This window comes from Acipenser ruthenus, chromosome 20, assembly GCF_902713425.1.
Source record: "Acipenser ruthenus chromosome 20, fAciRut3.2 maternal haplotype, whole genome shotgun sequence".
NCBI lineage: Eukaryota > Metazoa > Chordata > Actinopteri > Acipenseriformes > Acipenseridae > Acipenser > Acipenser ruthenus.
The window spans coordinates 22,665,179-22,781,895 of record NC_081208.1 but is presented as its reverse complement, the minus strand read 5'-3'; the positions used below and the strand labels follow the sequence as shown (position 1 = coordinate 22,781,895).

General features: G+C 37.6%; 7 protein-coding genes across 15 annotated transcripts; 2 read left to right on the top strand and 5 right to left on the bottom strand.

The window, feature by feature from the left end:
- The first annotated feature begins 7,166 nt into the window (after positions 1-7,166).
- LOC117425517 (forkhead box protein F1-A-like) lies at positions 7,167-11,510 on the top strand. The gene is made up of 2 exons (XM_058993694.1): positions 7,167-8,517; positions 10,707-11,510. Exons 1-2 carry the CDS (start codon positions 7,533-7,535, stop codon positions 10,865-10,867), a joined length of 1,146 nt encoding a protein of 381 aa, XP_058849677.1. The 5' UTR covers positions 7,167-7,532; the 3' UTR covers positions 10,868-11,510.
- Positions 11,511-18,945: 7,435 nt separating this feature from the next.
- On the bottom strand, positions 18,946-31,919 carry LOC117425302 (fatty acyl-CoA hydrolase precursor, medium chain-like). 2 transcript variants are annotated; one of them, XM_034042126.3, is made up of 13 exons: positions 31,390-31,919; positions 29,454-29,646; positions 28,839-28,977; positions 28,530-28,663; positions 28,036-28,189; positions 25,147-25,248; positions 24,768-24,872; positions 23,603-23,743; positions 22,267-22,347; positions 21,307-21,454; positions 20,932-21,081; positions 20,321-20,393; positions 18,946-19,544 (listed from the first exon to the last, which is right to left on the bottom strand). In XM_034042126.3, exons 1-13 carry the CDS (start codon positions 31,466-31,468, stop codon positions 19,361-19,363), a joined length of 1,683 nt encoding a protein of 560 aa, XP_033898017.1. In that variant the 5' UTR covers positions 31,469-31,919; the 3' UTR covers positions 18,946-19,360. The 2 variants fall into 2 exon arrangements, with proteins under 2 accessions (XP_033898017.1, XP_033898016.1); XM_034042125.3 differs by lacking the exon at positions 31,390-31,919 and adding an exon at positions 30,841-31,288.
- A 1,482-nt stretch (positions 31,920-33,401) lies between these two features.
- Positions 33,402-40,002, bottom strand: LOC117425303 (dynein regulatory complex subunit 4-like). Of its 2 annotated transcripts, none has more exons than XM_034042127.3 (11): positions 39,836-40,002; positions 39,253-39,351; positions 38,717-38,914; positions 38,419-38,625; positions 38,224-38,278; positions 37,407-37,612; positions 36,588-36,755; positions 34,618-34,704; positions 34,169-34,378; positions 33,936-34,001; positions 33,402-33,842 (listed from the first exon to the last, which is right to left on the bottom strand). In XM_034042127.3, the coding sequence occupies exons 1-11, from the start codon at positions 39,836-39,838 to the stop codon at positions 33,693-33,695; spliced, it is 1,449 nt and encodes a 482-aa protein (XP_033898018.1). In that variant the 5' UTR covers positions 39,839-40,002; the 3' UTR covers positions 33,402-33,692. The 2 variants fall into 2 exon arrangements, with proteins under 2 accessions (XP_033898018.1, XP_058849676.1); XM_058993693.1 differs by having other exon boundaries at positions 39,917-39,991.
- Positions 40,003-43,457: 3,455 nt separating this feature from the next.
- Positions 43,458-67,979, top strand: LOC117425098 (dysbindin domain-containing protein 1-like). Of its 3 annotated transcripts, none has more exons than XM_034904416.2 (4): positions 43,458-43,743; positions 51,554-51,697; positions 56,320-56,457; positions 62,263-67,979. In XM_034904416.2, the coding sequence occupies exons 1-4, from the start codon at positions 43,713-43,715 to the stop codon at positions 62,406-62,408; spliced, it is 459 nt and encodes a 152-aa protein (XP_034760307.1). In that variant the 5' UTR covers positions 43,458-43,712; the 3' UTR covers positions 62,409-67,979. The 3 variants fall into 3 exon arrangements, with proteins under 3 accessions (XP_034760307.1, XP_034760308.2, XP_034760309.1); XM_034904417.2 differs by lacking the exon at positions 43,458-43,743 and adding an exon at positions 45,521-46,442; XM_034904418.2 differs by lacking the exon at positions 43,458-43,743 and adding an exon at positions 50,284-50,501.
- Positions 67,980-69,555: 1,576 nt separating this feature from the next.
- Positions 69,556-84,579, bottom strand: LOC117425097 (AFG3-like protein 1). The gene is given in 18 exon segments (XM_034041764.3): positions 69,556-70,631; positions 71,518-71,712; positions 72,131-72,331; positions 73,199-73,314; positions 73,840-73,950; positions 74,486-74,508; positions 74,510-74,609; positions 76,311-76,418; positions 77,748-77,901; positions 78,047-78,184; positions 79,380-79,650; positions 80,123-80,247; positions 80,999-81,073; positions 81,657-81,806; positions 82,418-82,575; positions 83,382-83,450; positions 83,724-83,811; positions 84,301-84,579. Coding segments are annotated over 18 exon segments (2,451 nt in total). The 5' UTR covers positions 84,439-84,579; the 3' UTR covers positions 69,556-70,400.
- Positions 84,580-87,628: 3,049 nt separating this feature from the next.
- LOC117425626 (differentially expressed in FDCP 8-like) lies at positions 87,629-101,641 on the bottom strand. Of its 5 annotated transcripts, none has more exons than XM_058993685.1 (13): positions 101,411-101,641; positions 99,758-99,874; positions 97,124-97,221; positions 95,447-95,596; positions 94,965-95,106; positions 93,069-93,233; positions 92,412-92,539; positions 91,643-91,756; positions 90,571-90,651; positions 89,563-89,703; positions 89,002-89,111; positions 88,292-88,431; positions 87,869-87,981 (listed from the first exon to the last, which is right to left on the bottom strand). In XM_058993685.1, exons 2-12 carry the CDS (start codon positions 99,858-99,860, stop codon positions 88,332-88,334), a joined length of 1,332 nt encoding a protein of 443 aa, XP_058849668.1. In that variant the 5' UTR covers positions 99,861-99,874; positions 101,411-101,641; the 3' UTR covers positions 87,869-87,981; positions 88,292-88,331. The 5 variants fall into 5 exon arrangements, with proteins under 5 accessions (XP_058849670.1, XP_058849673.1, XP_058849668.1 ...); XM_058993686.1 differs by lacking the exon at positions 101,411-101,641 and adding an exon at positions 101,367-101,385; XM_058993687.1 differs by lacking the exon at positions 88,292-88,431 and having other exon boundaries at positions 87,629-87,981.
- A 4,536-nt stretch (positions 101,642-106,177) lies between these two features.
- Positions 106,178-112,250, bottom strand: LOC117425625 (tubulin beta-3 chain). Its single transcript, XM_034042711.3, has 4 exons — positions 112,080-112,250; positions 108,701-108,809; positions 108,303-108,413; positions 106,178-107,618 (listed from the first exon to the last, which is right to left on the bottom strand). Exons 1-4 carry the CDS (start codon positions 112,134-112,136, stop codon positions 106,549-106,551), a joined length of 1,347 nt encoding a protein of 448 aa, XP_033898602.1. The 5' UTR covers positions 112,137-112,250; the 3' UTR covers positions 106,178-106,548.
- Positions 112,251-116,717: the final 4,467 nt, after the last annotated feature.

The window sequence follows — 116,717 nt, the reverse complement described above, 5'->3', positions numbered from 1 at the left end:
TCATACCTACAATTTTGTTATAGCGCACACGTTGTTTAATGCAAAGATTGCCAACCTAATAAAATATTTAAGTAAGATTTTGTATAGGAAATGTTTCATTGCATTCACATCGCTGGTCGAGATTAAAGGACAATTCAATGTTCATATTAAGAGAACGCTTTTTGTATTTAACACATGTGAGAATCTCTTGCTTAGATATTGGATAAAGTGTCAGCAAACTTGGGAAGAATATAAATACAATATATAATTAATGCAAAAAGAGAACACTTTCTAAAACTCAACGAGATAAGAGCTGGAAGATGAGTTCTATTTTCAATTTTAGAAGGCATAAAGTGACATTACAATTAGTCTAACCCCAATTTTGTACAATTAAGCTATTTTTCCTGAACCACTTTGGTCTGGCAAAGTATACCATTAAATTATAGCCCCGAGTATAACTTGACAGACACAACTCCCCCTGCTGCGATTATAAAGGATAAACATGAGTTAACTTCCTTACAACGACAACAGCTCCTCGTTTTAATTTTAAAACCTCTTATTTTGTGAACAATCTACTAGAATTAAACCCATTGTCAGGAATGTACGGATCCCTGTAGGCTTACGGCCATATTATAGAAGTTTAAAAATATCCGTAAATTATATGAGATTCAGATTTCATATCAACGACTGCTGTTAGGACGGTATGGCTACAGTGGTGTGCTACATGCACTTGTGCCTTTGTTCATTTGTAATCAATTTCTGTTTCATAAAAGAAAATTGATAAAAGCTGATACAATTCAGCCGAAAAGAAAACGTCTTTACATGAACCATTGTCATTTGTTTTGTAAACATGTATAGTGTTATTTATGTAAGTATTGCATTTTGGGTGTAAAGATATTGATAAACCTGTAAATACTCTATTAAAAGGGAACGTCCTAAAAAGATAAAGTGATCAGTTTTTGGTCACCTTGGAAAAACCGTGCAGCATTCACATGCATTGATCAATTTTTAAAATAAATTGGATTTCTATGCCTGAAACTTCTTTAAATCCATTCATATATTACACAAATAGATGACAGACTACACAACGTCTGACAAAAAAGACATGGGAATGCAATGCATTTTGTTTAGTAAAAGCTCCGATTAGTAATTAGGTGTTGATAGATCAAATATGGATCACGTCGAGTAACACACACACACACACACACACACACACACACACACACACACACACACACACACACACACACAGATAGATAGATAGATAGATAGATAGATAGATAGATAGATAGATAGATAGATAGATAGATAGATAGATATTCAAATCGATGTTTCTGGCTGTGTATGAATCGACAGTGAAAACACATGACTCCACAGTGAATACACGATTAAACACAATGGTCGTTTCGTTACATGTTACAAGATATATATAAGGCATCGAAGCAGTCAGGTCTTTAAATCTTATTTAAATATATCTGTAATATTTCTAGCAATTGGCCAAACACTATACAAAGTAAAATCAGCAATTTCCCTTTGAATATTTAAATATTTAAATATAGGCAACATAGGTTTTGGTAAATTTGAAATAAGGTGGACATTCTTTATTTCGACCAACAAAAGGAACATTTTCTTGTATCTGGTCCCGTTCAGAGATGCATCCAAATTAAAACATAATCTAGTAGTTAATGGGCAGCAGTGTGGAGTAGTGGTTAGGGCTTTGGACTCTTGACCGGAGGGTCGTGGGTTCAATCCCTGGTAGGGGACACTGCTGCTCTACCCTTGAGCAAGGTACTTTACCTAGATTGCTCCAGTAAAAACCCAACTGTATAAATGGGTAATTGTATGTAAAAATAATGTGATATCTTGTAACAATTGTAAGTCGCCCTGGATAAGGGCGTCTGCTAAGAAATAAATAATAATAATAATAATAATAATAATAATGTGATACTTAAATACGCAGATAAACATACATGCACGTGTTTTGTAGGGTTTGTTGTTTTTTTCTCCACAAAATAATATATGTTATTGGTTTCCTAACAGAGGATGTCGCTAAAAGTAAGCTGTTGTTTATCTGAGTTATAAAAGGCGCACAGGTTACTGTATCGAAATGGTTAAATCGTGTGTGTATCCGAACTATTACAATGTTTTGGGTTTCAGACTCGTTTTGCTTATTGAGATATCAAATATAACAGTATTTAAAAAATAGATCAATATAACTCACAAAAACACACACAATATGTAGCCTATACCGATAAATAGCGTAGTAATAAAATCTAAATAAAAAATATAAACTAACAAGATTATTCTGGATATAAAACGTTGCTACACTGTCAAAAATGTTTAAAAAATGAAAACGAATCGTGTGCAACAGGTTTGAAATACGCTTTTATTCTAATTGTTTGAGAATGTGCTTTAGATGGAACAAAGAAACACAGGTGTTACCAAAAAAAAGTGTATATAAATGCAAATGCGTTGCCTAAAGAATTGTGTTTAATTCTCGGACATTTGGTTTACAGTGTATGTACAATATCTTTATGTTATCGTTAACCCTTAAAGATACCTCTATAGAGCAGCTTATTTCACAAGAATTACATTTTAATTATGAGACCGTGTCCTTTACAGGAGGGTTTTAAAAACACCAGCTACCAGAAATAATACCCTTTGTGCAATTGGCTATCAGAACATAATAAAAACAGAATCTTTATTAAAGTTGTTTTTATTTTAAACGTCACTCCAAGGACAGAAGCGCCACAATTAAAATGTAACCCTGGGGTTATACCATTCATGGGACGTAAAACCGAGGTCCTAGTGACTCTGCAGCAGCAGTTGTGATGCATAGCTCACTCCCTAGTCTCTGTAAGTCGCTTTGGATATAAGCGTCTGCTAAATGACTAAATAATAATAATAATAATAATAATAATAATAATAATAATAATAATAATAATAATATGTATAGGCCTACGTAATTTCTATTTACGTTTGTATTTGTTTGTTTTGTATATTTCAACATAGCCATATATTAGTAGTAGTAGTAGTAGTAGTAGTAGTAGTAGTACTAGTAGTAGTAGTAGTAGTATTAATATTATTAGGCTATTACTGTCAGATAAAAAATAGTGCAATTTCAGAAAATGTTTCAAAAGCTTTTATAAGAACATTTGCAATCGCTCTGTATTTAAAGATTACTAAAGAAAGAACCACAAAAGGCAACAATTGTTGGAATCCTGTAAGGTTAATAACGTTAGTTGGAAGCCATGGCTGTTTTATGGCTAGTCTCTGTGCTGTTAATGCCAAAGACTGAAAAAAGCTCTCAGCGAAGCGGCTGTAAATTCCAAGGGATGCAATGTTGTCAAATATTTCACCGAACAACGTCATGGAAAATGTGTGCTTTTGGATAAAAGGCCAAGGGGAAGAGGGCAACCTCGAGACTCTGGCAGAACAAAATAACTTAGCGATGACCAAAAAATGATTTTAAACTATATAGACTGGCTTGCATAAGGGTGGGCTAGAAATTTCGTATATATATATATATATGCTCAAAACGTGTCTTTAAATTAGCATAAACTGTGTTTGATTTTGGATCATATCGCATTTAACTACAGCACTCAATGCAACAATATAAAGCGAACGTTGATAAACGCTTCTAAAGACATTTTGGCTGTTCTGCATTTTAAATATCTCATAAATGTATCAACAACTGCTTTTCAAACTCCAGACATTAAACACAAAGCACACAAAGCAAGTATACAGAGCAACTGGAAGTAACGCAATACTTAATAAGTGTGTGTGTGTGTGTGTATATATATATATATATATATATATATATATATATATATATATATATATATATATATATATATATATATATATATATATATATATATATATTGCATGAACCTCATGATCAGTTATATACTTAATATATAAATATAAATGGTTAAAACTGCTTGCAAAGGAATGCGTTAGGTGGGCTATGGGCATTTATTTTTGCACCGCTCCGATAATGCCAAGGAACTGACCAAAGTGGCCATAAAATACTGCTTCATTCCTGTCGACACCTTTTAGTTTGAGCATTTACAAGTTAACAAAATGCCCATCTTCTTTTTGTAAGTCCCGTCACTCCCCCTTCTGGCTTATGTACACGTTTAGGGGTCCGTTTGCAACAGACAGCAGACTTCGGTGTGTAGGCAGAGGTACCGAGATAGCGGGAGGGGGAAGCGGTTGGGGTTGTCGGCGCAGGAGCGTCTGTCGAAGGAAGGGTATTCTCAGTGAAGTCATCAGCGTTAATTAAAAGCAGAGGAGAGGAGAGGGGCGCGCGACTGCCCCTGCCCTCGCGCTGGGTGGTCTGCGCTTTTGATAAATGCATGAGCCCCTATCCAACCGGGGCACCCACACTACCGCATGGTTAAAACAATACTACCTATATATATATATATATATATTTGTATACGCAGGTTACAAGCTTAGCTGCTGCAGAGTGGAGTTCACTTAGGTAATTGCCTAATAAATATATATTTTATAAGCCATGGATACGTGCTATCTGATGCAAGTTTGTTTGTTTCTCTGTGTTATTTTCTTTTACCGATAGCATTGGCCCACTCTAAGGTATAGTATAAAAGGAAAAGGAAATCGAGCAATAACGCATACTCAAAGCTATCATAAACGAACTGTAATCGTCACACAAAGTCATATATTATGTTCCTTTCATACAGTTTAAATTATTATTTTGTAAAATATGAATGATAAAAATGAAATTGATATGTAATACAAATCGTACTCATATTGGTAATGCAAGGTGCATTTCTTTATCATTTCTTTATTTATTATTTTAAATTTCGACGTGTATGAATATATATATATATATATATATATATATATATATATATATATATATATATATATATATATATATATATATATATATATTCTATCTGGTTTGTTGTTACTGTTGTTGTGCAATTTTTTATATTTTATGTTCACTTCATCATGACCTTTAGTATAGCTTTTTCAAACTTTTAAAATCGTATAGCAGAATGTTTAAGTAGACGCCCATGCTTGATTTTTGCCAGATGCTAATTTAACCTTTTGAAGGAAATGGGGAAAAAGCCACTTAATTGAAAACACTAAATTAATGTTTCAAAATAACACAAACTGTTCTGTGATATGATCACTTAATCGATACAACTTTACAATGCATACATGAACTGGCCTTATTAGATAACATTTTAAAAAGTGGTCAAATAAATCAATATAACACAATACAATAAAGAATATGCACAATGAGCCCAAATAAATTCCATATTAAGAAATAAATAATTTAATCTAGCATTACAAATAATTATGCAAATTGTATTAGACATGCTACTTACTACAACCGAGATGCATGTTATAAAAAACATTCTACTGCTAATAATTGGTTTGATAAAGACTGGTTTAAAAAGGCATTTTTAAGAAGTTTTTGGGGTTTGTTTTTTTTTTACACAAAATACATCGCAAGACTGAAACTTTTTTGTAATTGACTCAACTATTTTTTAAAAAAAATGAAATTTTCTGGTGTCGATAGAAACTTTGACCTGAGGCAAACCGGGGCTCAGTCGTCCCATCGTTCAGGTCTAAGGTCAATGCACAGCAGACGCTGTCTTGAAAAATCTTTAGAGGTCCCTGTGTTTAAGACCATTGCTTGGGAACAGCGTTTCCAATCTGGATTACAATTTTAGTTTCAACAGCAACTGTGTTTGTGTATATTAAATGAAAGGACCATTAAGATGATGCAATGATTCAGCCTTAATTTTTTCATTCCTAAAGGCCGATTTTTACAATACCTATTAAGTCTAAAAGTGGTTTTTCAATGTGCGTATGAACCCATTCCCAGGAAAAATATTATAGCGATATAGAAAACATATATACAAATATTTTCATTATTATTATTATCTACAAATACTGTATTGTCGGTTAAAAATGTAGATTTTTCATATAAAGAGGTATAAGACAATTATTATTATTATTATTATTATTATTATTATTATTATTATTATTATTATTCATTTATAAGGCGCTGTAAATGCGAGTCTAATGGAACCTCTCCTTCTCTAGTGACTAACTGGGGTGGCAAAACACAATTTGACACCTTGGTATTCATTGTGACTATCTTGTCACCTTAAAGACGGTGCCAAAAGTTGAAAGTGACTTACCTTGATTTTTGAATGACATCTGATGGAGAAAGAGGATGTCAGGCACCGAGGTGTAACCCCTTCACTTCAGTTCAGGGCTTGGTGTGTGGCAAGCCCGAGGGTGTTTTTTTTGTTTTTTTTTTTGTTTTGTTTTGTTTTTCTATCCTGGACGCAGAAGCCTGGCAAACTTTAAAAAAAATTAAATAGTATAAACCCTTCTGCACGTATTTTATTAAAAAAAATCTAAATAAACTGCACAGTTTCAAAGTATCAGAATGGGGTATTAGGAGATCTAGCGCGAGTTTTTGCTTGATTTTTTATTTAAAGAAGCCCAGCGAATATGTTTACATTTTGCTTGTATAAACATCCTGCCCATGTTCCTGTCTATCTTAAAAAGAAATCAGAAACTGGATTTTAAATGGATATGCCCATTTCTATTAAAGCACTCTTGAATTTACTATTACATTTTATTTTTACATTAAAATAATCTGTAACAAACTCTAAATATAATTTAGACAACATTTACACGAACAGTCAATGTACAACAAGAAACTGCATGAATCCATTTTGTACTTTAAAAATAAATGTCAGACGCAATTGAATTAAAATATGGGCTGTAACGGTATTTACATAACATTACATATGATTATAATGGAAAAATAAAAACAATACTAACTAGTGGCAGATTAGACATGTAAAACACTGAACAATAAATTATGCTAATACTGTGGGAAATGTAAGCTAATGTTATTTTATTTGGTCGTTTTAATTTAAATAACATATGTTTTTCACATCAAATCATGACTCGCTGTTCAGACTCGGTTTTAACTGTACACAACAAAGTGTGTTATGTGTCTTATTAAAAAGTAAAAAATAAAATCCTCACATTGAGAATAAAGGCGGGTATGGTGTGTTTTCTTCAGCCCACCCTATGTGTAGATGCTGGAGTGGGAGGGGGGCGGGGCGTGAATATCTTGCCTCATACGTCTCTGACTGTCAAGAGCCCGCAGGACGCTGATGACAAGAGATAAGTAAAAGGCGTTCTCCAGTGCAAAGGAAGAGAGCAGACCAACAACATCGAAAAGCGACTCCCTATGCATGCCACTAACTTTGGAAAGCAGCACAACTCGAGAGCTACACAGGGAACAGACCCTTACGCTTACATTTCAGAAAAAACGACTTGGACACGCAATTTCCTGAAACAACACTTTTACAACTGTTGTGTTTATGACACACTTTAAAGCGGTAACAGACAAATCGCTGTTTCAAGGGTTTCTGTTTTTTTATATTATTATTATTATTATTATTATTATTATTATTATTATTAACTAAAAGGAAGAGACCTGATTTTTAAAGTGTTTGACATTTTCCCTAAGGACTTTGCAAATGACGGCAGAAGTTCAACAACCATCTTCGCAGACCCCTGCCCAGAGCAGCCCTATGTCTGCAGCTACAGAAAAGCCGAACGGACAGACCTCAGTGATGGAAAGCGCCTCTTCTACCACCAAAACCAAGAAGACTAATGCTGGAATCAGACGGCCAGAGAAGCCTCCTTATTCCTATATCGCTCTGATAGTGATGGCAATACAGAGCTCTCCATCTAAAAGGCTCACGCTGAGTGAGATCTATCAGTTTCTCCAAAGCCGCTTTCCTTTTTTCAGGGGTTCATATCAAGGATGGAAGAATTCAGTGCGTCACAATTTGTCCCTTAACGAGTGCTTTATTAAGCTGCCGAAGGGTCTTGGCAGACCGGGGAAGGGTCACTACTGGACCATTGACCCCGCCAGCGAATTCATGTTTGAGGAAGGTTCATTCCGAAGAAGGCCACGTGGCTTCAGGCGAAAATGCCAAGCGCTCAAACCCATGTACAGCATGATGAATGGACTCGGGTTCAACCATATTCCAGAATCCTACAACTTCCAGGGTACCGGGGGCTCACTCTCCTGCGCGCCAAACAGCCTGTCTTTGGAAAGTGGCATTGGCATGATGAACGGGCATTTAGCAGGAAACGTGGACGGGATGGCTTTAGCAGGACATTCTTTGTCACATTTACCGTCCAACACTGGACATGGCTACATGGGAAGCTGTACAGGACCTTCGGGAGGAGATTACTCCCACCACGACAACTCGATGCCAGCCTCGCCTTTGCTCACCGGCGGGGGTGTGATGGACCCTCACTCGGTGTACTCAAGCTCGGCCTCAGCTTGGGCACCCACAGCTTCAGCCTTGAATAACGGGGCATCCTACATCAAACAGCAGTCCCTGTCACCTTGCAATCCCGGGGCAAACCCTTTGCAACCCAGCCTGCCGACACACTCCCTGGACCAATCTTATCTTCATCAAAACGGCCACAATACCACAGACTTACAAGGTATTATTATTATTATTATTATTATTATTATTATTATTATTTATTTATTTATTTATTTATTTATTTATTTATTTATTTATTTCTTAGCAGACGCCCTTACCCAGGCGACTTACAGTCGTAAACAAATAAAACATTTTATTTTATGTTTCTATAGTTACTTTTTAAGAATGTCTTTTCAAAAGCACGAGTTATATTATCACCATATGCATGTATTTATTTTGAAAAGAGAAAATGTAGGCCTTATTGCTTTTCTTACACAAACCCTGTTCCTTAAAGAAACTGTTCAGTTGCAGAACTAAACAACATTAAGTACAGGTACACGCTTAAATTGTTCTGATGATGTGTTTCTGTATTAAATTACTTTGAGTGTTACAGGTGCAAATATTTAATTGCTTAAAAAGGTTGATTTTACTTTAAATGTCTTAATATATGACAATGTAATATCACGGGTCAAAACAAAAATCTCGATCAACAAATGTTAAGGAATGACAAAATATGACACGATATATTTTTAACCGATTATGATACGCATTAGAGAATACTTAACATAACACCAAAAATAGAACCGACTAGTCCAATTAGCCTATACCAAGGAAGTCAAGTAGCTTCCTGTCCTCGTTTAACTGGGCACTTCACTGAATAGCAAACAGAGGCTTTAACTCTGACTGTGTTTTCCTAAGACATTCCTGGAGGTGGGTAACGAAAACACAGGGAGGGCATCTCTGCAGGCACTGTATTTAGGATGGTGCCAAGCCACCCTCAAGAACAGCAATCACCAGCCTAGGCATCACTGCTGCAGAGTCTACAGGGATTGCATTGCGTGCGGCGGTCCGCTGTCAATTAAGACAATCTCTGTCCTGCACTTATAGACTTGACATTATTTCCCTAACTTTCACCGCAGCCTCCAACTGCAGCCCCACATTTTTCTGTTTAGTTGCCAGTTTTCATGCATACCTAAAAGTAAATGTTATTTAAGTTATAGTTTCACACAACCCATGTACCAAAGTCCTAAATTATATCGATATCAAAAAGGGCCGTATCATGTTTTTTGTGTTTGTTTATCTTTTCTTTTTTTTTTGAAGACACATGCTTTATTAAATTACTAATCGCGTATTTTACTAACAGCTAACAGCATTTCACTTGCATGCTAGTACATATTTTGATGCTACATTTTGAGGTGCCCTTACATATTTCTCTTTATTTAGAGCTTATCATTTATTAGCATGGATAATATAGAGGATTAATAGAAATATTACGCGTGCAACGTATACTTTTCGTTTGGCAGACAGGCCAGCCTTTAATATATATATATATATATATCAGAGTATAAAGTTATTATTTTAAGGACAGTGGCAACATGAATATTTATGAAATCAAAATGGCGCAGTACATTTTAGAATGTGTCTTAAATCAAGATGATTAAAATACTTCAAAGATAAAATTAGCATAGTTCTTATTTTTTTGAGATTTTTACTAAATGTTCTTTATATGTGTGTGTGTGTGATAAATAGTGGATTATGCGATTACACGCGTGCATGCTCCAATTATGTTATAATACTGTATTCTAGCATATTCTTTCAAATACGATAAATCTATTTTAAATATACAATTTGCACAATCAAGTCGTGTAATTTATTTAACATCAAACGCTTTAAGAGTGGACCAACATTGAAAATAAATTGGTCCGTAAAAAAATCGCCTACAAATCGTTCTACAAACCTCGAATTCTGTAGAGGCCTTTCACGGTGACGCAGTTATTAAGCAATAAATATCCGAGCAGCCACAAATAGGACATTTAAAAATATTGGCTATTTTAAAAGCAAAACTACCCTTTAAAGTGTATTTTCAATACAATGTAGGCAATATTGTGCTTTTTACTGTTGTTTATCGTATATTGTATATTGTTTTTTTCTTTTTTTTTTTTTTTTTTTTTGCAAAATATGTTTTGTTCCAGTGTTTCCTAATGATAAGTAAACACGTATTATTATTATATAGCTGTACTGTTATCAATATGTTAGTCTTTCTTGTTTACTGGGTTGCAATTATACAAACTGAACACAGATTACTTTGTTGCCCATATCTATGATTGCTAATTTCCGATTGATTTAATATCCATTGCTGAATCCCAATGATAGGTCTGTATTCTCTATGTGTTCATTTGCTGACCATACTGTTTTTGTCGTTGACAGGCATCCCGCGGTATCATTCCCAGTCACCCAGTATGTGTGACAGGAAGGAGTTCGTCTTTTCTTTCAACGCTATGACTTCATCAGCAATGCATTCGGCTGGAAGTGGGTCATACTACCACCAGCAGGTCGCTTACCAGGACATCAAACCGTGCGTCATGTGATGGCGCGTTGGATGGCACAATAACACAAACACATTGTAACGTAGAGGAAGCCTTTAAAACTATCCTATAAAGGTGACAAACAAAAGGACGCATGGGCTCCCGAGAACTGCTTAATAAAAACACCCCCTGTCCAAGACAAAACAAAAATAATCCAGTTAAACAACGGGAAACCAGTTCAAAATCTAAGGAAGGTGAGAGAACCCTGTGCAGTACATTTGTACGAAATACTAACGTTTTCTCTCATGCATGTAAAAAATAAAAAATAAAAAATAAAAAAAGCATGCGTGTTTCTAAATGGTATTTTTCATTCCAAAATAAGCCGTTACAGACTATTAGACATGGACACGCTCCAAAAAAACAACATCATGAAGACTGAAAATCTTAGGCATCAAAATACCATGTAATCTTAGATGCTGCTGCGTGCTATCAAGTTTACCAAGAAGACTGGTAAGAGTGTATATTGCAATGCACCACTTACTGCGACCAGGTTTTGATGCTACTCAACTCTGCTGGCGGATAACTACCACGGTTGTACCTGTATTGTGCTACATGACCCGGTTTAATGGAGACACCTTTAACCCTTTTACCAGTGTAACTGTTCGAGTTTACAGAGACTCGGCGCAGAAGCTATTTCAAAGCTTACTATATATATATATATATATATATATATATATATATATATATATATATATATATATATATATATATATATATATATTAAAGGGCACGCTTGTGCCTCAAGAACAACGATTTCAATGTTTAAGGATAATTAAAGTGGTTTGAGATTATTTTTGTTATAAATGAGTAATTTGGTGCAGAATTAACGTTTTCAGAGAAATGAAGGCACTTGTATATCAAAGCGCAACCTCTTATTTATTCTGCATATTTGCTTTTAACCGTAAAGACACAGTAGCCTCCAAATATCAGTATTGAATGGTTTTTACTTTATTGTCAATATTTGCAATGAAGGACTTTTTTTAAAATCATGTAGGAAAACGTTTATAATGTGTAACTACATTTTGAAGTTACAAAGTTTATATATGATGTTTTTTTTTTCATGTGCGTTTATCTGTATTGTAACACCTATGTTATTTTTCTGCACTGTATAAATTGTAAATTGTGTAATGTCTTATGTTTTTATCTGACCTAATTTCTGTAAATACACAGTATTGCATTGTAAATAAAATGTTGGCATGCAGTTTGAGTGGAACTGTTAGAAACACCTATAAACAATTTATTCCGAAATAACTTTTGTGTTCATTTGTTTTTGTTGCTTATTGTTTGTTTTCTATATCGCTGTTTTGTTGTTGTTCTTTAAGCATCAACCGTAAATAACACATCCTTATCCTTAGTGTTAAAAATGTTTATACCCCTATCGATAACCCAAAAGAATATACTGTAAATGGTTTCAAAACGGTCTCTAAAAATAACCGAGATTTACACTGCAAACTTGCAAGCCATCTAAAACAAGTGTGTAGGATTCAAGGCCTGTTTAATTACGTTATTATTTTTTTTTTTAGACTCGACAAAAATATTTAAGAGCTAAACCCTGCTTTTGTATTTGAACCTTAATAAATATCTGATGTAATAACATTTTTCTAGCAGATCCTTACCTGCACATATTTATTTCGCCTATACACGTCCAACATTAACATCATGGAAAACTTTGCGCTAGCACACACACAACGAAAATTAGGCCCTCGGAGTTGTTTATGTGTTAGCTTATCATTCGCAGTTTGCTTTTCTCTTTAGGAAAATAATAATTAGTTAACCTACGGGAGGTCGAATCTTGGCAAATAGGCACCTCCATAAATAAAACTCCACTAGTAAGCCTAACACACTGTTTAAAATAAAAATGTGAAAAAATGTCTGTGGTTCATATTTAAGTTTTTAGACAAATACAGTATTTCAGTGACCAAAACCGTGTTGAAAAGAGTAAATGCAACATTGAAAACGAACCATAACCAAAGTAATCAGAAATAGACGCTGCTTTACACTCAAAGCTTGCAATTGTGTTAATTGGTAAAACAATATATTTTACTGAGGTAAAAAAAAAAAAAAAAAAAAAAAAAAAACCCAATGTAGCCGAAGATTTTAATAGGGGGTCATAAAACTTGGTTTGTAACTTTTAAAATGGACTGGTAGGTACCATAGCCTACCTAATTATTTGGTTTAACGTTTTAACATTTCGCAATGTCTGTTTATATGTTCATTAAGACCACCACAGTTGCTCCCTTCTCTCTAGCTGCTTCTTTTCAAATATGACACTTTAGTCACTGGGTATTATTATTATTATTTGTAAGGGTGGGGGTTGGAGGGGGGTATGTGATAACTTTAAACAAGTTACCGTTATGTGATTCTAAACAAGGGGTATGTGATTCTAAACAAGTTACCGTTAGGAGAAGAATGGAATACAAATAAATATCAATAGACAATGTAGGCCTACTTTATTTACCTGTGTATATCAGTCAGGGGTCTGCACAGTTTTTGCGTGTATATTAATGGCGAATAGGCCTGGGGTTAGTCTGGTTTTCTGTTCGTTGTTGTGCATTTCCAGTTAACTTTGCTTTACACTTTCACAAACTAAACAATTAGCTAAAATAATCACTGTACACAACACGGAGAATCCTATATATTTTAAAAGCTAATGGTTTGTTTGTGCAGTTTTCTGTCCATTCATTTTGCTTTAAACGTATTTGTGTTATTTATTCAGTACAAAAAGCAGGGCCGTTTTGCACACATCTGTTTTTAAAATTCTAGAAGATATTTTGATAACATGTTAAAAACAGTAGCCTACAAGTCGACTACGATGAATCGCATTATATTCGTTTGTTTAAAAGAGGGGGATTTACTTTGGTATTTTCTAGCACCCAATATGTTGGAAGGTTAGGAAGACCGCGTTTCCTCACGGCCACTGCGACAATACCCCCCACATAATTATGTCAATCTAGATAATTGGAAAAAAATCTAAACCAGAAGCGGATCGGTGCCATCTTTAATTCTATTTTAAATACATTTTCTGAATGGCAGCTTTAAAACGTTTCGTCAATTCGCTGGAACATGTAGTTTATTGACCTTTATGTTAAATGTTCCATTTACTTCACGATTTAAATAATTATAATACAAAATCTAGGCCAACTGTTGTTAAGAAAATGTACCTATACGTGACAATGTAGTAATGCAAATCTATTCTCCATAATTATAAAACTCAATTTAGAAGTACTAAAATAAACGTAATAAATTAAATCAGAAATGTTTTGACTAGAATTATTATTATTTTTTTTAATATATATCAATGTCTCTGATACTGTTAGTATTTCAAAATGTATTCTCCAACTGCAGAATTGAAGAGTTCCATCTAGTTATTAACATTCTAGTGCCACCTTGTGGTTACAACTTGACACAACAAGAGGCTGAGAAACCACGCTTACTTTATTGTAGTTTTCTATGACATATATAGCTTAGAATTAAATTGGTTCAGGTCAATTCTAAATAGAATCTTGTCCCCATTGACTCCCATTATTTTCATTAAGCAGGTTTTTCTGCATAGGCTTATGTTATTAAAACTCAATAACGGATACAGAACCTAAACCAGTAAAACGTGTTTGTTAATTCTATTTAATTGTGTGCTACATTTGCAAACAGACCATACTGTATTAAGAACATAACAACATAAGAAAGTTTACAAACGAGAGGATGCCATTCAGCCCATCGTGTGATCTAAGAGTGCGTTTTGGGAGATACGCGGTCAGTAGCTCCTGCAATTAGCTAGGTGCTGCTCCATTCAAGGCTTTATAGGTCAATAATAATATTTTAAAATCAATTCTATATTGTACAAGGAGCCAGTACAAGGAGGCTAAAACAGGGGTGGTATGCTCATTTTTTTTTGGTTTTAGTCAAAATTCTAGCGGCGGTATTCTGAACAAACTGTAGGTAGGACACGGCATGTTTTGGGATACCAGAGAGGAGTGCATTACAGTAATCAATTCTTGAAGAAACAAAGGCATGTGTTAATCTCTCAGCCTCAGTTAAGGAGATAATAGGTCTCAGTTTGGCTAAAAATTAAATGTTTTTATTTTAACTGATCATCATAAAATCTCTCTATTCATAGGGCTGGTTTCACAGACCCTGATTAGTACTAATCTTTAGGTAAGGTTGTCAAGATTAGTGCTAAATGGGGGTCTGTGAAACCAGTCAAAAGTAACATAAGAAAGTTATGAACAGCCTAATTCATAAGCTGCATCAACTCCATACACCCACCACACTGTGCACGTGTCACAAAGCACCTCCTACCCTCTGTCCTGAGTTTGTCTCCACTCAGCTTCTGAATGTGTCCTCTGGTCTCTGTCTGTCATTAAAATAGTGGCTGGGTTGACTTTGTTGACCTCTTTAAAGATTTTAAATACCCAGATCAAGTGTCCCATATTTTCTAGGCCAAGAAATGTAAAACACTGAAACATACTAAAAGGAGATATGGTGGTAATACAATTTACAAATCAATGAATTCCTGTCAAACATGCAATTCAATATAAATAAACAAAATCCTGAGTGAAGCTACAATTTTCTCTTTGTAACTGTCTCTCCAGGACTTCAGTGGTAATACAAAAATAAAAGTACTGCCAACAGTTAATATCTGTTGCTTTTTAAAATCCCCTTTTAACCAAAGTAACAAGATCAAGAGAGCAGTAAGCCAAAGCACTTCATTAGAAAAATATTTAGAAAGAGTGTGTGATTTCAATCCTAGCACAGCCATGCAGTACAGTAATGTCTGATTAGCATCATCACTACCGCTGCAGTCCAAACATCATGCAGTTTTAATAACACGGCCATTCCTACTCTGTAATTCAAATAAATAATAATATGTTTCTGCCAAATAATAAAAGTGTATATGACAGCAGATTATCTTGCTTTTCAAAATTACTGAGGATAAATAAATAAGGAACTTATTACACAAAACCTCCAAACAAAAAAACTCAAAATTTATATGACCTGTGCTGACAAAAGAGCTGATAAAAAATATTTCACAGCATTTCAGAACACACTGTAACGGCAATGTACTACATACTGATAAATACATCTACGAGAAATCTTATTTTACTGCACATTTTTTGTCTAAATGAAAGAATCTCTCAACAACAGCTATCATAAAGAAATAATCCTATTTTGACAAAAGCAGGCAGTACTGTGCCATCTAAATAGTAAACTATAGTGTTAGGGCAGTGGAATTGCTTCAGTCCCAGTTGATTAATGTACTTGTGTTTAAAACAATATCTAGCACACATACTCAGACTGGGGTGCTCTGTTAAGATTTAAGACCTTTTCTCTCATACCATCCCATCAGAACTCAAGTAGATGGGTTAATGTTAAAATGGAAATTTACTCCTATGATTTGGCAACAGAAGACCCAATTGTAAACATCTAGTACTTTTTAAGGGGTTTCTTTATGGTAAAGCATTTTCAATGGAGGGGTGAAAGGGATTATGAATCTCAGCTCTCTACACTGCACAAAATAAATATAAACCACAGCCCAACATGGCAGCTGGTTTATGAAAGGCTTTTCACTTCAGCGGTGCTTTCAGCTTCTGTTGATTTGGGTCTCCTGGGGGCTGGCCCACGGTTGCGCTGGCTTCTCTGACTCTTGGCAAGTTTGGCGCGGATGCTGCTCCCGGTAATGCTGAGCCCCTCGAGAGCGGCCAGGACGCTCTCCGCTGTACCCGGGTCCTTGTAGTCTGGGAAAGCCTGCCGCTTCACTACCTGCCAGTTCAGATGCAAAGGCACTGCATCGTGCTCCCGCAGAACAGTCTTGAACTCCCTCATGTTCAGATTCTGGGGGATATTGCCAATGTAAACGGTGGTGATCCCATCTGGCCTTGTGGTTTCTGTCTTTCTGACAGAGTGGAAGTCTTTGTTGTTGCCGCTCCCCACCAGATCTTGAGCTCCCTTGTCCTCTGCTGAGCTGGGGTTCTCAGTAGCACCTGGAAGCTCAGTCTTCAGCGTCACATCTTTCCCTGCCTCTTTTTCCATCTCGCGCAGTTTTTTAAGGATAGGTATCTTTCCCAACAAGTTTAAATCCATGTAGAAAAGCAAAATGGACAAGATGAACATCATAACATAAGGAACCCATAATGTATCATGGCTGGCCAAACAGGTCCAGTTAAGAAGTACCTACAGACTTCAAGATTCATGTTTCCATTGATGTAACCACCCTGATCTAGGGATGTGGGTAGAAAATATCCACATAGCCAGATTACCAATCTATATATATCTATATATATATATATATATATATAATTATTCATTATTCATTATTAACATAATATTCACCTACCGTATATAATTTATTTCTTCTATACTAATACTGAAAACATGCAAACGCTGGCAGAAAAACAAATACGATAAATACAAGAATAAAGATTTAGGTTAGTCCCAGAGATTTTTGCTGATGTATAATAATTGTGGAATACTCTGTGGAAGTCAGGATTGTATTCCCCTGCACAACATTGAACAGTACTAGAAACAGATTAACACATGCCCAAAAATACGAATTTTACATGTTCGAATCCCTAAATTATTATTGTAATAAATTAGTAGAAAAGGAAATCTAAGAAATTAAATACAAGCCGTCACAGTAATGGCCTCATCTAACCTTAGACCAAATAATCCCCTTTGGATTCGGGTGTTTGCATTCAGTTCGAATCACTTTACTTGGGGTGAGGATATAATCCAGTTAGATCATGGGTATCTACCAGCTCCTCAGGGATATCAACAACCTGCCATTGTGAGCAACAAGCCATGAAAACAAAAAAAAAAAAAACAACATACAGTACTACATTATACCGGTAACTTCCAATAATATAACTGTGGCAGAGCAGGGCTCTGCCCTTAGAAATACTGGCAGGGATAGAGTTAAATTCTCCTCCCTGCCCAGGTTGATTGCGTCAGGTGGGAGCAATCAACCAAATAATTATTCAATTAGTCACCAGCCACCTGACATAAAAGGAGGCCTCAGCCTCCCAGCAAGGCGGCGAGAGTTCTAGAAGAGGAAGCAAGAGTGGTTTTGTAAACCAGTGAAGGCAATGCCCAGCCTGGAAGCTATATTTTTGTAAGTTTTGTTTTGTGTTTATTGTCTGTGTATTTGAAACCTTTTTGTTTGGCCCTTGTGCCGGTTTATTTTGGTATTTTTGTATATTAAAAGCTTTATTTTTGAACAATATTATTACAATATTATATATGTTATATTTTACTGTGAAAAAAATTCCAAGCTTGTAGTCTATGATTCTCTCACTAAAGTTATGTTTGTGTGGGGAAAATGAACCATACAACCATATTTGTTTACACACAGAACATTGAGTCTGTAGGAGTCAAATCTAACCATTTTCCAGTGTACAAAAAGGTACACTTTTGAAAAAGTTACAAAAAATAACACTTTCATAGTGTGAAACATTTAACACTATGGGCGTTAAATTGACGTCTCTTTCAGTGTATAACTAGCACCCCTTTATTGTAAAATTAACTACTTAAGTGTTCGGAAATAACACTGCAGCACTGACAGAAGCGGCAGCATTACAGAAAACACCAACTATCCCGGATGTGTTGATATTATTACTGTGGATTAGTGTACTTTTTTTTTTTTTACACTGAAATATACTTTGGTTTAGATATGAACCAAGACCGCGTGGCATCAAATCTGAAAATGTAATACCTAAAATCAACACCAACGGTGAACACTGGAATTTCAACACTGGCTAATTTGCTGCGCATATTTCACATTTTTTCTTTTTATTTTCCCAAACCATTCCCATCTAAAACTGATTTGTAGAAAGATTTTTCATTTACCGTCTCACAGTTACTTAGTTGAAGTTGCACATCCTTTTGGTAATTTCTAAAACTAAAGTTTTAGGAGTCTATTCAGAAACAGTCCAGCTGGCTGAAAAGGGACATTAGTTAGTAAGCTTAGTATATAATAACACAAACAGGAACCACAACAGAGAATTAACAATTGTTGGGGGATAATAGTTTCCATAATTGTAATAGATACATTAAAATTTTTTTAAAAATGACACAGCAGAAGACATGTATAATTGATTTTAAGCCTCTCTTTTAATATATATGTAGACATATATGACATCAAAGTAACACACACTAAGCCAGCATTCCCATATAGTTTCTGCATTATAAAAGGCCAAAGAAAAAACACACAGAGTGATACCGTGAAGGGTTTCACTGCAGCATTACAAGTATTACCATTTAAATTCAGCTAGGCAGCTAGTATGTATCTCCATTTGTGCTGGTTACAACTATACATATTAAAACATGCTGGGTTTTTAATAATTTTCCCCACTGAGTTATATTGTCTAAATGTAAATGGTACACTATTCTTTTTTTTCTTCTTTTTAATGATTTTAATAGAGGCGCTTTTCATTATATACACTTGCAGCCGAGATATAATATTCCATTCCTTGCACCACTCCACCAAACAATTTAATACAAATATTACAGCTCAGCATGGACCATTGCATCATTCAATTTGGCCATTTTTTCAGGGAAAGTCTTTAGCCAAAACTTCACCCTGGAATCCCTTAATTTCCTTGCTGGCTTCACATTCAGATTGAGTCCCATATACACTTCATCCTCTTTGTAGAGCGGCCACTCTGTTAGGCCATCCCCATTTGGGTCCCTGCGGGGAGAACAGACAACCATGTGATCAGTTTTATGTTGCTGCTACTGCACAGGAATGCCTATCACCCTTTCACACAAGACACACAAGAATACCATTATAATACCAATGCATTGCAATTTAGACCGTTTTGATATGCTGCAAGAACATTCCACTAGAGGGCACTAGAATACAATCCACAAACAGCCCTAGCTCAGCATTTCACACAGGAAAACAAATCATTAAACCAATGCTACTGTTTATAGTCTTTATAAGTAATTTTATCCAGTTGGTAGTGTTCATTTTTTTTTTATTAAATTGTAATAATATCCACTTTTGAAATGGACAGTGTTTGGCTAATTCCTTGACATAGTTAAAGAAATACAGTAGACTACATATGTAATGTTACACACCTTGGTTTTTATTTCTGAATTTGATAAACAAGCAGCTTCAGAAAATTCATATTGCAGCAGTCTATGGTGGGAGCTAGTGTTCCCAGCACAGAAACTGATATAACCAGGGTAAGGCAACCAATGCACAGTGAAAGACTGGGGTGAAAACTTGGTACCTGTGTTTGCAGGAGGCCTCAGATGGGGCGTTAAAAGCCCTTAAAGAGGTTTAAAAGACTAAACAAAATGGACATTACAACAGTCTGTGTCTGTGCATATTAACATAGTTTAAATAAGGACGAAATTGAGTTGCCATATGACCATATATGGCCATATCACATAGTGATATCTCATCAAGCAGGTTTTATATTCCATTTTAGTGTGAAATTGCTGTTTTTCAAATCTTACCCATTCTTAGCAAAGTTGGTCCAATATGCCATCATCGTTTTGCTTAACTGCCTTTCTGCTTTAGTAGTATTAGCTGTAAACAGGAACATGAAATGAGGCAAACATGATTTTCAATCATTTCTAGTACAATAAAAAAAAGATTCATATAAATGTCAGTGATACCTGACAGAGCAGCTTGGAATGGGAGTTATCTTAACTAATGTATTCTTCTTATTGTTGACTTTATCTTATGTTTCAGTCATATTCTGTTGACCTGTTCATATTCTATGGCCTCAACTTTTAGAACCTTTAATTGTGCATGTGGTACACCAGTGTGTAACCATTAACCTGTTTCCATGCAACACTGCCCCTGTGTTAATGGCTGCACTGTTGTGTACCGCATGTACTTGTAGGTTGGGTATGGTTCTGAGAATGTTACAAAAGTCGAGTAGTGTTCACCAGCACTTCATAGTTACTCCTGCCCACTGAGAGTAACTGTGACAGTGTGACAAGCAGCAAGTCTTTATAAGCTAGCAAAAATGAGAAAACAGGTCTGGGACCTAATCAAATGTTGATGACAATATAACTGAAAAAAATGTGGGTAAAGAAAGAAGAAATCATCCAGATCATACCCAGCATGACAATATCTTCAGTCCAGAAGGGAGCTCCAAACACAAAGCCAACCTCATCAAAATGATCAGCTTTCACAAATTCAGGCCTGCTGTCCCCATACACACTGGGGCGGTGCTGAAACTCATAGAGGTACACTGGGAGGCCAGCATCTAAAGAAAAACAAAACATTCTGGAGTGTGTACAATGCTTACATATGTAAGCATTGTCAAGCCCAGAAAGGTATGGTAAAGCACATAAAAAAAGGCAAGTTATGTTTAACTATGCTAATTGCTATGGGGAAAATGGTAAACTTTTATAAAGGATAACAGAGTTGGAGTTCTGACAGTGCTAAATGCTACACAAGTAATGACGTTTTCTTTTAAAGCATGGTTCACCTCTATGATATCTTGCTGTTTTGACAGCTGGCATCACCATTAATAAATCTCCTAAGAGATCGAGAAGAGCGTCCCTTATTCCGACTGGATCCTCCATTTCACCCAAGTACTCCTCTGCAATAATCCCATTGGCTTCCTGGGGAACTGTCTGCAAGGGAAATGATTCCTCCATTACTAAAACAACCCCAAAACTATAAAGTTCACCCCAATAATGTTTAGTTACAATTTACTAAAGTAATATAACAGTTTTATATTTCATTTTATGGAATAATACATAAGTAAACAGCACTTTGATTGCTTGCACCAAACCATCCAAGGCAATTAACATACCACGGTATCCAGAAGTCATGCATAGAGAGCTTCTTATTGTTACCAAGCAATATTTAGAACTCAGAAAGAGCATTGCACCCAATTCTGCAAATGTCTTGCCTTGGGCCCATTCACACGCATATTAAAAGTAATATATTTCCGATTCCTGGTAATATGTTAGAGACGTGACTATCACAAATAACATAGTGTAAGTGGAACTTACTGATTTGCAAACAGTGTGCTTGCCTATTGATGATGTGTGTGTTTTTCTCTTCATTACTCTAATTTTGCACAGGCTTTCTTTATAGACATTACACTGTCTGGTAATTATTGTACCTCCTTCCCAAGTCTTTCCATCTGGGATTTCCTCCATTTCTCTTGATGGAGAAAGAAATCCAAGATGGCCTGTTTGGCACTACTGTAATGTCTGGAAAGCATGCCCATGTAAAACTGAGACACTGAACAACACTGGCAACTGGCTGATTTCAAAGATTCTTAACAAGCAAAGGCACTAATATTTTTTTTTATTTTTACACACTTTGGAATCTTGATGAATTAAGGCCAGAGTCATTATTTTTCAGTTTTAGATTCATACAATCCAACACACACACATTACAGAGTGAGCAGAGGAAATCGATAATGTTCATGTACCATTTTCTGTAGAAGTCCAGCCATCACCATTAGAAAAATATTCTTTGGAATTCCACTTTTCCAACCAGGTGGTAGTAAATACTGAAAAAATAATACAATTATCAAGAATACATACATTTCCTCAACTTAATATTTCAATGTGAAAAATATTAAACAAGGAAGTGAAAAGCAAACATTTACATCTACATTTTCATAATATTTGTAATATCTGTTCTGTGTGCCTCTATCATTCTTTATTGTTGCTTCTGCTTATATCATTGTTAACCAAGCTTACAAGGTATTGTACCACTTCTAAAAGCGGAATTTGTGGTTTAAACGATGGCCACGAAGGGTTTGCCTCTGTTATATTTAGTCCTCTCGAAAACTGATTTGGTATAAAGATTTACGATTTACTAAATTAAGTTTAAAACTCAGGTTCGTGAGGAAGGACTGCCCTCTACGCACATTATGCCATCCAATAATTCTGGCCTATTGGAAAAATATAAACTTATCTCTCTCTTCTGATTAATTCCCTCCACCTCCCCCATCTCCACCCTTGTAGCTACCCCTTGGTACTGTTATGGGGGGTCTATTGTCTCATAGTGGTGGATCCTTAAACCAAGCAGCTTTGAGGCAATTGTTCATTTCTGTACATTGCATAATCAATAATATGTACACACACGTTGTGTTGTGGGGGTTTGTCCTCATTTATTGATATCACAGATAGGGGCAGAAATTCAAGTTAAACATCGCTGGTCAGTTCTGAAACTATCACACTCCAGAAATTCAGCTACAGGGAGTCTTTTCAGAAGGAAATCCACTGGTGGAGTTTTTTTTTTTTTTTCTGGAACAGTAAGTAAGTTAATAACTGTATAAACAGAATCAACACATTAGGATATCAAACAAGTAAGAAATCAACATTAGGTACTGCATTCTAAATCTTTATTCATACTTTCCCCTTTGTACCTGAATACCAGCAGGTTAAGCACCCTAATGTTTTACGGTCACCTGAACTGCTTTTACCAACCAGTAAACCCATGGGGCAGCAGTGTGGAGTAGTGGTTAGGGCTCTTGACTGAAGGGCCGTGGGTTCAATCTCTGGTGGGGGACACTGCTGCTGTACCCTTGAGCAAGGTACTTTACCTAGAGATCTCCAGTAAAAACCCAACTGTATAAATGGGTAAGTGTATGTAAAAATAATGTGATATCTTGTAACAATTGTAAGTTGCCCTGGATAAGGGCGTCGGCTAAGAAATAAATAATAATTATGACAGGCATTTTGAGCAATGTTCTTTGGCGACTGGGTTCTGTAATCAGCACAGTTAAAACACTATTGTTTTTATATTGCAACACCTACATGAGCAATTAGCCAGCCGACTTCATGGTTGTTAATCCCCAGTAAATATGGTACACGGTTAAACTTCCTGGTTTGTAAGAGCTCTTCGGGTTCTTTGGGTAGAAATATTCCATCCAGCACAGGAGTCACTGCCATTTCTCCCTGGGGACAATCACACAATCTGTCAAAGCACTATAGCCAGCAGTGTGACAGGGGATTGAGTCTTCACCAAAGAGGAGACATGTGCTTAACAAACCGGTTTTAATACTTCCTCTTGCCATTTCTTTTGGCCATAGACATATGCATTCATTATTTGTTTGAAATAACATGTTCTGCTTCTTGAGCTATAACAGAGCTTATGGATGATATAAAAATGCCTGTCAGTGTTTGGCTTCTAAAGTTACAGAGTGGAAAGCAGGTTTCAAGTTTGTGTCCCTGCTTGTGTTGTTTGCGCAATGTAAACAAACTGGAATGTGAACAAGGCATGCACTCGCCTGATTAAAAATGGTGCATCGCAGAAGAATGGAATAATACAATAATATACTGAACATCCTATATGAAGATAAAATCTATGTAGTATAACATTTAAAAATGATTGTGGGACATTAGGAGGCTGTGTGGTCCAGTGGTTAAAGAAAAGGGCTTGTAAGCAGGAGGTCCCTGGTTCAAATCCCACCTCAGCCACTGACTCATTGTGTGACCCTGAGCAAGTCACTTAACCTCCTTGTGCTCTTTTGGGTGAGACGTAATTGTAAGTGACTCTGCAGCTGATGCATAGTTCACACACCCTAGTCTCTGTAAGTCGCCTTGGATAAAGGCGTCTGCCAAATAAACAAATAATAATAATAATAATAATAATAATAATTATAAAACATCTATACTTTATCAGAAATCTTAGTTAAGTTGCATTAATGGTTTTAACTACCTCTACCCTTTTCCAGTACAAGTGTAAGAATACAGTACAGCCTTTAGCACCTGTATGATATTGAAAATTAACCATTTTCTATGCCTTGTAATCTCTGGACCAATATGGCTTCCTTATATGATATACTAATGAAAGAGAAACAAACAAAATAAAAATCTGAATACTTAATTAGTAACACCGGGTAACATGACATTCAAGTAGTCAAAAATGCTTATATGAACAAATATATAACACAGCAAATGAATATGAATGTAAACCTACCATTCCTGGAGAAACACGTGCTATCTCCTCACTAGTTTTATTTCTGAAACACTCGACGACTGACACAGAATCAATTGCAGAACAGCCAGCAGACCTGGCAAGTCTCTGTAATAAAAAACAACAACCAGGTTACAAAAAACCAAGGGATTGTACTGGTACCTGCAACATACTGCACACACTGTTGTACAACTTGACGTCCCCTTACATGACTATTTACTCCTTGTTATAATGCAGAGTACAGTATATATGCATTCTGTAATATATAGAAGCTGCAACATTCTTCTATTTTTTTTTCTACCACATGCTTGTTGAAACTTGTGTCACTTTAGATTGATCATTAAGAAACTCAAGCATGATTAAATGTACTGTGATGTGTTACCTGTGCTTTTGGTTTGGGATCTCTTTCTAGGAGAGAAGAGAAAGCTACCCCACTTTCACTGATAGCCTTGTGGAACAAGCCTGATGACAAAGGAGACAGAACCTAAAGCAGGAAGAAAGCGAGGATTCACAGCTTTACTTGCTAAGGCATTTCTGAAAATGTTCATCTGCAAACCATTGGAGTGAAACGGAGTGCACAGGAAGTGATACATAACATACCAGGAAGCATCCATAGCTTGTATTACGTTAGCACTGTCATATTTATGTACAGGGATCACAGGAATCTGTTTGCTGCGTAATAACACGGAAAAAGACGAGGATTTTGTATGTTTTTGGCGATTTTTTAGTTTTACACCTGGCGAGGGGCAAAAAATATGCAAGGCTCTTTTTTGTTTGTTTGATAACCAATTCAATACATGTATAATATATAAAGATTAACACAGGCAACTTTGCTTTATATTTACGGAAACATTCCTGTCGAAAACTGCTTCCGGTATTCAAGTTCAATTTTTAAAAAATCACCCCTAAAGATCGGGTCAACTAGTTTGGCAAGCTCGAATTTCACGTCGATGGTAATGTGCTCGTAGCAGACCATTGTACAACACATGGGAAGCGCTAAACAAATTGAATACAAGGAAACGTAAACTACTTGAGGCCGAAGCAGCAGGGCCATCAAAAACACTGAAACAGACCACTGTGTGTTTGTATCATTTCAGCGCCTAACAACTGCCGAAGAACAGCGGTAAACTGTTGTTTCGGATGTTGTCAAAATGTGTGTAAAAGCTGTACAATTCCTTTGTACATTCCTCTGTACAAAGTGGATCAACCGGCAGTTCGAGATCTTTTCAGCAAATAAGGTCCATTCACACCGAGAGCCTCGCGTCAAAACAAAGTCCGGTGTATTTTTTTTTTTTTTTTTAGAATACAATACATCCAGCTCTCGCCCACTCGTCAACATGGCAATAAACAAACAGGTAGCCCGTCCTGTCTTTCATTAACACAGAGATTGGAAATGACCTAATGGAAATGACCGGTTTAAAACAGTAGACATTGCTGAAATGAAGTGTCCTTAAAGATAATGGAAACAAATAGAGCTACAGTAAAGAAAACAAGAAAACTTTAAAAGATTTTTAACACAAAATGAGACCCGACGTGTGTTAAAAAAAAAATACCTCCATCTGAATTAAATGAATACATGTATACATATAATGTATATAATCTTCATGTTTATGTATATTTTACATTATTTAATTTTAGGACAGACAGTAAATACATAAATGTCCAGTCATCAAAATGGTTACTACTGTAGTTATTTGTGGAGAACGGCATGAGTATAGATAGATCCCTGTGTTTCAAACACAATGTATCTTTAAAACGGGGATCTCCAACCCTGGTCCTGGAGAGCTATCCTGGCTACTGGTTTTCGTTTCAATCTCTCAGTTACTTAACTGAACCAATTATGGCTTAATTAGTCAAGATTAACAGGTGTTCCAGATCTTTAGCCACTGATGATGTAAGACACATGCAATACCTGCAGGACAGGGGCTCTCCAGGACCAGGGTGGGAGACCCCTGCCTTAAACTGAATACGTTGTATAAAGTTTTTTTTTTTTTTTAATATAAATAAGACTAAGCACTTCAGCCGTGGCCTACATATTAAAATATGCAACACATTAACGGTTCTGTTCTGGTTAAAGTGCTTTAGCGAACCACAAGTACTATACTGTTACTTGTTTTACTTATTTTGCAGGTCTTGTGACTCAGATGTAATTAAAAACCGATGGAAGAGCTTGCGGGACCAGTTTTCTGGAAAAAAAAGGAGTAAAAAACAGAGTGGGCAGGCAGAAGAAATGTAACACCACAATCAGCAGTAAGGTAATTATTATTATTATTATTATTATTATTATTATTATTATTATTCCGATATTTCTTATTTTGCGCTGTGCTCTTTTATTTATTTGTTTTAACTATAGCTGCTTGGGTTTTTATTTTAAGGGACAGTGCTCCATCATACACATGAACGAGTAGTAATTAATAAGTATATTATTTAATAATAATAATACATCTAGACTTGCTGTGCATAACAGGTTTGCCGTCTCTTGCGTTCTAATGATCTGGACGCCTTTGGTGTGAAAGCAACTTGACTGCGTCAATATAGGCGCGATGCTGATGCTACGCGCTCAGTGTGAAAATACCTTTTTAGGGCGGTGGTGCCATTCCAGTCAGACCTATCAGCTGGAGTGCTGCATCTCTAACAGTAACCGTCCGAATGACGAAGACTCGGCTTTTTTTATTTATTTATTTTACAAGGAACTATTTGTAATATTTTGAAGTGTAAAAAAATAAACAAAAGTTTGTTTGTTTTATTGATTAATGGCACCAGTAAGTTTAACTTGCTTAGAATTTGAAAATGTAACCATTTTTATTTTATTTATTTGGCAGACGCATTTACCCAAAGCGACTTAGAGGGTTACACTGTAATACAAGGTTACGGTTCAAGAATAATTAAAGTTATAAACTAAAATACAACATAGACGCAACAAGTGTAACAAGAACAACAATAAATACTTCCTGTGTTAACTGTTACCCAGTAGTACTGTTTGTGTGTCTTATGTGGCAGGGAAAACTCATTTACAGCCCTTTTATTTTACTCTGCAAATTTTTTTATTATTATTATTACTGTCGAAAACTATTATCCCTGTTTATGTATCCCCAAAATCATTCAAAAATTATTCAGCTGTTACACTTAGGCTGTACTATGAAACTCTATAATTGACATATTTGCACATTATTTTAAAGTGTTACAGATATCATGAACAAAGAATCTGACTGTGAACCAAACTTTTATGGCTGAAGTATTAATATCTGCCACTGTAATGGTTTTAACCTACATGCAAAGACACACAAGTGCTTCCAGCGGATTCCCCGAATAAAGTCACATCCTTGGGATCTCCTCCGAAGCTCTGGATATTCTCCTGCAACCACTGCAGAGCCGCCACCTGATCCAGGAGCCCCACATTCCCCGGGGCGTAGCTATCTCCAGTGCTGTGGAGTGAGGCAGGGAGGGATAACTATCGCAAAGAGGGCTCTTGCTGTGCTCAAGATTCGAATACTAACAGCCACAATGAAAATTGAGTCAGTCTTAAAATAGTAAGTAGTACTAAACACAGATGAAGGCTCTTGACAAAAAAGTTTGTACAGTTTCATATAATTTTTACCTTGCCAAAAAGGGTGGAGGAGAGAGTTTTTTTTATTTTTTTTTTATTATTTTTTTAAATTTTTTTAATATTTTTTTTGTCCATAAAGAAAACAATTAAATACACCATGTCTGTATCAGGAACAGGCATATCAATTTATCAAATTGATTATTTCAATATAGACTCACCTTAAAAACCCCAGTATACCGAGCCGGTATTGAATTAGAACAACCACCACGTTGCCAAAGGCTGCCAGAGAAGAACCGTCATAGAGAGAAGCCCCTCCGAGAACAAACCCCCCTCCGTGGATCCACACCATCACCTAGCAACAGGAGGATTAACAGACATGCAGTCAGTAATATACAGTAATTAGACACTCCGCAGGGCTTCTTCAAAAACTACATTCCTAACTGAATTTCATTTAAATAACACTTTTAATAATAACATTGAATCTCTGTTTTCTAAATTTCAGTAATTGACAGTAGTTGTTTACTTACAGGTAGTTGAACCTGTTCTGCAGGCTTCACAGGGGTGTATATATTCAGATACAAACAGTCCTCTGAGGTTGCCTGTGGAGGAAATCTCCCCAGATAGAAATCTGAAAGCTGCTTTCCGTGACTGAAGTTCTGTAAGCATCTTCAAGAGATTTACAGGAAAATTAGAAGCTAAAGTTAAGCTTAAAAGAGTGTTATTTCATTGGGTGTGTATATTAGTTGTCATTCAACAGCAGACATCCAATTAAATAAAATGTTTGCCCTGTTATAGCAACAAAATTGATTAGTGTCCTGAACTGGTCAACACACTGTTCTCTTGTTAGCTGTTATCAGCATGTTACCCATGTTGATCATACAAGCTACACTTCACATACACAAACACAGCACACTGACAAACAAGCTTACCATCTAACAGCACAGTAGTTTATCATTATCCATCTGTTTCAAAAAATGACTGAATTAACTAATCACTGTTGAAAATGTAACCACACTGCTATTTACAGTTCCAAGCTATTACTGGAAATTCCATAATAGGTTGAGAACCAGATTTAAGCAGAATAATGCTTACTATACCTACCCTACATTTAACAACTTTAAACAAATAAATCAATAATTTACAGTGGGGGGTATGCAGTAGCATTCCTCGTTCCATTCCATGCTTTGGGTGGCTGTGGTGGAGCAAATCTGAGTTTGTCCACTGGCGGTTCTGCAAAGGGAATCCCCAGATAAGCGTAGACAATCCTGTCCGATTCTTTCACTCTCACTTGCTTTCCCATCACTTTTCCATATTCTGTTACAATGTTTGGATTTCCTGAAAAAACAATCCAATTAGTAACTTTAAGGAAATTTCATATTTTCATATTGTAAATATATTTTAACTAACTGTTGTGTGTCTTGGTAAATTAAGAATGGGGTGCACCATGTACATTTAAATTGTATATCTCACAGGTAATAAAATACAAGTATTTCTCATTTATCGGACATGGGTCTAATAATGGGTATTTTTACGGAATCTTGACAACCTCTAATAAAACATTTACTGTGGAAATTGTTTGACCTTTAATGGAAATACCATATGTATATTTACAGAAATGAACTTGTTTATATGCTAAACAAAATTACACAAGGATACAATCTGGTTGTTCCTTTAAAGCTAAAACAATTTGATTGTAAATATGTACTTTTTGGCCGCAAAACTTCCCATTTTATATACCCTTCTCCTAACTCAAAGATGTAGTGCTATACACAGTTTTGAAGATCTAAGTTTTTTTTTTAATTTTATGCTTACAAATTTTAATTAACTTTACCTTGTCAAACCATGTAGAAACTATAGGCATTCCTGTCAAATGTTATCAGTAGAAATGCCATTATAATTTCTGTTTTGCTTATTGGACTACACCATATTTATAACTTCATACTGCAGCATATAGGAGAAGCGATTGACATACTTCATAAAAATATAATACACAGCCACCTAGGAATGCTATTTTACTGTAAATATGATGATGATCATTTTGGAAACTGTAGTTGTACAGATCTATAAGAAAGCAATCTATTGCAAAATGACAACATAAATAATACACAAGGCAATCGTGGCATGAAAGAGATTATAATAGACCATGCGCATGGTCTAACTTGAACATTCGGAACCTGATATCTGGCTAAACCGGTCTCTAATCAATTATCCATTGTAAATCCTGTTCCTGCACAATACAGAGTTGTTCATAATAGTCATTTTAAAAACGTAGAATTAAAGACGATAATCCTTTAAAGAACATACTTGTGATTGCACTGTAGAAATCTGAATATCTTATGTATTGGGTTCAGTTTATAATCAATCTCTTTCAGCACTTACACAAAGCAGTGCTTTTATTTGAAAACAAGTAATGCATTCATAAGCTTATCCTTAAAAAACAATACAAATCATGAAAACAATGAATCCTGTGTACTGCAAGTATATTTCTAGCTTGTTGATTACAAATCCTCATACTTAAAATATTCTTACCTGTTGGATGAGTTATATTCCAGAGCATTAAAACAAGAACACACACTTGAAAGAGCCTTGCTTTTACACCCCAAAAAGACATTGTACTGCAAAAATGATAAAGCTTGTTTCCTTAGTAACCTGTGCAAGACGTCACCACCAGAAGCTAAAAGTAGCTTCCCAATGTAGTATACCAAAAATGAGATGAAAACAACCCAGCTACATGGGGAATAGGGTCCTTATTACGCTTCACATTCAATTATAATACTCAACAATTAAGTCCAAATAATACAATTCCAGGCTTTACCTTGCTTGTGCAGCTGCACCCTTGCCTTCAGCTCGTCATAGCATATACAAACTTTTTGGCACTCTTCTCAGCAGCTAATTCTCAATAATTCTATGCATAAACCTCTTCAACTTCATCCAGAAATGCTCAACTACATTCCGAACTGCAGTTAGTCCAGGACCCACAACTTTACTGTTTCTAGCATGTTATATAAATGGTATATTTACTTTCGTTACAGGCTCATTTTCTACCAGTAAATAATTAATTAAAAAAAAAAGCCTTACCTGTTGCAAGAATGGTATTCCACAAAATTATTATAAGACACAACAAGAAAAGCTGAACTTTGTCCATGCCAAATAGCATGGTCCCAGAGGGAAGGTGTTTTTCAACAGCCCTGTATTTCCCTTTCTGGCTGATGTTAACCGTGTATAATCAGATCACAAATGAAGTGTAAACTGTAACCCAATGCAAATGCAAGTGATTTAGGCAAGATCCTACACGTTATAGAACTAATAAGATTTATAATCCCTGTGACAGGATGGCTGAGAGGGGTGTGTGGTATGATGCGAGCAAAGCAAACACAAACAAACACAAACAAGTACCTATACGTAGCACAATAAAGGTAGCAATCATCTTACTGTGTTTGTTTTTTTCCCTCCCTCCCTCAACTACTCCACCCCTACACAGGTGGAGCGGGGTCCTTATGTACCAGGTGGCTAGGAGTTAACTAGGCAACTAGGTTAACTCCTAACTACCTGCTACATTCTTCCCATGTTCAATTAGGATGGGGAGTTAACCCCATCCTTGCCAATTCACATAACAACAAATCAAAACAATAGTAACACTAATGGACACAAATACATACTTTACGTGGCCAGTGGCAGTGCCGGCAGCAGAGCAGAACCTTTCCAAAGCGGCTCGGCAACAAACAAGCTGCCAATGCCAGAACTGGCTTCCCTGGCGCAAACAGCTCTGACGGTGGTACAAGGACCTCCAGTAAGTCCTTGTGCAGTGGCAAACTAACAATCTTGGGCTGTGGCGAGCTGGTAACCCCAGGCAGTGGCAAACTGGCAAGACCGGGCGACGGCAGGCAGGCAACCCTGGGCGAAGTAGAGCTGGTGACCCTGGGCGAAGCAGAGCTGGTGACCCCGGGCAAAGCTGAGCTGACGACCCCAGGCAAAGCAGGATAGGCAGCAACCCCGGGCAATGATGCAGAGCAGGCAGCAACCCCGGGCGATGATGCAGAACAGGCAGCAACCCAGGGGTGGTGGCCCGTAGCCAACATCCCCGGGTGGTGGCAAACAGGCACTCCCAGGTGACGGCGAAGAGGTACCGCAGGCAACGGCAAGCAGGCCTCCCCACGCGATGATGACTCGGCAGCCCTAGACGTTGCAGGCTCATCAGCCCTAGGCGGTGCGGAACAGACAACTCCAGGCAGTGTGGGACAGGCAACCCCAAGCAGTGAACTGGCCTCCCCAGGCAATGGCGAGCAGGCTTCCCCAGGCGATGACATCTTGGCAGCCCTAGGCGATGCAGGCTCGGCAGACCTAGGCGATGCAGGCTCGGCAGCCCTAGGCGATGCAGGCTCGGCAGCCCTAGGCATTGCAGGCTCGGCAGCCCTAGGTGATGCAGGCTCGGCAGCCCTAGGTGTTGCGGAACAGACAACCCCAGGCAGTGACAGGTAGTTCTCCCCTGGCAGTGGAGGTGGGAGCGGCAGACAGTCCTCCCATGGCGGCAGAGGCGGGAGCGGCAAGTAGTCCTCCTATGGCGGTGGAGGTGGGAGCGGCAGGTAGTCTGCCTCTGATGGTGGAGACAAGAGTAGCAGCCTGTCTACTCCTGGTGACGGGAACATCAAAACGTCTTTCCCTGGAGGGCTCCCGAGTGGCGCATCCAGTAAAGGTGCTCCGCGTGGAGTGCAGGATGCGCTCTATAGTCTGGACATCGCGAGTTCGAGTCCAGGCTATTCCTTTGCCGACCGAGGACAGGAGCTTCCAGGGGGCGGCGTTCTAAAATGTATGTTTAATTCATAGTGTGATTCTTATGAAGACATCTTTAATTAACATAAAATTACACCCACCAGTAGTATATTATGAAGTTTGTTATAAATCCATATCGCTGGAAGAGATTTTTTTTTTTCTCCCAGGAATAACAGGGGTTTTATTATAGTTGTATTCCCATATCCATTTTTAAATATTACGAATACTAGTAATATAGAATTAATCTTACACACTACCTTGAGATTGATCTAAATTGTACCCTCTGGTACTCTATTTTGTCTTTAATGAAAAATACACAATTTACCTGACTATATTATTTTATTGAATCACCTTTTTGTTTGTGTGTTGGCATATGAAACCATTTAGTATTAAGAAAGACAAACTTGCTGGACACAATTATAGTACAACATGATACTCCAAAACAATGAGAATCTGAATTTATAATCAATATGCTGTGCAGCTGCTTTCAGTTTTGTCCCTTAAAATAGACAAAATAAATAGTTTTCATCTTCACATTTTTAAAACAGTATATGCAGACATCATACAAGGGAGGTTTAGTGTGTCTTTTTATCATTATTTGGGTGGCTCTTTTATGTTGGTGCAGAAACCAGTCCTGCAGGTCCCTGACCAAGTGTCTGTCCAGCCACTGTACTCTCCAAAGGTTTAAATCCCAGCTCATCTACTGGAATTCCAAAAGCACAAAGCTTAGTCTCATACGTCCGAAGCAAATCATTATGAGCCTGAAAATGCAAAAAGCAAATGTTTTACCAACCGGCTGTGAAATAGAGCATGTTTTATGAAGCAAAAATAAAACAATAAAACAGTAATCCCACCTTACAAACCCGGGCTAACTCATACTGCAAGTCTTTGATAGCATTGTTCTTAGAGTCCAAAATATCCTAGAAACAAAAGATATTTTAAGGGTTAATAAAATTATGCAAGTCAGCTGCTTGCCTTGGATAAAGGCATCTGCCAAATAAATAATAATAATAATAATAATAATAATAATAATAATAATAATAATAATAATAATAATACAACAACAGGATGAAGGGAAATTCATTACCTCAAGTTTGCGTGTTACAACAGTCAGAGCTGTGGGGTCGAGGTTGGAGGCAGAAAGCACCTCGTTCAACTGAACTTCTTTCTTCTCCAGTGTATCTGTAAGAGCATGCAGCTTCCGCTCCAACAGGAGGTTTTTAAATCCACTCTTCTGCTGCACCTCATGAATAGCTTTAATGAACTTCTGGTACAACTCGTCCCGCTCATCTTGAATCTATTACAAGGAGAAAGAGGACAACTCAAAAGGAATACTACCAACATACACAATATATTTATGAAGAGCTGCAATACCATGCTTGGCAAGAGATCCATTTTTGCGATGTGGTTAACGAAACCAGCACCACGGTCAATATTTATTAAATGTTTTTGTTCCAGAGTATGCAATCTGCACCATTTCTTGAAAGGAAAATAAAACTGGCAATGTTACAAAACAAATGAGAAACACCTTCTTACCTTAGTGAATCTCTGCTCTAATACTTCATGCTCCCATTTCAGGTCTTTCATTTCTTTATCTGCCACCTTCAATCGAGCTTTAGCACCCTGCCAAAAAATGTACATAAAAATGTTTTAATAAAATCTAAGACAACATTTATTTTCAGTGTTCTGTATATCCACTCCAGTGAGGGCATGGTTTTATGTTCTGATTTGCTGAGTTTTGATGGTGATGAAGCGAAGACCACAGTTAAGTGTACAGCCGGTACTCACCGGTACTCTGTACTGGGACTTATTTAGATGCCGGTACTAGGTACCGGGACTTATTTAATCTGCTTTTCATCCAACACAGATGAACTCCATCCACTAACACTGTCCACTAGTGCAATTTTTCTCAAATTTTTCTTTGCACTTTCATTCAGCACAGTTCGTGCTGCTTGCATTCTGTTTCCTTACACTGCTTATGTTTCTGTTAGCTGCTATTGGCCACCATTAACGTCAGTATAATCACTGCATGTTGATTGGCCAAGCTTTCATTCTGATCAGATTTCATTTTGGCATGCGTCACAAATCTCCACCCATTTCACATTGTGTCAGTGCTCATTTATTGATCAACGAGAGAAGACCTTAGCAGTGCAACATGAAAACAGCGGTGTGCAGTAATTATCATTATTATGAAGTAATAATTATTTTCTTTAGTGCGCCGGAGAAACTGAATAGTCGAATGACCATTGCTGCACATGAATTTGAAGGCAAAAATCCACGTCAGTGTTCACCATTAAAATACATGGTTGACAAATATTAGAAATAACTACCATAATGTGTTTTACCTTATACTGATTTACCACATTGCCAGAATTTTCTAAAAAATTTCTAAAATGGCAAGTAATGTGTGGGACAGTAGGGATTAACATTAAAAAAAACAGGATCAACAAACTGCTGCTTCAGATTTGCTAAACGAGTCAGAATAGGGATAAAGATGGAGGTGTGCTTCACGCTTTTCAAACACTGGCCCAACTTGCAAGGTACATGTTAAGCATAGCGATCAATGTTTGGTTTTGTTGTGATCCTAGTATTTTCTGTTATGAGGACTGTAATAAATGAAAACTAAAACTGTGTATTTTGCCACTTTGTTTCTTGTGCAGAAACCACAATACTAGGGATAAAATTTTTTAAAAAGTCTACATTTATACTGTTTCTGCCTGAAAAATCTTTTTCTGGAATAGATCATGGTAATTAATTTACAGAGAAACACAACAGAGAAGCACACATAACATATTATTGTAAGATAAGTAATAAGTACAAAATAAATAAAAGAAACAGGGATATATGTTCTAATCCAAGGCTATTATTGTAGCATGGCCAGGCCCTGTTGTAGGTGAGCACCCAGGGTCTGGAAAGAATGGGGATAATTTCAGAGAATACTATGGGGATTAAAATGGCCAAGTACATCATTAGTAGTAGCAGTGCCTGTTACATAAAAAATGGAGGGGTATTTTAGCCCCTATTGAGCATTGTTTGACTTAGACCTTTTTGTATAATTTGTTAATAGCACAGTTGTTTTTTAATACCATTTTTTATAACATCGTCCTTTTTTTGGATATCTAGAAACAAAAACCCCTCTACAGCAGTTATTGCAGAGTGTAATATTTCTTAATGCTTGTCATTTAAAGTTGAACTTAAGTTTCATATTACAGTACATGACTGAGTGATACATGCAGAGGATACAAAGTTTTCAGTATTTTCAGCTTCTCTGTTTATGGTGAATTTTTATAATTGATCAGTTATTTTTTAAGGCTTATTTTGTATTTATAAATGTATCGTGCACCAATATGTATACATTTTAAAAGTATTTATTCATTGCCACTGAAATTGTCTTCATTTTTAAATGTTTACACCCAGCTGTGCATATCAGTACCTGCACTTTTTTGTTGAGAATTTCACCCCTGCATCCCACAATACTTGCTTTGTCTGGATGGTCAGATACTTACCGCCAGGGAGACTTTATCCTTCTGGTAATTGGCCAGCTGCTTCTGTAGCTCAGTCACCTCCTCTTGTGCCTTCTGAAGAGGTTCAGTGAGGCGCTTGTTCTGGAGCTGGACCTCCGCCATCTCCTTTTCTAATCTCTCCTCTTTCCTCTTCATCTCCTCTACTTGCTCCTAAATGTTTACACAGAATGACAAAAAAGGATGAAGTAGCTCCACCTCTTACTTTTTTTTTTAATTATAGAGTGACCAATTATTATTTTTATTTATTTTACCAAAATTTGAAATGTCCAATTATGTTAGGTTTTTTTTTTTTCTCCTCACCGCAGCAGATCCCCACACAGCACAGATGTTTTGAGGGTGTATGAGCATCCTCCGATCTCACAGGCCTAAAGCCAGAATTGCTTTTACGCTGAGCAATCCAGAGCAGAGGTGGGCTGGCTACCGATCTCGGTGAACATAGATCAGCCCTGCTTTTTATCCACTCTGAATGTGCTCAGTGTCTGGCCAGTAGGGTTTGCTGTTGCGCAATGAGGAGAAGTAGTCCCTGCCGGTTTCGTATCCACCACCCCTGGAAGCGTCAGTGCCAATGTGTGATGCCCCCTTCAGAATCTCCAGCAAAGTTCTGCCTCTTTGCCTCTTTGCACATCTGTATGAATTATCCTGCGCTCCCAGCGGCAGCGCTTTAACTGGATGAACCACTCCACCTCTTACTTTAATGTCACTAGGTCAAGTTTATCAGAGATTCTGTGTTTTCATTCCATGGGGACTCGGTATATATAAAATAGCATCACACTGTTGTGAACCGTTGTGTTATCAACTTACCTTCAGAGAGTTAATAAGAGCCAGGTTATTGAGTGTGATGTCATTATAGTAGTTTTTGATATCACTGAATGCCTTTTCGTGGTTCTTCATCAGTGTGTTGATCTGGCTGTTCTTTCGCTCTTCGATTTCATGGATTTCAGTTTTGCGCTTCAGATCCAGCTCATCTCGTAGCACTCGCATCTTCTTCTCATACTTAGCTTCAATTTCTGGTTGGGTAAGAAAAATACCAAATAAATTTGGAAAAGCATAAAAACAAGTTTGCAAAAAAGATAATGCAATGTTTATAATGCAATTCCCAGTACATTTCAATCTTCTAATTAGAAATCTAAACTGATATATATATATTTTTTAATCTAAGTATTTTCGTGCTCCTTGAAAGTATTACAGGTCTTTAGAAGCCATTCAGACTACCAAACATATGACAGGCTCATATCCCATGTAATTAAATTAAATGGTAATGTAATCTCACCTCTTGAAAGATGACTGTCAGTTTATATTTAAACATAAATATATTAATGTCAAAGCAAATTGAAAGTTTTTGCATAATATGAATATCCAAGGTATTAAGCAGCTCAAAATGGCAGGTGGCATTAGCTATCCAGACTTCACCTTCAAGAGATGTAATAAAAAGGCTATGCATGTTAAACATTAAAAAAATGTATTGTGTAAGAACAAAATGAGAGGTCTAAAATATTTAACAAAAAAACTAAAAAGGATATAGCCAACTGTTGCACCTAAATAAGCTTTTTTTATGAAACCTATAGGCCTGTATTAGCCTCTAGCTCAAACAAGCTCACTGCACACTCAGAACGCTGACCTCGTACTTGTCTTTCAAAATCATTCCGCAGTTTAGTTATTTCTTCATCATGTTTCTGTTGAGATAAAAAAAAGAATTACTGCAAATATGGTTACAAATATACAAATGGAAGGGGGTAATAAACTTCATTTTCAGTATGAAAATAAAAAACATATATTTTTATAATCCTAAAATGTCTTAAATGAGTTGACATACCAGTTTGAGGTTTTTCACCAGATTCTCGTTGGAAAGCTCCTGCTCTTTTAAATCCACTTTCAGGGTGCGCACACCCTTACGTAAATCATCTTCCTGCATGCCCTGATCTTTCTGTGCAAGCTTCATAGCAACAACACCTTGAGCCTTGAGCTCTGTAATGTTGTTCTGGTGTTCGTACAGCAAGTGTTTCACCTTCTGCTTGTAAACCTGTACAAAAATGTCAGAAAAGATCACCAAAAAAACTAAACAAACCAGATTTATTTTTTTTGAAAGGGAGATAACTGCAGTGAGATTTTACCTTGATTTCTACTTGATGCCTCTCCTCAGAATCCTCCATTTCTCTGTCTTTGTTCCTCATCTCTGATTTTTTCTCCTCTAACTGCCTCTTGGTGATTTCCCAGAAGGTGTGGATTTTATCCCTCTCCAGCTGGAAATAATTCCGTTCCTCCCGTTCCCGGTCCAGTTCCTCACGTAGACGGACAATGTGCTCCTCCAGCTACATTTAAATATTTAACACAAGTATGCTTTCAAACCATGTGACCTATAGCATCTTAGCATTTTACTCTGTTGCATATTGTTAATACAATCTGAATAGCTGCAATCATGTAAAAGCAAGCAAAGAATCAAAAGTAAAATAACACAAATAAACCAAATAAATGAGATCCTCAACACAAGGGGGACCAGTTATAAGTGTTAAGAGAATAATAATAATAATAATAATAATAATAATAATAATAATAATAATAACATTTACCATTTTTAACAATTGCTTTGGTGATATATTTTACTAGGTAGTATTTGTTTTTATCTTATCGTTGAATTAATTAATATTACCTGCTCCTTAGACATTTCCACTGTAGAAAGTCCATCTACAACTGTTGGTGTTTTCTTTCCTTTACCAGACTTCTTAACCACTTTCTTCTTTTTTGGTGGCTAAAAAAATAATGTCGTTATTAGAGTACAGAGTATATATTCTGCACCCGACTGTGCAAATACAGTTAATTTGTGTTTCCCTTGCATTTAAATAGGACTTTTCTGAAATTCCTTTTGTACAGTTACAGTATCAACAGAGCTAACACAGAAAAGCCTTATCAAACAATAAACTTTTTACCAAGAGAGAGAGAGAAAAAAAAGCACTATTGTAACGTAACTTAAAATAACTTTTAAATTACATGTATACATGGAGGGTCTGAAAACGCAAGTAAAGTTGATCAATTTGTAAATGCATAAACTCCAAAAAACAAAATTGTTACTTTGACTGAAAGTCTCAATGATAAAGACTGAAATAATGAAAGATGTGCCTTTAGTTTGTGACGAATACATTGCTTTTAAAAACAATATATGTACAGTAAAGACTTTATTCCTACAGTAAGCTACTGCAAATACCAGCAACTCACATAAACAACACAAAACTTACCATTTTCGAGGGATTTTTAATGCGTGGATAAACAAGGAAATTAAAAATAAAATAAAAAACAAATGCAAAACTTGAACTGACCACTTCACAAGAAACCTAACATTCAGCAGCGACCGACAGAAACAGATCCGCGTCTCCAGGCAACAACGCCAAACAAACATCGCGAGAGCTTTTCATGCTACAAATGAAAATATAAAATCTCGCGGGATTATGACAAGGACCACTGAGATCAGTGCAAGGACCAGAAATATAGCAACGGATAAACAACACGGTTGTCGATTTAGCCTGTATTAAATGTTCTGGGAAATAATATCCACCCTTTTAGAGACTAGCATACCGTGTATGTTATGTAGATATTCCTGGAAGTTTTTTTTTTTTTCTTTTTCATTGTTGTTTTACATACTGAAGTTTATCCCCCTAGCTTACCCTGCAACAAAGGTTCTCGAACTTTTTTTGCTGGGCCCCCCTTTGGAAATGTCTCAGGTTGTGTCGTCTTCTCTTTCAGGGAACCGGGGTTACATCCGTAACCTATCGATATAGATGTATGGGTGTTCAAATATGAAAGTAACCAATAAATCCATTAGGTGGCACTGTTTCAATATTTGTGCAATAGTGTTTGTTGTACAATGCATTACATATTGGAAGTTACCAAACTGAAACATGTTTTTTTAAACCTTTTGAAATAAATATCAGTGGTGCCTGACTTAATTATTATTATTATTATTATTTATTTCTTAGCAGACGCCCTTATCCAGGGCGACTTACAATCGTAAGCAAATACATTTCAAGTGTTACAATACAAGTAATACAATAAGAGCAAGAATACAATAACTTTTGTTCAAGCAAGGTACAAGTGTGACAAACCACAATTCAATAATACAGCAGATAATAGTGATAGTTACATCAGGATATGATTAAATAGTGATAGTTACATCAGGATGTGATTAAATACAAAGTACTACAGGTTAAACACTTGGCAGATTACAGTATTCTGAAGTACAGGATTAAATGCAGTAAAATAGGGGGCAGATAAGAGCAAAATAAAGCACATTTACATGAAGGGTGATAGTGTCCCAGGATACAAACAGGAGTTCTACAGGTGCTCTTTGAAGAGGTGAGTCTTAAGGAGGCGCCGGAATGTGGTCAGGCACTGGGCAGTCCTGACATCTGTAGGAAGGTCATTCCACCACTGGGGAGCAAGGGTGGAGAAGGAGCGGGCTCTGGAGGCAGGGGAGTGTAACGGAGGTAGAGCTAGTCTTCTAGTGCAGGCGGAGCGGAGAGGTCGAGTGGGGGTGTAGGGAGAGATGAGGGTCTGGAGGTAGACTGGTCAAGGCATCTGTAGGCTAGTACAAGAATCTTGAACTGGATGCGAGCGGTGATCGGGAGCCAGTGGAGCGAGCGGAGTAGTGGAGTAGCGTGGGTGAAGCGAGGCAGAGAGAACACCAGGCGGGCATCAGAGTTCTGGATGAGCTGGAGCGGACGGGTGGCGGACGCAGGGAGGCCAGCCAGGAGGGAGTTGCAGTAGTCTAGGCGGGAGAGTACCAGGGCCTGGACCAGAAGCTGGGTAGCATAGTTGGTGAGGAAGGGTCGGATTCTTCGGATGTTGCTCAGGAAGAATCGGCAAGTGCGTGCCAGAGTGGAGATGTGCTGGGAATAAGAGAGGCAGGGGTCCAGGGTGACTCCAAGGTTCTTAGCGGAGGAAGAGGGAGAGAGTGTGGTAGATTCCAGAGGAACAGAGATAGAGAGATCAGAGGAGGGGGAGGAGGAGGGAAAGAAAAGGAGGTCAGATTTAGAGAGGTTGAGTTTGAGGTGATGCGAGTGCATCCAGGAGGAAATAGAGAGATATGGGAGGAGATAGTGGAGTCAGAGGTGGGGAAGGAGAGGAAAATCTGAGCATCATCAGCATAGAAATGGTATGAGAAACCATAGGATGCGATGAGGGGGCCCAGGGAGCGGGTGTAGAGAGAGAACAGGAGAGGACCCAAGACTGACCCTTGGGGGACTCCAGTTAAGAGAGGGTGAGGTGTGGAGGTTGCTCCACGCCAGGTTACCTGGTAAGTGCGGTTGGAGAGGTAGGAGGAGAACCAGGCCAGAGCAGTGCCAGAGATCCCCAGGTCAGCAAGAGATGATAGTAGAATAGAGTGATCAACAGTGTCAAAGACAGCAGAGAGGTCGAGGAGAATTAGGACAGAGGAGAGAGAGGCAGCTTGGGCACACTTAAGTGAGTTGGTGACAGACAGGAGGGCGGTTTCAGTGGAGTGAGCAGAGCGGAAGCCAGATTGGAGAGGGTCAAGCAGAGAGTGGTTGAATAAAGGGATGAATAAAGGGTCCACAGATTATAAAAGCATTTACATCAGGAAGATTTCAAATGATAAAGAATGGGCTTGATATTAGCATTATGACATTTAAATACATCCAATTCACTGTTTATGTATATTAAAATGGATATGGATACTGGAGAATTTGAATACAAAAATAGAAACAAGGTACAGAGAGATTGTATGCAGCTTTGCAATGCTGCAGTGAAACCCCATTCTCCACAGTGGGATGATGGAGTTGATACCTAGCCTTTATATTGCATCATCACAGCAGTATAGCAAGGTGTGCACAGACACTCAATACTTGAAGTGTGCCTTTGTTTCTTTCATCTAGCAATGTCTGATTTGTTTCAACTGTTCTCCAAGACGCTCATAAAACACACAGAACAGCCCATGGGCAATGTTGTATAAGTGCTAAGAATTAAATTACATCAAGTCTACAGAAGATTGCATTGTTGAAGGCGTTAGCCAAAACTGCTTCACTTACAGTTTTACATCATAAATGTAGCAAAGCCTTAACCCGTGTGGCATTGATTATATTAAATGTTGTGGTATTCTATTAATGATGATATTTGCTTTTTAATTTTAATTGCTTTTCAAGCAAAAACAAGTTTGTAATATATATATATATATATATATATATATATATATATATATATATATATATATATATATATATATATATATATATATATAATGTATGTTATACGTGTTAAATGAACATGCTTTTTTGTGATTTTTAATGCAATGGTGTATGATTGAATTGTGTTATAAAATAGGTAAATAACATTGGTCATATATAGTAGGACTGTATATCTGGTGTACATTTTGTTTTCCAGATTTAATTTTCACCTTGACTCAGGTGAACCCAACCTACAGTACTACTGTACTTGGTTTCCTCTCCCATTGACTTCCTGTATATTTTACATGTAATAGAACCCACTTGACTCTACATAGATTCCTATCTGCAGCATAGAACGTGAGTTTAAGGCTCAGGTGGTGTCCTTGTTGTGGAAATGCTGTTATGCTTACAAGATTAAATAAACTATTTTGGTTATTATCCCTTTCAATGATGTTGATCTATTACACTACTGTATATTAATAGCCAAAGCTTCAGAGTTGATACAGTTAATACATAGTTCACCCCAGACCCAACCCCCCCCCTCCTCCTTTCTCTTTCCCTCCCTCCTTCTGTCTGGGCTGTCTGCCAGTGTGTCTCACACTCTCTCTCTCTCTCTCTCTCTCTCTCTCTCTCTCTCTCTCTCTCTCTCTCTCTCTCTCTCTCTCTCTCTCTCTCGCTCTCTCTCCCTGACTCACTCTCTCTATCTGTCTTTCTCTGCAGTCTCCCTCCTGTGCTCATTTCCAATGCAATGCTTACAGTGCAGTGTGACTCTTCAATTCACACAGTGATCTCTGCTTGCATGGCAATGTATTTCTACTGGTGCAATGCCCAGCGCTGTGTTGTTGCAGGGATGCTCTGCCTGTGAGAGTAGCCTCCCTCACCTCTCTTTCTGATGCTGTTGCCTTAGCAAGCCGCCAAGCTGACTCAGGTTGACTGGATGGAGGCGCAAGGAGGGGCGTGTACCCCAGGTGAGTAAAATCAGACAGATTCAAATAGAATGAGATGAAGTAGAAATATTTACATTTAAAAAGTTTAAATGCTGTATGTTCCAAAAACTGAGGTGCAGTCTGAGCTATAGTCTTTATAAGCAGCAGGAATAACTCATTTTCTGGGGTTTTCTTTTAACACAAGCTTCTAATACTAAACTAATTGTTAAAGGCTTACTGTATGCACATAACTACTGTCTTTGAAATATGGTACTCGAGCACTACTACAGTATTAGACACCAGGTAAAATAATAACTATATGTTAAACAGTGTTAACTTGGTTTGCATTGTACGTTTTATTTCTTTGGGAATGTGTTCGGACTGGTGTGCCAGTTAAAGAATACAATTAAGGTAAAAGACAAATATTAACAGAGACTATTTAGATGCTGCAAGGGATTTTTAAAGTTCTAGCAAACCTGCAGGGCAATCATAGGCATACTTCAAATGAGGTTTTAGGGTTAGTTTATTTGAAGGATCTGCTAAGGTGCGTAGTCGGCCTCTAAGGTCAGGAAGTGAGCTTCACTTGCCTCCAAAAAAGGACCCCCGGCTCCCTGTAACTGCGCCACCAATGCAAAGAAGAGAGAAAATTGTTAGTTAGAAAAGAAAGTTAGTGATTAATTACAACTATTTGATTAATTACTATTATATATATATATATATATATATATATATATATATATATATATATATATATATATATATGAGGTTTTTTTTATATATTAACTAATCTAACTACTCGGCGGAGAAGAAAAACCCTGCCTTGTGGGAGGAAACCTCTGGTCCTGGCGGAGAGATGTCCCCCACTCTGGGCATGCTAGCAATATTTTGTTTAGTGGAATAATATCGAGGAGAGAAGAGTGAATGTAAGATTCCACTGCTGAGGAAGGACTGGTTGATTTTAAGGTTGGCTGATGTTGGCAGAATGTGATTGGGGAGGAAGAACAGCTTTAGAATGAGCTGAAGACAGACAATTGCAAAGGTACATTTTTGTTGAAAACCTGTTCTCTGGATGGAGGGATGGATAGAGGGAAAGGTTTGAGCTGAGGGAGCCAGGCGTCTGAATTGCGCGATCTGTAATCTAGAAAGAGCATCAGCAGTGTTATTAGCGATACCTGGAAGTTGTAGAGCTTTCAAAATAAGTTATTGATAACTTAAATCCAGACTAGCAGGTGAAGAAGTTGCATAATTAGAAGGGAAGAGGAACGGCCTTTATTAATAATATGAACAGTAGATTGATAATCACAAGAGATTAAGATATATATTTTTTTTCTGTGAAAATGGGCCCCAAAGATAGGCTACAACGACAATAGGGAATACTTCAAGCAAGGTTGTGGATTTATGATGAGAAAATATTTTTTTCTGGAGGCCAGACATCTGAGACGCCAACAAGAGAGACCTGAGTTCTAGGAGTGCTTCAGCTGGAGGGGCTGTCATTTAGATAGCGCAGATGGAATGTGAATGAGCATCGCCACTGAAACTGCACAAAAATGCATCCTTTGGAAATGCAGAATGAGGAATTGAAATTATTGCACAGTTGACTGGAAGCTGGTCTTCCATGAGAATCTTTGCTTGTTGAAAAAGCAGGCAGAGCTGAAGAATTTATAGGAGAAACTGCAGATGCATGATTCCTAAAAAAAAGAGTGTTGTCGAGAGCAGGGGGAATAGTTTGAGGCTGATGCGGAGACTGAAGATGAGGCTGCCTTTGAACACAGAGAGGTAGAATGGGCAGTGGAAGCACAAACTCTGCAAGCGTTAGCACGGAGACAACTGAAGAATCTATTTAAGAGATCATGATTGGGTTGAGACCAGTCAATCAGTGTATTGTCCAATGCTAAACAAGATGCTGCTTTGGCTGAAAAAGCTTTAAAAATGGTACCGCCATATCTGACCAAGAGATCAACAATGTTAAATGAGTCCAGTTCTTGTCGTCGGTGAACATAAACTTCACAAAGGACATCGCGAGAAACAGAAAATGCAAGCACAAATTCTCCAAGAGTGAGCCGAGGATCCTGAGATTTTAGAGTAACAGACAGATCTCCACCGTCAACTACCCTGTGATCCAGAAATTCTGAAGTTGCAATAAGTATTGAAACTAAATTAACGTCTTTACCATGACGATATTGTGTCTCAGTTGAGGAAAGATAGAGTGGCGGTGAACTACTGAAGCAGAGGAGGATCCTGAACTACAGGCAGTTGATAGAGTGAAGATTGGCAGCACGGGGGCAGGTGTGGGCATGGCTGAAGCAGCGGGAGAGGCGAGTGCTGCTGCTGGTGTCCCTGATGAGGATGAAATGGCTGCTGGTTCCAAGCGAGTGATTCTGTTATCAAGCACATCCAGGCGATCAGATACTGTAGAAATTATGGTGGAAAGAGGATGAATGAGTTGCTTGATATCGTTAAAAATCTGATAACGCAAATCGGAGGAAAGATCAGATGAAATTGAAAACTCTCTTCATAGACTTTTGAGGAGGAAAGACAGACTCGGCTGATATGGATTTGCAATATGAAACAAATAAAGCAGCCCGATCGCTTCCTGCTTCAAGGGCAATCCTTTTTTGAAAAGAGCTTTCACGAGTTTGCAAATTTCTTTGAAAGTTTTTCTGGTGGATTGTTGAAGGAAGACAACCAGAAGGAAAGAGAAATTCTTCATCTGAGTCAGATGAAGATGAAAGCTGCCCTGGGTGAGTAGTGATTTTTTAAACCGATTGAAAACAAGGTTTGTTTTAAGATTGGGTCTGCGTGGTAACCACACACTGAAAAGCAAGACAAGAATTAGAAAGCTGGCTACAGTTTAAATAGGGTGACTGACAGGTAATTAAAGGTTGACTGACAGATATTGTAGCGGGATGACTCAGGGGAGGAGTCCCGGCTCCAGCCCCCTGAAATACACCAAGGTTTTACTAATGCCATGTACAGATGAGCTTTTCATTATTAGTAACTCCCCATAACCATGCAAAAAATATATATACCTAAAATATGTTAAATTAATGTCATTATTTATTTATTTTTGTGTAGTTTGAATGTATTTGGTCCTGCTGCTGAAATATATTATTCACTGGTAAAGTCTGGAATGGTTAGGATTATCCAGACTAAAAATGGTTATTGTAGAATTAACTAGATAATCATAAAATGTCTAACCTTAAACATACATTTTGAAATATATTTTTAACAAATATCTGTGGTATAATTTGGCAATAGTTGTCCTTAGAATATATCTTAAATATATGAAAGTGGATACAAATATATTTGCTATACTTCAGAGTATTGCCATAAAAATGTTGCCATAAAAAACATTAACATAAAATGTAATTATTTTTCATTTTTAAAAGTGGATTCCCGTGATATTCATGAGATATTCACTTAACACAAGCCTAACTGTCATCCCTGAAACTCATTTTCTCCTCTAACTAGGGGTTTGCTTCCTTCTTGAAAGAAAGTGACACACAGAATGCAAATCATTCAGCTTTGAAGTCTTAAAACCCTGAGGTGCCGGCCTTTTTCCAAAGAAGTCAATAAATGAATACAAAATACATACTGAGGGGCATTTCAATATCCTCCATATAACAAGTTCATAGAATGCCATGCTATCATACAGCCCTGACATGTTCATTGAACACCATGCTATCATACAGCCCTATCATGTTCATAGAACACCATGCTATCATACAGAGGAAGAGGCAGCTTTTATACAGTTTATTACAGGGAGACCAAAAAACTTGAGTCATGTAAGAGACAACATATTTACAAAGGTGTTTGTAACTACTTTGTCTATAATATTTAACAGTGAAGAGTTCATGGGTAATGTAGTAAACAAGTTTGTATCCTTGGCTCGACTTGCCCATGACCATATGGCTCACAGCAGCTCTTAATAAATGTAAGCACAGCTTTGAATATAGGCTAGTCTGTGCTAATGACTGACTAATTCAGTACTTAGAACAGGCAGGATGCAGCCAGTGAGAAAGGTATCTGCCTTTGTCATGCTTTCAAGAAGGGCTTGGAGGCTATAAAACTTTGGTGTGCAGAATTATACCTAATACTACTGACGTAAACTGAAAACAGTCCTAGCAGAACCAATTGCCTTTATAGTATTGTCAGCAACACTGTGGATTTGGATCAAATATTGAACTGTGGTCCTGAAACTGCAGAATAGGGTTTGGTACCAAAATGTTTTTTCTTGTTCAAAGTACTAGTATAGATGACATTTCAGATAATGCTTTTGTGCAGTATACATAACTGAATAATAATAGAGAGCTGATGCTAGTGACTTACCGGCCACTGGAGGACAGAGGCCAGCCCTACAGATGTCTGCTCTCACCAGGTGCCTGGATAGTAGGGTACAGTGCGATGAGGAGAAACAGCCCCTGCCGGTTTTGCTTCCCTAACCCGCAAGAGCACAAGAAACAATGCTTCGCTACCTTTCAAATCCCCAGCAGACAGGTGACTTTGCACAGCGCTCCCCTGACTGTATGACTCACCATGCACTCCGCACGGCCGTGCTTTTACCAAGTGAGGCATGCAGGGACCTCTGTTGTAGGAAAAGAAAGAAAATCACAATTTATTTTACTCCTGTAAAAAGCAGGCTTGTACAGGGATAGCAAAGCAGAAATTCTTAGAAAGAGGTTCATTGCTCATCAGTCTATAAACATAACAAAACAGGATTACCGTTTTATATCACACGCACGTCCTTTGGCTCAAGGACTGTAAGCAGGATTTACGCCTTTGATATCTTGTCTTAAATCAAGTGCCCTTGTATGGCCCTATTGAATAAAGTTCCCAGACATAGGAGGAAACCCTCCAAACACACCACCACATAAGCAAAATAATAATGTTCATTTTTCCTTAATTTACAACATATATAAATATATTAAAGTTGTCTTTACTTTTATTAAAATGTACCACAGTTTTGCAGTTGTATTTACTATCCTTTTTGTGCTTTACCATACATATCTGTGACAATATGCTATTACCATGCTTTACTGTGCTTATACCATGATATGCCACAGTACATCTTTGAAAAGGAACAGGAATATTGTAGTTTAAACTGTACTGAAGTGGGTTATAGTCCACTAATAAGCCTTATAAACATATATAAATAGCTATATGTGATGCTCCAGGGTTGTTAGTCTAAATTAGCCTCTCAGTCATACATAACTGTAATTAAATAAAAGGGCTTCATCTTCATTTTTTAAAAGTTTAATTATGAAATATTCTATTAGGTGTATTATCATTATTTGCCATGTTTACTAACTACTCCAGCAAAATATGCTAGCTAAGAATAGTGTTGCACAGGCTTCAGAGTACTATGGTTCACCAATGGTCTTTAATGCTTTGCACAAAGCATTGCACTATATGATAATCTTAAAACAGTGTATCTTCCTGGATACAAATGCTGATCTAAATTATATGGTATTATGGTTGCCAATTTCTGCTTTTGATCAGGATAAAACATATGGTGGATGGTTGGTTGCCAATGTTTTCCATTCATTAGCTTTGGTTTCCCTAGAAACTGGAATTTGCTCTGAAATGAATCTGGATATAAGCCTTTTTGCTCTAAATAATAAAGGGTTGCACTCACTCAGCAGTAGAAAAGACTAACATCCCATATGAAAAATGAATATGTCTGACATAACAGCAGCTGTATGTGCTTACCAGTGTATATTTCAGAGTAAGGGCCTGATTCTGAAGAGCGAGCAGTTTGCCTCTAAGTATGAGATATAGCTAAACTACAAGGGGAGATAACAGTTTTCTTAACTTTCATTTTAAAACATAATATCTGGTACTACTTAAAGGATGCTCTCAGTTTATATACCTTATACTCAGGTACTATACTTCCTGGGTCATTTCACCTCAGTCAAAGGTGTCTTCTGGGTCAAAGCATGTTACTGGCTGAAAGTGTGCCAGTCAACAAGGGGAAGAAACTGGTTGGTTAATGACAGGAAAGAAAGGATGGGGACAGTTTTACTACCCAGATGAAATTACCAAGGAAATGCAACACTATCTGAAAGCAAACCTAGTGTAGTACCAGATATCATTTTTAAAATACAAATACATGTTTGCATGTGTTTCTTTTAATACTGGACATTCAAATAGCTACAATCAATTTAACCATCTATTTTATTTTTTACACACATAATTCACATTTATCATTTGCATGCCATATATATTTGATCAGTGTTCAACAAAACACTAAAATACTCTCCTTGCAATTTATCTGTTTGATGTACAAGCTCACCAGATGAATGCTTTATCTTTGGATTACAGTAACAGCCCTCTTAAACTTGCCATTTCATGGAATTATTCCAAGCCAGATCATTTCCAAAAGCACAGCTGCCCAAAATGAAATGTTCCATTTGTTATGCGTCTGCATTACTTCAGAAAGACTGAACGGAACATCTGAACCTGACTTTGGGAATGTGAGATTCTAGCCACATATTTTCACTGAAATCAGATCCCATTGTTTTTAGTCCGTGTTTGCTTTGCTAACAGTCATCAGTTGGCATACTGCCTCAGAGGACAGTAGTGGCTCAGCCAAATTGGCGTGGTTTGCATTTCAAGCGGTACTGGCTGTGAACAATATCAATTACTTGATTTCTTGAGAAGGCCTCACTTTCATGACAGAGCTGTTCCATCATTGGGTTCAGTGTAGAGGGATTACTACAGCTACCATGAACACAGTGTTTTCAGTTTTAAGTGTACGCTGTTGAGGTGCTAAAGTGATAGAATGCTGTCTAATCTGTTCAGTAAGTATTGTCATTTTTTGTAAGATAGTTATGTCTTGAAAAGGGCTTTACCAGTCCTTTTTTGTTGTCTGAGAGTAAGTGAAGACATGTTTTATTGTATTTTATAAATTCCTGATATTTATTCCATGCACTTTTGAATGAATAGCCTGGTGCACACCCATGTTCATATGAACTGATCTTTTTGTAATCATTTACTGCTTCATTTGGTTCCTTTTTCCACTTACTTAATTGTATTAGGCTGGATTTATTTTTTATTTATTTTGTATGTAAATGCAGAATGGTAGTTGATAAACAAAATAATTGCTGAGGTTCCGAGGATTTTAAAAAGAGCTTTCCTTCAAACAATTTTGAACTGTTGTGTAATGTCATCATGACTCTTTCAGAAGGATTATAGAAAATGCATGCTTTTAGTTGTATTTGATTTTGTTGTATAAATGTGGGGTTGGAAATAAGACTGGAAAGCAGTTTGAGTCCTTCTGGGTTATAGAGTGATGGGAAATGTAAAGGAAAGGCATGGTAAATTGTAAATTGACACTGCAGATTTACCATGGAAAACTTTTTATATGGGTAAATCACTTATACAAAAACATTTAGTGAAACAATATCATTATGCAGTAAATAGTTGTCACTTATACACCTAAACCAATTCAGCGAAAAACATATACATTGTTATTTAAATATTATTTAATGTCAATATAGTAATGTTTATTCTATATTGGCGATATGCTGTTCTCCGTTTGTTGTTTCAAAGTATTCCAATTTGGATAATTTGCCATTAGACCATGTTGAGGACACATGATGCATGTACTGTGCTAGTATAAGATCCCTTCATTTATTCACTGCTCTAAATATCTCACCAGGGAAAAATTAGGTCACAGTACTGTAGCTTTTAATTTTTATTCAGGCCCCAGTAATGCCTTCAGTCTTTAATGTAAGTGCTTACTTTAGCTTAAGATTCTTTTCTCAATATAAGTAGGCACACTTAAGTGAGCACTAAGGTGTAGTTATATTTCCAGTATTTTATGCTATAAATTATTTTATTGTATCGCTAGAACTGAACAAAGATGCTCTAAACCCACTGAAAGCTTCCGCCTCGGGTGACCTGAAAACAGACGTATCCCACAATCCTTTAGGAGAAGAGGAAGGCGGGATCCCCTTTCCCAACTCTGGTCTACTGCAGGTGGCAGAAAGAAGACGTAAGTGGACAACTCATTCCTTGTTAATCCAAAGGTTGTTTGGTAACATTATATATTTCAATAAACCGTTAATAAACAATCTCTAAATGTGTGAAGGATACTATACACACTATTAGCCCATTATTAATACTGTTATAATAATAGCAAGATATATCAATATTTACATGAACCAAAGGCATTTTTAGAAACCTTTCATAACTTTAATAACATTTACACTTTACAAATACTTTGAAGTCTTCAATAAAAGCGGCCCTCACTGTTCACTATTCATGCTGCAGGTCTCACAAGAATGATCCACTGTGCCCCAAGTCACTACTAATATAAAGCATGGTCACCTATCTCCATTATTATTAGTCCATGAAGGGAGTGGTTCATTAGTTTGCCTGCATATAAGGAACACAACCTGTTGAAACAGTTTATTTGTAAAATGAAATTATACATTTATGTTGCTTTATTTCTATTCTAAGTGGCTGTCATCTTGTTTTCGGGCCAGTGTGGTTATGTTTTATGTGGCTTTGTGACAATATAGTGAGCTTTCAGTTATTGACTTCACCAAGCCCCCTCCCTCCTTGAGATTTCTGGACCTTTTTGTCACTCTGTGAACTAAACAGCCATCCTTCCACAGCTGCAGTGCCTATGAATGCCATACAGTTTGTAAGCTCAGATTTAGAAGTCAAAGAATTTAGAACATATTAGATCTTGTATAGGGGACTGCATTGTAGTCATTAAAATATATTGCATTGACGTCCCTTTTAAACAGAAAATGTAATCCATATATATTGACCATTTGAAAGGTTTATTGATTTAACTTGTAAATGCACCTGCCTTCTGCTCCTTTTCCCAAAAAAAGCCTTTAATCTGACAGTCAGATAAAAGTGATTGAATCTAAGAAAATAGTTCCATAAATCTTACCTGTTTAGCACTTCCGTTAGCTACATAGGTCTCAAATGGGCAGTCTGTTATAGCTAGCATGTGTTTTCATTTTAAAACATGGCATCTTGTGCTACACTAGTTTAAAGAAAGTTCTCAGTTTCCACCTGTTACATTTGCACTTCCTTGGTCATTTCACTTTAGCAGTGTCTTCTGGGTCAAAGTGTGTTACAAGGTTAAAGCATGTCAGTAAATAGAAGAAGTAGCTGGTTACTTTATCACGGGAAAGAAGCTATGAAATGACCAACACTACCTGGAAGCATGACTTGCAAACAGATATATCTTTAACCTTGTGTAGCCATGTTTGCCATAACATATGTTATATAACAAGAGCACAACAGGGTTATGACATTATTTTGTTAAGTACAATCACTTTGACCAATTGGGACCGATTCCACTGAGTGTGCTGCGCTCGTCAGTGGGATATCAACCCAGATGTTGTTTTCCCAGGCAGGGCTATTCAGTCTCAGCTGTCAGGATACTGTGGCATGCTTTGTCCTCTGTGTGATGAGGAGGTTTGTTTGCACTGAAAACCTCTATTATATTTAACTTTGTGAAGAAGCAGTTATCTGTTCAGTACTTGCGGCTCGGGCACTATTGCTATTGAACCTCTTCCAAGTTTTTCAGCGGCTGGCAGCTAACAATAAATAAAGGATTGATTATATCTGAGGGTAAAATATGCAGCCAATAAATATACAGTGCGGTGTGGCAGTAGCTGTACTGATGTTGTGAAGAAACATCTGCCAGCACTGAAGTTCACCTGTTGCCAAACAAAACAAAAAGAAATTGGTCATATAGAGACTAACTGCACATTGCATCAAACCCCAGCCCAACAGCCTCTCTATCTATAACAATTCAAATTATTATTATTTATTTCTTAGCAGATGCCCTTATCCAGGGTGACTTACAATACCACATTATTTTTACATACAATTACCCATTTATACAGTTGGGTTTTTACTGGAGCAATCTAGGTAAAGTACCTTGCTCAAGGGTACAGCAGCAGTGTCCCCACCAGGGATTGAACCCACGACCCTCTGGTCAAGAGTCCAGAGCCCTAACCGCTACTCCACACTGCTACCCCAAATACAACTTTATTTTAAGGGGTATCACAGTGTGTGTGTGTGTATCTATATATATATATATATATATATATATATATATATATATATATATATATATATATATATATATATATATATATATGTGCGTGTGTGTATATTGCCTTTTTATCAGAACAAAGTGGCAACCTCAAACACTGCAACGTGCAGCACTCATTAAAACACATGAAAGAGCCTCGTCTCTCACTCAGTGGGACTCGTTACTCTTCCACTTGAACATCATATATCTGAGCTCACTCTAGTTTTCTCCTATATGAAAAAACAGTAGCTGGCCTCCTGTGCAGCAGTGATTAAAGTGCAGATGTCATTAAACTGGAGCTCAATGATCTTGTCACATGCAAGACAGGCTATTGTTTGACATTTGATAGCATTTAAGCTGTGAGAATATTGGATCTGCTTCAACAATAAAATAAATGCTAACTTTTGTATTACTGGGCTTGTTTTATTTTTAGATCTGACTAAATGGAAATGTAAACCACCATTGATTTTAATTATGTTCAGGTTACAGAGGATGTTACTTAACTACTAGATATCCCCTATTACTTATTACTTGGTGTTAATATGCAAGTAAGGGGTCACAAATGTACTTTAGGTTCCGTGGCACACACCTATACATTAACATGAATTGAAGCTGTGTCATAGGGCCTAATTATTAATGTATGTATTCTGTCAGCACTTAAAATTCATAGAATATGAATGTCAGTAAGCAGTTACTAAGCAATTTTAAAATAAATACCTACAGATTTCAGTATAATAACCTCATGTGATTAGACAGTAGTTTCCAAACAATTGCTAAAAACTATCAGTATGTAATATGTGCCCTTAGTACCCGAGTGTTACCATTGTTACCTTTAAAGTTCCTGTTTAAAACAAAAATAAATAGCTAAACTCTTACACAGAGAGTGGTGTTAACAGTTTCTTAAAGGGTACATAAGAACCTTTTTATTTTATTGTGTTACATGTTCCCATGTGTTGCTACAACGTAAGGTGTGTGTATTGTTTAAATTATTATTTTTTTAACATTTTGACCACTTTTTAAACTTTTAAATTGCATTCCCTGCCTCAAGATGGCTTCCCATGTACCTGCATGGATCTCTCAGAACTACATTTCCCATCATCCTCCTGCTCACTGGTAAATCCATCTCAAAATAAAAAAGGTCCTTATGTACCCTTTAATAGTTGTCATAACAACTGTGAGGCTTATTGTGTGTTGTCTATAAAATGGAAAACAAAACAAACCGTTAGCCTGATGTACAGAATCCTGTCGACAGAACCTCAGCGTCAGTCAGTATTTGTTGCATTTCTGTGCATTCAGAGATGCTAATATATCATTAAGAAGGTGTGAATGCCCCAAGTGATTGTATTCACACTTTCATTATAGTCCAGGGCAGTGAGGGGGGAACTGCAGATGAGTAGTTCCAGTGCCAATAAGCTTCTGCCCTCCGCAGAGCAGCTTTGGCTCTGTATTGATGCTGTGCAGCCAGCAATGGAATGATGAATGCTGTTATTTAGTATGCTACAGTATAGGATACTGGGTGGTATCAGTTAACCTATAAAGGTAGAATAAAAAGGCTGTTCAAAAGGAAATCTTTTTCTCACCCACTTACCATTCATGGTATTTGGTTTCCGATTCTTAATTTGTTTCCTTGGAAATTAGTTTTAATGTTTGAGCTCAACATTGTTCATAGCAATATTTTCTGTACTAAAGACCATGACAAGATGCTTCCAGTTAGTTCCCTACAAGGGCTTTTTGTATAATGAATGCCAGACTAAAGGTAAGATTATTAGTCTTACCTTCAACACTGTGGGAGCTTCCCTGTAATACAAAAATACAAAACGTCAAGCTCATTGCATCTCATTTGGAGCAGCAATTGAACTAGTATGTCATTATAATGCAATATATATATTCAGAAATATATAAAAAGCAACAATTGTTTGTATATTGTACCATAAATCTGTCCCATATATTTTACTACAGTGTATATACTGTATTTCATAATATACAGCTATGGCCAAAGGTTTTGCATTATCTAGAATTATAGGATTGAGAATTTTAAAGAAAAAACTACATGAACATAATTTAGAGCTTTTATTTAACATCATGTAATCAAAGAAACTAGAAAACGATATTGCAAAAGTCTGCCAGAAGCCATAATAGTAGTATAGTATTTCATGTTAGATTTTGAAATGTCACATTTATATGGAAAACTACAAGCAGTGTGTAATTCAATATATTTACGTAATATTTTTTTCATTCAACTTTATGAAGCAAAAAACTTTCTTAAACATGTAAATTTATCTTCGCATAAGCACACCCTTGTATATACAACAGGCGCATGAGCTTATATTCATGATAATATGGTCCTAAGAAAAAAAGAAAAGTAAAAATAGATTTGTTTTTCAAAGACCATATGCATATAGACATGGTACCAGTAAATGAGCTGCTGCTGAACCCCACAGAAAGTGTCCGGTGTTGGCTAACAAAGAGTTCAGTCACCAGCAGTCAAGCAATATTGTCACCACTCAGAAGTGGGCAGTGTGTTGATGTGTTGATGTTGCTGTGCTCCCCAGAGCCCCTGAGCAGCGTGTCCTCCCTGGAGGTGCACTTTGACCTGCTGGACCTCACCGAGCTCACGGACATGTCCGATCAGGAGCTGGCTGAAGTGTTTGCCGACTCTGATGAAGAAAACCAAAACGAATCTCCAGCAAGTAAGTTCTGTCTTTCTATCTGTCTGCCCACTATAACGAGTAAACTCAAAGATTTGTGTTCAGCACTGGAAATTATATTGTCACTAGCCTGGAAAAAAAAACAAAAAAACAAAACCTTAGTCATGATGCCATTACTATTGTATACCACACTTAAGAATTGGTTTTGATATTCTTGGACGTGATGCAGCTGACAATCCATAATCTGTCATCTGGTATTTTCCGACCCTCCCCAGCAGTTCCGCCACTTAATATCTGACCCAATCCCTTCAGATGCTTCACTAAACAATGGGGTGCCCAGTATTCTTGTTTCTATTGGTCTTATTAGTAGTTATAACATATTTTGGAATTTATGTGGTTAATTTGTCTGCATGGAATACAGTATTAATAAAGTGTTTTTACTGCTTGTTTTGCTTTTAAGATCGAATGTTGTTAGTTTCTTGAGAATAAGTATTGGATCAGTATTTTTATACTATAATAAACAAAAGGCTACAGCATACTTATGTACAAACAAACATCATGGAAATATATACTGCACTGCAGAGGATGTGTTCTGAGCATTACACAGAGATAACAATCATGCTAGTTTTATTAAATCCTCAGACTGGCAAGTGTCCAACTTTTTTTTTAAGCCTTTAGGCATAATCTAATTTTATAGATGAAAAAAAAAATCTAGAGTTTATACATTGTTTTTTTTATATATATTGACCCAGTCCAGACAGTTTAAAACTACATTTCTAATGTATTCCCCTGACTCAAATCATTAATTATTTAAATGAAGACATGTCAAGTAATTTGAGGGTAGGTCCTTTGCTTTGGAATACACATTCTCAAATGAGTAGGTACTATAGATACTGTGTACATCAACTACTGTCCTACACAAGGGAGCTTTACTGTCTACAGACCTGGCTGTGATTGATTACGGCAATGTTATTGTAACCTGAAGATCCTAAAAAAAGGTGTAATTTGCTTTGAAGCATGAGCTAGGTGTAAAAATATCTGTAGCCGTGGATCATGGCAGATGACAAATATGAAGAAATGTAAGAAAGAAACGTACGGTACTGTATTCCTGCCAGTGTTCCTACTACCAGAAAAAAAAGAAGAACGATTTAAACCTTTCTTATTATCTAGTCTGCTTTTTGCCCTACTAAAGTTAGTGATGTGAAACACTGTTTTATAGTTGCTTTAAGTATGACATAGTAGTAGGCAATTGTTTGTCTTCGAAAGCCATATGTATACAGTACATTTGCAATGGGGAACTTGTTCCCTTGAAGAGTCAGTAAAGTCTAAGCCAGCTGCCCTAACAAAAGTTAAAGGTTAAAGGTTAAAGCACAACAGTGTTTAATAAAGAAAAGAAAAAGCATATAATAATGGTAAATTACAGGCAACCATGGTAGATCACAAAGTACTGTAAAGCATGGTCAAAACTGTGGATCTACCACAATGAAGCTAAATAAATGCATAATATAAATTATATTTATTTTATGTTTAATAGTAGTTGTTGCTGAGAATAATGTATGGGGATTTACAATAAGTTGATACAGTATATTGTGTGTATGATGTCTCTTATTATAAGAGTGCAGTGCCAATTCAAGGGGCAGGTGTTAAAGGGGCAAGCCGGCCTGTTACTGTTACCTGTGGTTCCCCCAACAACTCATAACAAGCACCCTCAAAACACACACTTTATGAAGAGCAGACTATCAAAATCTTTGTCTCCTTCTTTAAAGCCGGGAAAGAAATTACAATACATGTGACATTTATAAACATTCTCCATTAAGCTGATAAACTAGGCAGTAGATAGATACCATTATTAAATAAGCCCTCGTCTGCTATGTTGATTTTACTCTGAAGATGCTTGACAGGCCTGTGAATAACAAGAAGTCGGCAGTTTCGCCTAAATGATTTACTCTTGCAGACTAATTTCCATTCCTTTCTTCTGCAAGCCTCAAGTCCCCTCAAAGGGTGAATGACTGGGGTGATTATGTGCCAAGCCTGTGTGTGGAGGCCACCCTTTAACCTAGGCTCCCCTAAGGGTACAGGATTACTGTGGCATGCTGTGCCTCCACCTGGCTGAGAGATCCACGCTAGAAATTTAATTTGCGTCTTCTTGATTTCTGATTGCGTACCGTGTCACCTCTGAATAAGGCTATTGTTGGGATTCAAACATTTTGTGTGTCATTCTTTACAAAATAATTCCATACAGAGTCCATGCCATGCACATCTGTTCAATGTATAGGTCTGAAATAGGTCATTTTAAAAGAAACCTATGGTTTAGCAAAACATGATATCTGGTATTACACTAGATCAATGCAGGCCACTTTCTTGGTCATTCGTTTTTATAGTAGACCCGCATTAATACAGCCATGCCTTCCTTCAGCGTTGTACTGTAGTTACTGGGCTGCTCATGCCCCTTTGGTTAGTCACAGCTTGCTCACAGCTTTTTAAAGTTACATGCAGTCAGTACATTTCTGATGGTTAAGCAGGAATCTAAATGCAAAGTTTGCTGAGTAAGAATGAAATAACAATGAGGAGAATCGTGTTTACAGAACAAACAAAAAAAACGATTACAAAGGACCTTTTATGAGCAAACTGATCTTATTGTAGAGTTTAAATAATACAACAGTTGTTTACAAAAAACAGCTGTTTTCCAATACTGCAAAATTAAAGTCAACAATGTCTCCTCCTGGCTGGCCTGTGCGCTGGGTTATGAATAATTCACAAGTAGGAGTAGTTGTAACTGTATTACTACATGTTTTTTTAATGCAACTGACAGACAAAGAACTAAGAACAAAGTACAATGATGAACAAGCACAAGTGAATAATGATAGTGCTTTGTATTTGAAAAGCCTTATCAGTAGAGATGTACCCATCTCTGTTCTGGAAAATGATTCACGATTGCAGTGCTGTATGACCAATTCTCTTTCGATCGAAAAAACCATCAAATGCATTATAAATACTTTTTTTCCTGCACCTATTATTAGTATGATAGATTATTCTGATACATTGCATGGCTTAGAAATATTATCAACCAAAAGCAAATGTTAAGTCTGATTTTGATTCACAGCAACGGAGTCATTAGAACATTTTATTTATTACATTTTTTAATTTAACCTTTATCTTACCGTATTTTACAAGATTATAACATATCTTTTACAAGAAAGAAAATAATAAAGACAAACACGCATTGTCACGCATCTCATCCAGATAAAATATTATGCCATCAAAGTTTGTAATACTACAATGTGCGTATATGATAGTAAAATGTTATATACAGACTACTGATATTCACTCCATCAAAGGTATTCACAAGAGGGCCTTGATAATCAGCTTGTATCTTACACAGCACCCTATACTAGAATGTGTATCATAGATAGTAAATAAGAATAATTAAACAGCATAGCTCATTTTAATGTCATTTCTGTCTGATACAAACAATCCGATAGAAGCTATCTAATACAGAAGACATTTCATGGAGCTGTGTCAGGGTCTGCTATATATTATAATGTGATATTATCTCAGTTCTAAGCTTTTGTACTTACAGGTCGAAAGTCACAGTGCTTTCTGATAGATTCAATTGATCTTACTGGCACTCTGGAAAGGTCAGATATAAATGTTGGTTGAATATGAATGATACTGGGAAAAGTTAATGAGTGACATTTATTCAACTTTTTAATGATTTTTGTTTCTGACAGTATGGTAAGCTGCAAAAATAACAAAACATGTTATAATTTAAACATGCAACCTATTCACAAAACTGTTTGATCAAAACAATAGCACCTTTTATTTATTTCTCAGGTGTTTTCCCACCTTATTTATTTATTGTCCCTCTGACCTAACAAACCAAGTATGTCAGTAATGTACATCCCCCACCATGGCTGTAAAGTATTTCAGAAGGATGTAATAATGTAAATGTTGATGACCTTGACATATACGTCAACGGCTACCAACGGTTACCAAGCTTCAGGACAGTTTGATAAGCAATTATCCAGAACTCAGGTTTAAGAGTTTTAGGATGCTGATATGTAGATCAGCTCATGTTTAAATCATTAAGATAAACCCAAGGTCTGATCTTCTCGAAGCCATCTTGACTGTTTCAGAAGCATTTTCTTGTAAACATTTAGGATCATTTTGGGAAAGGGTCCTCCAAGTGTCCAGTAGTTTTGAAGCCCACTGTACGGGACCACCACTCAAACAGCTTCGTTACTTGAGTCCCAAGGACAACAAAGTATAATAGAAATATAATAATTATCTGACATTGGGGATGTTTGACGTCTTGCTGCTGCCGGCAGAGTCACACACACACACACACACACACACACACACACACACACAGCATGTGGTCTGAAGCTCTCCCACTGTTCGGGCCCTGCATTGTGGCCCATGTCATGTACACTCATAAAAGTGTCTGTCAGGAAGGCTAAGCCTCCAGCCAGCCGTTTGACAGTAGTGCTGACTGGGACGGTGTTTCAAACTTGTTTAGCCAGGGGATTGAGCTCTCACAGTGGTCTAAATCAGGGATGACAGGAAAGGGCAGGCACCACTAATCCCCCCCAACAGACACACAAAGAATGCAGCAGGAATCCTTAAATCTGCTGAACAAGTTTTAAAGCAGAATCATTAAATTCTGCACTGGTGTGATCAATCTAATGGAGATAAATAATGCTGCTCAGAATGCACACAGAACTCTAATACAAAGGAATAGATTTTTTTAATTTAATTTAAAAACTAGACAAGATGACCAAGTTGAAAATCTGTGTTGAAGTATGAATTAATGTGATGCTAGCAGTGTTAATTCAACACTGATCTTTTTTGGCAATATAATCCATTATGATAAAGAGGTTTTTTTGAAAAGTGCCTTCTGTTATTATGCATTGTGGCAATACATGTAACACAGTGGCTATCCTTAACTGTCTTGTGAGAGTTTGTATGAGGTGATGCTTTTTGCCAATATATTCTGAGATTCCTCTAGGGTAAATCCTAACAAGCTCAAGTAACAGTCTGGTTTAAGTAACAGAGTTAAAACAGAGTGCATTTCCCAGGCCAATTAGATATGTGAATCCAGCTAGCTCAAGTAACTGTCACTCAGTCACAACCCAGTGCTTTGAGGCAAGGTTGCTGTTACAATTCTTGGGTTTGTGAGTGCAGACAAATCCAACATAGTACAATGTAAGTGTTGCGTAGCACTTACACCATATTAGAAAGCTACATGTAATAGTGCCTATACAGGTCTTTATGGGTTAAGAGTGATGGAGGAAACTTAGTAAGCAACTGCAACAGCAGGGCAGGCATTGGTACTTACAAGTCAAACAAAAGGGGATCAGGAGCAAAGCCTGCCCACTGTTAGGGTTCTGAGGAGGGGCTGCAGGGAGCTGACAAAGCCATGCAAATCACAGGTATGTTAAGAACAATCAGGTAATGTGGGCTGTAGAATTAATCTCGCATTGCCTGACTTGTGTGATTGACTGACCAGCTGATTTGTGTTGTTAGAAACATGCAGAGGTTAATTGGTTGAGTGAAAATTCCTGCAATTCAATGAATCAGTTATCATGTTTGGATGGTATAAAAAGCCAGTTCTGCCAAATTAATGGGCCTTTTTCTGCAAAGCCAGAGAGTGAAGAACTATGGGGAATGGTCTAGAAACTAAAACCTGAAAAACTGTAAACAAGTATCATGAGGGAAAAGATTTGTACTTGCTGTGTGGGGCGGTTATTTCGTTTTGGAAAAAGAAACGTCATACAGTATATGAATTGACAGATTGTTCCATTTTAAACAGCTCATTGGTTGTCACATGCATGATGTGTTTTTCAGCTCTGCACCAGCCCCCCCTCCCTCGCGGAGGATACCTGCGCTCGCCCTCGTGGACCAGAACCAAAGGAGAGCACAGGCGGGACCGGAAGAGCCTGACCAGTGAGTCTGAGCAGCTCCTGGATACCGACAGGCCCAAGAAGCCCTGAGCCACAGACACTCACCTGCCTGGACTCTGACACCAATACCAAGCGATAAATCTGTGGTGATAAAGAGAAATGGTAGATGGATGCTGTGCACTGTAATCTAAAGTAGGCAACTTATGAGTGAATACACCACTATTTTATTTTATTTAAAAAGCCTGTGGGAGGGGTTGAGTGGATGAATGTTTTGCCTTATTGCACATTAGGTATTGGCAGAAATCCAATTAAAATGAACATGCGTGGATATAATAATCCAGTCACAAGTGGAGGTTTACAGAGTCAAGATCATCCTCTCATGTGAGAACATTATAGAATTGAAAGCAACCCTTAGCTACATTTTTTAAGCACTTTTGCAGACATTGTTACATTTTCAGGAACTGCACTCATGACTGTGGTCTCACCAATGGCAGATGATCCATTGCACTCATTCACTGTAACATACTCTTAAAACCAAAAGCCTGTATTTGTCCTGCTTTGAAAATACTCCTACTTTCTAATGCTATCCTATGACCTGGTGGGGGGGGGGTGTCAATAGAATGAAACCGGAATGTCACTTCCATTTACTTTCTTTGCTTTTGTTGTGTGTTTGTACTGAGACACAACCAGTCTGGTTTTCGTAAATATTTACAAGGTGATTAGTAGTTTGTGCAACACCGTCAAAGCATCGCAGGGGTTGGAGGTCACGGGGGATGATATGTGCGGAAAAAAGGTCTGTGGTGGAGACACCAGATGGTTGTTCAGTAATGTCAACAATGAAGTGCAATTGAAGACAATGCAAAGTGACAAAATGTTGTGCCAACCCCCCTGTACAATAGCTGCCAATGGGATCAGCAGATAAAATAGCAATGCTTCACCAATAAAACATTAAACACTGTGAATTGTAAAGTCAATAACAAATTCAATAGATAGAAAATAAATGTTAAATACAGAGTGTAAATAAGAGTGTTTTTAGTTTAAAGGTTTGGGAGGCCAATGCTATAAGTTGAGTTTTCTGGGAGTAATGACCTAGACGTTCTGGGAGACTTTGAAGGTGTGGCAGTTTCTGGTACGAAAGACCACTATTGCTCCGCTTACAGAGACTGGCTCTAAGAGATTGGTAGTGAGTTGACATCCCATCCAAAACATTACTGTAGGTAACTAAGTAAAAGAGGAACCTCAGGGTCCTTGAATGGCTTACGTGGTAAATGCATGTCTGTGTGGCGTGCAGGGGGAGTCATATAGTCAGGGGAGCGCAGGTTCACGTCCCGTCTCAGGCAGACAGAGGCAGGTAGCTTGCAGACAACCACTCTCGAGTTCCTGGAGGTAAAGAAGCAGTTGCCTTGGTCGTGGTATCAAAGGACGCCCACAGACCTTCAGATTTCCTGAGCTGTTGTGGGGAATCTCTGCAGTGAGGGGAAAAAATGATTGGATGTTCCAAACTGGGGAGAAAATCAGGGGTAAAATAATTGGGCACTGTAAATGTATAGAAGAACATGAGAAATCTCATTATAAGTCGTAATAATTCAGTTCTCATTGATGTATGGTAATGGTGCACCCAGAGGTAATGAAAGAGAGCTGATTGAATGCAATTCAAGTGGGCCAGTAATAGTGTGCAAAGTCCCTTATTTTCAAAGAAATCAAAAAAGAATCCAAACTTTTAATTAATAGCATCCCTGAAATGATTCAAATAGTTTTGTTTTTTTTAACAGTCAAGCACTAGCTGTACTGCAGATGGTATTTGTATTCATTAGCTGAGCTTAAAGGAGGCAAAAACGGAGACATCTTTTCTTTTGCCTCAACTGGAATACTGCTTGATGAAGGCATTTTCACAAATGGCGTCAGAACACAAGGCTTTCAAGTACAAGCAAGCTTCAAAAACACAAGGGATCTCATAAAACTGAACCACAATACTATAGCGCTTCACAGAAACAGTGCTTCAGTACTGAACTTGCTCATGAGCTCCTCCAAGGGTAATAACATAAAGAAATTAGGGTTTAAATAAACTTTCACTATTGTCCATGGAATAAACCTACCAATAAACAGCTGAATCAAGCTGAATCAAGCTCTGAATTTGCTTTGCAATGCATTGTAATTTGAAACAGTTTGATTCAGACAGTAAGGAGGTTAATATTTTAAACAATATTCATGTAGAGGTGAATATGAAATAAATCATTCAATATTAAAACTCTTTAAACAGATATATGCCATATACAACCAAACCTGCCAACACTGTGTTGCTGTTAATATACAGGTAAGACAGTAGAGACAAAGGGCATGATTCTGCATAATTCCACTGCTCATGACATATGTAAATCGAATGACAAAATCTGCACATAGGTATGGTATTAACAGACAGCTCAGTGCTTCATTGAGAGAGAAAAAATTCAGAAGGCGGCCTGTAACTCCCTCGGGATTTGATCCCACATGAGTTCTTTGGCATTCCAGTCATTATCTCCATGGAAATGGACCAAATATGCACAATAACAGTTGTTTTGCCCGTATGGCCAAATCTTTCTTAATTAAAGGAATGATAACCAAGCATTTCAAATCAATTTTCTTACCTTTTGTAAGCACTTGCAACAGTATAACTGTTGTTTTTTTTTTTTGCTCTTTGTTTTGTTACACTTCCTTCTTCCTGCTACAATATCACTTCCTGTGGTAAAAGGTGGTCTGGCCAAAGGGCTTCACTATAGTACACATATTGTTTTTTCAAGTAAAATAGAGACGTTCTAGATGAGCTGAAGTTGAGATTGTATCATTTCATATTGCACATTTGAATACATATCGTTGGTGTAAAATCTTGGTTTCCCTTCATGTTCTATGAATTGGTCATGCTATCTACAGCAACATCGCATGAATAATGTATAGCCCTTTATATCCATAGCTTTTTATTTTTAAAGATTAAAAAAAAGAAATAAAAAAATAGATAGCATACATTTCAGAGATCAATAACAAACAGTATTTGCATAATATACAGTATTGCACAATAAGCAGCCATTTAAGCAAGCATATAAATGGGCATAGAGAAATTAGCTGAAATGGCAACAAGTGGTGCACAAATAAAAGGAGGTTTGCAATATTTAAGATTCACGATTATACATGTAGCAGCAGACGCAGTCCCTGTTTGTACACAATGTACTGGGGTCGGGGGTCAAATCTTGACGGGTCAAGCTGGGATTTAGTTTTGCTGGAACCCTTTGACCATTACTAGGAACGAGGTAACACAATTAATATGTTTTTTTTAATTTTTTTTATCTGGATTAAAAGACCATGGCACAGCAATCTGTCAAGGAAACCATAAAATAAGATCGACAATAGTGCAGGTGCAACTAGTTACACAGAGCAGTTTGATGGGCATGTGCAGTGACCTTGCCCCTTCCTCGATGGAGCCTCAGACAGTGATCTATTTGGAATTTAACATAAACCATTGACAACAGAAGCACATGTTCAGACGGTCAGCTTTTACATGACACCTGCATGGAGGCAAGGTGAAAGCTGAATAATCCACAGGGGAATGTTCTTTTTGCTAAAGCTGTAGGGCTGGAATGTAATGTGTTTCAGAGATCTGGATAGATCAGATGAAGCAGACAGCAGCAGGTGCAGTTCTGTTTGCAGCCGTCACATAGATTATATCAGTATAGGGAATTCTCTACCATAAGCTACAAGATGCTAGAAATTCGATCTGCATCTCCATCTGTCAAACATGTTGTAGATAAATGTGGTGAGGAATGTGTGCTCGAGTGAGGAACACTTTTCACGCAGACCCATTTAATCTGAAATATCCTTGTCATTGTTGAACTGGATTGACAGGGAAAGACAAAGCAAGGAGGTCCACATCCAAGTTGTATTAGCAAAATATGTTTACAGCCAGACCATAGTTTGAACAACTCCCCAAAAAACAATGTAAGTTTTCTTAGTGCACTTATTACTGCAAATTTACAAGTAGTGTGGGTTGCTGTATTCTAGCACATATAAATGGACTTGTTTTCCAGAATGGCCCATATTGTCATCATTTTTCCTGGTTCTGGAAGCACCTTACCAACCAAGAAGCAGTCCTCTGTCAGACACCTGTAAGATCTGCCGTCTTGTCCATCTTGATTGAAACAGACTAGCAACAAAGATATATAACCATGTACATAGAGTAAGCACTGTAGCTACTGTATACTCTCTTATGTGCACTGGAAAGCAGAAATGACTGATTTACTATATATATATATATATATATATATATATATATATATATAAACAAAAACCTGGATTTAAAAACAGTTATTCCAGGACTGGTGAAAGGCACCACTATGATTCTCTTGCATCACGTTCAGGAAATCAGATATATATTTGGCCAGCAGTTCCTAAAAATGAGCTTTCCCTGAAAAACTTTGGCTTGTATATTTTAATGACTTGATTACTTATGGTAAATCATACTGTAGTTCGTGACTCTCCATTGTTGTACCTCTTAAAGAGCATGAATGTTTATAATTAAGGAATTAAAACATGTTGACCAGAGTAGAGATGGAAGTCTAGGAATGACAAACAACAAAACATGCAGCATGAGAACAAATTGCTTGTCAAGTTATCTGATTATCAGGTATCAAATTAGGTGATTGTTGCTGCGGTTTCTTGTTGTTTTACAGTTCAACAAAAAAAAAAAAAAACTGATAAACTATTATATTGCGTAAATGTGCCTTAGGTGCCGAAAAATAATGTGTCCATAAAAAAAAGTTGAAAGACAAATACGCTTAAATTTTTTTTATTTATGAGCTTATCAACATTATTAGTTGTTGTTTACAAAACACAACTATGTACTTGGCTGAAGTGCATAACTTTGAGAGTTCCAAAGGTTTAATAGGAAGGGCTTGTTTAAATATAACTCTGGTTTAGTGCTGCGTGAACCGATTATTCAGATTATGCTCTCTGCAGAAATCAGGTCGTTGGTGTTGGTTGGGCTAATTTACCATTTAAAGTTCTACAAAAGAAGAAACAGCTGCTTGGATGTGTGATGATTGCTGCTTTTCTTAGATTCTGTGAAGAACAGCAGTCCACATCCAAGCAGCTGCTTCTTCAGTTTGTAATATTAGCCCAGTCAACATCAATGATCCTCACCTGTACAGAGCTTGAGTTGAACAATCGAATAATCAGTTTGTGCCGCTTGACCTGGTTATTAATTAACAGCACTTAAATATACAGTATATACCTTGTCAGGGACTATGTTCTATTGTGGGTTACAATATGTACTTTAGTACAATAATTTAACAAAATGCAGTTTGCTGTAGTGTTATTTTCAGCTGGGTTGTCTTGCAATTCTGTAATGTTTTCCAGAATCAATTAAAAGAACAAAAAACTGACTTTTCATTGCTAAACTCGAGTCAGACACCCTACCCGAGATTCTGTCATTAAAATTACTGCTCCACCTGGAATGCGCTACCTTTACACTTATAAGTATACCATGGCAAGACTATGTCTACACAGACATACACTCATATCATATTCTAGGCTTTTGCAAAAGTAATAGCTGTAAAAACCTGCTTTCAAGGTAGATTGGTGTCAGTTTTACTGCTGGAAAAAATACATTATCTTTAATAAAAATAATCTATGTAATACTGTTCTTAGTGTGTTTTTTTTTTTTTTATGTAATGCAACCCATTCCACGGTATGGTTTGTTGTGTAGTCGTTCTTTTGAATTTTTTGGGAGTCTGTTTGGCTTTTTGAAGCATTGCATCTGCTGCAACAAACAGATTCGCAGTCATACAAAACAAAATTTTTTCCCCAATTATCTTTCTGTTGTTGGTAGTGTCAAGCTGTCCTTTGACCAACTAAACTTTCTCTTCACAGGAAAGCTGAATAGCTCTTCAGAGTAAAAACATCTTATTTATATCTATATTACCCCAGTGATTTTAGTTCAAAATTAACTTAGGCGCCTGATGTCAGGAGGTCTTACGATGTGTTGTCCATCTCCCACAAGTAAAATAAATCCATTCTCAATATAACAAAAAATATTTAAATAAAAAGAAGTGCCATACAGTAAAGTGATTCAATGTTCTGGCCTATTTAAAACCACAAACCAATCCTACTATGACACTGTAGGAACTACAAATCATTGCACCAAGAATTAAACCACTCTTACAATATTATATTACATGACATGCCAAATCTATTTAGAGAATACAATCATTTATTTTTGTTTCAAGTACGCTGTTTATATAAGGCAGAATAACTGAGTGACTCAAATTTAAAGGTCTAGTGAACACACCGTGACTTTCAGAACAATTCTCACTGCTTAATGTTGCTGTTCCCACAATCCCTGCTTTTGTTGAAACAGAAAGACTAACACAGGATCAGTAGTTTTACTAAGGGTACCACAAAATGGCTTTCAGATAGGAAACTAGAAATGTTCTCAGAAGCCAGGGGTGGTGATCGACCAGTTCATTAATATAACAGTGCCAGTGTACACAAATATCTATTATCCATAACTATTAATACCAACTATCAATAGCGCTAAACTTAGAAATACAAAAATAAACTCAATAATAAATTCAATAATAAATTCAATTAAAAAAAAATGTTTTGAGGCCTGCAGGTTCTTCTGGTTTTCATTTCAACGTAATCTCTCAATTAACTTAATTGATCTAATTATTTGTTCAATTGGACATGTTTAATATTTCAAGGTCTCTTACAGTTAAAAACACACTTGTTTCAAGGTACACTACCTGGAGAAAAGGGTTAGATGTGTCCAATTAATCAAATAATTAGACCAATTAAGTAACTGAGAGCTCGGGTGAAATGAAAGCCAGAAGACACTGCGGCCCTCCAGGAACTGAGTTTGACATCCCTGACATTAAAGTCTTTCTCATTGAAGACACTGAGAAAGAATTCTAGTCGACATGTTTGTCATTGAATTGTGGCACACAGGAGGCAGAGGATAGGTACAGCAAGTAGCACAATTGTTAATAGTCATATTCTGGAATTCTACTTCCATTGTGTTTCTGAAAAACAACAACATGCTGTAAGACCAATGAGGTCTTTCAGACAGAAACAAATACTACACACTGAGAAAGTTTGCTTATGAAATAAAGTGGCACATTTTCTGAGTTTTTTTAGAAATACAGAACATAAAAGAAGAAACACAATTTCATATTAGTGAAGGCAAAAAAAAAAAAGATTTCAAAAATGGGAATAAAGCATTACAATATATTAATTGTGATTTATAGAGTCTAAACACAGCTTTGTATATTGACTATTTGATGTTCTTATTTATGTTTGAGAATATTACATTTGTCCACATGCAACTGAAACAGATTGTAGTCATTTAAACATAATTGATAAACACTGCACTTAAATATACAATTTATTTATTTGACAAAAAAAAAAAAAAAACTTTTAAAGTACAAAGATTAAAAGTCCAATAATTTAAATCAGTCATGTGGTTATTTTGCAAGACTACCACAAAAGTACATTTGACATCTCGTCATACTTTTGCTATTTATAGCAATTCCCAAGTTGCCTATTTGAACATACAATTGCAGAAGTCTGGTGTATATAAAATACACTCACACGCAACTGTATACCCACAATGCATAGTTCATACACCAAACAGTGCTTTTATTAAACAATGGCAATCCATCAGGGCTCATTTTAGAAGAGCAATTCTATACTAGTTCTAGTTATTCAATCCTATTGCATTCCAGTGAAGGTTTTTGACTGAAGTTAAGGCTTGCAGGAATCTTTACTAAATCAGAGTTTCTCCACATGCTTTCCAAGACAGGTTATTTTGCATTTCACAACCAGCTGCAACATCCAGAGGTTTGTTAGCATCCTTGAACAAGAATTTCACCTCTGCTGTCTGAAACTAAAAACAGCTGCCAGTTCCTCCTGTTTATCTATGCTCGTCAAAACAAGTGAAAAACTTAGATGGGGCACTGCCTCCCTACATGATGAAATATGGACCTTAAACGATCAGCGGTGTGCGATTTCCTAGTGATTGTGTTACTGGCACTGGTTTTAACAAGAGTTGGAGTTTATCTACACGGTCTGCTTTTCCTGTGCCCGCTGTGGGGGCTCATCCTCCTGGGCTTGGTCCCTCTCCTGGTTCCAGTCCTTCAGCCCTTCTGGCAAGTGGGTGTCCTCCTCAAAGCTGCCAGTCCCCTCCACAAACTGCTCATAAGTGGACTTCTCTGCAAAGGGCCGTGGTCCTAGCAACTCCAGCATGTCTGCCTTGTCCAGCACCTCCTTCTCCAGCAGTCGCACCCCCACCTGCCAGGACCAGGAAAGCACAACAGCGTCATTGCATGAAAATGTCACATCTGGGAAAGTTATCAATAGCAAACTACTGGCAAGCTTTTACAATGATCAACTTCTGTTTGTTAGGATAGACCCTTCACCGCACACATGTTGGAAAAAAATGTCAAAACAGAGATTTAACTTTACATGACTATTAAACTTGTAGCTACACTGTTAGCTGTTATTCTTAATACAAAAGTGTTAACTGATTTCTGGCTTGCACAGTGTGAAGCACAGATTTACTGTATTTGTGGATCAACTTTGACAGCACCGACACCAATTATCTGTTTTCTCTCCTGTCATTCTAGTTATTTAGAAGACACAACCCAAAAGTTACCTGTCACAGGTAAAAGATATGGGCTGCTGTATAAGTTAATTTGACATTACAGAGTAATAATCATATTTCAATATTGATCTGTTGTTTAAAATATGTCATAATGTACACATTTTAAATTACCCACGATTGATATGTCAGATTCTGTAATCTAAATTCAAAACTTCTTGTTATGTGCTATTCAGTACTTCAGCTACATGTGCCTACATGTATAGCCTGCGTGCATCTGCAAACTGTGTTTGTGCAGACATGTTATTTCAATTAAACAAAGAAATTACAGGGTTGTGCATCCTATCTGCTTTATATGTTTACATCAATTCTTATATTGCTATTAAGTGTCACAAAATCCATACTCAAGCCATTAAAGACGTGTTAGTGCGATGGTTAAGTGCAGTTGCTTTCTTCATAAATTATTTCATAGAATAGCACTCCTTGAACTAAAAATGGTTTCCAGAGCCATCAAGGGAGCACCTGAAGGAGACGACCCGAGCTACTCTCCTTATTCACTGTGAAGCCATTTCTCACCTTTTCAACAAGGTCCCGTTTCTCCAGGAGCAGTTCCATCGTCCGTTCGTAGGCCGTGTTGATGAGGCTGCGGACCTCCTCGTCAATGATCTGCGCCGTGGCCTCGCTGTAGGGCTTCTCCATCACCATCTCACCCTGCCGGGGAAGGTCAAAAGACACCTGGCCCAGCTTCTCACTCATACCGAACTGGACGATCTGCAGGAAGAAGAAAATAAAATCATGCTTTTGCAGCCAATCTTCCAAAAAATATTAATTACTGCGCACTTTCTACAATATACAATTTAAGGGGGTTGCTTTCAAACCTTTGTAACTTATATTGAGTAAACCTCTGCTTAAGAATACAATATTATTACTTAAACAGCCTCACTTAACTGAAAAAAAACAAGTTAAAATAGAAAAGCAAAGCAGATTTAAACATATTAAAAGAGTAAAGTGAGTAAATATACTCCTGAAAATGTCCCCCTAATGGTAACATTAATATTTTTAAATAACTGAGGCACAATTCAAAATGTTTAAACTCTAAACTATTAAACACCCCTACCCTGCACTTTGCTTTACCAGAGAATCTCTTATCTAGGGATTAATGTTTCTTTACAGGGGGTCCTGGAGGTACCTGTGCATATGAGCTCTGTGTAACCTTCTTCAGATCATCCTGGGCACCGGTGGTGATTTTTCCAAAGAAGATCTGTTCTGCCACACGACCCCCCAGCATCATGCACATGCGGTCAAAGAGCTGCTCCCGTGTGTACAGGTACTGCTCTTTCGGGAGGTACTGAGCATAGCCCAGGCCTTTCCCCCGAGGAATGATAGACACCTATGTGAGCAGCAAACAAACACAAGAAAGAGCATTTGTGTCAGCAGTGCCCACTGCTAAGTAAACCGTTTTAATTAACATTGAATCTTTCACTATCGACATCTGTCATTCACCTTCTGTCAACATATTCAATGCTATTTAATGACTAGCTCTGTGCGTCTGTAATGTCAAATCTGAACCATGTATCATTCTGTTGCTTTTAATTCTATCTGAGATAGTTCCACTATGCACGGGTATCAAATTGAAATGTCGTGCCACTGCACTTCCGTCTTATTATTACATTTATTTTTAAATGAGGGGCAATTTAGGGATACCATTTATATTTAGTAACAGAGTGGTTTGAATGAGGTAAAAACAGAAAACAAATGTCCCATCCTTAGGCACCAGCAGGAGTGATTTACAGTAACAGTGATTGCGTTACAGGGCAATTACAGTCACATGGTCATTTAGTGCAGCTACTGCAAAAAAAGCACACTGTAGCCTCAACAATGAAACATGGCTGGTGGATGCACCAAATGGCAACATGATTCTTGTACTACTACTAACTTTATAAAGCAAGTGTATATGAAGCATGCAGAAGGGACCAAAATCAGACAAGCATTATTACACGCCCATAACTCAAGAGAGAATCATCTCTCTCAATATCGGTTCAATTAGACACTGCTAGAATTGTCATCACTATAGCAATATCCACACCATAATTATTTCATTAATGCAATACTGCATTATTTATAATATTTATTGCCTATTTCAGCAGTTTGCTGCCAGGCAATTTCATTACCGATGAATGAAGGGCTTGTTATTTTCCCCTGATATTTAAGGACAACAGGTTAATGCACAAACTCCCTGGACTCTCCTGTATCCCACCTTGAGCAGAGGGTCAGCGTGCTCTAGGAACCAGCCCACAATGGCGTGACCGGCTTCATGATATGCCACCGTCTTCTTCTCCGCTGGCTGAAGGACCTGGGTCTTTTTCTCCAGACCTGAAAAGGAAAAAAATACAACCTAGCTTGACAGAGGCCAAACAAAATACCAATCAGGAATTTATGTAATGTAATGTTGCACCATTCAGAACCAGACTGTACAGATATATCTGACCCAGAGCCAGACTGCTGCTCCACACATAGATATAATACAAATATGGTAGGATGCAATGTAAATGAGGCAACCTAGCTTGTGTATTGTGCTATTGCTCTTCAATGTGGCACTGATACCCCCCACCAACAAGTCTTAAAATGTTTTTTCTCAGATTTAGGTGACAGAATGCCATTGTGGTCTGATCAAAAGACCAAGAGCCAGTGTGACACTGTGCTTCAGTCCTTTAAAAGGCACTGAGTTTATTTTCTATTGGAAAAGCTTATTCTTTCTCCTGCAAGCTCCACTGCTATAATTAGGCATTGGCATTAACAGGATGCAACACGTTTCCATCAGGCTTATCCTCCCCAGGCTTCATGCTGAGAACCCCACTGCGCGGCTTTGAGCAGATGGACTGCAGTCAGGTTCCTTACCTCCGATGACACGCTCGATGGCCTGTTCAAAGTGCTTTTCAATAATGAATTGATTTAAATGCCTGGCAGCAATCAGTGCGGATTCATTGCACACGTTAGCAATATCGGCTCCTAAAGAAAGGAAGCACATTTTTAAAACATTTAATTACTAGACACTTAACTAAAAGTTCATCATTAACACTCAATCATAAATTCTGATGCATACTAGCCTTCATTACTAACAAGGGCCTTAACTTGTACAAAAATTGCTTCCAGATTCAATAACAAGTTGTGCTAAACTGTTTGTACCATATTCCATCACAATGAATTAACTCACATCCTGCCACTGACTTGTGTGCAGGTCACATCTTATATTGATGTACTGAACATATACTGTATTTAGTGAAACCTCAGTGGACAAGGGATTTGCTGTGCTTCGTTGATTCAGATCAAATAAATGTAAACAGAAATATTAAGTAAATGCAATTCTTAAAACATATGTGGAAGTGCGCTCAGATAACATCCAGGGAAAACAGGGTTTTTGTAATGATGGAAGAAAATAAGCAATAAAACGACTGATCTAATAAAAATAAAAAAATCCATTCTAACCCTTTCTTTCTACACAGCACTGAATTAATCATAAACTACTTTTCCCAGGACCACTCACCAGTGAATCCAGGCGTGAGAGCAGAGTTTCCTGGCCAAAGCATCTTTCCCGATACTAGCATCCAGCTTCAAGGGACGTAAATGCACTTTGAAGATGGATGCTCTCCCTTTGATATCAGGGGGACCTGTTTAGGAGTATGACACAGTTTAAATCTCTAGACTCCTTGCCAGGATTTTAAAAGCATTTCAATATGGTCCTACCTCATCTGCTGATCAATACTAAAACTAATAAAGTATCGAAGCAGTAATTAAAATGCTGGTATATTATTAAAGCAATTACCCTTACCTATTGTTACTTTGTTATGCGGTCTACTTTATCGTTTAGTCAGAAGAAATTCTTAACAAAAATCTCTCTCTCTCTCTCTCTCTCTCTCTCTCTCTCTCTCTCTCTCTCTCCTCTCTCTCTCTCTCTCTCTCTCTCTCTCTCTCTCTCTCTCTCTCTCTCTCTCTCTCTCTCTCTCTCCTCTCTCTCTCTCTCTCTCTCTCTCTCTCTCTCTCTCTCTCTCTCTCTCTCTCTCTCTCTCTCTCTCTCTCTCCACATGGCAGCCTAGCTTTACAGCATTCTTTAAAGGATTATCCAGCTGCCTGAGGTAAACAACTTACTGGAAGATACCACGCAAGCCATGATAATAAAACAAAATCTACATTAGTTGTTACGTAATGTGTTAAATCAAGGAGACAGCTTTCTATATTGGTCACAGTATCCAAAAGATTCTATTACCCCTAAAGCTTTTATAATGCCGTTTGGTAATCCTATTCTCAACCGTATCTGGGTCCCAAGACTAGACATTGGTGTAATAAAATAACAGACACTGCTCTAAGGCAAGCAAATAAATGAACCCCAGTCAAAGGTCAGGGTTACTGAGGAAGGCATTAGCAGGAAAGTGATTTAAAGCATTAATTCCTGTTGTTAATTATAGTAACTATTTTTCTGAATGGAAAAAAAACGTCACATTGATAATACAAAATAAGAAGCATTATGACTTAGTTGTTTTGTTATTAAGAACTCCCTTGTGTCTGCAGGACCCAACATCCCTCTGCAGTGGATGTCAATACCACCAAGCTACTGTTCTTTTGCACAACCAGTATATGACTGGTGAACCCTAAACCCAGCTTGTCACATGAGAAAACTGATCTTCTTGCAATGTCTTTCTACTTTCTTTCCTTAATCATTTCTTAATTGGTCATTAGAGCTTGTGCATCATGCATGACATTATTGCAGTATATGTTGACAGAGGGTAATTTCCTGCCAGTACCTGTTGATTAAATTGCATGTTTTTATTTTACCACCAGCACTGCCTAATCAAAAGTAAAAAAAAAAACAATAACGTATGATTTTCTTTGTATACAGTGACAACCCTTTTTTTTATTTTTCTGCACTGCTCACTATACCTCATCCCATCATTCACATCTTAAAATCTCATATGCTACAGCATAAAGACACCACCACGTACGCCTTATTATAAAAATAGACATAAGACTGTGACTATGATAGATGAATTGGCCATAACCCAGATATTCACACATATCCCCAGTGAAGTATATAAATAACACACACAAAAAAATAATGACAAGAACGCAGTTCTCCTCTGGCACGACCTACTTAGGTAACATATGCAAATACCTTTTATAACAAACTCTCATGCAATCCAGGTGAGCAGTTCCTAAAATGTAGCTTTCATACGCTCTTGTGCTAAAAGTCCATGCCAAGTTCCGTTACAAGTGGATGAACACTTAATATCCCCTTGACCCGCTGCGGATTGTGAGTTTTGTCCCATTATCATTTTTGCGTTCATTGCCTCTCAGGCAGCTGCTGTACAGTTTACCTATATAAATCTGTCGGTCAAAGCGTCCCGGTCTCATCAGGGCTGGATCCAGGATGTCAGGTCGATTGGTTCCAGCTAGAACCACAACGTTTGTGCTGGTGTTGAAACCTGGAAACACATTGAAACATGAAAGGGTTAGATGGTGAAAAAAGTTAACATCAGTATTACAAAAAGAGTACTGTTTTAATTGACTTCATGTTCATTTGTACTGGCACAATTTTCCAATAAGGACCTAGGGAGATTCCAATGTGTCTTTTCCAACAAGGTAAAAATAGAAAAGGCTGTATTTTGGTATTTAATAAACACTGAAAAACGAAGAACCCTACCTATACTGTATGTTGAAAAGTACCTGCAAAAGGTTATCTGTGTAAACAAACAACCACCAAAATATACACATCTGTGTTCTAATTTAAAACGTTGTTTTACTTCCCTAAGTTAGAACTTATATAGTATTTTTTATTTTTTTTAAGTGCATGTTACATATTTAAATACTATATAGTACACATACTTTTAGTTCCTTCAGATCTGTAGACTTTGCAGTACTGGAAACATTGAAAAAAAAAACAACAACAACAACAACAACAACAACAACAACAATAATAATAATAATAATAATAATAATAAATACCTTCATTGCTCATTTCTTGTAAAGATGTCGACATATCTGATTTTTGTTCATCACAGTTTTCTTTTGAAACTTCTTCAATCACATGAAAATAATTTGTCATTTTCCTCATCTTAGTTTGACAAGTTTTCAAACTGTCTGTAAACGAGCAGCCATGGCACTGATAAATCAGTGAAATTGGCGGGGTATGGGATTTGTGGGCAGTGGACACCAATACACATTCCCAGAGTACATTACGACTGAGCTATGAGAGTTTAGACCTGTGTTTTTTTTTTTTTTTATGTTTTATACTTTCAGCAAAAAAAAAAAAATTACGTTTATTTTTTTATAGTCAACCTTTGGTAATTTCTAGTAACACATGCGCCTAAATTAAAATTTACATTCACACAAGCACATCTTTTGTCGCATATGCGACCAAATTAGTCGCTCTGTGAGCCCTGTTATGTTGTTTTGTTTCCGATTTTGTTCCTGTGAAGAATAGTCGTCGCAGTTATTATTACTGAGGTGTACTTGCCGCTCGCTGTGTTATTGTTTTGTGTAAAACATTGATATCCTGCCAGCTAAGAAAAGGCTTCATGCAAAAGCTTGTTTTAACATTGTCTTTATTGTCATATTTTCTACATTTTCTTTAAATTCTCAAATTAATAAATTGAAACCCGGATAGTAAAAAGAGACCCGGGTAGCGTTGGGTAATTTATATATACACACATTAGTGTACCGATTATGTAACACTCATACAGCATGAGCATTCTCTTACTTCTCTTACTATGTGTCACACCTTTACCTTACCCCATTAGGCATTGTCAACCTACCATCCATCTCCACCAGCAGCTGGTTCAGAGTGTTCTCCTGCTCGCTCTGCCCCCCGAAGTTCCCCCTCCCTCTCTTCCTCCCCACCGCATCAATCTCATCAATAAACAGGATACAGGGAGCGTTCTTACGGGCCATTGCAAACATGTCTCTCACCTAGGAATGGAAGGAACAATTGAACAGAGTTCTAACCAAGGTTTTAAAATCAAAGTATTTCCATTCAAAATGCTCCAAAACTGTAGTGTAAAGCACTTCATCCTTGTGCCTTTAGCTCTTAAAACAAATAAATCGGTTCACTCACTCTGGCAGGCCCAACGCCAACAAACATCTCAAGGAACTCTGAGCCGTTCACAGTGATGAAGGGGACGTTGGCCTCTCCGGCCGTCGCTTTGGCCAGGAGAGTCTTTCCTGTTCCAGGAGGACCCAAGAGGATAGCTCCCTGGGAAACAAAAAATAAGTTAAAAAAAAATATCTAAAGAAAAACACATATATCAACTTTATCGCTCAGTTCTAAATACGGTTTCATACCGCATGCTACCTTTGCACTATGCTCACCGAATTTGTTTATGACCATGCTGTTTTGTTTGATTGTTAAGTTTAAGCAGCCCTTAACTGAAATTAAGTTGCCTTGAAGATCATTTTATTTTGTATGTTTGTGTATGAGCATTTTATTTCAATCTTGTAGGTATGCTAAGATAATTTCTTCCTGTCCTCCCAAATTACTTTATACTTCATCTCATTATGATGTTAGCTAATAAACATGTTTATGTGTTATTTATGTCCATGGCTGGGGTATATGTATGTTAGTAAACACATTTTATAAGCGTCAGTGGCTATATTCTGTTAACCAACATGACCCCTTCATACCCTGGCATCCAGGTATCGGATGTCCAGGCAGTCCCACTACAACTGACTAAGCTGCCAGCTACCGACAACCCCTCAGTCCACATGCAGGACTGACCAGTCGTGATCTAGCGGAGACCTGGGGAAAAAGCCTGACATGGATGCCAGGGTAAAGGAATTCTCAAAGGCACAGCCACCTTGGCACACACCTCGAATGCTAATGCGGCTCATTTATATTTCACTATCCTTCTTCTCAAAGCAAGTGATGCCACAGCTGTCAATATTACGAGTGACCTTATGAACTGGTTACAGGCTGGAGGCAGATACCCATCTCAATATTTCTGGGGAAAGTCAGTAGGATCTGTTTACAAAACTGATGAAGTACTAATATAGTTGCATGATTTTTTTCAGTTTTAGAAACATTACGGTCACTCCTATTTAGTGCCCCTCCCAATCAAACAGAAATTATGTCTATTGCACACTGTATCTATTTCTTTATCCAAATGTAATGTTCAACAAATCTTAAATTCAACAAACATGTACAAGTGTTGATTTGACCAATTTTTATGTGCATTACAAATGACATACTGTACATGGAATGGATTTGGTGTACAAAGACCTTTAGTCTGAGAGATCAAGACTAACCAACTACTCATGTGATGCAGTGTCAGATACTATACCATAGTTGGACCCAACAGAATTGAAAGGTACAAGCAACTTCAATGTTACCACAAGAAAAGACTAATGACCGGTTACGTACCAGTACTGTGTCACTTGAATGGTCGCTGTACCTTTGGGATTTTTGCCCCGAGGTCCTGATACTGCTTGGGGTTCTTCAGGAAATTGACGAACTCCATGATCTCCACCTTGGCCTCCTCGCAGCCCGCCACGTCCTTGAACTTCACATTGATGTTGTCCTTCATCATCTTGGCCGGGGACTCGCTCATGCTGAAGAGCCCGCCTCCTCGACCCCCGCGACCTCCTCCCATTGGCCCCCGCCGCAGAGTGAATAGGAGGAAGCCAATCAGCAGAAGTGTGGGGATGATACTCATCATAAAAGAACTGGAAAAGATAAAGAATAAAATCTCTGCTTGCACTTTCTTTGGTCCTTTCACCTGGAGTATTAAATTGTCCACACCCCTTTCAATGTATTCTTTACTGTAACCAATCGGTTGCTTCCCCTATTGATTGGCATGCTTTGCAGAAAGTAACATGCTTGTTTAAATGAGCTAGGAAGTAAAATAGACTACTGTCCCTTACAGCAAGGCAAACATACCAAGACCCTAGTATAGTATCAGCTATCATTTCTGATAATACATGGTTGCTATAATAGGTTTCTTTCAAATCTGATCTTTATAGCAAATGTATGTGTGCGACAGGTAAGCTTTATGGAATTGTTTCATTAGCTAGAACCAGGCACGTGGTTCAGGAAGACACTGATTCAACAACTGCATTTACTACGGTATACTTGACTTGCAACAAGATCACAAATGAATCCATCATGTGAGGGGTAGGCTTTTCAAGCGGGACTCACCCATCACTCTCTGTGCTGTACACCACTGCCACCTTGTGCGAGGATTCGATTCCCATCTCCAGCTGAGCCGTTTCCAGGTTCCTCTCGAAAGTGTCCACGCTGCCAATGTTGAACCATACATAACTCTGGAATCAGATTTCCCAACAATTTACATATAGATTAAAAAACAGTAACTATTACTGGGGATGTGCGCTCTTATGCCTTTGTTGTTAGTTTAACCATTATTAGTGCCTGTTTTAGCCAACGTGAGATGGTGTTATACAGAAATATAGATATTAAACAAACACTGGTAAAAGAGTGTCCTCTAGGCACTACTCAATGGTACTGCAGGCAAGGTGAATACAATGTTACTTAAGATGTAATAACTAACATCTAGATACAAATCTAAAAACACACATGCGAGAAGTATGTCAGTGAGACGCATCATCCGCCATGGCTACCAATACAAAATTAGCGCCAACAGTTACATGAAAACGTAGAACACAATAATCTACTGTATGATCGACTGTACATCCACCATATGCATGTGCAAAAATGGAAGTTTGACATACGGACAGAAATATGCCTCCATGTACCACCAGGTTCTGTATAATAACTTGTACTAAACAATTAAACAGTTCTCTAGATAGATCTAGGGAGCAGATACTGTGTCTCCCATTTTATAGATACTGTGTTTCACTCTGGGTGTGAAGTAAAACCGCCCAACCATTAACACTAACAGGGTAATGTGTTACTATAGAAGCACACAACATGACAGATTGCAGGCCGATAACGCTGCTGCGAGTACATCTAGTGGTAAGTGAGTGGTATGTCTGTCCTGCTTATTTGAACTGAGCACATGTACCGTTCATAAAAGCAATATTCACAGTATCTTACCGCTTCTGATGATGCCATTCCAGAGGCAGGGATAACACGCACATACTGTTTATTTACAACTTCCAAGCGGTCCACCTACACAGGAAAACAATTCATTTAATCAAAGTAAAAAAAGTTGAAAGGAACAGTATTTGAAATGTTTAAGTTTCACATAGAAACCAGGGATGGACATACGACTCCTGTTGCATAGCAATTTGACCCACTTCTGGTTTGACAATGAGTTTAATATGACACACTTGAGCTTGTTACAAATACACTGTGGTTAATCAAGCTTGTATTAAACCCTGGAATAGGTGAAACTGCTACGCAATGCGATGCTTATTTCCATCCCTGCAAACATAAAACAAGTAGTTTAAACTAATCCCATTACAGTATTTATCAATTTGTTCTTTTCAAAAACGATATATATGATGAAAACAGATAGAATGTGTATGAAGGAAGATGCCAAATAACAATATGACATATCGTCACTCATTTTCTACTTAACCGTAATAAACAGCCATACAAGGGAGACTAACAATAAAAAACATGGAGAACATTAAAATTGTATCATACAATTTTAAATGGATTACCAAGATTTTAAAAAATTCGCAATTATCATAGCAGTGCACAAGCTTGTAATACATTGTAATTCAGCTGGCAAAAGCTGTGCTCTTACCTGCCCTCTAGCCAGGTAGTTGTGCACAAAGTCTTTCCAGGTGATTTCCTTGCCAGTGTCCCGGAAATAGAAATACATAAATCCAGAGGCAAATCCTGCCACCGCTACAGCAACATAGCGGAAATCCTTCTCATCCCAGGGGAGATCGCCCTGGAATATGAAGGCGTGTGAGTATTTTGTATTTAAAATATACAAAGCTACTGAAATGCAATCTCACCAAGACAACCACAAAATAGACATCACACTGGTTAACTCTGTCATCAAAAGTACTGCACCTCCGACATAACAATTGGCTGGTTTTTTCACTTCCCCTTATTCATTTGTGTTCATTTCTGTTTCACTAGTTTAAGTGTCATATTTTATGAAAGAGTAAAATGGACAGAAGGTGTGATTATAGCACAGCCTTTTGACCCAGCTCAGTAATAACTTTATAGCACTTACAAAAGGACTCCAGATGCTGGTTTCACAGACCCTGACTACCACTGATCTTGGACTACCTGTATGTTACTATGTTGGTCTGTGAAACTATCCCCAACTCTTAAGATATTTAACCAGAAATGTGGCTTATAATATTGTCCAACCATTTTGCTTCTATTGATATTTGTTTTAAAAATTGACGACACTAAATAATGTAGCCTATAAAAAAAACATAATCAATATGGGAATCTATACTAGACTGAACTTTTGTAGCAATTAACTAATGATACGCACCGGTTCACAGGAAAAAATTAAATAAATCATCTTAACACAGTAGAACATACCTTTTGCATGCGGCCCCACCAGCTAGAATCCTCCTTCTTTCCCCCTTTCTTGCCGCTGCCTCCACTGCCCCCTGACCCCCCTCCTCCTCCTCCTCCTCCTCCTCCTCCTCCTCCTCCTCCTCCACCACCATTTGATCCGAGCTCCTTTGGTTTCGCCTCTTAATAAAAACAGATTGTTTAAGTTCACTTGCTGACTACTGTTCACCATCATACGTAAGTTACATTATTTGATACTAATTCCAAACATGTGAATTTACAACCCACATATAAATATTATTACTTGTGACAATATTGGCCAAAATGCAGTGTTTACCTAGACTGTCTTATGAAAAAGTTGGAAGGTGGTCCAAAAGTTGGAACCAGTATTGTTGCACATTCCTCTTAATGGGACAATTAAGGAGTCTCTTACACAACTGTTTTGCAACTGTGGGACCGAAAAAAAAAAGACTTCTCAATTATTCTAACCAAAAAGCTTGGGAGTGTAAAATATAGTGCTTGTCATTAAGGTTTTAGTATCCAGCTGCAACACACGTGCTCTCGTTAATAATAGCATAGATCCCCTTTTTGTTCTGAAGACACTCTCTTGATTGTATCTGCAGGTATTTTGAATCCTACACTACACAGCTACAATCTTCTGTACCTCCTGAAACAAAATACCTTTCTGTCAGTCAGTCAGTCAGTCCATCCGTCCGTCCGTCACCCCCTCCCTCCCTCCCCGTAACCTTACAAAATGGAATAGGTTTCGCTCGGCTTACACTTCATGCATGTATAGGTTTAGATACGCAATAGAAGTGTACCAAATTCCTTGGCATGTATGGCACAAAAGATCATTAGAATATTTCATATACATTACATCATATAAAACTGAACTTAACAAAAGCCAGTCACTGGTTTAACTGCCCATGATACCTGCCCAGGTAATATAGCTTGTGTGATGAATTCCATTCCAGCCTCTTATTTTTACCTTTTGATTCACTGGCTGATCCCTTTGGTTCTGGAGCTTTTTCATTCTTTGGAAAATACTTGTCAAAACCTAGAATAAAAAAAAACAATAGAGATTTCACCATTTTGCAAAAAGAAAAGTACAACCTTTCACAGTTTCTCTTTTTTTATTATTAGGGGAAAGGTCATAGGCAAGTGAGTGCACCACAATCCTGGACTGAACACTTGTTGGACCTCTGCTGGGAGTTACAGTAGGAAGAGACCACCAGATTTAATGAGCCTGTGACCTGAGCTAGATTCAAACCTATTCCAGCATAAATGAAAGGCACGAGAGGACAGTGAATTGTCTGAGAGAGAGTGTTACCTTTGGGTGGTTTAGAGCAAAGCCACTGGTAGCAGGATGACACTTTTTCACGATATCCAGCACTTCTGCTTCGGTTTAGAGTATAACACTGAAAAAAACAAAACAAAACAAAAAAAAAAAACAGGAATATTTTTGCTTGGTATTGTACAGCATGTTAGAAATATATCTTACTACACAATTCCCTATCTCTGTCCCTGCTGCCTAACAGTAAATAAACTATATTTAGGACATACAGCAGTACACTGTACTCATTTTCCTATACAATACTGTACTTGTACATACTCCAGTCAATACCCCTATAGTGCACCGAGAGGCTGAGTAACACATTACCTATACAGGATTGTTCAGTTACAGCAAGCTCAAACCTCCCATGTGCTCCGATTCATCCGAGTCTTAAAGTTATTATAGCACTGCAACTGTGTCATACTGTTACATCACTTTGATTTTTTTCTTAAATATCTACACCATAAATATCACCATCACACCACAGTCACTTGTTAGCTCACACTTGCAGCACCACGTTTATTAAAGTATTAAAGTATACATTAATTTAAAACTAACGCTTACACAACCTTACCCTGAGAGTGCTACTTCGATAGCTGAGCGCTGAAAATCCTTGAGTGGCTACTACTGCCGTACGACTTGTGAACCAGACTCTCAACCCCAGTCTCATAGACCCCGCAGCCACCGAGAGCAGTCCCTGCCTGTGAGCCATTCTCCCGGTACTGCTAGGCTCGCCTTATCGCTTCTTCCTCACCTCGCCTGATCAGTGATGAACACCTTCGCTTACTGTAATGTAATACACCAGCAAATACGACACAGTCAATGTCACAGTATAGCGAGATAGAGCTAACAATCTCACTGCCTGAATCAAACTGGTACATTAACTTACTTTCAATTACCATGACATCATTTTACAGATATTACATACATATAATATGTATTTCACAGAGATCATGCTTATGTTTAGGTATGAACGTAATGATTTCATAATTAATATGTCAATTACTTTAATGTACAGGCGTGTAAACAGTACAGGTCCTTTGAAGGACCCCGTTCCAGCCTTTTAATGCGTCTGAAGCAACAAGGCAATGTTATGAAACCTTATGAAATCGCCAGGGAAGGTTTGGGACCGTGTTGCCAGGTCCGCGTTTTTCACGCGGAATTGGGCTACTTTAAAAACACAGTCGCGGGAAATATTAAAGAGTCGCGGGTTGATAATGTAATTAGTTTGGTGGTATAACTTTAAAAGATTGAACTGTTTTCATGTTTGCAATGTTGTTTGGATAGAGTACCAGCATTCGTATTTCAATAAAGGATTCAGACATCAGTGTTGTCGCATGTCGAGTGCGTCATTGGCTGTAGCGCACATAACGTATCCATAGCAGTGGGATGTTTTACTGTAAGGCTGGCGTGTTAGCCTGCCTTCTGCAAGTACATGTCGCACTTGTGTGTGTGGAATCATTAACTATACGTTACAATGGGAGAACATTTGGTGCTGATAACTGTGTGCACATGGCTACAGATTTGTAGGTGCTGTCATTACCTTTTATTTATTTATTTATTTAAAATGACCAAGAACAGCCCTTAACAATACTTGTCTTTTGATTTGAAATCCCAAATTAACCAAATATGTGCATTTACTTTTTGTCACATAGAGTCTCCATTATGGTAATTGTGTACACAAAAAGTCATGTTTGCTTTTCTTGATGAGACGGATCACTGCTGAATATTGCAACACTGATAGGCCACAACCAGACCTCAGCTAACCTGCTTGCAAAGGGTGACAAGTCCATTCACGGGTACAGCATGTTTATGAAAAACAGTATCCAGAAGTCAATGGTAATGCAGATTTACATCCAGGAACTCCATTTCTAGTTTGTATGGGGTGTGTCAGTTGTGAAGTCACAAAACAGTTTTGGCAGTATAATTAGGATTTTATTCATGCATGAATAATACATGTCCAAATAATGTGTCACTGTCATAATATAACAGTTTATATTTGCTTGAGGTACTTAACAATAGTGAAATTTACAATGCTTCATAAGGCATTATAAATTGTAGTATCTGAAATATATAGTGTAATTCTAAAAAAATGTAATTACATTTAACTGTACAGTCTGTGGTGAATGATAAGGCAACAAGCATTCAATTATTTTAAAACAAATAATTACATAGTAAACATAAGTAGTGTGCATCAAATCCAAATGCGTACACTTAAGACTTGGAATAACAAATACTGATCCATCCATTATCTGTAACCGCTTAATCCTATAGAGTGTCATGGTGAGCCGAAGCCTAACCATAATGAATAATGTCAGCGAATATTCTGTTACACTATCGTCCTTTTGTTTGTACTTCTTCCAAAAATGCCACAAACCAATGCATGTAGTTTTCTATTAAGAGGGCTAAAAAAAGCAATGCAACACTTATTTTACCATTCTGCAAATACAATTCAATCGCTATTGGTATACTGTATATCATTATTTAAAATGGGAATACAAACATATATATAATTGGTGTACATTTGTCTTGTTACTCATGCTCACCACCACTCTGATCTACAATGCTCCAAACATTGAATGGATTTTCAGATATATTAAGTGTTACAAATCCTGTATTGAGATAATGCCTATTAGCCCTTTTGAGTCATTTTAGTGCAAAATGTCCCAATTGCCCCCTTCTATACCTGCCCTATTGTCTACCCATCATATGTCAATATGGTGTGTGACCGTCAGGGACAGACATTGATTAGGCAAACTGTAATTTAGATTAAAAAGTGTGTGAGCACGGGGATGTCTGCGTGTGTGTGTGGAATAATGGGCGACAGGGAGGAAGTTAAAATTCTCCCTGCAAAAACATGGCTGGAGCTGTAAATTGAATAAGTGATTAAATGATTAAGTAAGGCTTCAGCCACAGGTGTATAAATAGGGTGATCACGGGTGATACAGGGTTGTGTGTTCAGAGGCAGAACGAGAAACGGGAGTTGCGAGAGAAGAGAGTCTATATTATTAGAAAGCTTTACACCAGCACGATACTTGTGTTTTGTTTCTTGTCTGTTCCGTATTTTTGCCAACGTGCTGTTTGTTTTCCGTTTTGTGAAAACTGTTTGTTTATTAAATCTGTGCACCAGCGGATTTCACTTACCACTCTGTGTCCTGCATTTCCTGGCCTGACGTAACCACCAGCCAGTCTGTTCACAAGTTTCATTTAAACTCCCTGGTTCTGCCTGAATTATAGTGGTTGATAAACTATCCACAGATTCAGTTATCTGTATGGAATGTAGTATTCTAAAAAGTCAGACTGCCAGTGTTTAGGAGATCTAAATATAAAACAAATCCTAAAGATTAATAACACTTTACTGTATAGGGGGGCCATGCCTGAAAACAAGGTTTCAGATGCCTCAAATCTGTAACAGGCTTGTCTAATTTTTTGTCAACAGAGCTACTGTATCTATTTTCCTGAAGGCTGTATTTACATCCATTTTCATTGCTGATAATGCAAAATGTCATTTCATTTAGATGTTTTTTTTCCCCAGTCAGTTGTTATGAATAAAGTACAGTTTGATAATCATGAAACTGTTCTAGACTAAAATACCAGGCCTACTTGCCACATGTAGGACACAAACACTGGTTATTTTTTACCAGTAGGTCACTACATTCCAACATGTTAATACAATCAGACAGCCCTGTTCACCTCTGTAACAAAAGTTAAGTTATTAACCCTCCCTCACCTGTCCTCCTTTATAAGCTGCTGCAAGCAAAACTGCAGTTTTTATAATAACACAATTAAAAAAAAGAGTCTAAAAATCATCTAATGGATTTTAAAAAAGTACAATGTTCAGTGAGCACTCTATACAATACTAAACATTTACATGTTTAAATGCATCAGTCTTACTCCAGAACTCAATAGAACAACATCTTTATGGGCTTGTAATCTCTCGGAAGAAACTCGGCTTCAGAACATACTGTAGTTGGTCCAAGAGACCAAGTTTCTCTTTACTGTTTTTACTGACAAAGGCTGCTTTAACGGTCCTATTCCAGCTGCTCTGGGTTCACAAAAGAAAAGGCAGCAGTGCTCTGGCATGTTGATTGTGTGTGCACTGTAAACAGTGAGCTCCATGCTCCACCAGTATTTGATTAGGGGAGGCTTCCTCTCGTTTCATCACTCCCGGCTGACCAGAGGCACCACAGGCTGGTTTCGCTCAGACATCCTTGCACATTTCGGGCAGGTGGTGGAATTGTCATAGTAACAGTCCCTGAAAATTCAGAAATATAATATAATCTTAATTTGGTTATCAGTTAAAAGAACAAGCCAAGTGACTGGATTATTCGACACCAATTTCAATCCTAGCACTTCTTTTTACTGTCAGCCTCGTTCTCATCAATTGTTTTATTTCTTCAGTGTGGGATGCCTATAGATTCTTCATTGGTCATTCCATTCATCTGGACTAACGGGTTACTTAACCTCTTATGTCATGACTTGATCAATACATTACTTATTGTTGGTAAAAACACCTTTAAAATAATATTTGTCCAGGTCATCCCCAACAAGCACATATGACCTACCCTGGAAACCTTTTCTCCATCACATGTGGTTTATGTATCCTCATAAAAAAGCCCTCCCCATTTGGAATCGCTGTTTGGCTTTGTGAGGTATTTCTGGAAAAGTGACAGAACTTGTCCAGAAATGTAATTTTGACCTCCTCCTAGTATTGAAAGTAGCAACAGGAGGTACATGTAATGTTAGATTTCTCAGCTGTAATGACAAGATAGTTCAATATGGGTGGATGCTCATGTCACAATAGATAAAAATACCAACTGGAGTATCAACACTGTTTTTTAGTAAGTGGCATTCACAGAAGGCTAAACTAAAAGACACTGAAATTATATTTTAGTGTAAAATTAGTTATGATTGTGGGCACAGCAGCTTCAAGTGTGAGAAAAAAAAGATGACTGTCTCCTTGAATAAACAAGGGAGAACTTTAAACCCTTTCATTTCAGCAAAGAAATGTAATACATATAAATGAAGTGGGTGTTGCATAATTAACCAAAATTAATTACACAGTAACAACATAATAATGTTACAACAGTGTTAACTGAACGAACAATAGTAGTACCTTAACTCTTTGGGCAATAGGAAAAATCATGCATGACCTAAAAGCTGTGACTCTAGCATGGTAATATGGCCTTCTGGAAATCAAGCCTGCATTTTTAAAGAAAATTCTCCATTTGGACCACCTTCAGGCAGTACCCCATGTTACCCAGCATGCACTGACCTGTGGAAAACAGCAGAGCAGTCGTGACACATAGAGGTGTGACTGTCAAAGGGGAAGAGGACATCTCCTTCTTTACACAATTCACAAACAAAACCTTTCGCCTGGCATCTCTAAAAACAAGACAGGAATCGCATTACATTGCATTTTAAGCTGAAACTTATTTAAATATCTTCTAATCATAGTCATAAAAGTATATTAAGAAACCAGGTTGTGTAGGTAGCACACATTTCCTAACAAGGATAAAAACATTGCCAGTGTCAGCCTCTTGATAAAGTAGTTCACCATGAAATCCACAGTATACAGAATAGTACTTTGTACTAAATGCCAATACACTGGATCCTCAAAACCAGCAGTTCCCAAGACATACCCCTCTATAGCTCAGCCAATCAGATATCAGTACTGGATTCTGAAAATGTAGCTGAAGCGGATCAGGCTGTGGGGGAATCTGCATATTCTCTCATTTCACCAGTAGGGGTCACTATTAAGCCATGGTTTCAGATTTTGGTTTTTAAAATAAGCTCAGGCAGGAGGGGAAGTTCACCCACGCACGCTCTCGCTCACCTCGCAGTCCAGTTTGATGTGCTTGGCGAAGCTGGTGTGAATTTCAGTTAAAGAGGAGCTCAGGCGTCCACTGGAGATGTCGATTAGGTCCAGCAGGGAGTACATTTCATCATTTTCTACAAAGTGCTGGCGCTCCTGTAACTGCAGTCGTCAAAAAAAAAAAAAAAAAAAGACTTGACAGTGAAAAACTAAAATATCCACACCAGAAACCTAACAGAAATATAACCTTAGTTACAAACTAAAGGGCTCATGTTATTGAATAGTAATGATGTCCTTGTGATCGTACTTTACCAGTGAAATAAGGACCATTATCGTGTTTAAAAACGGATCCTCAAATTATTTGTAAATTTCAATCTGATGGAATGTGATAATGGCCACTTTTGTTACAAGCCCCAAAGCAAAGCTAACAGACAAGGGACTGCTTCATGGTAATTGCTACATTCAAAATCATTTATAATGACTGGATGTGGCATTGGTCTAAAAGCACCGGTATCTATTTTTTATTTGAGATTTGTGTAGAAGTATAATTAATTAATTTAACACCCTACTCACAAACGTTTTTGAAGGACACTCAGGATATTAAACAAGGTATCAGAATTAAATGCTAATACTTAATTTCTGCCGTGTTTTAAAGGCTGGCATACATATGAATTGCACTTAGTTAAAGTTCAAGTCTAGTTCTTCACTGGATTTTTACATCTGCAACAAAAGACATGATTATTTCCCATCAAGATGCTGTATCTCTCCTGAATATTTTTTGGCATCAGCTGGAAGAAACCAAGGATGGCAAAAATGTGATGTCGCCTCTCATCATATCTATAACAACCTTTTTAAGGCTTATAGTCTGCCATTTGAGAGCCATTCCTCCTGAAATCTGATCATCACACCTTTTTATGAAGGTGAATTAATTACTGCAGTTGTAAAGAAATGTGTTTGATTCTTTTTATCGTTATCACAAAACAAAAACAAAAAAACCTAAAAGAGCAATCTGATGTAGCTCATACTGACCTGTAGCAGCAGCTTGGCCTCCATGGCTTCTTTACATGTGATAAAGTACGGCTTCATCAGCAGGATGTCCTGACGCAGTTTCTGTAGAACAAGGGAGCACAGCACAGTCAGCACTACCTCCACCTGCCTACACTGCACAGTTTCCTGAACAGTGGGGGGGTGGTTACACATCCAACAAAGCTGCCTGTCTTTCAGCCAAAAATGGTAAAATGCATTCGGAAAATAAACACGCAATGTTACCCCTTTAGGTGGTGGAAAGGTCAATAGCTCTTCTTCATATAAAGACACGAAAACACTTGTCTAAATCTATTACCAAGTTACTTTTTAGTACTACCATAGGCAATATTTTCAAAGATTTCCTACAGTCTTTTAAAAGGTAAAACTTTCACAGCATTACATAATGAGAAACAAACATATAGTGCGCTTCAGAGAACTAACTTACATTCTTGTTCATTTCTAGTAAAAATCATTTCTAGTTTGCAGTAAAAGGCCTGCACTTGGGTGGCTTAGGAGAGTCACAGAAGGACTCTCCTGTAACTGGTTTAAGAAAAGAAACTGTAGTCTTATTCCCAGCTGGTAATAATGCATTGAAACCAATTGTCCATAATGTCAGGACTGAGGTTTCAGTCACACTTTATTTTAAGGTCCGTTTTTTTTTTGTTTATTAACTGTTAACAAACATTGTTAATTTTTAGCTAAGGGTTAGGGTTAGGGTTAATAAAAACCTGATTTCATTTGCTAAACATTACTACAGTAACAATTTGAACCGATTTCAAGCATATGATTGACTGGGTAAAAAACGGCCCTTAAAATAAAGCGTGACTGAGGTTTCTTTAATCTCTCTCTTTGACCCAGTTAAACTGTCTAATAGCTTTGTCATGGAGTCAGAGGTGCATAATACACATCCTACAACCAGACACACTTCAGTCATGTACACAAGCTACACATTAAACAACTGGAGATCTTATCTAATGTGACTGAAAACAACAGGGATAAGGAACTACACAGCATACACGATGCAGACCTCCTGATATAGACAGCTATGGCGCATTTCTGTGGGAAAAGTACTCACCCGAATTTCCACCAGCTCTTCCACAAAGTTAAAGAGCAATGGGTTGATCTCTTTGAGCTTCAGGACAGGTCGTGATATCATCAAGCTGAGGTACCTCATCGAAGAGCGACACACCTACAGACAGGCGTGACACACAGCGACAGGGTTAATGGCACGGATTAATCATTTTCAATTGGAGTGGAGCCAAGCCTAGAATTCATATGATTTCATTAACCCATTACACATTACACTTACAATACCCATGTGCTAAACTTTGTGGATTCTACCATAAAAAAAAAAAGAACTACATACCAATTAAGCACTATCTTTCTTACAGAAACAGTTGTTCTGTCAGTTTTTGAACAATGCCATGCACACAGAAACCCCCAAACTTGCATATTCCATTGTCAGACAGACACATACAGGACCAACAGCACAGTGCAGTTGCCAATATTACCAGAAAGTATCAAGGTTCTGCCAATAGATAATTCGTTTAGCAAAGCTTGAAAAGTCACTTTGAAATAACTGACTGAAGGAAACTATCTCATGATGCAGATTACAGTGCTGACCCTTTATAATGTTTATGATACTGTGCTAACGAGAATGGAAGTGCTAGTGGAACGGCATTATAACTGGTTCTGCTGTATAAAGAGTTGCACTGTACTAACATTACACAGTGTTAACCTTGCAGTTTTCCCTTTGCTTTGTTTATTTCTCTTATATTTGGACTGCATCTCTGAGTCAATTGCTTGACAAATGTAACGCTATACAACAGATACGTTAAACTCACTTTTCTGGACTCAAACTCCCAGTTGTGAATGACTCGAGCAGGGATGACAGCCATGTCGTTCCAGTGGCAGTTGCTGCAGTAATATTGACCGGTGTAGTCGCACTGTCTCGCTTCATTCGGGATGCCCCCTACAGGAGAAAAAACAGGATTTTCACCTAACCTTCAAGGACAATTGGAGGTTCTCCTCCAGAATTAAATTGCTGTGTGAAACTGACCACAATTTTGAGAAAGTGATAGTTACAAGACCAAATGTTATACTTTAGATACCAGTAATTTCTTGCCTCTTTTTTTCCACAAATTCATATATTTCTTGGTTTCTTTCTAAAAACAATGATGTTCTAGTAAAATGAATGTGTGAACAACTACTTTATAAAAAGATGTGGCTTAGACGTATTCTGTTTTAATGTAGTTTTTTTTTACTCCTAATGGTATTTTTGCATTGCAATGCAAGAGGGCACATGTACAACAATTGTTGCAAGGATCAAAACATGTGTAGTGCTACACCTGTAAAGAGAATGACAAAGCTACATTTCCTGCATGGCCCTACACAGATTTGTCTTTTCAAAGACTGAAAACAAGGGAAGAGAAACAGAAGTCTTTGTGAAACAGGAGCAGAGGTGTATTAAGAGCAGGGAAGGCAAGAGCAGAGGCACTCACGCAGCGAGACAGGTGCCCGGCACTCTGCACACCTGTAATCCTGGCTGTCCAGTCCGCTTTCGGGGCAGATATTCAGCTCGTACTCCGACTGGTGGCTGACCTTTGACCTCACGCAGGGTTTGGTGATGGTGTTCAGACATCTGCTGTGGCACCGATAGGAACAACCTGAGAGACAAAATGAATTTAAATGTCAGGAATCTTTTCACTAAAAAGGTGTAGTAGCTACTAAAGCTACTGTGAATTAATTTGGGACCATTTTCATTGCCCCCCTCATCATTGTTTAGTCTAACTTTTCACTTCTGGATACATTTAAAAATGCAGGTACATTTACTGTGTAGTTATACTGTAGTTATTATTAACAACATGCATACATTAACATGCATTGAAGTCATTTGCCTGTTCATATCATTGTGTTATAAATACATTAAATAATGTAACACAAGTACAGTGCAGTTAATGTATCTGTATATTGGAGGGCATCCTCTGAAGGTACATATATTGGTATTCCTGCAATGCTCTTTGAGCCTGTCTTTCAGAGGATTGTGTTCTAACTTGGAACTCTGTCTAACAAAGAAAGAACAGGGAAATTGAATAGATGTGGATCCACATGGAGAGACGATGGCTGCTTTCGAAAAAACTGAATTTAAAACCGTGGAGATACTAGAGAGATAATCAAAATATGTCGGAAACATTATTTGGGGTTTCTCAGTTTCCCAATCACAGTATGTTTTTCATTCCTGGTACGTTTGAGATATTCAGAAAAAAAGACACAAATTAATAAATAACCGTAAAGACATAAATTAATAAAACAAGCATATTGAGGACATATTTTTGCCTACAAGTCTAGTTTAAAACAAATATTAACCACAAAGGACATTTAAAAAAAAAAAGGAAATAAAAAGACTGAATTCCTTTATTATATTTTATGCCATTGTGTATTAGTTTCTAATTCTAGTCCAGGAAAACATTGTGAACTACAAAAGAATAATTTCCCAAAGCTGTCTGAGCATCCTCCATTTTATTACAGTTATTCTGAAACTGTGCAATTCAAACCTTCCTGCCCTGCATATTCAAGACAGGCAGACACTGAGAACATTAACAGCACACTGGTGGATATAGTAGTTTGGTCTATTGTCAGTCATTTATATATTTTTTCCATGCCAGCCATTACATAAGAAATCTGAAATGATTAGAAATCATCATACTCTTCATTTGATTAATGAATAACCAAGTATGCTACTCAGCTGTGTTCTACTTAAGACTGTCACTGCACACTTGAAATAAGGGAAATGACAAGTCAATGTTAGACATGTCCTCACACTCTCAGGCAGTGTTACCTAGCAACAGCTGGTTCTAATCACAATGAGATGCGGAGTCCAGCCAATAAGTCAGACTCTCTCCCAGACAGTGTTGCTTCGAGACAGTTAATGTAGTCAAAGCACAATTCAAATATTAATAATACTAATAATAAATACACTGTTCATTTTCTGATAATTCATTGTCAATTTGTCCTGTGCCAAATGATCCAGAATAATCTATACTTAAACCTAAATGTAAATCACAATTTTACCCCAAACCTTTTAAATTAAACCTTACTTTAAAATCTGTATTATACTGCAAAAGTATTATTTAGTCCCCCAGAGGGATGATTAAAATATTATTTCTCTATAGAAAAGATACTATTCAAAGTTCACAGAGCATTTTGCACCAGAAGAATCGGCAACCTTCAATTATAAAGGAACAAGGCAAATACAGAATGGACATGGTAACATCTGAATTTTCTGCTATAATAATGTCATAATGTGTGGTTCTTTCCTAACCCAAGAATCTGAGAGAAGCATGGTGAACAGCCCTGCATTCTTGCAAGATTTAAACTGAAGCTAGACAGTGCCCCACCTGTGCAGGTATACCAGGTCTGGATGAGCCCCCAGATGATGGCGCTGCACTTGTCACAGGTCTGCTTGACACTTTTACTCTTCTCCTTGTAGAATCGGTGCTCCAGCAGGACTCGCATATTGGGCTCATCTTCATCAGGTTCCTTATGAACAAAGCAGAGAAATATTAGATCAATAATATACAGTATTTGGTCCTTCCTATAACAAAGTTATATTTTACACTGTTGTAGTTTTCATTTCCTTAGCCCTGATTTAAAATCGGGCCCCTGTATAATCAGCCTAGTCTGCCATGGCTGTTGTGCACAATACCAGACCAGAGTGTCAGTACTTTAGAGAAGATGTTATGCCTATTGAGACTGAACTACCATGCAAGTGAATTGATATAGACCCCAGTTAAAAATGTAACATTTAGGATATTTTGTTTGTTAACAATATATAAAAAAATAAATAAAAACTGAAATGCTATTTCTGCTAGAAGCACACCTTGAGTTCCTGCAGTTTGAGGCGGAGGTGAATCAGTCTGGCCACTGTGACCTTCTGCTTCTCAGAGTGCTCCGGCAGCTCCAGGATGAGGCACTTGCAGTCCTCGATGGCCTGCTTCAGATGCTCGATATCCGAGGCGATGAACGAGCCCTGCGCTCAAACGCAAACCACCCGTTACACACAGGACACTCTTCTTTGTGATGACTTACTTAATGGAAATCTCACTCTCATACAATCCATTCCAGATTTTACAATGAGCTGTATAAACTACGGTGTATAGGTAACCAGCTCAAGTGTGTCTAGCAAAACCTTTAGGAGCTCTTGGGAAATGAAACAGGCACATAGGGCAATGCGCATTTCTTTTCCTGCAGTAATGTTTGTAGCATTGTACGTTCCAGATGGGACACTGTAGAACTAAACTAACATGGTGACCCTTTTTTTGCACTTATTTAGAATTATATACATGCAGAGATTGAAATATAGAAAGGCTATCCAATCCTTTCAAATCTTTTTCTTAGCTTGTTAACACCATCACTGGTTCCTCTGTTAGTCTTTACGTTCTGCACTTTGTGTTTTGTCTTTGCGTTCTGCACTTATATTTCAGATAGAAAGCTATAGATAAACTGCTGGAATCTATGCTGTAGATCACATGATGTGATTGCAACTAGAACACTGAAGTGAGCTTGAAATACAATACATACAATGATTAGGTACTATGAAGCAGTGGCAACTGTTTATATATAGCGTATAAAATTCAAACAAAGGAAAATAAAATGAAGAAATTGCATCCTAGCAATAATGGCATGTCTAAGTTATTGAGAGAAGTCATTAATCAAAGAGTGCCATTTGTGTTGGGGGTATAGATCCAACCAGTAGATCATACATAATGCATCCCTACTTAGCAGAATTAACATAATGTAATAGAGTGCTTAAGAATTCGACTGCTACAGTTTGAAATTATTGCACATTGTAAAGTAAGAGACTACAGTTAGTCTGAAAGCATAACCTTTTCATGGCCAGGGCTGGTGAAAATAAAAAGCTTCCTTTCTGGGAAGGTTAAAGCACAAGCTTAAATACTGTAGACATATTTTTATTCCATTTCTGTATTCAATGTAAGCAAAGCAATTATAACTGTCAACAATTCTGGTTGGTTTGCATCTATGCCTTGTTTGATCCCCCAGAGGTTTGCTTCCTATAATAGGGATATTTTTATCACCAAAACACTGTTATTTTCTCAAGCCAATACACAGTTTAATAAATGTACATATTCCAATTTACTGCACGGTTACTGTATCACATCTTCAGAACAGTTTGCCGATTTGTTTTCTAATATATCACAGGAATATCTATAATTTTATTATAATTTGTTTAATTTTCTATGTGCCATTTAGGGTTGTCAGGTTTAGTTATTTCTACAAATAAATTATGCTTAGATTGTGTTTCTTGGTCTCTCGCAATCAAACAGTACAGTTTAGACTACATCAGCTAGAGTACATGTTTTTCTGAGTTATTACAAAGTTATGCAGTGGAGCCTATTTAATCACATAGCTGACTAAGTGAACAAAATATATCTGGACATTAGGTACATCGCCAGAGACAGTAACTGCATGTAAACACAACAGCACTGTCATGCTCAGCTCCCTGCCCTCATAACCCCCTATAGTAAATGAGACTGACCACAGGGCAAGAGAAGTGATCTTCTGCCAGACCCAAGTCCATGACTCGGTCAGTGGGGTGGAAGCGCGGCTCTGACTCGAACAAATCCGGCTTCATCTCTGCAAAGGAGAACACGGTCAGCTGTCATTGTTGCGTCTCGCTTACACACTCAAGTGACCTACTTACTGTAAACCGTGTGTCATACTACAGTCTTGCACCTGTCCTGGACCTTTGAGAAGTACAGAAGAACAATGGGTTGTATAGTGCCTTAAGAATTGTATTGTGAAAGTTTGGCTTTGATTTGATTTTAAAAAGTGCTTTCTTCGTACTTAACTGGTGGTTAAGGGAAGTGCTATACTGATCCCCCTAGATTAATTAAAGTCAGTGTTCCAAGCGTATGTTGACAACATTCATATTCAATACTGTTACAGTCTTAACCTGTGACATGTTTAGTGGTATGTTACTCTATCCCTCACCCGCCTCATCAGTTTGCATACCAACTGTCATGTGAATTCAATGCAGGGGTTTTAGAGTTTAATGACTGTTTTACAAGATATCTGCAACCCCTTGCTTTTTTATTATTCTGTTAAAATGGATTTCATACCACTTTTATGGAAGAAAAATTAAACAGAGAAACTCAAAATATATTACTTAACTTGTAATAAAAGTTAGCCCTTAAAATAAATTATTTTCAAGTCATTTCTTTGAGAACTTTATTTGAAAAGATATATTTTAAAAACACAAATAAACTGTTGTATCCTAGTTTACACCATACCTCACTGAGTGGAAAGAAAATAGCACTGCTTTGGGCTGCTGAGAACGAGGTACTGTAAGTAGTCACACCAATGGTTATTCTGAAGGATACAAACAACTCCAACTGTTTAGAGTACTTACAGTGTGCTTTAGACCTCTTGAAATGTTGATAACCCGTATCTTAGTCTTATGGACAGTGTACATTTGAACCCATTAACTTAGTTACATCTCCAATGTAAACATCAAGTGATTACAATGTTCTGCTATTTTAAAGCTAGGCATTCTACCCGATTATCGTTAGGCCGTCTACTCTGTGGTAGTGCCTTGCAATGGATTTTTCGGATTGGTGGATTCAAGTTCAGAAATAGCTTTCATTTCAGCTATTTAAAAAAAAAAAAATCTAACTAAAATAGTTCAGGATACACGACAGGCACATTTATCACAAACTAATGGGCCAAAATGAGAGATTAGAAATGTTGGAAGGTTAATCAAGGTTCTTTTCTTAACCAGTGACCAGGTCCTTTTTGTAAAAAAAAAAAAAGTTATTTACTTTAAAAGAAAAGACACATACAAAGTATTCTAAATGTAAAGCTTCAGAATTTGTAAAGAGGTGTGATAAAACAGAACTTGATTTTAACCTATTCGAAGTGCATGCCTGGAAATAAAGGCAGATTAACCCAGAAACATCCTTAATCTTGAAAATCACAGCCCCTGTGTATACAGTATATAAAATAGAAATATATTTATTTAAATATGCATTACTCATCCACTATGACCTGGTGAAGACCTTCAAACCTTTTAAAATCACCTTTCAATACTTCCTTGTGCTTAGCATAGAAGAACTGCACTACAAATACAAAAGGAAAACATATCATACATATTCTTAATCTACCTGCATAAACCTCGCAGAACAGCATGATGGACAACCTTCCAAAACCCAGCGCTCGAAGCCAACAGCAGTAAGACGTCCCGAATGTTCTAGTTCATAAACTACGAAGTGGTTTCACACCATACTACCAGGAAGTTATAAACCCACACAGTCTCATGGTGGAAACAGCGGGTGAACTTATGCAATAGTGGTTTGTACACTGAATCACAAGCCTTCCAATAAGGAAGTGATCTAAACCCCCTAGGGAATGCCGCAGCATGTTTCTGTTCCACATTCAATATGAAGATCTTGTCATGACAAGCTAGCAGCCTGGCTCAGACACAGACCGCATATTCCCAATATGAAAATCAAATGTATTAAACCCACACGGGGTGAGTTTGCAAGATCACTATTACTGTAGATCAGGCGTGCATAAATCCAGGTCCAGGTTTTACAGATATCATTAAATAATTACCTGATTAAGCCCTGGGAGGATGTAAAATTGGTTCAATAAAGTAATTTAGGGTACAGGTGGAACTCAATTATGCACCCCTAGTTCCATCCATAACTGCAAACACTCATTCAAAAACTAGAGGAGCTGAAACCACAAAGCATTTACCGCGTTTACACCTGAAAAAACAACTTCAAATAAATAACTCAGAAGGTTCATTTAACAGCTCCAATTGTGCATGCGCCTTAGTTGTTTATTACTAGTAATGTAACATTAGCTGCATGTTTAAAAAATGAATATAGCCCTGCTTTAGTCAGACAGATACTGTATTTGTTTCAGCTATATTACAATATCACAAATCCACCCCTTTTCTGTACAATTAGTCAGGACCAAGACAGACGTAAGGGGTGTTCAGGTACAGTCAGGGGGAGGTGTTCTTTGAGGGGAAGCTCTCATGGATTCTACTGTTACCATGCCGACTGAAGCCAGTGCTAAATGTTCTTTCTCCTTTCATGAACACTAAATTGACTACAATAAAAAAGTGAATTCTCTTGGTTTGTCTGCTGTTTGTTAATGCACCCACCATTGTGCAGCAGGTTCTCGTCTCCCCGAGGCTCGTCCTCTGCCCTGTTGAAGGGGTTGAGGTGGCCTTGTCGGAACCGAGCGAGTCTCTCATCATATTCCATAGCATCCGCTACATCTGGAAGAAACAGGAAAGTGCATCAGCAAAAACACGCTTCGAGAGAAACATGCCTCTGCTAGAATAATCTTAGAGAGTGTGGAACTGTGCACACGAGAACACTCTCATTACGGTGTTGTCTTCCTTTAAACAATGATAATAAAACAGTTGGAACCTTGTTACAAAATGACAAATTTAATCAGTGTCTTCAATGTTACAAGTTAGTGGACTCAATTAACAAATCTTTTTCAAAGTTTTTTTTTTTTTTTTCTTATTTTTAGATGTTAGCCTTAGTGTTTTCATATTCAATATTTCTTCGCCGCTTTTCCACATGCAATGAAATGCTGTACTTCAGCACAAATACATGTTGCTGTCATTTCTTGTGATGGCTTTTCTGACTGGCTTCAGACACATTTAAACAATTAAATGTGTTTAATCTCAAAGTTCAAACATAAACTAACACCCCTAACAACAGTCTACAACACTTTCATGAAAATAAAAACAGACAAAAAATATTTTAAAGGAGTGTTGACAAGGGACTTGTATTGAAAAGCTTTTGTTTCTCTTTTTGAACAACTATGTAGTTCTAAATACTTCCTGATATCACATCCTGTGCAGTTGGTCACACGTAAACAAATCGCAGCTGGAAAACGCGATACAGCACAGGTCATGATTTAGTACCAGGATGCTACTGCAACTTTTACTTCTTCAAAAGAAAGCCTTTGTTTGTTAAATGAAGAAAACAAGCTTTCATTTAAAACAGGAGGTTTAGTTTAAGGCTAATATACAGTAAAGCCCACAAATATAACCACATAACTGTTAGGACATGTGAAGATAGAAATTGTATTCCAGGGTTTTTTTTATCAATTTTATCAATATAAAATAAAACGCTTGCGTCCAACTTTACTTAAGCAACCGTAATTTACATTTTCCATGTGAAGGAGCTACTACTTCTTTTAAGTTCTCAATTCCTGATCTGGTGGTTTTAAATACACAAAGTGGAAGCAGAACCGAAGAAGGTGGGGTCTTAAAACTTTGATTATGCAGTGAAAACTGATCTATTGTAAATACAGTGCCTAGTAGCCCAAGTTTTGGAATTCCTTACTGATGACGTTAACACGTTGTCACCGAAGAGGCTTCTCGCTGCATATTATCAAAACAGGTCGTAATAATAAGAGACAACTAATACATTTCGCTCTGCAATGCTTTTTAAGTACAGCGATATGCTATTGTACTGCTTTGTAAGAGACAATCGACAGGGCAAGATTTAACCCACAAAATATGTCAATCGAGCATAGTGCAAAAATCTGTATTTAGAAAAACTCATAGATATATTTGTTATTACGAAACAGGTGATTGATAGAATGATCACTTCACAGAATCCAGAGGCAAGCAAGGAATTGACCCATGTTTAAAATAAATAAATGAATAAATACATGCATGCATGCATGCATACATAAATAACTAAATAAACTGTATCGAAAATGCTACACAGACATTGCAGACCACATACTGTATTCGATAAAGAAGTGCAACGATGGAAGAACATATTCTTACCTCAACAAAGAAAAAAAACCCTTGCGTGTCTTGAAACAATGACAAATTCCACTTTCGTTTGCTTAAATGAAAAGAAAAAAAACTGTCTGTGGTATTAATGTCTGTATGTTCAAGACAGTACCTTCCCTCTTATTTTGCAGTGTAATGCATCCCAACCAACTAAACAAGTCTGCTACAGCCATGATGTCTGTGGTGGCTGTCAGATTACATGTATGTGTTTCGTCTGTTCAGTGCTGGCCTCTATTGACCGGCTGATACAACTGAGTATATTATACTATACGAGGCATTTTCATGTTACGTTAGCACAAAAAGTTACAAGGTTGCTTTTGTATGTATGCTAAAAATAACTCATTTCCGACCGCTTGACGCTTTTGCAACGAATTTAGTCACACTTCTTGGTCCAACCGTCGCATAATAGGAATCAACAAATTAGTAAACTGCAGGATGCAATCATAATGTGTGGATTTACTGAAACCACATTAAGATGACAAGTTTCAAGTCCCAATTTAGGGTGACACTTGCTCTACTTGTTAATTTTGTGGTTGTGTCCTTGTTTGTGTTTACTTATGTGAATGTATATTAATATTGACCCCTCGTTTGCTGTATTATAGCTGTTATGTTCATTTGTTAAAGCAACAGGAAAATTGCTTTACTTAAAATCCTGCACTTTTTGGACAAGGACACGTTCTTTATAGCTAGAAACTGAAAGCAGAGTGTATGTGGAGCTGTGTGTCTAATATGATTAATCTGTTATGCAAATGGTTCCCGAGCATGTATTCTGTAATATACAGAACCTTCCTAGTAAAGCATAGGCGAGAACAGTAAAGCACAGAGGTATAGTAAATCATAATTTTTTTAAAAAAAACGTGGTACAATATGGTGAATGCATAGTATAAGCGTGGAAAAAAATATGGTAAACTTGTAAAATTACTGTGCAAATGTATTGCAGCGTGCACGGGGGTGGGTGTCAGGGTTGGTAGGTTAATACAGCTTTCAACAATACAGGTGTCAGTACTCTACAGTATGTAGATTATGAAATCTGTTTAGACAGATTATTTTTATTGAAATGCACCAGTGTCAAGTGTGTGCCTAATCCACGCGAGGCTAACCAAGGCTTTTTAAAATCGTTTTCTTGGATCTTATTAACACAACAACCACGTAGAGGGTTTCGTTTTCCAGACTTTATTTTCCCTTTGAATTAAGTATAGTAAACGTAACTTCCGCCACACTGTAGATACTCTCCCTGTGCAATGAGTTCTAGAGCCTCATCTAAAACAGCGTTATGATGGGAAAAATGGGCTTCATCCAATCCAAAGTGAAAATGAAGTCTAGAAAACTACACTAATATGTCTTGCACTGTTTGAAGCCCTGCTGGTAACAAATACTTTGTAGCTGTTATAGTTATATCTTTTTCAATTGACCAATAATTTGAATCAAGACCAATAAAAATCCATTATGGTATTAATAAACCTAATGGGAATTTCGTAACCCAGTTTTCTTGTGAATCTGTAAGTATCTTATTTCATAGATTTGAGGGGGTTACTTTTAAATAAGCCTTGTGCAAAAGGGTTGAAATGCATATAACAACTCAAGGTAGCAGATGTATTAAGTAGCAAAGACAGAATTTTCATATGTACTGTGGAAGGAGATGTTTTTTATTTCCCTGTGAAATGTACTCCATGCTAGAAACGATTGTGTGTTACAGGCAAAAGAGAAGAGTACACTGTGACTACATATTCAGTAACCTTAGCTTCATTGTAATACCATACTTCCCTATACAGATGTGAACTATCCCAATAGCTAACGAGAAATGTATTTTTGGTTTCCTTATCTAACAGAGTACAGGCTGGGTGTGAACCAGTTACCATGCACACCACACACCAGTCATCTTGCTCCAATCCACCCTTGAGAGTAATCACTGAATTCTGAATGAAATTGAGTGTGGGGAGATCAGATGGAATAAAGGCTGCCATTGTCCGGGCAGCTGGCCTGTAATTAGAGTCAATCCAATGATTCAGATTGCTTTCTGTCTCACAATAACACAAAGTCAGTTTGGGGCAAGATTACTTATTTGTTTTGGCTTTGAAATGCCAAATGATTCTTTTGACATTCAAAATGCAGGCCAGATAAGTGAATATCCAAATAAGCTTTAATGAATGCATTTATAATACTAAAAGAATAATCAACTTCAGCATAATGAAAAGAAGGCAACAAGAATGAACTTTAAATACATAAATGTTTAGAAACATAATCTATTTTTAATCTAGCATATTACCACAATGCTAAATAACTTGCATGGACTGCAAAAATAATGCATTTTGAATATGAAGACAACCTGTATTAGAACAGTGTTTATTGTGGAGTTGCAGTGTGTGGTAAGACTTTCTATTTATTTATGTGTACCGTTTGTGGTAGCACAGTGTCCTGGCAGCATATTGTATGGGCATTATTCAATCAGCAGTGCTGGCATGTAGCTGAGGTAATCATACGCAAATCATATGGTTCAAAGATGAATGACTTACAATTCAACTGAAGAGCAAGCACTGTAATCGAGAGGTAAGTACGGGTCTTATGCTGATGTCAATATTATTAACTCGTTTGCCGTTAGGAGGAAATTAATTACACTGTGTGCTTAAAGGAATAGTAACCACAGTTTTAAAATCCATGTTCTTGTTTATTAGAATTAGCTATATTATCTTCTTATTCAAATATGCAGAACAAAAATGTACCCAGATGCAAAGAGTTATAATGCTTCTACACTGGGAAAGGCATTGCATCAAATACATTTTTGCTGACCCATAAAAAAAAGTATGATTAAATGGGATAGCTGGTGACTGCCAGTAAATGTCAATAGTAAGCTCCAACTCTGCGTGTTTAAAATACTAATGTGAGCTTTACAATAGCTTTACCCAGCCAGTTTAAAAACCTGAACATCAGCTGTGAAGCTGCGGTGTATTCAGGTTGCATTGCACATGAAACTGAAAAACAAACTATTATCACACCTAAATTGTCACTTATATTGGTTAGAAACCCAAATGCACAGTATTTGGTTCACTGTGTATTTTTATTTATTGACTTTAACAACTAATACTAAGAAAACGTGTATTTCTGTCATGATATCAGAAGAGTTTATGTTTTCTGTTAAATAATTATCAATCAATACCACCTTAAATCACACTTCACTATTTACAAGATCTATGTTAATGTAATTAGGTTTAAATTCCAAATTCATTTTCCTGAATAGATTGTCTATTCAAAGTGCACCATCTGTATGTAGCACAGCCCTTCTAATTGATCCATGCCGTGTCCTGGCAGCATATGGATATTCTGTGATCAGCGGGGCTGTGCTGTCGTGTTGCTGGGCTAAATGTAACCCCAGAGTGGGGCTTCGAGGTGCAATCTGTCTTAATTAAATCTTTAAGGAGGATGTACAACCAATGCCTCTTTTGTTTCTGTGTCCTTGGTGCAGTGCCTTTGAATTCTTCTTCTGTGTCTTGTGAAGTAGTTGCAGAATGTAACCTTTGTTCTTGTATTGAATTTGGTGCTTGTGAATGTAGTGCTCATTAAAATTGAGAGACACAATGACACACCAGCATGGCCCATAACAGCTTCCCCTCACTGCTCTGCATGCAGGTGTACCTCAATCCTGATCTGAAAACCCCATACCATCCACAACACTCAATATGAGTCTGCTAATTAAATGTAGTGTGGACTAATGTCAACTCGGGGTAATGTTAAGACCACAAGTCATTTCTCCTGTGACTTTAGTTTAAACCCAGATACTCTAGGGGAAGGCATGGAAAGCTGAAGAATTAGCCTGCTGTGCTTCCTTGGAACCTCAAAGTGGTTTAATGTTAATGAGAATATTGGGAGACATGAACAACTAAAAGGATTATTACACAAATGAAGACAGGTGCAGGTGACTGTGCTTTACTTTTTGCAGTAGGGGTACATTTAAAATGCATTGCCTGCAATTACAGTAATTGGTAGGTTTATTTTCCAGTCTCTCAACTTGAAGCCAATGGACAATCTGGAGTTGCCTTGGAAACCTTCAAGATGAAGTATAGAGCACCGTGTTTAGCAATGGTTTAACCTTTGTGCTTGTCCAAGCCCCTTAAACTAACATGCAAGTAAAGGATCCTTTATCTGCTTTTAAATTGGTTCAGAAATGTAGAGCTAGGCAACAACACAATTACACTACAGAAACTAGTATGTATGTTCACATAGCAACTGGAAGAGACATATTGTCAAAAGTATGTTATGTTTTTTGGTCATTGAAAGCTAGAAAAGCCAAAAGAAGGAAGGTTTATATAGCAGCAGTGATGGTTCAATTTTTCACTTTGGCTAATGGACTAGATTGTGTGGTTATGTATGTCTCCACCCAGCTGATTGGTTATTTATATTACTGTATTACTGTACAGTGCACAGGTCCAATTGCAACAATTCATCAACATTACCTGCAACGCACATAGAAAAGCGTAGTTAATGTGCATATATTTAGAACTCCTTCCAATTAAAATGAGAACACATTATTTTTTGTAGTCTGATTGGTCCACATTAGAAAATGCAATAATTGAAAGGTGTACTAATTAACACCCTTCTGACCCAGATTGCCCTCCATACTTACTTGCTGCAAACTAGGGTGTATGTTCACATAGGTTAGAAAAAGAGGTGCTTTTTAGCCCTCAGCCTTAGAAAGTGATACTGAATAATGTTTTTTACAGAACTGAATAGACAGTTTAGGAAACAGAAGATGTGCAAAACTCCTTTAACAGCAAAAGATTTATTAAATATTCCCAAAAAATAAAAATTGGCAAAACAAGTACAAAATAAAACATCAGGGCTTCATGTTATCAAAATAAAGGAATTGAGAGTTGCTAAAACTTGGTATCATAATGTTTGAGTGATGTTTTGTATTTTTCATTAGTAATAAATACTAAGGTGTGTTTTTTTTGGTTTGTTTTTGCAAGTTATAAACAATAAGAAGCAAGGATACAGACAGTGATCTAGGACTGACGCTAGCAGAGAGAAAGAGAGTAACAGTAGGGTAAGAACACTGAGGGGGGGGGAGGGAAGCCTGGGTTTTCATGGAGATGATGGGAGTTTTTAAATTCTTGAACGTTTTTGATTTAAAATGTTCATTTTTGGGCTTCGGACTCTTCATCATCATCTTCATACATTTCGCCTTCCTCTTCGGCGGTGGCATCCTGGTACTGCTGGTACTCGGAAACCAGGTCGTTCATGTTGCTCTCGGCCTCAGTGAACTCCATCTCATCCATGCCCTCTCCGGTGTACCAATGCAGGAAAGCCTTGCGCCTGAACATAGCTGTGAACTGCTCGGAGATACGCTTGAACAGCTCCTGGATGGCCGTGCTGTTGCCGATAAAAGTGGAAGACATCTTGAGCCCTCTTGGTGGGATGTCGCAGACGGCCACCTTGACATTGTTGGGGATCCATTCCACAAAGTAGCTGCTGTTCTTGTTCTGGATAGCCAGCATCTGCTCATCCACCTCCTTCATGGACATGCGGCCACGGAAGACAGTAGCTACTGTTAAGTAGCGGCCGTGGCGTGGGTCGCAGGCTGCCATCATATTTTTGGCATCAAACATCTGCTGGGTGAGCTCTGGCACAGTGAGGGCACGGTACTGCTGGCTTCCACGGGCGGTCAGGGGAGCAAAGCCGGGCATGAAGAAATGCAGACGAGGGAAGGGTACCATGTTGACCGCCAGCTTGCGGAGATCGGCGTTCAACTGTCCGGGGAACCTCAGGGAAGTGGTCACACCGCTCATGGTGGCAGACACCAGGTGGTTTAAGTCTCCGTACGTGGGGGTGGCCAACTTGAGGGTCCTAAAGCAGATGTCGTAGAGGGCTTCATTGTCAATGCAGTAGGTCTCGTCTGTGTTCTCTACGAGCTGGTGGATGGACAGGGTGGCGTTGTATGGCTCCACCACCGTGTCTGACACCTTGGGGGAAGGCACTACGCTGAAAGTGTTCATGATGCGGTCAGGGTACTCCTCGCGCACTTTGCTGATCAGGAGGGTGCCCATCCCAGAGCCAGTTCCCCCTCCCAGAGAGTGGGTGAGCTGGAAGCCTTGTAGGCAGTCACAGTTCTCACACTCCTTCCTCACCACATCCAAGACAGAGTCCACCAGCTCAGCGCCTTCTGTGTAGTGGCCCTTGGCCCAATTGTTTCCTGCTCCACTTTGGCCTGAAGAAATATAATATATATATATATATATACACACATCAAATAGTTATCATTGATTTAATCCCTGCTGCTTTCCACTTTAGCTAAATTCCACAGATAAGCCCCAGTCCTGAACTCTCTCTGCATCAATAACTATTTCTACTCTCAGATACTGATGTTGTGCAGGTTTATGTTAGGGGTATAACATGTGCATGCTTAAGGCAGAATGAAATGTCAGATAACATCATTCATGCCTTGCTGTACCCTTCTTCTTACATAACATGTTAACTACACTTCAAGCATTCTGAATACATTACGCAGACAATACGCAGATATTTTTAAGACAAAGACCTTCAGATGCACTGACGTCTCTGAGACTGAGAACTGAAGAAACAACATTTAAATACAGAAAATATCAGGAAGATGACTCGAACGCTAATATTGCTTGTAGTAGCTCATCGAAAAAAAAACACTTTTAATTTACCATCAATAAATATATAACTGCAGCTTTATTTTGGTTAAGAAATAAATCTAACTTTTTGTTCAAAGCAAATGCTGTGTTTAATTGTAGAGAGTTCAGGGCTAAATCAGATTTCTTGCACAAAAGACCGACATTTTTAATGAAAAAAACTGGGAGCGATTACACAGCCGTCACTGAGATAGGATAGGAAGCTAAAGGAGACGTTTACAAGCTGCTGTGCTTACCGAAGATGAAGTTGTCTGGTCTGAAAAGGTGACCGAAGGCCCCTGAGCGGACACTGTCCATGGTTCCCGGCTCCAGATCAACCAGGATAGCTCTGGGTACATATTTGTGAGCTGTGAGGGAAACAGGGTGATAGTATCAATTAAAATGAGAAGCTGTCACGTACAGTTTTAGTGAATTGAAAACATGTTGAAACTATATAAATTCAAAAAATGTGTCTGCTTTGTTTTGTTAGTAGCAGTAGGAGAGGTTTCAAGAGGTTAGGGAGTCTTCATAGCTAATTCTATCTTTGGGTCATGTAAAATCAGCTCAATAGAATTGTTTTTCTAGTGTATTTTAGTGATTGTGGATCATTGTGTGCAGTCATAAATAAAAGTAAATAAGTAAAGATGACTCGTACATGAGGCCTCATTGTAATAGACACTGATTCTCTCCAGCTGAAGGTCCGAGTCTCCAACGTAGTTTCCAGTGGGGTCGATTCCGTGTTCATCGCTGATCACCTCCCAGAACTGAAATGATGAACCTTGAATATCAGCATTTTATAATGAAAGCAAGAGGATTGCCTGAGTCATACTCTAAATATATTCTGGACTGGGGTGGATAACATTAAACAGTCAGAAGGAAGAACAAACAACTGCTTGTACTGGTGTTAAAAAAGGAAGTCATCTAATCTAATTGATGTGGAATTATCTCATTAAACGGTGGTATCACTGGCAGTGGATGATGTCAAATTAGTAAGACCTACTGTCTGTCTGATCCCTAGCAGGCTCAACACAGACAATGTTCTCTCCCTGACTCTCTCTCTCCCTCTCTGTAGCTTCAGTGCAGCTGCCTCCCCCCCTCATTCCCCCCTTCACCCCCTTCCCTTCCCCCTCACTCAGGGGGCCTCACAGGACAGGCTCCAGCATGCTAATAGCCAGCTTTTCTCTCCTTTCACTTAGGCACAGATGTCTACCAGACATCTAAATTGATAATTAGCTGCTTTCTCTCTCAGCCCGTCTTTCAATTCAGCAGTTGCTATTTTTCACATTGCTATTTTTACAACACCATGCCCCACATTTTAATGTAAAAATGAAACAAATTGCAGAAACCTAAGAGTAGGGGTGGGTAGGTGGGGATCAGCTGGTGAATTATTGACAGATGGAGGGTATTACACTGATTTCAGTCTCTCACAGACAGCATGATGTCATTACATTATCTTAGCCTGTAAGGGGTTCAGAAGTTAATTTCACGTACTATAGTAACCATTTATATTGTATATAAAGATGCTGGACTATATTACAGTTTAATGGCTTGTGTTACAGTTGTAATGTAGTAATGCAACCTTTATGTCTGTTATATCTCTTTGTTTTAATAATCAGTTTCAGCTTTGTAAAGACTTTGATGTGATTTGATCTTGAAATTACAACCTGTCTCGTGTAACTAAACAATTATTCAAGGGTTTTAAATCAAATGTTTCCATTATGATTCATAAGTATGAAGAAGTATTAAGGTTTCCTAGTTTCAAACTGGTTTTAGTGATACTGCTTCAAGAATTCAAGCTCTGTGACTGAATTTAAGATAGTTTAAAGTCAAATTGTGGGGTTTTGTGTACTGGTAATGTCAATTCATCTAGTATGATAAAACAAGCAAATCAATTCAAGGTCACTGGAAGCATACTGTAAGACTGGAGGTCATAGTTAGTTCAAAAACAAATCAGAGATGTAGTTTTCACTGCCAAGGCTGGAAGGTTTGAATATTCAAATGTGAGCCCTGTCTAGTCTGTCCTAGTCCGAGGCTATAATGTTCAGGAATGAGTAAGGGCCTTTCCAGATGCAGTTCTCATCTCAGCTACCATCCATCAGCCATGATGATTCGGAGGATCCCCATCTACTTAGGACACATAATTACTGGACTCTGTGCCTATTCATCCATGAGTCATTTCTCACTGCTAAGTGTCTAAATTCAGCAATTATACATTGAGTCATTTAGCAATTTCCAATTCTTAAATTATGAATGTATAATAGTATAATAGTGTGCCATGCTTTTTTTTTTTTTACTTTAGCTTACCAATCCATTGTTCTTTACGATGCTTGCCTATGCTTCAATACTGCTGGGTAACAATGACACTGAGGAAGGTGAGGATGACTCTAGAGTGCATTGCAAAGTGAAGGCCCAAGAAGAACTATTTCAGTGGGTTTCTCGGGCATGTTGCATAGTGAATTCATATATCATATTTGCGTACACTGTGTGCACTACCTACTAGTTTGATTCTCCTTAATCTTTTTCCTTCCACTACAAAGCATGCTAATCTGAGACCCACATGCTAATGATGCCTTGCCATTGATTGACAGGCAGCTGAGTGCAGAAAAAGGGGCCAGGATCAAAGTGGCAGAAAGAAAGATCTTTATAAATACCATAGAACAGCACAAGCCAATAGGACCATGGGGAAGCTTCTGCTTTTCAAGCAAGAGACCCTAGTAAAACCCCAGTATTGCCTATAATGCCCTAGAAACCATTTGTATGTCAAAATATGAAAACGTTATCCCTGCAGTGCTATTCCCCCAGTAACTCAAACCATTGTAATCTTTTACTACCAAGTACAGAACAAATGCATTGCCATTTAAGATTATGTGGTAAGGAGTACATCATGTTCTTAATGGTCAAAACAATTGAGTTGAACTGTCTGCATATTGTACTTGCAATTCCAACAAAGAACTGAGACTGAACTCACAAACGACATATATTACTACTACTGCAACTAATAATAATAATATGAATAATACTATGAAAAACAATGTGCTGAGTTGGGTGGAGAGGGTCCATAGCTATTGGGGGTGGGGGGGGCGGGGCTAGATCTGTGAAGAGAAATCCTTATTCATCCACACAAGAGATAGGAGAAATAGCGCCTGTCTGCGGCCTGTGGTTATGTGACGCGAATATATATTTTGCACTCCAGTGTTTGTACTGCATAACCAATTCTGTCCCTTTGTTAGGAATTCTGCAGTCTGAGGGTGTGGCATCGTTTTCAAAACCATTCATTCAGCACTGGAAATTAAAATCTTTTCAGACCTATTTTCCGTTATTTATCAAGCAACTGTAAATGTCGTTTTAGTAACCCTCATCACTCATTCTGAGAGTTTGTTTGTTTGTTTGTTTTTTGGTCTTTCACTGAAGTTCTTCGACTTGGGTACAATTCATTTTTAAAGCAGCCTTAAACAAGGCGCTCTTCTGTATCAAAACCGCAAGCATGCTTTATTTTACTGTATGTATTAAGAAGTAATGTTAGTTTCATGCTATTTCAGATAAGACAGGCAATTAAAACCCCAGACTGTCTACAGAGCGGGGCGTGGTGACATAGAATGCTTTTTCCAGTCAGCTCAGCTGCAGCAAAATTTAAAATCAATCAGTCGTATTCTGCATATGACCATAATTACAGTCGTTAAAGTGACCACTAAAAAGACACAGGCAAGGTAGCAGAAACGAATCGGTTAAACTAGTCAATCATTTTGTACAATTCAGTGGTACTACTAGTGATGCCTACGCAGCTGAGCAGGTCTTTTTTTCTAAAACAACGTTTCAAAGACTAAAATGTTCAGGTTACAAAGTGTACATTGTTGTAATTACATTAAACGAATGCAATATTACACTGATAATGAATTAATCGTATTCAGCTTTAAACTGCCCCCCCTAACCCCCCCCCCCCCCCCCCCAGGGCATTCCGATTTATTCAAACATTATCAATTTTAAAACACTATTCGTTTTTAAAATAATTTTATTTTATTGCAATTTTATTTTACCTTAGCTCCAATCTGATTGCCACATTGGCCAGCCTGAATGTGAACGATTTCTCTCATTCTTCCCCCTGGTGTGATAGTGAGTCCTGTACAGATGCAGAGTGTGGGATGCGGTGGTCTGTTCCAGGCAGGCAGGCAGGCAGAAGACTGTGAAAGTACAGTCTCGGGGTTTTTATATTGCTCCTTGTGATGCTGCACTGCCTCACAAAGAGAGATGCTAATTTCAACCAGCCGCTGACGTAATTTTCCCCAGGACAGGGGAAAGGCAGGACCAGCAGAGAGAAGCACGGCAACATCCCTGCGCCTAGCATCAGCACCGAGGTGGCGTGGCTTCAGGCGAGGCACCCGGCATAAGATAAAATAGCAGAATTACTCTACAGGAAAACTCCTGTGCGACTGGAAATCCAGGTCGTTTATCATAAGCTGAAGTATTCAAAATATGCACGTGCATTCAGTGCAATGCTAGATGTATGGCTAGCGGTGTTTATCAGCACGAGCACATAAATGACAGTCTTATTTGCTTTAGGCATTAGGAAACATATTGCGGTTCACCGTAAAACTTTACTGCGCTTTAACACAACACAGCAAAGTGTACGAAAGCATAGTTAAGTCCCGGAGGAAGCATTCAGCACGCTCGGCTGTTTCCAGTAATAATGAATGATCCCACGCCTGACTCATCCTTTCTCAACATTTGCATCATGACAATACAGACTCTAGCTAAGGCAGAGGGTAGGCTATGCTAAACAACCTGAACAAACAACACTGGGCAAGTAATCGGGGTGTTTGTTTTGGGGGGGGGGGGGGGGGGGGGGGTAGTTTTTAAGCTGTTTTTTTATTTCATTTTATTTATTTATTTTACAGATTTGTACTAACGTATTTATTTTATCTAGAACAAAAAATCTATACAGATAAGACCATAACCAGAAAACATAGCGGGGCAAAAAATACATTGCTGCCAGTAGCAAAATGTTGTTACCCACATGGATAAAGTGTGTACTTAATCATTTATTTATTTTTATTTTCTACATTCTGTGAATACACAGTAAGGCACTGGTCTTTGTGACTGAAGAGGCACAACGAGGCATTCTTTGTACAACACAAGAGCCTCACATCCCTCTTCAGCTGGCTGCCAGCTTTTCACAGCGTTTACAAGCTAACTGCACAGATTTCAAAACTTCAAAAGCTTTTAGCAGCTGTCCATGTTTTCAACAAATAACTCAAGATGTTTCAATATCTTTAAACCTGTCCCACAATCATTCTTTCAATATATTTTCTTGCCATGTTGTGATCCATTCTCCCTTACAGCAGTTTAGCCCCTGGATGTGCACTTTACTTTATCAAAGCCTGCTTTCTGTTCAGTTTGTTCACCAGATGTAGTTTTAACTGAAGTAGTCAATATTCTTCTGCTGGTCACTGTGCTGTTTTGTTAGGAGCATGTTTTGCTAATACTTCAGAGTCATTACTGTCCTAATAAAAGTATAAAAATGACAAAACTAAACACAGCTGAGATGAGGTTTTAGGTAATTCAGTATTAAATAATTGCATACAGTTTTTTGTTATAATTTCCCCCATATTTCAAATCAAATCCTTGGGTAAATTATATAACTGTAAGCCAATGAAGCCTTTTCTATTTTGTTCTTAGTGGGTTAATTCCAAATCATTTCAGGTACAAAAACATGTAAGCACAGTCATTTTCAGTTCAAATAAAATCTGGATTAATGAAGTTGACTGATGGATCAGGTTTGATTTATTCCAAACAGAATCTGTGTACCATTATCTTGCCCCAAACCGAAAGGTTTAACATACTAAATGTGGATTCACAGCAAAAAAAAAAAAAAGAATAAAAAAGCTGCATGGAAGTTGTAGTTCATATAAACAGTCTGTTTTTTCAGTGCATGGTACAGTAGTATGGGGAAGCTGGTGATTCATTGTTTAGCTACAGGGGCTTTGTAGCAGCTTAAAGAGGGAATATTCATGAGTCATTGTAGACCCACCCAGGAGCTGTATCCAGAGAAGAGCAGTGCCAGGGCTGTCTTGCTTAGCCTAGCTGGGGGCAGGAAGAAAACAATGATTTAACAAAATGATTGAACCCACTGTATAGGTTCAGATGTGTTTACCAATTGCAGTAGTCAGCTCCACTCACTGTTTTCAACCTTAGTGTTTTCAAAAGGTATTACTGGAGAATTCAGAGCATGACTCTGCAACAATACTGGTTATATATCCAACACAAATGGTATTAGTGAGTGTCATGAATGTTATTCAGTGAGGAATTTCCTGCTGTCGACTGGAACACAATCAGAACAAGAGGATTCATCTCATAGGACTGTCCCGGTGAGCAGAAAATACATGTTTCATTTAAATTGTGGAACCGTTTGAGGATTAAATATTCTTGAAATGTTACCCAAGCTAAACAAGTATAAATCTGCTTGAGAGGTCAACATTATTAATGACATGTCATTCATTTAAGATGATTGACTATCCTGATAACCTGACTGAGACCTCATCACCATCTGGTAGTAATATCCCTGCGCACCAAAAAGGAGAACAAAGGAACTATTTTCCCCATCAGAATTAATAGAAGGTGCACCATGAAGGTTCATGGAGTTCTGTAGAAATGCTATGAATGAAGATGGCCATGTATTCATTGACATAGAACTGCAATAATACCTGCTCAACATGAATGACCAGAGATTATGGATGGGTAGATTACTGACCTAAATTCTGTTAAACTGTCCATAATCTTTGGTAATTCCCTCTGTGTCGAGTATTAGTGTCTGACTATAATATTACTAATTATTTCTTTAGGAATATTGCAAGGTGATATTCATACATATTAATGATTATTCTGCTTAACAATTGAATTTCTAAACAACCAGACCCCTCTGAACGATTCCAGAATGGTTTAAATTCTCAATTTGCATGGAAAATTCATGTGACGAATGCATAGATCTAAGAAGTTTTTAAATTAATGAAGTATTGGTTTAAGCAGCTATCGGGAGCAAATTAATTGTGTTAGGCAGTTATGACTGAGAAAATACAAAACTACATAATGAGCAGGATGAGGTAAATCAGCTCATGAGTATACATTTTATACATTTTATGTCATGATTAATGTATATTTTGGATGTACTCATTTTACTTAGATAACTTGTCATGCCATTTTGAATGTGAGAGAATTGATTGAAAAGTTTCAGAGTGATTTCAGTGCTTTTCCATTTGATAGATGGGGTGAGCATGGACATCTGCACTGCACCCGAGGGCAGCTCTCGGATCCTCTTGGGATATTCTGTGGTGAAGGAAGGAGTGTACTTGGGTAACTTGAAAAAAAAATGGAGTGGAACTGTTAATCATAAATTAATAATAAGTCAAGGAGCCTTTAAGTACTGATGTGTATTTATTTATTTATTTATTTATTTTAAACATTTTGAATTTATTTTTTTTAAGAAGACATTTCTCCTTGTTTTATTGACCACAGCTTTTAATTAAATAGGCACAGCATTTATATAAAAGGCTATTTTTTCACAATGGGATAAAGTGGCTAACTTTAACCATGCGATAAATAGCCATCTTACCCTGATTAATACTGCAAGCATCAGGTAAATATTGTCTTACAGTGGCCTTCAGTTTAGTAACAAGCTGTATGCCATTTTGAATTGGTGTAATTCAATGACATTCATACTTATACTGTTAACACAGTGACTGTTTATCTTATAACAAGTTATGTTGGTGCATTAGTAAAAAAAAAAAAAAAAAAAATAGGACACAGGAATGTGTATAGTAAACAGTAACACAGAATCTTGCCTGGTGTTACAAGCACTTAAAACAATCCTATCTATCTGTCATCCTGCTTTTTTCATGGCCTTACAACATGCAAGGATAAGGCCTCCCTCTAGTGGTGTTTTTGTGGCATTGCTACATACGCATTGGCCTGGGTTTATTTTACTGCAGTGGGACTTACTGGTCACTCGCTTGTCCATTAAAAACAAACATCCTCGTAAAATATTATGTAGTTCACTGAATTCACTATGCGGTCTCCTATAAGGTTTAAAAGTAGTTTCAAAATTACCTTATGGTCCCAGGGTCTCCGACTGGTAGCTTTTTTAGGGTGCCAGATTGACACTGTGGCCAGCAGATTTCTTCTGTCACTGCAACAAAATTATGTTTTGAAATAATTTACTGAAATATTATTTTTGTCTTTTTTTAATTAACAATATTCACAAATATAATATACAACAAGATAACAATAATGTCAGTACCATGGGCCGTGGTACCTTACAAATATATAATTATTGTAATTTATAGAATTTAATTTATAAGAATTAAAATAAAATAAAATAAATATACATACATATATCTTAGCTACATATCCATACATGTATATCCTCATATTCACATGTACATAGTCAAACGTGTTTACTTACATATATAACATAAAAGCCTATAAAATGTTTGTTTATAATATCCAAGAAGTATCGACATTTTCTAGAATTTAACAGAGAAAGGGATTTAATATACTCTGATAACTCCTTTTTAAAGATGACAAAAGAGGGTTTCCTAAAAACAAAATTTACATTTGTGAATTATTTTTGTCTTTTAATGGTATTGTGTGCCTATTAGTCTAGGAGAACCACAGTCCTAATG

Bases quoted from the DNA above. Each gene is read 5' to 3' on its own strand.
- LOC117425303 (XM_034042127.3), bottom strand. The intron at 38,626-38,716 runs GTAAAATCTCAC...ATTTTTGTACAG, and splicing joins GGCATCAAGTAGAAATCAAG to GTTTACAAGCAGAAGGTGAA. The intron at 34,705-36,587 runs GTAAGTATCTGA...ATTTTTTGGCAG, and splicing joins AGGATAAAGTCTCCCTGGCG to GGTGCTAAAGCTCGATTGAA.
- LOC117425098 (XM_034904417.2), top strand. From the start codon at position 46,265: ATGAAACAAATAAAGCAGCCCGATCGCTTCCTGCTTCAAGGGCAATCC. The intron at 51,698-56,319 runs GTAAGTGGACAA...TGTGCTCCCCAG, and splicing joins GCAGGTGGCAGAAAGAAGAC to AGCCCCTGAGCAGCGTGTCC. The intron at 56,458-62,262 runs GTAAGTTCTGTC...TGTGTTTTTCAG, and splicing joins CCAAAACGAATCTCCAGCAA to CTCTGCACCAGCCCCCCCTC.
- LOC117425302 (XM_034042125.3), bottom strand. From the start codon at position 30,922: ATGTCTTTTTGGGGTGTAAAAGCAAGGCTCTTTCAAGTGTGTGTTCTT. The intron at 24,873-25,146 runs GTAACACATCAC...TTTTTATTACAG, and splicing joins ATCCCAAACCAAAAGCACAG to AGACTTGCCAGGTCTGCTGG. The intron at 23,744-24,767 runs GTAGGTTTACAT...GATTGTCCCCAG, and splicing joins CACGTGTTTCTCCAGGAATG to GGAGAAATGGCAGTGACTCC.
- LOC117425517 (XM_058993694.1), top strand. From the start codon at position 7,533: ATGACGGCAGAAGTTCAACAACCATCTTCGCAGACCCCTGCCCAGAGC. The intron at 8,518-10,706 runs GTATTATTATTA...TGTCGTTGACAG, and splicing joins CAATACCACAGACTTACAAG to GCATCCCGCGGTATCATTCC.
- LOC117425626 (XM_058993685.1), bottom strand. From the start codon at position 99,860: ATGGAATATGATGAGAGACTCGCTCGGTTCCGACAAGGCCACCTCAAC. The intron at 95,107-95,446 runs GTGTGCTTCTAG...TTTGTTCATAAG, and splicing joins TCAAACTGCAGGAACTCAAG to GAACCTGATGAAGATGAGCC. The intron at 88,432-89,001 runs GTCAGTGCATGC...TTTCAATACTAG, and splicing joins TGCTCTGCTGTTTTCCACAG to GAGGAGGTCAAAATTACATT.
- LOC117425625 (XM_034042711.3), bottom strand. From the start codon at position 112,136: ATGAGAGAAATCGTTCACATTCAGGCTGGCCAATGTGGCAATCAGATT. The intron at 108,810-112,079 runs GTAAAATAAAAT...TCATCATTTCAG, and splicing joins GCAATCAGATTGGAGCTAAG to TTCTGGGAGGTGATCAGCGA. The intron at 107,619-108,302 runs GTAAGCACAGCA...ATATTTCTTCAG, and splicing joins ACCAGACAACTTCATCTTCG to GCCAAAGTGGAGCAGGAAAC.